Source organism: Trichosurus vulpecula, chromosome 7 (genome assembly GCF_011100635.1).
Source record: "Trichosurus vulpecula isolate mTriVul1 chromosome 7, mTriVul1.pri, whole genome shotgun sequence".
NCBI lineage: Eukaryota > Metazoa > Chordata > Mammalia > Diprotodontia > Phalangeridae > Trichosurus > Trichosurus vulpecula.
In genome coordinates, this window is record NC_050579.1 from 38,372,935 (window position 1) to 38,488,988 (window position 116,054).

The 116,054-nt window shown below is 39.5% G+C and overlaps 3 protein-coding genes across 3 annotated transcripts; 2 read left to right on the forward strand and 1 right to left on the reverse strand.

Moving 5' to 3' along the window:
* Positions 1 to 29,472: 29,472 nt before the first annotated feature.
* Positions 29,473 to 65,664, forward strand: SUZ12 (SUZ12 polycomb repressive complex 2 subunit). Its single transcript, XM_036767388.1, has 16 exons — positions 29,473 to 29,915; positions 32,339 to 32,385; positions 32,471 to 32,535; positions 37,748 to 37,816; positions 44,061 to 44,110; positions 49,288 to 49,373; positions 52,949 to 53,180; positions 53,734 to 53,836; positions 56,070 to 56,175; positions 57,766 to 57,943; positions 58,415 to 58,506; positions 58,702 to 58,845; positions 59,742 to 59,899; positions 60,702 to 60,900; positions 61,593 to 61,672; positions 63,335 to 65,664. Exons 1-16 carry the CDS (start codon positions 29,594 to 29,596, stop codon positions 63,678 to 63,680), a joined length of 2,277 nt encoding a protein of 758 aa, XP_036623283.1. The 5' UTR covers positions 29,473 to 29,593; the 3' UTR covers positions 63,681 to 65,664.
* Positions 65,665 to 69,154: 3,490 nt separating this feature from the next.
* On the reverse strand, positions 69,155 to 107,192 carry CRLF3 (cytokine receptor like factor 3). The gene is made up of 8 exons (XM_036767444.1): positions 106,909 to 107,192; positions 95,833 to 96,040; positions 89,055 to 89,142; positions 88,100 to 88,277; positions 86,748 to 86,970; positions 85,797 to 85,929; positions 71,784 to 71,896; positions 69,155 to 70,828 (listed from the first exon to the last, which is right to left on the reverse strand). Exons 1-8 carry the CDS (start codon positions 107,041 to 107,043, stop codon positions 70,572 to 70,574), a joined length of 1,335 nt encoding a protein of 444 aa, XP_036623339.1. The 5' UTR covers positions 107,044 to 107,192; the 3' UTR covers positions 69,155 to 70,571.
* Positions 90,076 to 90,756, forward strand: LOC118856896 (proteasome subunit beta type-1-like). Its single transcript, XM_036767445.1, has one exon. It carries the CDS (start codon positions 90,076 to 90,078, stop codon positions 90,754 to 90,756), a length of 681 nt encoding a protein of 226 aa, XP_036623340.1.
* Positions 107,193 to 116,054: the final 8,862 nt, after the last annotated feature.

Genomic DNA, 116,054 nt, shown 5'->3' on the forward strand with positions numbered 1-116,054 from the left:
GTCAGTATGCAACTACCTTTATACTGTTGTGTTGTCACTTTGTTGTTTTGTGTTTGCTTTCCTGCTTCACACCTTCGCTTGTCCTATTGATGATGCCCATTCCCCCACTTTCTATTAGTATGCTGTATTTTTTATTCTGGGTGCAGCCCTCGAATAATTGTTTTATTTTAATGTGGCCCTAAGATAACCTAAGGTTGGACAGCCCTGATCTATGCTATGCTTCTCATTTCCTTATGGTCGGGAATGCCCAGTGCTGGTGACCAGTAGTGCTAGGGTCATTTAAGTGATGGCCTAGAAGACCTATAAGACCTTGCCACTAGAGGTGGGATGAAGTAGGAATCATATCTATTAGACTGTTCTCATCAAGATACATAGCAGTTGGTCCTGTTGTTAAAAAAGGCAATGAAACTATCCTCGACACCTTATTAATGTAGCAGACGTACCTTTCTGACCAGGTATGCTATGACAAAAGCAAGAGCTGCACCCAAATGAATGAATGCTATATTTTTGCTGAACATCCTTGCCATGCTGCTGTTGAGTAAACTCCTTTTGTTAAATGTTCTATGATCTATGGCTTTATGCTCTGGACCAGCCTGAGTCAGACCTGACTGAAAACATTAGTTCTTTGTGAATGTGATTACTGAACCACTGTCAGTAATATTTGAAAGATCATGGAAATGAGAAAATGTACCACAAGAGCAGAGAAGGGTAAATATCCAAGATAAAGCCTGTGAACTATAGGCTACTGAACTTGACTTTGATTCCAGGGGAAAATCTAGAGTCATTACAGAGATGGCTAATGAACATCTAGAAAGAGAAGTAGCGATTATCAAGAGCCAGCAAGGCTTTAAGTAAGAATAAGTCATGACAAAGGAGAAACAAAGCTATCACTCTTAGTAGGTGATTTGATGGTATACTTAGAGAATCCTCGAGAATCAACTAAAAAATTACTTGAAATAATAAACAAATTTACCAAAGTCGCTAATAAGGATCTAAAATAAACCCACATAAATTACTAACAAAGCCCAACAGCAAGAGATAGAAAGAGAAATTCCATTTAAAGTTACTGTAGACATTACAAAATATTTGGGACTCTACCTGCCAAAAGAAACCCAGGAACTATATGAACACAATTACAAAACACTTTTCACACAAATGAAGTCAGATCTAAATAATTGGAAAAATATCAGTTGCTCATGGGTAGGAAAAGCTAATATAATAAAAATGACAATTCTACCTAAATTAAATTACTTATTCAGTGCCATACCAACCAAACTACCAAAAATTATTTTATAGAGTTAAAAATAATAATTAACAAAATTCATCTGGAAGAAAAAAAGGTCCAGAATATCAAGGAATTAATGAGAAGAAATTCAAAGGAAGGCAGCCTTGCTGTACTGATGGGGTGCTTGGGTACTTGTGCTTGGACCCTAATTCTAACATCACATTTTTCCTTAGCCTCTGCTTGGGTGCCTGTGCCTGGACCCCAATTCCAAAACCACATCCAGTTCCAAAATCACATCTCTCCCTAGCCTCAAAATACTGTCTCAGGCAGTTCCTCTCCAGTTCAAGGGTAGCATGCCTTAGCAAAACATTTATCTCTCCTCCTGATACTGCAGCCAGTTGCACAATAGAATTTATTGGTCTAACTCCCTGTGTACCTGCTAATTGGCTGTGCACTGGGCCATAATGATATTTACTACTTACTGACCTTACTGATATGTATCCTAGACATAGTCAAATGTATACTCCCTTATATTCATCTTGTCTAACAAGACATTTGATGAAAGCCACCTGGATATTTCCAGTCAGCCCTGACCATTAGTAGACTTAGTGACTTTTCATGGTCAAAACCACACCTCCATGTCACCCCTCCTTGGGCTATTTCCCAGTGAACTCTGGGTAAGATACCTGTGCAGTAGATGCAAAAAGTGCATGTTCCTTTAGGAACTGACCACCCCTTAACCACTCCCTAATCCCATCCCAAAACACCTAATTGACATGTTTCACCCCCAAATCTCGTATATAAACTTTCTCTGCACCTCTGTAAGGTTGCAGGTTCCTTAAGTACTCTTGCCCGCTGTAAAGCTTAATAAATCTTTGCCATCTTATCTTAAAGAATGCTTGAGACCATGAATTCATTCCAGATGGCCCCAACCCTGTCCAGTACTTGGGTCCTTGAGGCACACTCCCCCTCAATGACCCTGTCTGGGAACTCCAGTCTTAGGGTTCCTGGACCTTGTCTCCCCCAATCCTCAACAGTACCAGAACTAAAATTGTATTATAAAGCAGAAATCATCAAAACTACTTGGTATTGGCTAATAAATAGAATGGTGGATCAGTGGAATAGGTTAGGTAAGACACAATAGTCAATGACTATAGTAAGCTACTATTTGATAAATCCAAAGACTCCAGCTTCTGGGATAAGAACTCACTATTTAACAGAAACTGCCAGGAAAATTGTAAAATAGTATGGCAGCAGAAAGTAGGTATAAACCAACATCTTACACCCTATACCAAGATAAAGTAAAAATGGGTACATAATTTAGACATAAAGGCTGATACTGTAAGCAAACTAGGAGAGCAAGGAATAGTTTACCTGTTAGATCTATGGAGAAGGGAAGAATTTATAACCAAACAAGAGATAGAGAACATCATGAAATGCACATAGATGATTCTGGTTACATTAAATTGAAAAGTTTTTGCACAAACAAAACCAATGTAACTAACATTAGAAGGGAAGCAGAAAGCGAGGAAACAATTTTTACAGGCAGTATCTTTGATAAAGGCCTAATTTCTAAAATATACAGAAAACTGAGTTGAATATATAAGAATAGAAGTCATTCCCCAACTGATAAATGGTCAAAGGGTATTGTTAAACCTGAAAATTTGGTTGAAGGAAACAACAGAGCTAGGTGATAGAAAAATTCATGTTGTTTATTATTTTCCCTTAAAGCATAGCTAAGCTAGCTTACTTGTACATACAAGGAGTCAGAGCATAGGCTCTGGCTGCCTGAACAAAGCAATGAGAAAACTTATATACGCTATTTTAGCAGACCTAGCAAGCCTGTATTACCTCATTTTTATGACCCCCATGTATGTTTAACCATGATACAAGAAGAGGATTTTTCCTTAATGGAATAGAGTTGTAAAGGATGTTGACAAAAGTCAGTTGAAACTACAGCCCAGCATCTCTGTGTCTCATTACATTCCATAACATAGTATATACCTGTAGAATATTAAGCAAGGTAATCTCTCTCGGGTTAGGGTCTCATCCTTTAATGACTATCAGGGGTAAGAATGTCCTTAGGTCAGTCTAATCTGGCCTTGTTGACAGAGGTAAGGGTATTTCCTGAGCAAACTTTTAGAGAGAACAAAGAAGCCCAGGTCCTGGATCTTCATCCAGTTACTCATTAAATCAGGCTCTGGGTCTGGTTGAAATTAGAAATGATATAAAATAGTATAATATTTTCCACAGTATGAACAGGCAGTTTTCAGAGGAAGAAATTAAAGGTATCTATACTCGTATGAAAATAATGTTCTAAATCACTATTGATTAGAGAAATTCAAATTAAAGCAACTCTGAGGTACCACATCACACCTATCAGATTAGCCAATGTGACAAAACAGGAAAATGATAAATGTTGGAGAAGATGTGGGGAAAATTGGAACATTAATGCATTGTTGGTAGAGTTGTAAACTGATCCAACCCCTTCTGGAGAGCAATTTGGAACTATGCCCAAAGCGCTATAAAATTGTGCATACCTTTTTACCTAGCAATAACACTTCTAGGCCTGTATCCCAAAGAGATCATAAAAATGGGAAAAGGACCCACATGCACAAAAATATTTATAGCAGCTCTTTTTGTGTGGGCAAAGATTTGGAAATTGAGATATCCATCAATTGGGGAATGGCTGAACAAGTTGTGGTATATGAATGTAATAGAATACATTGTGCTATAAGAAATGATGAGCAGGCTGACTTCAGAAAAACCTGGAAAGAGTTATATGAACTGATGCTGAATGAAATGAGCAGAACCAGGAGAACATTGTACTCAGTAATAGCCACATTGTGCAAATAGACTGATAGACTGAGCTCTTCTCATCAATGCAAGTTTCTAAGACAACTCCAAAAGACTCATGATGGAAAATGCTATCCACACCCAGAGAAAGAAATATGGAGTCTGAATGCATATCAAAGCATACTATTTGTTCTCCTTTTCTTTTTTGTTTTGTTTTGTTTCCTCTTTCTTCTGGCTCCTCCCATTAGTTCTAATTCTTCTTTACATCATGACTAATGTGAAAATGTTTAATAGGAATGTATATGTAAAGCCAATATCAGATTTCATGCCTTCTTGGGGTGGGGGGAGGGGGAGAAAACTTAAAACTCAAAATCTTATGGAAGTGAATGTTGAAAACTAAAAATAAATAAATTTTTAAAAAAGAAGTCATGCTGATGAGGGTTTGGGGTGAGAGGTGCTCGACACCCCAAAGTACCGACACGCCGGGTCCTGCCGAAAGAATTAGACTCAAGCCTTCTCAGCCAAGGGAAAGGATAAAGTTTATTAAGAGTTAGCCAAATAAGCCTGCCCCGAGAGATCCCACCCCTTGCGACGCCTGTAAGGAAAAAGGGCCAGACCCATCTGAGCTAGATTGGTTCTGACCAACCTCATGGAGGCAAGATGGAGATTATATACACAAAAGTTGTGGGAGGGATTGAGGGGTGGTCTGGGGTGACCAGAAGAGGGGTCTAGGGATGGACTTAAGGATGAGGTCAGACTCCAGGGTGGGGGAAATAGCTGAAGGCCATATGGAAATGACAACCCATCTAGGGCTGGGGTAGCAGAGCTAGGGTATAGATATTTTGATCAGGATTAAGGATGGGAAACAGGATTAAGGGTGGGAAACAGCTGGACAATAGAGGACTGGGCAAGGTAGGCATTTGGGCTTAATGTTATAGCCTCAGGCCAAGGCCAGGTCGAGTGGGAAGATTCAAGGAGAGTTCAAGGATTCAAGGGGTTCCCAGAGACTGTGCCCTCATCAATGCCAGACTAACTTAATTTCCTTTTTTGACAAGGTTACTCAATTTACAAATGTGAAGAATGACGGAAATATAGTTTATCTAGATTTTAGCAAAGCATGTGATAAAGTATCTTATATTGTTCTTGTACATCACTTGTTAAAGAGGTGATGACTAAAAGATTAATACAGTCAGATGGATTCAGAACCAGGTGAATGGATTCAAAGCCAGCCTGGCAGGTAGTCTTCAATGGAGTACCCCAGGAATTAGTGCTTGGTCCAGTGCTGTTTCATATTAGCATTGAGTTGGATAAAGGGATGAATGGCATACTCATCAAATTGGCAGAGGGTATAGAAGATGGTAATGAATTTCAATAGGAACCAATTTGAACTCTTACACTTGGGTTAAAATATCAACTGCACAAGTATGAAATAGGGAAAGTGTGGCTAAACAGCATCTTTTTGGAAAAGGATCTGGAAGTTTCAGTGAAGTACAAACCCAGTGTGAGTCAGGATGACTTGGCAGCCAAAAAAAGCTAAAGTCACCTTGGGTTGCATTGAGAAAGACATAAGCAAGGCAGGTGTGGCTTGTGTAGGGGAACTCTTTTCTAAATCCTATATAATGTAAACCTTTTAGAGTCCAGAGGAAAGGGAGCCACACCCCCCTTCCAGCTCACTTTCCTCTATAGAATAACCTAAGAAGTTTCTTTCTAAAAATACTTCAGATTTTGGGGGTTTGTTCTTGGGAACAACACTTTAAGTGCTAACTAAAATCCCATCTTTTACTGGAAGTCTTCCCCAGTCCCTCTTAATTTTAGTACCTTCCCTCTGTCAATTATTTTCTATTTATCTTGCTTCATAGATTTTTGTTTCTAAGTAGTCTCTCTCACTAGATTGTAAACTCCTTGAGGGCAGGGACTCTCTTTTGCTTTCTTTTTGTTCCCTTTCAAACCTCAGCTGAACAAAGATAATGAATAACAATAAACATTCAATAAAATTGGTGGAAGCCTTATTAACACAAGCTTGGGTGGCCCCACTGTAAGTACTGGGTGTGGTAACCCAAAACAATGCTTTGGGTGGATCCAGGCCCTGGACAAACCCCAAATCCCTGGTAGCCATCTCCAACATTGCTAGAGAGTTCTGGGGGCTGGACACTCCTGGTGTGGATAACCTTAGTTAGGCCCTGGAGGGCAAAAGTAGGAGCAGTGGGCTGAGGTTGCAAAGAGGCCAATTAAAGTCTGGGAAAACTTCTTAACCCTCAAAGATATGCAGAAGTGGAAAGGGCTTCCTCTTTGAGGTCTTCCAGCAGAAACTGATTGGCCGCTTATCAAGTATTTTACAATTAAGATTCCCTTCTGGCCTGGGCTGGACTGGATGGCCTTTGACCAGATGGTTCCTTCAGACTGTGATTCTGTGATTCTGCTACTGCTTTTCCAGACCACTTGATTCTTGGGCACTTTTATCTAGGTGCTCTATTGGCACTTTTAGTTCAACGTGTTTAAAACCCAAAGCATCATCTTCCCCTTAAATCCAACTTCTCTTCCTAATTTTCCTATTTCTTTCAAAGGCATGGCCTCACCTCTGTTTGCCTCAGTTTCCTCATTTGTAAAATGGGCATAATAGGAGCACCTACCTCCCAGGGTTGTTGCAGAGGATAAAATGAGACCTTTGTAAAGTGCTTTGCAAACCTTAGAGCTGCTCTATAAATGCCAGTCTTTATTAGTCTCATGCCCATAGGCTTGATGAGGGTTTGGGGTGAGAGGTGCTCGACACCCCAAAGTACCGACACGCCGGGTCCTGCCGAAAGAATTCGACTCAAGCCTTCTCAGCCAAGGGAAAGGATAAAGTTTATTAAGAGTTAGCCAAATAAGCCTGCCCCGAGAGATCCCACCCCTTGCGACGCCTGTAAGGAAAAAGGGCCAGACCCATCTGAGCTAGATTGGTTCTGACCAACCTCATGGAGGCAAGATGGAGATTATATACACAAAGGTTGTGGGAGGGATTGAGGGGTGGTCTGGGGTGACCAGAGGAGGGGTCTAGGGAGGGACTTAAGGACGAGGTCAGACTCCAGGGTGGGGGAAATAGCTGAAGGCCATATGGAAATGACAACCCATCAAGGGCTGGGGTAGCGATCTAGGGTATAGATATTTTGATCAGGATTAAGGATGGGAAACAGGATTAAGGGTGGGAAACAGCTGGACAATAGAGGACTGGGCAAGGTAGGCATTTGGGCTTAATGGTTATAGCCTCAGGCCAAGGCCAGGTCGAGTGGCAAGATTCAAGGAGAGTTCAAGGGTTCAAGGGGTTCCCAGAGACTGTGCCCTCATCATTCCCCCCTCAAACAAATGGGACCCAAATTCTTTTGGGGTCAGGGACGAAGGTCTCAGCTTCTGGAATTGCTTCCTGCTGACAAGGGGCGTAGAGCTGGCTTGATGGGTCCAGTTCAAGGGGTGCACAGTCATCTGGAAGTTGATGGCTTGGAGACTGGAGGAGACAAACCTGGCAAGGAAGTTAAGCAAACAACAAAACAGACAGTACAGGAGTACAGAGAAAGGACAATATCCCTGGTGGGAATTAAAGATGACTATTTCGTACCTAGCTCCCCTAACCACTTGTTCTGCTTCGGGGTTCAGGAGTATGTAGCACATCCAAATAAGGTCGGGGATATCTAAGAGCAAGGTTTGATGTTTGGTGAGCCTGTGGTTAGCCAGGCACTGGTGGCCCTCTGCTTCCAGGGTGCTCTGGCAAGGCAGAGCTTCTAGGGGCTGGTCTGCTAGAGGCTTAGAAGCTTCCTCAATTGGAATGGCTGTAGCAGCCAGAGAATCTAATTGTTTTGGAAAACAGGGGTCAGATCCTAAGGACTGGATTAGAATTCCCAAAGCCTGTCCTCTCCTTCCTTCAGCAGAGCGAGTGAAAGGTTTTTCTAGACTAGGTAAGGCTAATGCTGGAGTGGTGGTCAGTTTAGTTTTCAAAGTCCCAAAAGCTTGTGCTGGGTAGGGGCCCCACTCTAGAGGGAGTGAGTCAGGGCCTTGAGTGCCAATTAATGGTTGCCATCCCTCCCAAGCCTTGGACTTAATTGGATATTGAAGGCAATGGAGGGGAACTATGGCTGGGGTGGCAGAAGTAGCTTGCCCAGGAATTCCCTGATCCCAAACAATTGACTCAACCCTCTCCCATGCCTCTGGGGGAACATGGGGAGGTCTGGGAAACAGGGGGAAAAGGGAGTTATGAGGTTTAACTAGAGAAAATTGGCTTCCCAATTTCACCATCAGGTCCCTTCCCCAAAAGGGGGCAGGGCCAGAGAAGGAGTGTTCAGACAACAGATCCTTGATGCCCATGACCTGATGGGTCGAGGGGCATGTGGGGCCAAAGCCACTAGTTAAAGCAAGAGAACATAGCCATGATAAAGTGGGTAACCTTACCTTCTGCCTCGATTTTGCCCAAGGCTCCGCGAGAGAGGTGGAGAAAGTGGGAGCACAGCCAAGCCCCAGGCTTTCCCCTCCTCCCGAGTACTGGAGGACAGAGTGCTGGGAAGAGGCTCTACCACTTTTCCAGCCTCGGGGACATGCTGGGCATGGTCCTGGAGGCGTGGATCCTAGAGGGTTCTTCCAGGGGGGCGCCCTAGAGGGGCACTCCTTAGACCAGTGACCCTCCTTGTGACATGGAAAGCAGGTTTCCCCTTTGCCAAAGTTGCCAGAAGCACCCTCCGGCAATCTCCTGGCCATGGCAGCCGCCAAGAATTGGGCATGTTCTCTGTCTCTGGCTTTTTCCTCTGCCTGGACTAAGTCTCTATTATTGAACACTCCGAATGCTGTCTCCAGTAATTGGGCCTGAGGTGTTTGGGGTCCCATTGCCAATTTCTGCAGTTTCCTCCTAATATCTGGGGCAGACTGATTAATGAAATACATGTTAAGTATTGCCGCCCCTTCAATAGAATCAGGATCCAAATTTGAATACTTCTTAATAGCTTCTACTAGCCAGGCTTGGAAAAGGACAAGGTTTTCTTTTTCTCCCTGAGTAATCTCCCTAATTTTTTGAAAATTTATTTGCTTTTGAAATGCAGTTCTTAGGCCTTCTAACAGGCAAATTTCCATATGGTCTCTCTTTTCTCTATCCTCACTCCTTTGATAATGCCATCCTGGGTCACTAGTTGGAACAGCAGCTGTTCCTGGGGGATATTTTATGGGGTTATTGCTAGCCAAACTGTCCCCAAATTTTTGAGCGTGTTCCCATATTCTCCTCTTCTCCTCAGTGGTACAACAGGTAGAGAAAAGGATATGCAAATCACACCAAGAAAGTTCAAATTGTAGGGACAGATCCCTAAAACCCTCAGTAAACTTAGTGGGATCTTCTGAGTATCTCCCCAGTTTTTCTTTAATTTGGATGAGATCTGAAATGGAGAATGGAATATGCAATCTCCTTGTCCCAGCAGGGGAGGCAGGCATTTCCCTCAGGGGAAAAAGCCTTGAAGGCGCTGTGGGACCTGGAGCTTGGGGCTGAGGTAGATTAGACTGCAAGGCCAGGGCATCTGCCTGGCAAGGGAGATCAGCTAGTACCTGAGGAGGGGTAGAGGTCAGAGGGGAAGATACCCCAGAGACCCAAGTGGGTGCTACCTCAGAGAGAGGGGCTAGGGGAGGAGATATTGCCGTGGGGGCAGGGCCCGAGGCTGGAACTTGAGTAGGGATTGCCTTGGGGATAGGGCCCATGGTGATAGATGTTGCAGGGCCTGCAGTAGAGGCAGGGCGTGGGGTCCCTTCGGCTGGAAATTCCTTCCTCCTTAGTAAAGGAGAAGTTAGGAGTAATTGTCGGGAGACAAACAAAATAAAACAAGAAAACAAAATATACAGAAGGTACCTGAAACTTTCCCAAATTCCCAGCGCTGAAACAATTGAAAGGATCTGGCACATGCTTCTGGATGGGGCATCCGTCCATGTCCTTCGACATGACCACTGGACCGAGAACCACCTGATAGCATCAGGTTGAGTTGACCACGACAGCCTGGCTGTCTGACTCACTGAGACCACTGGACCGAGCTGTCCGAGTGGACCGAGAACCACCAGAGAGCGTCAGGTTGACCAGGACAGTGTGACTGTCCGACTCACTGAGACCACTGGACCAAGCTGTCCAACCCACTGGGACCTGCTGAGGTCAGGCCCGAGAAGCACATCCAAAATGTTTGGAGAGCGAGGAGGGGGATTGGGAGAGGGGGGGGGCTCACATACCTTCAGTCTTGGCTGGAGAAGAACTTGAGATCAGCAGTGCTTCCCGGTTCAGGGAACCATAAATGATGAGGGTTTGGGGTGAGAGATGCTCGACACCCCAAAGTACCGACACGCCGGGTCCTGCCGAAAGAATTCGACTCAAGCCTTCTCAGCCAAGGGAAAGGATAAAGTTTATTAAGAGTTAGCCAAATAAGCCTGCCCCGAGAGATCCCACCCCTTGCGAGGCCTGTAAGGAAAAAGGGCCAGACCCATCTGAGCTAGATTGGTTCTGACCAACCTCATGGAGGCAAGATGGAGATTATATACACAAAGGTTGTGGGAGGGATTGAGGGGTGGTCTGGGGTGACCAGAGGAGGGGTCTAGGGAGGGACTTAAGGACGAGGTCAGACTCCAGGGTGGGGGAAATAGCTGAAGGCCATATGGAAATGACAACCCATCTAGGGCTGGGGTAGCAGAGCTAGGGTATAGATATTTTGATCAGGATTAAGGATGGGAAACAGGATTAAGGGTGGGAAACAGCTGGACAATAGAGGACTGGGCAAGGTAGGCATTTGGGCTTAATGGTTATAGCCTCAGGCCAAGGCCAGGTCGAGTGGCAAGATTCAAGGAGAGTTCAAGGGTTCAAGGGGTTCCCAGAGACTGTGCCCTCATCAGGCTCAGTCATCTTTCAGGTTTCTGTTCTTAGTCTCACAATCTAATCATTCATCCAGGCCCTCATTCACTCCTGCTGATGAGGGCACAGTCTCTGGGAACCCCCTTGAATCTGGAATACAGTCTCTGGGAGCCCCCTTAAACAGTCCTTGAATCTTCCAACTAGATCTGGCCTTCCCCTAAGGCCACAAGCCTCACATTATCATTAGGCCCAAATCTCTACCTAGCCTCGCCCTTTATTGTCCAGCTACTTCCCCACCCTTGATATATCAGTATCCATGCCTTCAGCTACTTCCCATCCTTAATTCCATTCTCTAGGTTCCTGGACTCTGACCTCACCTGGTCCTCCTTAGACTTCTCCTCAAGACCCTCCCTAAACCCCTCCTCTAGTCACCCCAGACCACCCCTCAGTCCCTCCTACAGTCTTTATGTATATAATCTCCATCTTGCCTCCATGAAGGTGCTCAGATTCAATCTAATTCAGTAGGTTGAATCTGGCCCGCTTGTGGAAACAGGAGTCACAAAGGGGGGGATTTCTTAAGACAGCCCATTATGGTGAATCCCTAATAAACTTTCTCTTTTCCCTTGGCTGAGAAGGCTTGAGTCGAATTCTTTCGGCAGGACCCAGTGCGTCAATATTTTGGGGTGTCGAGCACCTCTCAACCTTTAACCTCTTCGCTGCAATACCTCTCATGTCTTCTCATCTGCCACCATTGTGGTTCAGGGCCTCGTTAACTCTTACCTGGTCTCCCCTTTCTGGTCTGAAATACTCCGCGGCTCCCTATTTTCTTCCAAATAAAGACTAAACCCTTCACTGGACAATCTTCACATTTGGTTTCCAATGTACATTTCTGGTCTTTTGTGACACCACTTTACCTGGAGTAAGCCAAAAGTCAAAGCCACACTGGATTATTTTTCATCCCTTGATCATAATCTATATGATCTTTTTCTGCCCTTTTGTGGAGTGTTTCTTATGCCTGGAATGCCCTTCCTCCTATATCCAGTTGAAACCCCAGGTGAAATGATATCTCTTCCATGTAGCTTTTTTTATCCACTCGACTGTGACTTGTCCCTCATCTGATTTCAAAATACTTAATACTCATTTTATATACTTATCATATTTTAATTTTCTATCAAGTTATTGTTTTTTAAGCTTTTATTTACTATTTCATTTTTCCCCAGTCGCATGTAAAAACAATTTTAACATGTTTTTAAAACTTTGAATTTCAAATTCTCTCTTCCTCCCTCCCCACCCCCAACCCCCATTAAGAAGACAAACATTTCGACATAGGTTATACATGAGTAGTCATGCAAGACATATCCATAATAGTCATGTTGTAAAAGAAAACACAGACAAAAAAACAGTACGTTGATGATCTTCTCTTCACGCTGGTCCTCAGAGGGCAACCTATGGTCAGGCTGGTGGTTAAAGACTTTCCAGTTGATAGGACTTACCAGACCTCTGCTGATAGAACCTGGAGTTCAAATCGGGCCTCTGCCACTTGACATTTACTAGCCATGTGACCCTGGACATGTCACTTAACCCTTGATTGCTTTGCCAAAAAAAAAAAAGGTAACTGGAATGGGAGACTGGCCATTGAGTCCAGTCCCTATGGGCCTGAAATGTCCTCCTCAACACTCCTCCCACCCACACACTTTGACCCATAAAATCCTACTTCTGTTTCAAAGCCCATGTTGGGAGCTGTAGGAGCTAAAGCTAGGAAGGACCTTAGAGCTCATCTTGTTCAACTTCTTCATTTTACAGACCAAGAAGGCAATCTGGAGGCCCAGAGACTGTTGGAAAACTACTCACCCAGCCAGTTCATGGCAGAAATGGGATGTCAGAATTACCCAAGACTTAGCCTAGTCTCTAGAACATAGAGAGTGGTTAATACATGCTTGCTGACTCCCAGACCTGCAGCTGCCATCTATTTCATAAATAGGAAAAAGACAGGTGCAGCTAGGTGGCACAGTGAGTAGAGCAACGGCCCTGGAGTCAGGAGGGACCTGAGTTCAAATCCAGCCTCAGACACTTGACACAGTTGCTAGCCGTGTGACCTTGGACAAGTCACTTAACCCCAATTGTCTTGCCTTCCCCACTGTGGGGAAAAAAAATATGAAGATAAAAGGAGTGTGGTCAACATATCTTCTCATAAGACACCATCACAAGAAAAAAAAACTTAATGTGTCATTCATCTATATCTTATTTTTTAAATACATTTTTAAAATTTCTATTCTCTTTATAATCCATTGTGGTGGAGGAAAAGTAACAAAAACAACCTTCTCTTCCATCCAGATGGAAACCTCCTTTGTAAAACAGAAAAATAATTAGGAAAAAAAAATCTGATACAGTGAGTAGATGTGACAATGAGCAAATACTGACAAATAGGACTTTCTCTCCCTATGGTCTCAGTCTCTCCTCATGAAGATCAGTGATGAGGTTTGGGGTTGAGCAGTGCTCGAGACCCAAAAATATTGACAGGACTCAAGCCTTCTCAGCCAAGTGAAAACAAAGTTTATTAAAGATTCACCATATTGGGTAGACGCTTAAGGAGCCTGAGTATTTGTGAGGCTAATGCCATGGGACCAGATTAATCTGAGCTGAGCTAGATTGAATCTGAGCACCTTCATGGAGGCAAGATGGATCTTACATACGGAAAGATTGTGGGAGGGATTGAGGTGTGGTCAAGTAGTCTGGGGTGACTAGAGGAGGGGTTTAGGGAGGCTATTGAGGAGGAGTCTAAGAAGGATCTTGATGGGACTGGGGTGACTAAAGGTCAAGACTCCAGGACTGAGATTAAGGGTGGGAAACAGCCAGAAGGCAATCCAAGAAGTATCCATACAATGGAAAGCTAGGCTAGGCTATTTGATCATGAAATGCAAGATCTAGTGGGAAGATTCCGGGTGGAGTTCAAGGGGATTCCCCCAGTCTAAACCCCAGCATTAGGATCAAATAGGAAGGTGTACTTCATTTTCTTTTCTCCAAGGTAATTATTGATTTCTGATTTGCCCAGAGTTGAGCTTTCTTCTAGTGATCTTTTCATTTGCGTTGTTTTTGTCTTTGTATATACTGAGCTATAGATCTGTTTACTTCATTCTGCATTCAGTCCTTTGCTTAGTTGTGTCTGATTTCTTTGTGACTCTGGGGTTTTCTGGAAAATTATACTGGAGTGGTTTGTCATTTCTTTCTCCAGCTCATTTTACAGATGAGGAAACTGAGGCAAACAGGGTTAAGTGATTTGCCCAGGTTTGCCCAGCTGGTAAGTGTCTGAGGGTGGATTTGAACTCATGAAGATGAGTTCATACATAATTTCGTACATAATCTGGCCCACTTGTATTGGCCTCACAAATAACACAAACTCACTAGGAATCTCGCCCACACCAAAGGCTTTCTAATAAATTGAAAGAAGGTCAAATTCTTTCCAAGCAGACCCACACCCTTTGCCCTTGCATTTCAGGGTTTCCAGGACCCCTAGACTGCAACAGTTCACATTAGCTGAGTCTGAAGGAAACCAGGGATTCTAAGAAGTGGAGATAAGGCGGGGAAGGCGTTCTAGGCATGGGGGAAACCATGAAGAAATTGAGGTAAAGAGGGGTCAAGTGACTTGCTCAGGGTCACGCAGCTAATAAGTGTCTGAGCTCACATCTGTGCCTAGTATTCTATCCATTGTGCCACCTATCTGCAGAAGTCCAGGAAAAAAAGTGATAAGGGTGAGAATTGGGTCATTGCCCATGTAAGTACAGAGAAAAAGATGTAGCATGAAATAGATAATGAACATCTAGAAAGAGAAGTGATGATTAGCAAGAGCCGGCGTGGTTGTAAGAATAAGTCACGCCACACTAACTTAAGCTCTTTTTCTGACAAGGTTACTCAATTTATAGATGTGAAGAATGATGGAAATATAGTTCTTTTAGATTTTAGCAAAGCATTTGATAAAGTATCTTGTACTGTTCTCGTAGAGGCGATAAGAAGTTGACTAGAAGATAATAGATTCAAAACCAACCTGGCAGGTGGTCTTCAATGGAATACCCCAGGAATTAGTGCTTGGTCCAGTGCTGTTTCGTATTAGCATTGAGTTGGATAAAGGGATGGATGGCATACTCATCAAATTGGCAGAGGGTATAGAAGATGGTAATGAATTTCAATAGGAACCAATTTGAACTCTTACACTTGGGTTAAAATATCAACTGCACAAGTATGAAATAGGGAAAGTGTGGCTAAACAGCATCTTTTTGGAAAAGGATCTGGAAGTTTCAGTGAAGTACAAACCCAGTGTGAGTCAGGATGACTTGGCAGCCAAAAAAAGCTAAAGTCACCTTGATGAGGGTTTGGGGTGAGAGGTGCTCGACACCCCAAAGTACCCACACGCCGGGTCCTGCCGAAAGAATTCGACTCAAGCTTTCTCAGCCAAGGGGAAAGATAAAGTTTATTGAGAGTTAGCCAAATAAGCCTGCCCCGAGAGATCCCACCCCTTGCGAGGCCTGTAAGGAAAAAGGGCCAGACCCATCTGAGCTAGATTGGTTCTGACCAACCTCATGGAGGCAAGATGGAGATTATATACACAAAGGTTGTGGGAGGGATTGAGGGGTGGTCTGGGGTGACCAGAAGAGGGGTCTAGGGAGGGACTTAAGGACGAGGTCAGACTCCAGGGTGGGGGAAATAGCTGAAGGCCATATGGAAATGACAACCCATCAAGGGCTGGGGTAGCAGAGCTAGGGTATAGATATTTTGATCAGGATTAAGGATGGGAAACAGGATTAAGGGTGGGAAACAGCTGGACAATAGAGGACTGGGCAAGGTAGGCATTTGGGCTTAATGGTTATAGCCTCAGGCCAAGGCCAGGTCGAGTGGCAAGATTCAAGGAGAGTTCAAGGGTTCAAGGGGTTCCCAGAGACTGTGCCCTCATCAACCTTGGGTTGCATTGAGAAAGACATAAGCAAGGCAGGTGTGGCTTGTGTAGGGGAACTCTTTTCTAAGTCCTATATAATGTAAACCTTTTAGAGTCCAGAGGAAAGGGAGCCACACCCCCCTTCCAGCTCACTTTCCTCTATAGAATAACCTAAGAAGTTTCTTTCTAAAAATACTTCAGATTTTGGGGGTTTGTTCTTGGGAACAACACTTTAAGTGCTAACTAAAATCCCATCTTTTACTGGAAGTCTTCCCCAGTCCCTCTTAATTTTAGTACCTTCCCTCTGTCAATTATTTTCTATTTATCTTGCTTCATAGATTTTTGTTTCTAAGTAGTCTCTCTCACTAGATTGTAAACTCCTTGAGGGCAGGGACTCTCTTTTGCTTTCTTTTTGTTCCCTTTCAAACCTCAGCTGAACAAAGATAATGAATAACAATAAACATTCAATAAAATTGGTGGAAGCCTTATTAACACAAGCTTGGGTGGCCCCACTGTAAGTACTGGGTGTGGTAACCCAAAACAATGCTTTGGGTGGATCCAGGCCCTGGACAAACCCCAAATCCCTGGTAGCCATCTCCAACATTGCTAGAGAGTTCTGGGGGCTGGACACTCCTGGTGTGGATAACCTTTCATTACAGGAGGTTGGATTTAAACAGTATAATGATTTTTCCTGGACAGTGTAGTAAATCGTTGTTCCTACAGAAGCCAGGGAAGTCAGCAGTAGAAGTGGAGGAGGGAGAGCTTCCAGGACTGTGGGCCAGCCAGAGGAAATGCCCAGGGATTTGAAGCAGAAGAAGTTAGATTTGTTGAGTTAGGCCCTGGAGGGCAAAAGTAGGAGCAGTGGGCTGAGGTTGCAAAGAGGCCAATTAAAGTCTGGGAAAACTTCTTAACCCTCAAAGATATGCAGAAGTGGAAAGGGCTTCCTCTTTGAGGTCTTCCAGCAGAAACTGATTGGCCGCTTATCAAGTATTTTACAATTAAGATTCCCTTCTGGCCTGGGCTGGACTGGATGGCCTTTGACCAGATGGTTCCTTCAGACTGTGATTCTGTGATTCTGCTACTGCTTTTCCAGACCACTTGATTCTTGGGCACTTTTATCTAGGTGCTCTATTGGCACTTTTAGTTCAACGTGTTTAAAACCCAAAGCATCATCTTCCCCTTAAATCCAACTTCTCTTCCTAATTTTCCTATTTCTTTCAAAGGCATGGCCTCACCTCTGTTTGCCTCAGTTTCCTCATTTGTAAAATGGGCATAATAGGAGCACCTACCTCCCAGGGTTGTTGCAGAGGATAAAATGAGACCTTTGTAAAGCGCTTTGCAAACCTTAGAGCTACTCTATAAATGCCAGTCTTTATTAGTCTCATGCCCATAGGCTCAATCATCTTTCAGGTTTCTTTCCTTCATCTCACAATCATTCATCCAGTCTATCATCCACCCTTTCAACACCTCTTTCATGTCTTCATCTGCCACCACTCTACTGCTCTTTCAGTGTGAATTGGGGCCTAAGGGAGGTACAGAGAAACATATGTAGTAGAGAAAGAAATGACAAGATTTGGTGACTGCTTGGAAATGTAGGATTAGGGAGAGTAAAGTGTTAAGGATGACACTCAGGTTATGAAACTGGGTCTTTGGATGCATGATGGGGCCTTTGATAGCATAAGCAGGAATATATGCAGGAAACACTTATTAAGCTCTTACTACATGCCAAGCATTTTGCTAATGATGAGGGTACAATCTTGGGGAACCCTCTTGAATCTGGAGTACAGTCTCTGGGAACCCCCTTGAACTCTCCTTGAATGTGGCCTCTCTCAAGGCCATAAGCCTTTCATTATCTAGGCCCAAATCTCTACCTAGCCTAGCCTAGCCCTGTTATCCAGCTGTTTCCCACCCTTAATCCTATCAATGCCATTCTCTTGTTTCCTGGAGTCTTGACCTCTAGTCACCCCAATCCCATCAAGATCCTCCTTAGACTCCTCCTTCAATAGCCTCCCTAAGCCCCTCCTCTAGTCACCCCAGACTACTTGACCACCCCTCAATCCTTCTCACAATCTTTCTGTATATAAGATCCTTCTTGCCTCCATGAAGGTGCTCAGATTCAATCTAACTCAGTAAGTTGGATCTCACCTGCTTGTGAAAACAAGCCTCACAAAGGGTGGGATTTCACAAAACGACCCATTATGGCAACTCCTTAATAAACTGTCTTTTTCCTTGGCTGAGAAGGCTTGAGTCAAATTCATTTGGCAGTACCCAGCGGGTAGGTGTTCTGGGGTCTCGAGCACCCCTAAAAACCTATGGTTCCCTTACATCATCATTTTTCTTTAACCTCATCACTAAGGGGTGAGGATACAAATTGAAAGGTGAGACAGTCAGTGACTGCAGTCAAAGAGCTCATGTCGTAATGTGAAGAAGGGTGAGTTCTGGAGGAGAGGGAGATGGATTCTGTCTTGGATATGTTAAGTTTGCAAGGCCTAGAGGACATGTGCTTCTTAAAGTCAGATAGGTAGCTGGTGATACAGAAGAGAATTTCAGTCTCAGAAAGAGACTAGGGTGGGGCATGTAGCTGTGGGAATCATTTGCATAGAAATGATCATTGAACTTACGGGAGCTGATGAAGTAACCAAGTGAAAGAACGGAAGGAAAAAAAGCCCAGGTCGGGGCCTTGGATGCACTCTCAAAGTTATCGGGTCTGAAGAGGATCATGAATCCAGCAATGGAGACTGAGAAGAAATGGTCAAGCAGGCAGGAGGAAAACCAGAGCAATGTGCGGTGAAAACAGAGGGAGGGGAGAGTGGTCAGCAGTATGGAATGGTGCAGAGGTGCCAAGAAGGATAAGGATTGAGAAAAGGCCACTGGATTGGGAAACTGAGAGATCACTGGTACCTGGAGAGAGCAGTTTCTTTTAAGTGGTGAGAAAACCGGATTACAGAAGGTTTAGAAGATAGTGAAGGGGTATTAGAGATGGCTTCTTCTAGGAATTTATCTAAGACAAGGAAGAGAGATAAGGGGTAACAGCTGAAAGGAATGATAGGATCTAGTGAGGGTTTTCTAAGAATGGGAGAGATTGGCATGTTTGTAGGCTACCTGGAAAGTGCCTACAGATTGGGAGAAGATTAGAGAATTAGAGATTAGAGTAGGGGCAGGGATAATGGGGGAATTCTGCTGATAAATGGACATAGGGATGTGGATTGAGTGATAAATATATTTAGAATGAATATCCAAGAAGAAGAAATTGCTGAGTGAGACAGCACAGAGAGTATGGAAAGTGGCAATGAATCTGCGGAATCCCTACTGGAACCTGTAAATAGGGAGAGGGGAAGCTGAGAGAAGCAGCCAACACTGGAAAGGATGGCCAGAGATGCAACATCACATAGGTGGAGCCAGGTCTAAGTGAGTGCCAGAAGACGGAAGGAGCATCAGAGGAAGAGATGTAAGTTGAAAAGAAATGTGTGAAGTGTAGAGTGAGAGGCCCATAGGCATAATAAATTAGCAGGCAGATATTGACTGGGATACTGATAGAGTAGGGTTGAGGTGAATAGAAACCAGGGAGTGGACAGAAGATGTTGGAGAAAGGGCTTTGCTCTTTGGCAGTCAGGGGTTCAGGATCATTGGGATAGCAATCAGAAGGTCTGGGAACTTGCTAACCATTGGGGAATGAGACTAGGCAGAGCATCAAGGGAGGGGAGGAACAATGCTGATTTAAAGGAATGTGATTAGAACTTTCTAGGTCTCAGTACAGCTCTTAAAGTCTTGACACAACATCCTCATAGTGTGCACATGGCCCTTGAAATTTCAACACAATCCTCAATTGTTGGAGGAATTATGGGGTCTGGAGATCCTAAAGCCTACCCTCTGGTGGTGTGGTCTCAGAGTTCTGGAAGTCCACCATTTCGAGGAGAAGGCCTGTTGGTGTTGTGTGCAGGCCTGGTAATGTTGCGTCCTGGTGATGTCCAGAGCAGGATACATCAGACAATCTTTTTTCTCTAGAAGATCCCATTTGAACTTGCCAGCTCCTTAACTTGGAATTACTATGAGGCAGCTCTCCAAACTGATGCTGTCAGAAAAATCCCCTTTCTTTGCTGGAAGGTTACCTTATAGGATGCTGCTCTCTAGGGAATTCTGAATCCTTTTTTTTCCTACAAAGAATATTGGGGTTTGGGAAGCAAGATCCTTTTATTCCCATCTCTGGCTACTGCAAATGTCTCCTATGCCATGTCCTTGTCCTGTATGAGAGAAATCTCCCTCTCACTGCACAAAAGGTGAATAGAAAGTATTCCAGAGATGAGAACTGGTGAGTGGTACAAACTTGTTTGCAGAGGTCACAAGGAGTGTGGCTAATCCTCAACCAACCAAACACTTGAGACTTCTATTTCTCATCAAGCATCTTTATCCAACTGCCAATATTGCATAGTCTCATCAGGTTGACAGATGAACAATTCAGCTAGCAGCTGCTGCGAGGGTGAAAGACCAACACAAGCCCAACAACAAGAATGCTGCCAGCACAGGTTCTTTTAATCTGCTTTACTAAGGAAAGTAACGTTAAGGGGTTAACAATCTTATTTCAATCCAACATACAAATATCATTCACTTAGTTCGGGGAAAAAGCCAGTACCCTGAACTTTAGAGCAAATAACAAACAAATTACAAAGATACATTATAAATGGACCAAATAGGAATCATAGTTAAGCATCAATATCTGGGTTCACAAGCTGGAAGGCTCTTAACTACAGCTGCCCAGAGTCTCCACATCATCACTCATCCAAGAGTGAGAGCCCCAGCAAATAGTTCTATTCTCTCTTTTTATACACTCTTTAGCCGTCATCAAATGTCATCTAGTAGATAGGGGTTTGGGCCTGGGGCTTTGCACCTAGTAAGGCTCAATCAAAGACACTTAATTTATCATTCTAAAACAGTAAAAAGAGTCCCAACTTAATTGATATTACAATCCCCTAGTCCAACCTCATTACATAAATGGCTACTGATGCTTTGTCATTCTTTTGAAAACTAGTGCTATCATTGAACTAGGCTAATAGGGGAATGGGCAGAAAAGATAGATTCAAATGGAGAAGAATGACACTTGCCAGAGGAACCAGTGAAATGACCAAGTAATATTAGATTTTTAGTTTTTGCCATAAGAATAGGTGAGTGAGGATAATGTGGAAACCTGAAGGGAAAAGCTATCTGACATCTCATGGCATGATGCCTCATAGAATCGGTTTCAACTTACAGGGAATTAAGAAGAGAGGAGTTGAAACAGAACCATTTCAGGGCAACAGAGACGAGAAGCTCAGGGTCATAAGTGACTTGGGGTAAATTAGGTTAGACAGCAATAGACACATTATTTGCAATTTCTAAATACCATAATTAATGGCTATTGATCAGCCAAAACCTAAAAAAAACCCAAAACAACCAATGTATCTGTTTCCTTTTAAACACATGTATATTTTATGCAGTAAAATATTATTAAATAAAAAAGTTTTCATCATTGGAAAAAAAAAAAAAGAAGGCTAGTCATATCCTTTGACCACTTATCCAGTGGAGAATGGCACTTGCTAATGTATCACTTAGAGAGGTTATGGTCTGACCTTCATCATCTCCAGATTATTTCCTTTGAAAACTCTCTGCCAGAATTGCAGTCCCTGCTTTTAGATTACATGCCTCAAGCTATTTGCCTCTTCCAGGGAAAGGAATCTCACCCATCTGTACTTTGATCCTTGCCTCTGCATGCCCCTTCTAGCATCTCATTTCAATTTGCCTGTCTCTGATATGAAGAATTCTGCCTTGAATCTGCACTGCTCCTCTATTATCCTTTTGATACAATGCTTTGATCTAGCTGAGATTCCATAAAAGAATTGATTTAGCACCTTTGGGCCCTTTCTCCCCTTTTTACTTAATTCCATTTGTAATAAGTTGCTGCCTTGGTCCCTGGCATTACCTCTTGCACTCACCTTAACCCCATTCTAGCTCTGCCTCAGTGATGGGGAATAGGCCATTCTCTGATAACTCTGTTTTTAGAGTGTGATTGCCCAAAGCATCAGTGCACCCAGAGTAGGCTCTTACAACTTTGAAGTGGAATCTAGGCACCTCAGAGTCAACTGAACTGATCAAAAGAGAGAAGAATACACACAGACTTGGGCAAAGAAATACATTTCGTTCAATAGAGAAATAGGAGAAAAAGGAAAGAAAGGAAAAGAGGGTAATTAGAGGAAAAGTAGATTAAAGAAATAGATCTAAGCAAAACAAACTCTAAATGAAGATGTATAAAAATATTTATAGCTCTTTTCATGGTGGTAAAGAATCAGAAACTGAGGGAGTACCTATCAATCAGGAGATGGCTCAATAAGTTATGGTATATAAATATGATGGAATACTATTAAGGTGATGCTTTCAGAGAAACCTAGGATGACTTGTATGAACTGATGCATAGTGAAGTGAGCAGTACCAGGAGAACGATTTATACAATGACAATACTGTAAATACAAACAACTTTGAAAGACTTAGAAACTCTAATCAGCATGAGGATCAAGTCAAGATTCCAGATGATTCATGATGAAACCTGCTACTCATCTCCTAATAGAGAAGTGAAGGATTTGGATAATAGAATGAGACAAAAATTTTTTGGACATGGCCAATGTGGATTTTTTTTTTTTTTGCTGGACTACATATATTTATGGTAGGGAGTTTGTTTTTCTTTCTCTCTGAATTGAGGGTGGGAGGTGGGAGAAAGATAAGGTAGATTTTTGGTGATTGAAAAAAAAACTTTAATTAAAATAAAACAATGAAGTAATGTCAGGTAATTGAACTGATGATGGTGGTACCTAAGATAAAATAAGCTGTAATCAGTTTTAACTTATCCATCATTAATTAATATAATTGCAATATAAATTAATATCATCATTTTATAACACAATTATATAATAATGTAACTAATATTATAGTATTATTGTCATAACAGAAGGGAAGGATTCTGAATAGAGTCTAGGAAAAGGAGAAGGAAAGAATAAGGAAAATCAATACATCTTTGATACTTTGGTGCTCAGATTCTAAAAGGAAATCTGGAAAATAAAAGGTTGGAGTCTACTATAATACAGCATAGTAATAATGTTAACAACAGCATTGGGACAGGTTCACTGAAAGTGAGAGGAAGTTTGGAAAATTATCTGATTTCCCAACTTTTATTCTTTTGGGGACCAAAAACCTAGGCAACTTTGCATAAGTGGCCGTATAAGCATGGTGTAAGTATGGCAGTAATAGCTTAACTTGAACTTGACTTTGGTATGTAAGAAGGCATATGCTATGACTTCTGTCCCATAAGTCATTTTCAGAGAATCATAGAATGTTAGAGTTAACAGGGACCTTAGAGATGGTCTAGTCCAAAGTGTTCATTCTACGAGCAATGAAGCTAAGACACAGAGTTTAAGGGATATGCTTAAGGTCCTATTGCCAAGACATTCAAGAACTGGGAATAGAACCCAGGTCTCATAGTTCCCAATCGAGTGCTCTCTCTCTCTCTCTCTCTCTCTCTCTCTCTCTCTCTCTCTCTTTCCTTTTTTATTTGTTGCAAATTGGAACTTGAGAAAAAGTGGGTCCTGTTAGAAATGTGGCTGAAAGTTGTTGTTTCTGAAAGAAAAGAATTCCTGAACTACAAAGATTGCCCACAGAGAAAGAGTCAATGAAACATTTTAGTTTGGTCTTGTGGACTAATTTGACCCTGACTATTAAGTGTTAAACACTTCATTTATCTTGAAATGGAGAAAATTGCTCTGTATCTCCTTTCTTTTGTCTGCAGTATCCATATGATAGAAAATGGTCAAAGCTCTACAACTGTATTTTTATATGTGGGTTTAAAAAAAAAAAAACATTCTTAAGGAACTTTTTCCCCAGGCCGGTACAGGATAAACTACCCTAGTGGCAATAAACAAGCCTGGAATTGCTCTATCAAAAACATACGGTTATTAGGGTTATTGGTTCTATAGTCACCTTCTGGGATACCTCTCTTTCAAATCTACAGAAAAGGTGGAGGCAATATTTCTCAAACACTTAAATCACACAAATAGTTTGCAGTCACAACACACCCAGGAAAGCCAAGAATGTTACAGTCCAAACTGTGGGCAATTCCAAACAACCTTTTCAAGAACGAAGATTCCTTTTTTTAACATTAAACAATTTTATGAACCATCCAAGAAAGAAGCTGTACTAGCCACTGCCTGAAAAAATACATGACAAAAGCTACTATGAATTTAGTAACACATTTAAATTAATTCCCATTTTACTAACTACAAAACTGTATTAGACACAGTTAAACATATATTTTGAGACAATCTACAAAGTGTGTATCTGCTTATTCCTTATTTATTCAGTCTACAGGAAGCATATTTGCTTATTTATTATTCTTTTATGCTACCTATTTTGTGGAACCTAAAGATCAAAAGGGCAATACTTGGTGTGAATCTAAATTTGTGGAGCTCTTCTAACAACTCCATGGCCCCTAGAGTTCTGTGGCCCCCTGACTGGGAATTATGTAATTGTTAAGTTGCCATAAGGATCAGCATTTAAACTAAAAGAAAAGCAGTTTAGCAGAAAAACAATGTACTGGGTGATGCTGCTTTTCTGGGCCTCAGCATCTTTGTTTGTATGTTAGTCTAGGTGATCTCTAAGCTTCCTTTCCAACTTTAACCTTCTATAATTTTAGATGAAAAAATGGAAAAGCACAAACATAAAAAATAGATTCATTTTCAAAATGGAATTGAGTTGATATCAAGTTGCTCCCAGGAACCAGTCCTAAATAATAAACTATTAAGCATAAGTGACTCTAATAGACAAGATGATTATATATACATGTACATTTATATAAATCTTTTTTCATGAAATATGAGGGTCTCTATAATATAGATATATGTATATGTGTGTATATTTGTAGGTGTATCGTATCTGTATGTATGCATAGACATGTCTATATCTGTCTGTCTATCTATCTACTTATCTGTAGGAAAGGGCACTGAACTGGGAACTGCTGTGTTGCCAGATATTGTTGATTTTCATTTTTTCATTATTTGGACAATGCTGGGGGTGGTGTGTGTGTGAAAGTGTTGTGTTCGTGGGGGTATTCACATACTAGACGATTTTAAAGGTATATTTCAGCTCTGACATTCCATTCACTTATTGACTTAATTCATAGGACACCAAGTGAATCATTAAAACAATTTATACATTATAGGGAATGATTGCTGCAAAAATGCTAAAATAAAGGCATTTGTTTCAAGTTGTTTTTCTAATAATAGTAGCAAGTAGGTAATTATAATGTCATCTGTAGACTTTTCATTGAAATCTAGTATTGTAGTCTTTAAATGAGAATCCTGGCTCCAGAAGTAGAACATGTGGTTTTGGCAGTAATGTTATTGTTTATTTTGACATAATTTTTTTTATTTCCTGGGATTCTAGCAAATTTTTTTTTCTTTTTTTTAAAAAGTAGTGGTCAAGTTTATACAGGGATGTAGGGAATGAAGGGAGTTTTTTTATTTGAGTTCTGTAGCAAGTTTAAAGATAGCCACTGATTCATAGAAGGTGTGGTGGATGGGAAATACCCACATTTTTAAAACAACAAAATTCATATCCAAGCAAAGCGGGAAGGAGCAAGGCCAGAATTTTCTAGATAACTTTCCTCACTCTTCTTTATTGGAGCCCTATTTTTGATGGCATGAAATTCTGTGTTGTGTGTATATCATGACAACAGTTTAGTAGATCTAACTTTTCTCTAGAGCCTTGATTTTTCCCATCAATGCTACCTATTTCAAGATCAACTTAAAATATGTCCAACAGGTATAGACTGAATGTTAGTATGAGACTCCAGGTGCAAGTCACATCAAAACTCAAGTTTACATATTTCTAGATTAGCTCAGGCGCCTTTTGTCCTCAGGTAATTGGTGTCAGGTGACTCTATATCCCAGGAGTCCTTACTCCTTCAACTATCATTACGGTATTATTGTATTTAGTTTACTCTAGAAACACACAAAGTAAATTGTGTGACATTACAAAAGTCTAGTAATATACATTGCATAGTCTATGATTTCTCTGGCTTTATCTTTCTTTTAGCAGAAAAAGGAATAATTTTTTTAAGCACCTACAGGACTATTGGATCTGTTTTATAATTTCCCACAAATTATGAAAATAACTCCTAATTTTCATTGGGACCCTTTCCCCCATGCAGCAAAATTCCTTTTAATAAAGGAACTAGGTTCCAAAGGTAATTTAGTGATTGTTTATCTCTTAGGACCTTGTCAGAAATACAACTTTCCAAATTTCCTAAAGGCAAGACTTCATGTTTCTTTCAACATAGCATTCTTTGCCTTATTTTTATCAATACTTTTAGTTTTAAAATGAGGAGACAAGTCACTGTCAAAAAAAGTAAAAATAGAAGGGTAACTGGGCAATTTCTCAAGAACAATCTTTATCCCTACCAATTTTTCATTCCAAAATCTTAAATTGAGTTACTTTAAGAGGACAAAGGATATCCTTTGAGGCAGCATATCAAAGAAAATGTTTCTACACATCCAAATTTTTCTTCTAATAGAAATGACACTTTTCAAGCATCTACAAACTGCTAATTTAATTTAGATGTATTATTTCATCTCTAATTTTTGGTTCTTTAGTATCCTTTTTGTGCACTGGCAACATTAAAATGCAATAAAGATGCAAGGCATCTTGCATTAAAAAAAAGCTTTTAGCCAAAAGCCCTATGATTATCTATCTATCTCTCCATCTTTCTATCTATTTATAGATAGATACACACACATATACATATATTTACAGTCTGGATGACATTATTCTGATTGTATTTATTGTTAATTTCACTCTCATTCAGTTATTTAATGCCTACTGTATACATACAATAGTCAATGATACAAAAGGGAAAGACAGGGTCCCTCTAGAACTTATGATTAGGAAATAGTTTAATTTGATCAGAGTGAAACAATTAGAGGAGGATTCTAAGTTAATATGTTAGCAGCAGTGTGACTACATTTCTTGAGGAACTCAGAGTTTAAAAAAAAGATCACTAGGGGCAGGCATTCATCAAAGGCTTTCTTGAGGAGGGAATGCTTAGTTAGGTCATTCATCCCAAGTCAAGGCTTTGACAAAACTCCGGGAATGCGCTTATAAATCAGTACAGGCGTACCTCATTTCATGTGATAGATGTGTTCCTGAAAAGTAACACGGAACATCATTTATAAACAGAACTTGCTTTTTTTGGAGGAAGTAATGATTTTGTAAGGACAGCTAAGAGTTCTTTCCTCAGGCTGTGAAAATCACCCACCAGTGTAATTCACACCCCCACTGTAGTCACTGGAAGCTTTACTAGGTTTGTCTCTTGGCCAACCCCCTCAAAACAACGGTTCCAGGGTCGAGTTTCTGAAAGTGAAATGAATCAGGTAATTGGTTCTTACCTAAATTATTATTATGCAATAATTGGACTGGAAGAGCCCCTTTGAAATTTCCAAAATTGACATCCCACCCTTAGCTTCTGTGCAGAACTGTACCTTAAAAAACACCAGAAAGATTGGTTGTCTACCTTTTCCTTTTGTTGAAGCCAAAACTTCTCAGTAGAGAAGGACCTATACTTAGACTAAAGAATCCCTTCTTGAAGTCTAACCCAATCCCTGTGACGACAGTTAAAAGTCCAGTCTTTTCTGTCTACAAGTCAGGAGCATGGAAAAAGAGTAAGGAAACAGAAAGCACTCAATGTGTTGAGCCTGAAGACCTAGGCTTCACATGCTGGTTCTGTTTTTAACCATTTCTGTGACCTTGGGAAAACACTTCCCCTCTCGGGATTACAGTTCCCTCATCTCTAACACAATAGGGGCCGAACCAGTTCCCTTCCAGATCAAAATGTGAAGAACAGGTCATTCAAAGAGCAGAGAAGCCAGAGTCGGAAGATCTGAATTCTCCAGCTGAGAAATCCTCGGGAGCAAATCTTTTCCTTTCTCTGGGCCTTGACTCCCTTCTCCGTGGGGTTGAAAGGGTTAGGCTAGAACTGAGAGGTGATCCTAAGACTCCTTCCAAGTTAAAAAAAAATTTTTTATCAAGCACCAAGCATTTCCTGAGCACTTGCGGTGTACCAAATACCATGCATGGTAAGAGCTGGGGATACAAAGAAAAGCGAAGCACTTAGGGGTCCTACGGTACCTGACTTGTTACTTGAGTGTAGCAAGGGTGAGCTGGGCTGGGGGGGGGGAGGTACTGTTTCGGTGGGTCCCTCCCCACTCGCTGAATAAGATTATAGGGCTTGGAACCTAGTTATACTAGAGTCTCTCGGAGGAGCAGAAGGCATGTGGGGGCTGCTCCAGTCTAAGCCAGGTGGGGGTGGAGGAGGGGAGCCTATTTAAGCGATCTGGGATTCCGGATCGATCGCCCCAGCCTCTCGGAGGCTCCACAAAGCAGATTTGCAGATGGAACGATCTTCTAGTCCGGGACTTTTTCACCTTTCTTGGGCAGTTGCAGTCTGGTGAAGCCTAGGGACCCCTTCCCAGAGTCATGTTTTTATATTAATAAAATACATGGGATTATAGGGAAAACCAGTTGCGTTGAAGCTAACAAAATCTTTTAAAAATAAGTTCGTGCACCGCAGCTCAGGATCCCTTGCCTAGTCCAACTCCCACACTTGACTGAGCCCGTAGCTGAGGCTCAGACCGGGCAAGTTGGGACGAGGCTAGCGGGCTAGCTAGTGTCAGCGCACGGACAGAAGAGAGGGTCCTCTGGCTCCTTCCTCCCCTGCCTCAAACAAGGAGGGCTTGATGGGATCAGGGGCAGAAACGGCCGAGGGACCTGGCCAGAATCAGGGCAAGGACAGGCACCCAGGTGCCCTGGCTCCTTCCTGCTCTCCCCTAAATTAGGAGGACCGAATGGGGTGAGGGGCAGAAGGGGCAAGGAACGTGGCCAAGGTTCTGCCTCCTCTCCTTTCCCACCCCAGACGCCTCCTCCCACCCGGGAGCGCCCCTGCCCCGCCTGTCAAAACGTTGGGGCAGCGGCTAGGACTCAGGGTACGGGCACCTAAAACCCGGCACCGAGCGCCCCGCCCCTCAGCAGTGCGCAGGCTCAGAGAAGCGCCGACACAGCCTTGGACCGGGGGCGGGGGAAGAGGAGGGGGGAGGGAAGAGAGAGGGAGGCCGGCCCGCGGCTTGCGACTCGCGGCTAGCGCCGGGGACCCCTCCCACAATGCACCGCGGGCGGGAGGGAAGGCCGCTCTGACCCCTCATTTTCCCGCGAATTCAGTTCAAAGAGGCGGTCGGGCCCGCGAGCGGCCGCGCGCACCGGCCAACCAACCCCTCCCCTGCCTCCTCTCCTCCGGCTCCCCCCACCCCCCGAGGGCCCCCGCATCCGCGTGACAGACGCCGAGGCCGCGGCGGGCCAACGGGCGCGGGCGGGCGGGCGGCGCGCGCGCCCGGCGGCCAATCGGCGCTGCGGGCGGAGGGGGGCGGTGCGAGGCCGGGCTCGGGCTCGGGTGCGCGGGCCTCCGGAGCGGAGCGGGGCTCGCCGGAGCGGGCGCTTGGGTCTCTTCTTCCCTCCCTCCCCCGCCATCCTCCCTCCTTCCTTCCTTCCTCTCCTCCCTTCCCTTCCCCTCTCCTCCTCCTCTTCTCCTCTTCCTCCTCCCCTCTCTCTCCCTCCTTTCCCCCGTGCGCGGGCGGCGGGCGGGCGGTCGCTGGGACCGGCGCTTCCCCGTCCCCGTCCCCGCGGCCCGCCCTCCCGGCGGGGAGCTGGCGGCGGGGGGCTCGCGGCGGCGGCAGGAGCAGCCTCCTCGGCCATGGCGCCTCAGAAGCACGGCGGCGGCGGCGGCGGTGGCGGTGGGGGAGGGGGCGGCTCGGGGCCCAGCGCGGGCTCGGCCGGCTCCGGCGGCGGCGGGGGCCACAGCCACGGCCACGGCTTCGGGGCTTCGGCGGCTGTGGCGGCCACGGCCTCGGGCGGCAAGGCTGGCGGAGGCGGCGGCTGCGGAGGCGGCTATTCGGCCTCGGCGGCCTCTTCGGCGGCGGTGGCGGCGGCTGCGGGGGCCGCTGTGCTGCCCGTGAAGAAGCCAAAAATGGAGCAGGTCCAGGCTGACCACGAGCTTTTCCTCCAGGCCTTCGAGAGTGAGTGTGCGGGGGCCGGGGGGAGGTAGTTGGGACCCCTTCCCTCCCGCGCCCCCACACTAGGGACTCCCCTTACCCCCGTAAGGGTCCTCGCGCCCCCACATTGAGACTCCCTTCCCCCCCAAGGGGCCCTCTCCCGTGCCCCCACACTTAGGGACCCCCCCCTCACTGAGATAATCAGTGCCCCCACACTCAGGGACTCCCCCATGTTGAAGAACTCCTCTCTTTCCTTCTCCCAGTGACTCCTTCCCTGTACACAGAAGGACCCCCTCCTCCCCTCTCGAACGAGGGACTTCCTTCCCCTGCCGAGAGCGACCTCTCATTCCAGAGTAAGGAGAACCCCTTCCCAAAGGAGCCACCTTGAGCGGGGGATGTGCCCCCTCCTGGCATCCCCCCATCCCTCGTGTGCAGGGGCGGGGGCAGGGGCAGGGTCGCCACCCTCCACGAGGGAGCAGATTTCCTCTGACGGGAGGACCTGAGTCAGAGCCTCCGGATCGCTGGTGGTGAAGAAGCCTAGAAATTTCAACCGCAGGTTGCGGGGCACAAAATGACTAAATCGTAAAAACCCCAACGAACTGAGTTGGTTTTCGCTGCTTGGGTGGGGGTGGTGGTGGTGGTGGCGGTGGCGGCGGTGGCAGTGCTGCCGATGCTCGTTATTTGGCATTTTAACACATTAGCCGTCAGATCTTTTTAAACCGCTTCTAGTTTTAAGGATACACAAAAAGGTGTCACAGTGAATTGCCTCCAATTTAGAGATATCAGGAATCTTCGTAACTTTTCCCTTGTGCTAATGCAACCTCTTAAGATGTTTTCTTGGCCCATTTTCAGCTTTTAATGTTTTTTAGGGTTGCTTATTTTCTCTGGGGAAAAAAAGGCAGAAGGTTTAACATCAGAATTTGAATAATCTGAACTGTTCTGTAATGTGTAAAGTTCTAGTTTTTATTCCCCCTCCCTCCCCAACCGCTTTGCATATCCTGTAGTTTCAGATGAATTTGTCATTTAGAAATATATGGAGAAGTTCACATCCTTGCTCCAGTTAGGTCTTCTAAGTTTTATGCAGCATCTCAAGTTCAGGGTGTCAGCTGTTCTTGGAAAGAGAAATTACCTTGTTGAACATTCGTTCTCCACTCATCTGTGGTCAGGAAATTTGAATTGGGACTTATTTCAAAAATCCCAGTAAGAACAATGCTCATCTTTCCTAGTTTTAATTTGCTTTCAAAACCAGGTGAGCTTTGGTAATTAAAAATAAGCTCGCTTAAATGGAAGTGATAAGCAACAAGTAATAAAACAAATAGCCGTTTGTACCTTTTTCTAATTATCCCTTCCATCCATTAGGTTAATCTGAAATATTACTGTAAAGAAAGCTTTAAAATTAAGTAATTTTCCTATTTTTCTTTTGTCATTGAATGTCATTAAAACCCAGAGAGTTTACTGTTGAATTGTGAGAAAAGTTTCTGATAAGATAACCCTAAGTTAATTACTACAAGGAGGTCTGATTATACATAACCTATGTGGGGGCAGCTTGGTGGTGACATCCGGAAGATCTAAGTTCAAATGCAATATCAGACACTAGCTAGGTGACCCTGGGCAACTCCCTTAACCTGTTTGCCTCAGTTTTCTCATCTGTAAAAATGAGCTGGAGAAGGAAATGGCAAACCACTCCAATATCTTTGCTGAGAAAACCCACCTGAGGTCACAGAGAGTCAGACACTACTGAACAACATTTCCCTTTTAAGGACCCTAATTCATGTATGGTTTATGTGGAATGTAATTATGTTATGAGTATAACTTAGCCCCATTTTGGAGAAAATCTAGGATGGATGGAAGATAGAACTTTTTTTTTTCCTATTTTGTAATATGATATACACTGGTACATATCTAGTATTGGGGTGATTATCTTAAGGGGTATGTAGCAAAGTGAACAATCAGTCATCAAAAGAATCCTTATCTTTTTGTGATATAAAAACTTGATATAAAAAACTTGAGCAGAACAGTATCAGTCTTAAGATCTAAAAAGTTGAGATTATCAGTGTATCAGTTGAGAATTGGAGCTGTTTTTCTGGTTTATAAGGGGTTGGAAAAATTCAGTAATTTGTGTCAGTATTGTGAAAGGCTGACATTAAGGATCTAAAGGATTATTTAGTAGATGTTGGCTTTGTATACATACTGCTAAAAAAGCAAAATCTCTTACTTAGACTGAGAATCAGGTGGAGCAAGCACATGTTTATTTTACAAAAGGCAATTACTGTTTTCTCCACTGCTTTTAGTTATAATAAAGACATTGTTAGAAGCAAATCTAATTTTCGTTAATGTAAATTATGGTTTGGATTTTGGTATATTGTATAGAATTTCCATGATAAATGAACTTTTTTAACTGATCATAAATAACTTGATAACATTTGATTTTTTTTTTTCTTATGCAGAACCAACACAGATCTATAGATTTCTTCGGACTCGAAATCTCATAGCGGTAAGTGTTTGACGATACCAATCAATATCTTTACTTGGTACTTAATCTATATTTAATTTTAACAATTTTTTAAACTTTTTTATAGCCAATATTTTTGCACAGAACTCTTACTTACATGTCTCACCGAAACTCCAGAACAAACGTCAAAAGGTATGTTTTTATGAATCTTACTTAAAAACTAAGCTAAGTGTTGTTTAAACTTAAAGCAGTTTAAATTTGAAAACTGAAGTGGGAGGGGGTTGACTGGATAAAGGAGACACGAAATATTTTCAGGTACTGTCATGTCTTTTTGTGAGGTATTGTAGCAAATCTGCCTTTCCCCCAGAGAAGTATGTTAGTGGAAAAATGAATAAAATTGGCTTTGTTTCATTTTGACCTGGCATAAATCCTTGCCCTGAGCAAGTAGTTATATCCAAACTTTACAACTTGAAAATTTACAGTACTCAGTAGAATGGTCTTGGGCATGTGAACACAGCAGAGTAATTATCCACTGCCTACTCTAATACTTGGCCCACTGAACGATGAAAGAAAGACTTAAGTCAGCTCTTAGAGCATGAACATCTAGGTAGAATTGCTATCATTTTGTGACCCATATGTGCCAAGTAAGTTTAGTGCCCCTCATCATTAACAAATATGCATAAAAACATAAAATGAGCCAGTTTTCCCAAGTGTACAGTTGGGTTCCTGCTGTCTTCGGAATCATGGCATGTTGTGGTTAAATAAGGCATTTGAACTAGAAGATTAATGTTAAAAGAATTCAATTTTGGAACTAGGGCCTTTTAAAAACACTTCAATATTTTAAATAAAAATAAACTTAATTTTAATTATTTAAATTAATATTTTAGTTTGAAAAGTTTTTTTTTTTTTTGAACTTTCAGCAGCCATGGGAGTTGTCTCCCCCCCCACCCCTCAACACCTAGTTGAGCTTAGAGAATATACCTTGAGAACTTAGATTTTTTTTTGTACTTTATTACTTGGCAACCTATCTTGAGCAAGAACTGCATTTAATAGTTGATGTTACCAAATTCCTACCTTGGAATATGTGGCACATGTCTCTGATCTTGTTTCTTCTCTACTCACAATCATTCAGTGACTACCACTGCCTGTCAAGTCAAACACAAACAGGTTCATTCCCTCTCTCTGCATTGAAAGTACTTGACAGTGTAGCACACCCAAGTATGTGATCTGCCTTGTCCTGCCTCTGTGCCTTGGCTGTTCCCAGTACCCTCACCCTTTTAACTTTGACGGTTGATTTCCAACCTCTCTTTTAAAGCCTCACAGATGCCATCTCCCCTTGGAAGCCTTTGGTATTCCTAGACAATAAATTCATTATGGTTGGATCCTACACAGCAATAAGACTCTAGCTATGAAAGTGTCCTCAATAAAATTTAACATTAGTAAACTATAAATGTCCTCAGCACATAGCTCCCCTCCTCCATTTTATATTTGAGAAAATTGAAGCTCAAGGGATTCTATACTTAGCATTCAGTTTTCTCATTACCTTTATATTAACTACTTTTGTATTGACTATTAGCTCTGTTAGGCCAGGAACCATATTTCATATGAGTTTTGCATCTGCCCTAAGGTATACAGTAGATACTTAAATATGTTTTGAGTTGAGTGGTAATGAAAAATCATTCTACGTACCAAATAAGTGACTTAAATCAACTCCTACCCAATTTGGTCTGCTATAACTTAACTCATTATTAAGGCCTAATTTGCTTTCATTAGCTTGTTGCCATATTTTCATTAATGAAGATGAACAGGGGATCTAAAATATTCAGTATAAAACCAATAAAGAATAAGATTCATGTGCTTTAAGAATTGACCCACAGAAAACCAAAATAAATTCTGAATTAACTTATCCCTTAATTACAATTGATTTTTCTTTTTCCCTGTCATTTTTATTGTGCTACTTGGTCTCAGAGTAGGATTAATTTGTTTTACGAATATATGAGTAGTTTAAAGTGATTGGTATCATAGTATAGAGTTAATTCTTGTCTTTTCCCTAGCACTTCAGTTGGAGAATTGGCTTTTTAGAAGGTTGGAAATATTTTGCCTTTTTTATTACCTGAGAACGAGAAATCAGAATTCATTTTCTCACAGAAATGAATGTGAATTAATAAGGATTGTGGCATCTAGGTAGCACAGGGGATAGAGCAACAGCCCTGGAGTCCAGAGGACCTCAGTTTAAATCCAGCCTCAGACACTTACTAGTAAAGTGACTCTGGCCAAGTCATTTAACCCCAGTTGCCTCCAAAAAAATAGGAATGTTATCATATTTATGAGATGTAACTGTAAGGCAACGAGACAAATTTTTCAATAATGTATCCTGATTTATAGATCTCAGTGAAGGTTGTCCTCTTAATCAGGGTAGTGATTTTTTAAGCATATATCACTGCCATTGCTCAAAATAGCATTTTTATAGCTACTTTCTGAGCCAAGAGTGATAGCATTATTGAAATAAGTATGTAGTTTTCTAAGGCGATTGAAGGATAACTTTCATTCAACAAGCATTTATTTGGTTGTATGAATACAGACTGATGTTTGAGGTAGTCATGGGGCAGTTGATTAGAGAGTTGGCCTTGGAGCCAGGAAGACCTGGTTTAAGTACCACTTCAGGCATAATGTAATAACTAACCCTGGGCAAGGGCACTAGACTATTCCTGTTAAACTCCCAATAGAAACAAGACTGCATATTGACTTAAACCACAAATTAACTTTATGTTGTTTTGTATTTTTATTTATTTTGTTAAACATTTTTTTTTCATTTACACATTTACAGGCCACTTTAGGCAACTCCCTGAGAATGTTAGTTGCAGAGATCGTGCCTACCTGCATTGGTAGAGAAAATTTCCTCATCCTGGAGTTCTCTGTATTAATGAAATCACAGGTTCATTCCCTATCTCTGTATATTTTCAGTAAAATAAAAGCAGAGTGCTTTTTTTTTTTCTAGAGTACTTTAATAGGCAGTGTTTTTTTCCTGATTGATAAAATTTAACATTAGTAAACTAAATAAAAAACTAAAAATGAATCGACAAAATATCAAAGTGAGTATTTTCTTTGCCCTTTCCCAAGTTCATCTGAAATTCTGCCAACTTTCCACCCCCCACCCCCCCTTATTAAATGGCTATTGTGGTTCTGACATTTGCTTTGCTTGACTTCTTAAAAGTCTTTTTCTTTTTTTTTTTAACAGAACTACAGTATTTCATAGCAGACTGTCAGCCAACCATTCTTCAGTCATTTCCCCAGGTTTATTCTGAATTGCTTATGAATTCTCTAAGAAGTTCCAGAAAATTAGGCTTTTAAAAAAATAATTTATTTCCTACTTTTTGAAGACCTTTATATGACAAACACATTGATAGTATAGGGATGGGAGGGATATTTGATTTTTCTTAGGGGGGTTCTTTACACTTGTTCTGTTTTCACATGACTATTAAATTTGTACATTTTCTCCCATGCTATTCTGTGTTAATGATTCCTGGCATTGAGAGGAGGAATTAGACTTAAATTAGACTTCTAATTTATCCCTTTGCTACCAGACAGGATTTCATATTAACCATTTGGAGAAGGTGGTATCTGTCCTAGTACTAAAAGTTTCCATACAAACTTTAAAACCCACTTGGAAATAATTATTAAATATTTGCTAAAATTAATAGGTCCTTACTATGCTGTTCAAGACACTGTAGATATAATAAGAAGAAAAGACAACAGTCTTGCTATCACGGAGATTATAGTGTTGTAAGGCAAGTAAATCCCATAAATAGTGACTATATATTAAGTGCCAGTATCTTAAAAATAACTGCATTTTCTCCACAAAACACATGTACAGAGGGAAGCAACCAAAAGAAATGTTCTTCCCTCTTATTTAAACTGAAAAGTGACCACAACCTGAGACTGCTAGGGTTTGGTGCCACTACTATTGTTTGAAGTTTTAATTGGTATTCCAAGGGAGCAAGCACCTGGTACCTGATTAAAAGCATGTTTTTATTCAAGTCATGTGAAAAGATAGATTCATAACAGGCCTCTTAGGTTGCATAGAAAGAACCCTCTTTAAATAGTAGAGAAGCCTTGCAGGATTTTGTGTAGCCACTGTGGTGGTTAAAAATAAAAACGAAAAGAGCTGTAAAAATCAAATCTTTTATTCCCACCGTTTTATATTATGGTATACAAAATGACTGGACTAACAGTTTAAAAAGGCAATGTCTGGTTTAGGCTACCCTAGCTTTGCTTGAGTATGATGAATCTGTCAGCAGGATACAGTGTTTTGATTTGTGTATAAATATTTCAGTAGGAAGGTTTCTAATCAGGAAACTGAAATATTCTTGCTTTACTTCCCTTTTCCTTTTTGTCGAACTGGTGGTTAGCAACCATTATATAGCATGCTGTATTTGACAATGCATTTGTATTAAAATTAGATTAGTGCTAAAGGTAGTAAGTTTTCTTTAGGTCACTAATGGAATATTATAGTCTTATTCCTCTGCAAGTAAAATTGGTCCTCAATCTTGCAGTCCCTGCTGACTTCATTTTCAAGATCCTACAAGGAATGTAGAGTAAGATTTTTCTATTGATATTTTTGAAATGGCGAGCATAATAAATGCTATTATTAGGTGATTTATGAAAAGATGTGCTAGTAATCCCTTAAATGTCAGAAATCAGTTATTAGTGTTTAATAATTATCAGCAAAATATGTTTATGAGAAGTGAAATTACACATGGTTTTAGATTTTTATTTTTTATTTTGGATTCTTTATATTTAGAATCACCATAAGAATTTCAGAGTTTGTTTAGAACCTGTGAATTCTTTAATTGCTTTGAGATTTTGTGCTTAAGTAACAGTTTTTCCCTCTTATACTTTTGATTTTTTTTCCTCTTCCTTGAAGCTGATTTTAAGTTTTAAATTCCTGAAATTTTATTTGGTGTGTACCCTAAATTGAATTCAAAACAATTTCATGACTGACTAGCTTTTAATCTGACTTAAAATTTAGTTTCCACTGTTTATAAGAAAAAAAAGATCTGAACTTACACCCTTGGTACTTTGGTATAGTATGTGGACTAGATGTTTTGTTTTGCTTTTTACAAAATCTACATAAAATAACAAGTTAGTAGAAATTAAAAGGCTTCAGATAGTCACCAAGTATTAGTGATTATCTCCATATGCTTTTTTTTGCCATCATATAAATTTTTTTGAAAAGGAATATCAGTTATGCTTGACCAACCCCATCTGATTAGCCTCCTTAAAGCAATAGAGGAATCCAAACCAAAAATTTCCATCTCGTTTTATTGTAGTGCCACTAAAATATATTTAGTTCTTGTTTGTCTCGATTGAGAAGCAAATTAACTTATTTCTCTTTTTCTTGCAGGAAAACATTTAAAGTTGACGACATGCTATCAAAAGTAGAGAAAATGAAAGGAGATCAGGAATCTCATAGGTAAGGTAAATTATGAGCATGTGTGAGTTACAGAAATAAGACAAAAGGTGATAACAGTGATGAGATCCCGTGAAAGACCTTAGCCTAATCCAGGGGTCCTTTCTATAACATCTCTGACCAGGGAGGATCCAGCCCCGTTTGAACAATGTTACTATATCCAGAGCTCCAGTGCTCATTGCTTCTTGAGGTGCTCGTTCCATTACTGTTGGGCACCTCTGTGTTGAGCTCTTTTCTTCATGTATCTTTTTCCTATTTGATCCCAGGCCTTCTAGAGGAAGAGAAGATAGCAATAGGCCTTCTTCCTCAACACAACAATCCTTAAAGTATGTGAAGACAGTGGATGTCTAGGGTATCCCCCCAGTTCTCCTTTTTTGGCATAAAACATTACTTAGCTCCATCATTATTGATAGCATAAACTCCTTGTGAGTACAGGTGTGTGTATCCCCAGTGTCTGGCACATAGGTGTGTTTAATAAATGCTTGCTGATTGTTCACAATTATGTCTTTCCTCACTGAAACATGATATTCAGAACTGAATGGGTAGATTGCCTGAGACAAAACAGGGGCACATTAAAAAAAGATCAAGAAAACATTTTAACATAGAGTACCTAGGAAAAAACCAGGAATTTGGGCTATAATTCCTTAATTGATTACTTGAATACCAAGTGGGGTAAAACAGTAATAGGGTAAAAGAGATGCAAATTTGGAAGGAAGTAATTGGTCATACAATTAAAGGAGAAAAAGGGATCTTAGAAATCTAGTACAGATCTGTTATTTTACTGATAAAGAAACTGAAGCCCACAAAATTAAAGGGCTTGCCTAAGGTCATACCATTAATACTAAGTGGCAGAACCAGTGATTTGATACTAAGTCCTCTGGTAAATCCAGCATTCTTTTTTTGTTTTCATGTTGCTTAATATAATGCCTATGTACTAAGCTGTACATCATTTCTCTTGGAGTTTTTGTCATAAGCAAAGAGTACATAACCCAGTTTTTCCTTTTTAAAAAATTGTTTCTAAATAGAAGTTAACATTTTTTAGTAATTTGCTATACGAACAGTTCAAATTGCTTTAAAGTTTCTTTGGAATGAAATAGTTTTATGACTATTGAATATTTTTAAAGTAAAAACTGATTTTTACCTTGATCTTGCAAAAAAAATGTTATGCTTGGGATGTTTCCATGTAGAGCCCATCACTGATTTATGGATAGGTTCTGTTTCAGGAGTTTTTCTAAGTTTGGAATTTGGAAACAATTTTCCTATAGAGAAACAATGTTATCAATGGTTGGTAATTTCCTAGGATAGCCCGCAAACACTCATCCAACTCTTGTAACTGAACTATGATATAGTAATAAAGAAACCAACTGCCATTGATAACATTGTTTCTGTTTGAAAATGCATTTGGAGTCTCAGCACCAGATGCTAGGATTTTATTTCTTGATAACTCTTCTGGGAGTGGATCCTCAGCTGAGGTTGACATTTGTATGTAAGAAAAATTTATTCTTAAATTGATTAATTTATAATAGAATTGTTTGTGATACCAAACTTACGGCTAATCATTTTTAGATGCTCTATATTGTTAAAATTTTTAAAAACATTTCTTAGTAATCCCATCAAAAGTCAGTTTTAAGTTCCTAAAATCTTAATTGCACCCATTAATTAGAATTTTGTAATGAATTTCGGTGCATCAAATATAATACCTTTTCACAATTATGTCACTTTGAATATGTGGATGCCTAAATGTACCTAATGTAAAATAATTTATTAATCCTTGATTACGTGAGGTATTCTTTGTAACACTACAATGGGACACTATTTGCCTAATGTAATATGTTTATTTATTTCAAGAAACTTGATCATTAACATTTGAAGTATTGAGAAATTTGGTTTGGTAAGCAGAATGCCTGAGTGGCTTGAAACTTAGGTGGCATTTTCTATTGAAGAATGGATTAAGAAAAATAATTTATAGATGAGGAGAGGTGCTGGACCTGTGGTTACATTGATAGAGGGAATTCCCAGGTAAGGAAACTCCATCTACCAGTATAGATCAGCCCTTTTCTCCTTAAATTACAGGAGTTAGAAAGGGCCCTGAGCAGTGAAAGAAGTGACTTGTGAAGGTCACACAGCCAGTCTCAGGATGATCAGAGGTGGGTCTGGAGCCCAGTGTTTGCTCTCTCTGAGGTCAGCGCTTCCTCTACTAGGCCATATTTCTTCACTGTAGTTAAAATTACAAGTTCAAAGCATAAACTTCACACAAAAAATGGGAGAAAGGAAAAAGGAACTGACATCTCATTCAGTAGTTTAATTCAGAAGCCCTTAAGTGAATTCTAAAGTGAAGGCTTTTCTCCTGTTAGAAGCTGCAGTCTAGTAGAGGACTAGGGCACACCTACCAATGACTTCTTTCTTGACTAGCCTCTGATTTCCTTATTTATATAGAGTTCCCAATGAAGAAACATCCTCTACTATTAAAGGTTGGCATCTGGTGCCACTGAGAGGTTGTGACTTCACCCCGGAGTACAGAGCTGCTATATTTTCCACGATAGGGCTTGAATATACAGGTCTTGCTAACTTAGACCATTCTTTCTCCTTGACTCCCTGCTATTTCTCACAAATAAAACTGCAGTAAAAAAAACAAAACTAAGCATGTTATGTATATTCATTCTGTTTGTTCCATTAGTGTCTAAATTTTTTTATCGATTAACAAAAGTCTCTTTTCTTTCCCCACCTCTTCCCTCAATTGGAAAAAAAAAAGAAAAACAAAATTCTTATAACAAATATTCATAATCAAAACACATTTCTGCATTGAACATAACCTAAAGATAAGTACTTCTCACTCTACCCCCTGAGTTGCTCTGGAGGTGGGTAGTTTGCATCTTCAGTCCTGTGAAATTGGAGCTGGTCATTCAGCACATGTTTAGGAAGTGCCAGCTTCATGCTGAGTAAGTACTGCATCATGTAAAAACTAACAGTGTAGAAAACCATACTGCAGCCTCTGCCTGTGAAGAACTTCAAATCTAGCTGGGTTAACTATTCATGAATAAATATTTTGAGTGCCCTCTAGTATATTACACTAGGCTTTGCACTTAGATGTTCTGAGAGGTGTGTTCCAGGCCAACAATCTAGCCGAAGGGAAAGTATATATAAAAAGGTAGATTATTAAAAAACCTTTCAAACCTTGGCCGTTACCCATCTTTCTAGTATTCTTGCACCTTAATTGTATACTCTGATGTCCAGTCACACTGCCCTTCCAGACTTTGTGCCTTTTACACTGTGCTTTGCCTAGAATGCTCTGCCTCCTGGCTTCCTTTAAGACTCACTACAGATTTCACTTCTACAAGAGGCCTTTCCAGCCTCTGTAGCACCCCCTCCCCCCTTCAAGGGTGTACTTCCCCCATGGGGGTCTTCCAGCACCTTCTGTCTAAGATTGCCTTCCAGTTATACTAAATAGATCTTGTGTGTGGATTTGTTTACATGTTGTTTTCCCCATAAGAATGTGTACTTGAGAGCAGAGTCCATTTTTCTGCCTGTCCTTGTATCCCTAGCTTTAGCAGCACAATGCCTGGCTGTATTTAGTAAGTCTAGTAGGTGCTTACTAAAAGCCTGTTGACTGCTCACTGCTAAATTTAGTGGCATGTAAAGGATTGGTGACAGAGTAAGTGCAAAGAAAAGAATAACTCAGGGCTGGGATGGTGGAATAGCCACCAAGTACAGAGAAGCCTCAGGAGAAGGGAGATCATTCTCTGGGGTGCCATATGCGCAAGCATGCGGAAGGACGAGGGTACACTAATGTTGGTTGGTTGTATTGTGGAGGTCTGGATTGGGAGCTACTGGGAGGGTTTTGTCACTTAGGAAGATGAGTCTGTTATTGGTGTTGGTAGGGCAGATTTAATGGTGACAGGCTCTTTTTTTCTTCCAGTGTTGTGTTGAAAAACACCATAATGATATTTTTTCTTTGGCTCTCTAGAAATTAACCAGTAAACCAAGTTACGTACTTGTTTTGGTGGACATTTCAGTGATTCTAGGTCATGTAGAATTCAATGGAAATTTCTCTTGCCCTTCATCTTTATGTTGGAATTCTGTTTGTAAAAACTAAGATTTTCTGGCTTTTTTTTGTAATAGCCTGTCCTCCCTCTTTCACCTCCATCGCTCTACTGCCTTTCACATTGGTAGGCATGCAATAATATGTTTATTGAATGAATTGTTGAATTTTTCTTTAAAGATCAAACAACTGACCAATGTTTATAAGATAGGCTTTGAATTTTCTAGCACTGTTGAGGTGAGCTGAACCACAGAATTCATTTGCCAGATGGCAAATGTAATCGGTTGGGGTTTTCAATGTATCTGATTCATGATTAGGTAAAATGTTTGGTCCCTCATGCTAGTAATCATAGGTCAGTTAGAGGGCCTTAATGCTGTCTGAAAACCAGAGACCTTCAAGAAGACCTATATTTATGTCTGCTACTAATAAGTCAAATGACTTATGTTAAACACTTGATATAGTGAGTTTGACAATGATCTAGTACTTAGAAATTAGGAAAAGGCAGCTTCTGAACTTTGGTATGATTAAGATTAAGATTCTAAGGCCTAGTTTAAACCTGGATTTTGCAAGAATTCTTGCCCCTGCTCACTATACCATAATTAGATAGAATTTAGATTAAATCCACACATCAGAATTAGCAGTATGAAATGAGACATTTTCACATTTATATAAAATCGCCCTGTTTTCAAGAGGGAATGGAATGATAGCTTATGTATTTTCTGAGCTTCAGTTTCTTCATCTGCAAAATGACAAGAGTTGGAGTAGATGACCAACATGGTCCCTTAAAACTTAAAAACGTGTAATCTTATGTTTCTGTTGGCAATTTAAAGTTGACCATATGACTATGTTATGGTTTACTTAAAATTTGTTAAAAACATTAGCTAGGATCTCATTGTTGCTCAGCAATCCTTTTATCTATGACCATTGCAGTCCTTGTTGTACTTTCAAAATCGGGTATTTCAAACCTTTACTCTCTTTAAGACTCCTTCCCTACTCAGCTCCGGACAAATAACCCTACTTACTTCACTGCCAAGGAAATAGAAGTCATCTAGGGTGAGCTCATTCTCTCTCCTACCTACCTTTACCTCAGAAGACCTGCCTTCTACACCCAACGTCTCAGTCCTTCCATCTGTCAGAAGAAAGTGGGTTTCTGTAAGGCCAGAGGCCCAAACCTTCCACTTGTGCTCCATCCCCTCTAGGGCCTTTTGTCCTTAATCTCTAGTATCATCATTCCCTTTTCTGTTGATGCCTCCTTTTTTTGCAAAGAATGAGTAGTTGAACACTTCTGCAAAGCTTAATTTGAAACTATTTCTCCTTTCTTTCATGACCCACTTCTTGAACAAATAGCCCTTACCAACTCCATTTTCTCAACATCCACCCCTTTCCTTAATCACTTGCAACATGGCTTCTGAAACTAAATGCTTAGTGTGACCACCTAATCAGCCAATTCTTTGGTCTTATTCTTAGTTCTCCAAGAGTAAACTGTGAGGTTACAGGGAATATCTTATGTGGTTGAAAATTTTGCTCAGTTTTTCATTTTCTCATCCGTTTCATCTCTGTAATTTTCTTTCCCACTTAAGCCTGTAAAACAATCATCAAAATGCTTTCCTCTTTTTGTTGTTTCTTAAATTGGAATTAAGATGTATGCGTTGAAACCAAATAAAATTGTTCCCAGTAAGTTGATATCTGAAGCAGTGTTTGAACATGTGTGTGGCAATCATAATTTAAAGAGGAACATAATTAAATGTTTAGCGAAAATTTGTTAAATTTCTATAGCTGTAGAATGCACAAAGTAGTTTGGGTAGATTCACTTGTCTTCTAACAACATCCTTTGAAAACAGGAAGACAAATATCCACATTTTACTGGTAGGGAAACCAAAGCACAGAAAAATAATCTCCTTGGATCATCTTTTTTTCTTTCCAACTTCTTGGTAGTGAGGAAGAATTATTACCAATGTGAAAACATTCATCCTCTTGGTTTCCTCTTTAAAAACTAGCTAAAGTAAAATTTTGGACATAGGAGCCAGAAGTGAAAATATTTAGAAATTAGGAATGAGGGGGTAGAAACTGTACTTCGGCGAATAAGAAACTTAATTTTTTATTTTTGCACGTCAGAATCTCAAGAGTACTTTACAGGGAATTTAAATAACCGATCTTGTCATCATGAACTTTGAGCACACATCCTAATTTTTCCTTTTCTTTGTTTAGCTTGTCAGCTCATCTACAGCTTACATTTACTGGTTTCTTCCACAAAAATGGTATGTACCTTTTAAAAGTTTAATAATGTTGGCATTCCCGCAGAAAATGCTTTTTGTACATGTGTAAAACCCCCCTTCCTTTCCTAGTAATTCTAAAATTACTTTTGATGATCAGTGATATTTTAGAAAAAAATCTTTGATTTCTCCAGAGATGAACGTATTAGCCAGTTCGTTATTAGTTACTGCTTTATGTGATCATCTGGAAGATTCAGGCTAAGATGCCTATCTCTGAATCTAGAGAGTCTCAGATATTATGGACATCAGCCTTACTTTCTAATTGCCTTTTTGTTACCTATTTAAATTTAAGGGTACACTTTGGCATTGACATTAAGGCTAGACAGCAGATCTAACAATGCAGTCCAGTCTTGATACTGAATCCATTTGCTTCATCTGTCTTAATGATCATCTCAAAATTAGTTGTATTATCTTTGAATTGGTCAAATTTTAGCTCTCATCTTTAATCCATATTATCATTTCTGCTGTTCCAAGAATCCCTTAATATTATGAGAGAAACTTTATAAACATGCAGCATAAAACTGTATCTAAATAACCATCATTCTGGTGATCATATCGCAAGAGAGAGCACTGTCAAACCTACAGAATCTTGAGGTGAGGACAGACTTGAGTATCATGTACACTGGTACTTCAGTGAGTATAAGATATATGTTGGATAGTGCAAAAGTGTGAAAGGTTCCACCTCAGTGTTAGGTAATCTAGAGATCTTTATGGGCTTGTTGAGCATGAACATGCCATGTATTCATTCTCAAGTTGGTAATCATCATAAAATTCCATAATCCTACAGTTCCTGATTGCCCTTGTTACAAAGATTTATTGCATTGAATCACCTTAATGACTTAGTTGTTGTAGACCTCACAGGCATATTCAAGAAAATCCATGTTCCTTCCAACAGAATAAAAGGCCTTAGGACATATATCCATATATTTTGGGGGTTTGATAGTTTATTAGGACAGCTGTTAATGAAACATTTTGACTCTCTCTGATTCCTACAGTTACACTCTCCCCTCCCCCTTCCCCAGATAACTGTATGTTTATTTTGTATTTGGCTTATTTTCACTTAGCTTTACACATGTAAGCTCCTTGAGGTAGAGGAAGTCAGGGACTGTCTGAGATATTTGTACATCTCATACCAGGCACTTGATAAATGAGGATTTGTTAAGTGTTCTGAAAAAGATTAGTCACCAACTTAGCACTGTAGGTGGTCCTGTCCAAATCTCTTTCAGGAACAAATAAGTGATCCCTTCAGTTGTCTTCAGTATACCTGTAGCTAAGAGATTTATTTGTCTACACAGTTATCCGTATAGAAATTAACTAAAAGCTACTGTTTTTTAATCTCTTCTCTAGACCACTTTAAGCAATAGCGGCCCTTATTCACTTAGCGCTACCTCTTTTTTGAAATATTCATACTGTTAATTCAGTTTGTTCTGTTGGGTTACTCTGATACTTCTGGAATATTTGAAGCCTTTGTACCTAAAAAGATGTTTTGACCCTGTAGGTTCACTTAGTACCACAATATGCAGGAACCGAGGCAAATAATCTTGTAGTATATAGCTGAAAAGAGTAAGTGTAATAATAGTTAAGTAAGTTTCTTCACATTTCTTTAAAAATCATGCCAGGTATCCAAAATTTTTCCAAAGTCATAGATTAAAAGTTATTTATTTTTTCTCTTTGAAATTTTTGATGTTCTAAGTTTATAAAGCAAATGCATTGCTTTAAAATTAGAAAAAATATTTGTTAACTTCCTCTTCCAAGAAATAACTTCCTATAAATAGCTTTAAAATTAGTGTTTGTTGGGAAAAACTGGATATTTCTCCCGAGTTTATCAAAGTATTTTTGTAGAATTTTTTTTATACTAGAAACAAAGATTATAGGGAGAATAGGCCCCTTCTGTGATCTGACTTTTCCTTGTCTGCTTATGGTTTTATTCACTATCTTTTATTTTAAACGGACATTGTTTGACAGCTATTTCTTGAAATAAGGACTCTAGGATGTTAGTTACAATAATAGTTATCTTAAGTAGCATTCTTAAAGCAGCTTGGGTTTTTATTCACTGCCCTCATTGTCACTGGTAGCATCTTTTTAACCCTCCCTTAGTTCTTAGAAATTTCTTACAATGAAGCCAAGGTAGTGATAATATACATATAATGTTCAATTAAAAAGCATTTATTCAGTGTCTGATATGGAACCAAGCCCTTGATATACAAATAAAGACAGACCTCAGAAAGAAAGGAGAGAGATGGATGGTTTGGGGTAAGGAAGAGGCAGGAAATGCCTCATGTAGAAGATGATTCTTGGGCTAAGCTTTGAAGGAAACCCAGGTCTCTGAGAAGTAGAGGTGAGAGGAGGGAATGCGTTCTAGGCCTGTTGATTTGCCTGTGTAATGAAAATGGAAAAGAAATCTAATGGGGGGAAGAAAAGCAAGAATATATTACCTAAGAATGTGTTATGGAATCCAAACTGCTGAAGTCATATGACTTTTTAATGGATAACACTAAACATTAATTTTTAGTAATAAGTGGAAAAAAGATGGTCCAAAGGCCATTTCAGAATAAGGAACTATATTTTCAGACTGTTCATCTTTATCTGCTTTAATAACTCTTTATGAGATCTAGTGAAGATGGTGAGTAATATCTACTCCAAGGAATTTGGAGCATTTGACTTAAAGGGAAAAAATACACATCACAACTGACAGCTGTGGAGTGATCACTTGAGGCCCAGTTAGCAGGAGAGAACAGGGAGGAGTGACATTCTCTTGCAAAAAATTTAATGAACCCTAATAAGCACATTGCTTTGAGTCTTAATGTTATACAGGATTTCTTTCAGGTCTGGAATCAAAGCCATGTTAAAACTAGACTTTTCCGTTAAAATATTCATTTTTCTCAGTTCAACTAAGGTTACAAAAATCAAAATAGAGGAATTACTTTAAAAAAATTTTTTATTTTAGTAACCCAGTCCTTAGCATATAGAATTAAGCACGCCATTAATTAATTAGTCGAATTGCTTCAGGGACACTGAAACTACAGACATTACCTGTAGTCTGTTTTGATTATCCATGTTTGGCATAGCCTGTCAACTTAAGCCTTTTGTAATATATACGTTACTTTTAAAATCTATTAATAAATTTTGCATTTGTTTTCTTTAAATATTGGTAACCTGATGTTAGAGTTTGGAAGGCATGTTTCAAATATGGCTGCATACTGGCTGCCTGTCATTTGACAACTTATTTAACTTCTCAGTTCCCCAAGATCAGGGGTGAAGCTAGAATGTCTGTTATGACCATACTATTGCTCTAGACACGCTAGCTATAGCAATAAGACAAGAAAAAGAAATCGAAGGAATAAACATAGGCAGTGAGGAATCAAAACTCAGTTTTTATAGATGAACAGGATAGTTTACCTAGAGAGACAACTAAAAACAACTAATCAAAACAATTTTAGCAAAGTTGTGGGATATAAAGTAAAGCCACATTAGTCATCAGTGTTCCTGTATATTGCCAAAAAAACACAGCAAGAGAAATTCAATTTAAAATAACTGTACAGACAGTATAACATACTTGGGAGTCTGGCTGCCAAGACCAAGCAAATAAATAAACACAATTATTAAACATTTCACACCAATGAAAGCAAATAATTGGAGAAAGAGTCATTACTATTTAAATTAAATTATTTAGCCCCATAACAATCAAACTACCAAAGAATTATTTTGTAAAGCTAGAAAAAAGTTTCGATAAAAGTTGGAGAAATAAAAAGTTAAGCATGTCTAAACAAAAAAAAACAAAACAGAGAGGAAGGTGGCTTTAGTGGTAACAGAATGGGATCCATTTGTCAGCTGATAAATGGTCAAAGGATATTAATGATCAGTTTTCAGAAAAAATCAAAACTATCAATAGACAAGTAAAAAATGTTCTAAGTCACAAATAATTAGAGAAATAAACAATTTAAAAACAAGTCTGAGGTACCCCTTCTCTGAAAAATTGAAAGTTGTCAGACATATCTATCAGAGTTTGAGCCTTTTGTACAGCCATACTTATATGACAGAATAATACAACTTTGGATTTGAGAAAAAAGCTTAAAGAGAGTCCCCTACATAGCACAGGATTAAGCCTTTGTCTTTCAGAGATGTTTTAACTTGTGGGTCTAAATTTAGGCCCATCCTAAAAGCATGTTTCTAAGGAGTGACATTTAATGCTGACTTTGTGTCTATACTTAATTAAAAGTTAAAACTTGACATTTTGGAGCTATATAATAAATATATAGATTAAAACACATTCAACTATTTTTCCTAAGTCTAAAATTCCTTTTTTGTGGTTGGTAATTTTTGGTTTCAAATTCCCTCCCACACCCATGGAGAAGGCAAGCAGTATGATGTCCCTTGTTCATGTGCCATTCAACCATTCCTTAAAATTTGTTTTTAGTTTTCAACTTTCACTTATATTTGGAGTTGTAAAACCCCGCCGGCCCCCCAAATATGGCATGCAATCTGATAACGGCTATAAAGGTACAATCATATTAGACATTTCCACATTAGTCACATTGTGAAGGAAGAATCAGAACAAAAGGGAAAAACTACAGGAAAGAAAAAAAAGTAGTATGCCTCATTCTGCATTCAGACTCCTTAGTTCTTTCTCTGGATGTGGATAGCGTTGTCCATCACAAGTCTTTTGAAATTGTCTTAGATTATTGCATTGCTGAGAAGAGCTAAGTCTGTAAAGTTGGTAGTAGGACAGAGTTGCTGTCACTGTACAATTGAACTTTTCTTAAAAATGAAAAAAGTTTGCAGGGCACGCCAGAACTATGGTTTCATTTGTGTAGGAAACAACCCAGGAGTAAATGACCTCCCCCTGATGCAGATTGACATCTTACCCATAGTTTCTTGTCTAAGAAAATTGCCTAAAAGGTGGTAATTTGTCTAGTCATACCCCCATTGCGTCTGAGGGAGGAGCTTTTTGATGCTTTAGGCAGTAGCTCTGGGTTCTGCTGTGCTGTCCTTATAGTAGGGGAGTTTTAACTTTAAGAAAAAAGTATGTAAATTGACTTGTTTTGTAAAGATTTTTCTGAAGGTTTTGAAATGACAAAAACTTTAGTAGATTTTTGATAAAGCCATAGGTAAAATAATGTATTGGTTTCAAAATAATTTAAACTGTTGATTTTTGCATTTAGATAAGCCGTCACAAAACTCAGAGAATGAACAAAATTCTGTTACTCTGGAAGTTCTACTTGTGAAAGTTTGCCACAAAAAACGGAAGGTAATGCATAAAATTATTATTGCTATTTTTAGTGGAATGTTACTGTGAATGAATACATGCTATGCTAGTCCTTAGGACACCAGCATGAATCATATGATAGTCTTTAATTTCTTAGATCTTTTACTTAATTTGGGAGGTGAGGTGAGCCCATAAGACCTTAATGTTACTATACTGGAAGTAGAATATTATAAGGAAAAAGGACAATTCTAGAAAAAGTGCTACAGGTTAAAGGAAAAAGAGATACCCTGGAGATGCCCTTGTACTTTGATAATAGAACAAGGTGGCATTTAACATGAAGCCTTTATATGTTTCCAAGTCTGTTCTCTTACTGGTGTGGATACTTCTTTCATTGATGTGGATTGCAGCCTCTCTCACCTCTCATTTTTGCCTTGTTCTGAAATTTTCCTGGGCTGAAAAATTTACCATCTGATGCTCACAAGCCTTTTTGCAATTAATAAAACTGGTCCTCTTAGATATATAGGCCTTTATTGAGTCACCAAGTCTTTCTATCTTGGTAAGACTCATTAAGGTTTGTATTCTACTCTTGAAACCTCGAAGTTTGAGAATCAAGACTCACTTTCTAGGAGCATTAATTGCGGTAGACCCAAGTAGAAGATATGTTGCACTGGAGCCATGAGACTGCGAAAGAGGAGAATTTGTGATTAGTGACAACAATTCTACCTGCAATTGTGGATATGAGTGTTGGGTGATTGGTTATTGAAAAGAGTACAAGTGACGGGGTGGAGGGGCCATTTAAAGACAAGTGTAACTAATTTGAAAGCATCTGCATGAGATTGGTTATTGTAATTTGTAAAGATCAATCTGTTTGGATCTTTAAGAGGGAATCAAATCCCATTTCATTCTTGTCTCCAGCACTTGTCCCAGAATCTTCCATTTCTTCTATCTCAAGTTGTTTTTCAAATTTCATGAAAACACAAGATATGAATGGGTAGACTTAATTGATTCACCATTAATTGAGAAGCAACATGGTATAGTGACATTTAATGAGAGCTGAAAGCATGGTTACAATTATACAGAAACAAAGGCAGAAAAGATTACAACATAATGGGCCCATCTTTGGATTTGAAAGATCCAGAGGACCAAGGCAGATAAACGTTTTCCATCTGTCTGGTGTCCACCCTGCCTGTTAAAAGCTCCCGTTGGGAGCCCCAGCATTCCCAGCTTTAGCCCTACTAATTTCTTTTTATTTTTTACTATTTAATTTATTTTCAGTTTTCACCTTTCATTTCCATAAGTTTTAAATTTTCTCCTTCCCTAGCCCTACTAATTTCTCTATAGTCATTAGCACTTCAGGAGTTCTTTCCACTTAACCTCTCACGTACCTTCTAGACCCTCTCCTGGTTCCATTGAGTTTAGATTTCTTAGTGTTACTATCCACATTTCCTCTAAACAGTTTATATTCTTGGATGTCAGGCTGTTTGGATACACCAAAAATTCTTTGCCATCAAATGAGATTTTCGTCTTTACCTTCCGTGTGCTTGAATTTTTGTCTCTGTACAAGCTGATCGTAGGATACCTTGTTTTCTTGTTAGTTTTAAAGTCAGTTTGCTTCAAGTGATCTGCAGTGGCCCAGGCCCAGTCCAAAATACAGTATTCAAAGCAATAGTATGATTCTTAGTCTTGGGGTCCACTAAATGTAATGAAGCTAGTACAGTCATGTCTGCCCACACTACCTTCCTTCCAAGGCCATCCCCATCACCTCTAAGCTCATTTCATTGAGGCTATACCATCTTAGTCTCTATGAGATACTCCCCCCACAGCTACTACTGTAGCTGCTCCACTGTAGCTGGTTCTGCCTACTCTGCCCAGGTCGTGTCCGTCTCCCCCCCATTCTGCAAGCTGCTCCCATGGCTCACTGAACTTGCTGTTAGGAGCTGGTTCCTGGCTGAGGCCAGATTGCTCACTAATTATAAGTAGGCTGGCAGTGCTGGCTGCTATTCTTATCTCTCCTTTATCTCTTCTACAGCACTGTAGCCTGTATCTTAGTCTGTCCATGAAAGGAGCTGTAGATGAACTGACTAACCATAGATATCTGCGCACTTTTGTTCCCCTAGCTATATTGATTATGAATCTGATTGTTCTCTTTGGAGTAGCCTTGACAAGGCTCAGTGGGCTTAGTCCTGTTTTTTTTGTGGGGCTTGTTCTTTTGGCTCCTAAAGCAACAGAAAACAACATCATAGACCACAGACTTGAATTAAGGAAATGTCCTTGATAAATGAGTTGAAAATGTGTCCAGTGTATCGCTTCTGATAGTTAACATTTCCACAGTATGGTTAGACTTTATTGATGCTCAGTATTTGCCATAGTCATGAGTAAGAGTAAGTCAGTTATTAGTATTTCAGTCAGTCAGCAAATTCAGGGTACTCATCTAGGTGCTGAGGATGCAGATACAAAAAAAAAAAAGAAACTTATCGATGAGACTAGAAGTACATATAAAAACATAGTCTTAAATATTAGGTAGTTTGGGAAGGGAGAACACTAACAATTGAGGAGATCAGGAAAGGCTGTAGGAGACAATATTGAGCTGCCTCTTTAAAGAGAAAAGAGGAACTCAAAAGTAAGGTGGGAGTGCATGCCAGAAGTGGGAGATGGATTGCATAATGTGTGTGTGGTGAGGGGAGGGAATGAATAATGTCTAATGATGCTAGAAAGATAAATTGGAACCAGGTTGTAAAGGTCTTTAGAAACCAAGTAGTCTATATTTTATTGTACAATGGGAAAGTCAGTCAGATCTGCACTTAAGGAAATTTCCTTGGGTAGCAATATGCTTGGATTGATGAGAACCTTGACTTGAGTAGACCAATTGGGAGGCTAATAACATAATCTAGGGGAGGAAAGGCCTGAACTCCCGATGGCTGCTGTGTGGAATGGTAAAACGTTCAAAAATTAGAAAGGTTAAGATTTGGCAACTGATTGAATTTGTGAAGTGATGGAGATTGAATAGAATGAGGTGATGCTGAGATTGCAAATCAGAGACGCCAAAAGGTTGTTAGTGCTATCAACAAAAATAGGGAAATTTAGAAGACTAGAGGTTTAAGGGAAAAGATGAGTTCATTGAATTTAAGATGTCTGTCAGGATATCCAGTATGAAATGTCCTATAGGCCATTGGTAATTTGGGTCTAAAGATTGAAGGAAAAGACTAGTCCTTTATATGTCCATCTGGGTGGGCGTCATTTGTATAGAGATGAAGGTTAAGCCTGTAGGAGCTAAGGAGGTTTCAGAGGGAGTGGAGAAAAGACTGACTCAGTACATAATCTTGGGGAACATGTATTTAGGGCATGTGATTTGAAGATGATCAGCCAGCAAAGGCATACAAAGGTAGGGGTCAGACTGGGTAGGACAGTGTCACAGCATCCTAAAGATAAGTGTCAAATAAAGAGGAATAGTAACAAGAAAAGACCTGAGCTATGGGAATTAACCAATAGAACATGTGTAAATGAGAGAAGAGCAGTGAACATAGATCACTTTTCAAAATGGTTTTATAATATAACCGAATCTTGACAAATTGAATAGAATTTTCCATTTACAATTTCATTCTTTTTCTTGGTTGTAGGATGTAAGTTGTCCAATAAGGCAAGTTCCTACAGGTAAAAAGCAGGTGCCTTTGAATCCAGACCTCAACCAAACAAAACCAGCAAACTGTCCATCCCTTGCTGTTTCAAGTAATGAATTTGAACCTAGTAATAGCCATATGGTGAAGTCTTACTCATTGCTATTTAGAGTGACTCGTCCAGGAAGAAGAGAGTTTAATGGAATGATTAACGGAGAAACCAATGAAAATATAGGTAATTTTGCTAGCACTTTTGTCAGACTTTGTCCTGGAGACAGAATATATGCTTTGTTTCTAGAAAGTTGATTGATCCCATCATTCTCTTAAAGAATTAGGAATTGCCCATAAGTAGTTTGTTTTTTTAAATAAATAATCTATAGTCTAACTTCTATAATAGACAAAACAGTTGTCTGGAATATTCTATGTATATAAGTTTTTATGTGTATTTATTATAGTCTAGTATGACACAGAGCTTTTAAAAGGTTAGGAAGTTCTTTTACTTGGAGAAATCTCAGGCTTTTATGCTTAAGTATGACTTTTTGTCCTAGTACCCCAAAGTGGATGCTACAAACAAATATGTTTGTCAGATATTCAGTGAAAATAATTGATTGTTCAAGCAAAGTTCATGGAACAAATATTATTACTAGGATGTTTACAAATTTTGTTTTTTAATTGATTTATTTCTCCACGCATTATTGCTAGGAGAACCATTGCTTTCAAAATTAACTTTTGGCTTATTCACCTCTTGTACATATTTGAATTATGAGAGAGATGCTTTTCAAATTTAGATGTCAATGAAGAACTTCCAGCCAGAAGAAAACGAAACTCTTCAAATCGTGAAGATGGGGAAAAAACTTTTGTAGCACAGATGACTGTATTTGATAAAAACAGGTAATAAGAACTTGAGGGGAAACTGCAGTTCTGATACTCTGGGTACCTAAAAATGCCAGAACATAATTGTCATTGGTATTAAATTTAGTGAGTCACTAGGTTTATGCCTGTTATCTTGACTCTGTAGTCATATATATAGACTTGAACACTACTTTTCTGTCTTATCAACATAAAATTTCTTCTTGAGCATACCTGCAAGATGTATGACACTATATTAGGCATTATGAGATTTCCAGGATTTACGTTAGCTATTCTTCTTGGACTTGTCTATGATCTATTAGAACTGTCTTAGGACAAATACAGAATACAATCTATGTAAAAAAAAAAATTGGATTGATAACTAATAGAATTTGTTGAAGTTATCTGAATAATGACCCATATTTGGATTTCACTCTAGATGACATTCCTTTTGGGGGTGAGGTGCTCATTTGTATTTAGGATTTAATTTCCAGTTTGGGACTTACACAACTTTGGTACAGGGAAAGAGGAACCAGGAGACTTTTATTTCCAGCTTATTGTACTAATGCAGGGGTGAGGAACCCCAGAACTTTGCATCTCATGTGGCCTTCTGGGTCCTTGGGTAGGGCCTTTTTACTGAGTCCAAGTTTTACAGAACAAATCCTTTTATTAGGGGATTTTTTCTGTGAAGTTTGGATTCAGTCAAAGGGCCGTACTCGAGGACCTAAAGGGCCACGTGTAGCCTTGAGGCTGCAGGTTCCCCACCCCTGTGGTATATACCTGAAGGTTTGGAGGTAGTGGAAAGTGATTCACTGGTTAAGACTGCTCAATGGTAGTTGTCGTCCTTTGCTGCTAACCCCGAGGAGACCAAAGATATTTGGTGTAAAGGATGAGGAGGTGAGAGTTGAATTGTTCTCGCTTCTTAGTTATGTCCATGACAAGTAGCTCTGGCTGTTTCCTTTGGTAACACTGAATGATTCACATTCTGAGGTAGCATATTTAGAGATAGGGAGCAACTATCCCTCTGTCCAGTTTTAATTTTGTTAAAATTTATTAACAGGCTGCTTTTATATAGACTAAAAAGGGAGATAAAAGGCTTGTACTCTGAATTATTAAAACCCAACTAAAATTATCTTTTATTACACTAATCTTTATAATCTTAATTATTAATTAATATTGACCTACTGTATCCCCTAGTAAAATGCAGTCTTCCTGATGGTAGGGACCGTTTTGATTTTGTCTTTGTATGCTTAACACTTAACATAGTGAATTGAGGTGCTTCATAGACAAAAGTTAACCAGATACATTCATGAATTAGAAATATTCTATTTTTTATGTATCACAATATTCTTGTTTCCTAATAAATTAGCATAGTCAAGCAAAACAAATCCAAACTTTTGCCATGACCACAAATATCTGTGTATGTATCTTGAATCCATTACTATTTTATCAAGAAGTGGGTAGCGTGCTTCCTCATCAGTCCTGTGACGTCATGGTTGGGAATTTTATTTTTCAGTGTTTCTAAGTCTGTAGAAGTTGCTATATTTTAAAATGAAATGATTTTCCTATCTCCATTTATTTCATTTTACATCAGTCATTCATTGGCAAAGTTATTGAGTGTTCTTATTAATAACTCAAACCTACAAAAGGAACCCCTTTTTTTTCTCAAATATGAATGGTTAGCCTGTTATTAAGCTGATAGGATTTAATTGATATTTTATGTACAATTTCAGTTAAAAATTAATATAAAATATGTTAACTGGTATTTATAATTATACAATCAGTATCATAGAATGTTGGAGAGGGGAGGAACCTTAGAAATGGTATTACAAACCTCTCAGTCTAGAGTATATAAGTAAATTACTTGCCCATAAGCCATATACCATTTTTTTCTGCAACCTTTTGTAAACCTTCATAGTGAAATGTGTAATGCCTCAGTTGGTCCACAGAAATTAAAGTTTGACTAATAGCTGCTATGAACAAGTATTTTGTGAAAATTGAGTTGTCCATATATTCACATGTAGATAATGTATTATTAAATTAGAATTTTTTTTGAAGTAGTACATTATCTTCCCATTTCTTCCCAAATGCGAATAAGAACCATTAGAAATATGTATTGTCAAATTCTATTCATATACCTTTAAAGAATGATGTGTTCCAATTTAATTTCTTGTGAATATTAGCGTTTACTTTTTAAGTGCTTTCTATGATATAAAAGACTCTAGTTGTGCCAAATAATGAACAGAGCTTAATTCGAAGTGTGTTTACCTAATAGGCGCTTGCAACTTCTAGATGGAGAATATGAAGTAGCCATGCAGGAAATGGAAGAATGTCCAATCAGTAAGAAACGAGCCACGTGGGAAACGATTCTTGATGGGAAAGTATGTAGTTAACAGTTCTGTTTTGATGCATTTTACTGTAAGCATCGTGTGTGTGTGTGTGTGTGTGTGTGTGTGTGTGTGTGTGTGTGTGGCGGGTAATACAAAATTATCTATGTCCTTATCCAGTGTGGTTTGTGTCTACATCTTTTCATAAATCTTCCATAGAGAAGTCATCTAAAACGGTGGAATCCTGATTCTTTAGTGTTTCATGGATGCCATTTCAGTATTTGGTCATATTTTTGGCCATATTCAGTATCAATTAGAACTTCAGTGCATTGGTGGCAGAAGTTTTGTGTAAGTTCTCAGGGAATTGAGTTTGTGACTTATAGAATAGGACAGCATACATGTAACCTTTTTACAATAATTTTTAGAATGCTTCATGCTAATTTTATAGGGTCCCTGATTATAATTGTACTGGTAAGGATAAATACTGAGTGCTCAATCTAGAATGCCCTATTAACCTCTTAAATTGGTTTCATTTCTTTTACCAAAACTGCCTTCAATCTCCTCCAGTGGTAAACACCCTTGTTGACAGTACATTTATTTACAAACAGGTAGATGGAGAGCCCAATAGTTTCTTAGTGTACAATTTATCCCTCTCTGTTTCCTCCAGATTAATGTTCCGTATACACAGCTCAAATTATGTCTCTGCTGTTCAGAAATGTTTAAGTTTCCTTTTCCCTTTCAAATAAAGACCAGGCTCATAGCTATAGGTTGATTTGAAAGGGATGAAAAAGTCTGGAGTTTGTTTTGAGGGTTTAATGCAGTAATTAGTCTGGAAGCAGTGAAGCTTAGGTTAAGTTTGTGGCTATAGGAATGATGAGGAATATAGAACTTGACTAGGTTTTATATTTCTGGTGTAGAGTTTTAAGTAAAAAGAGTGAAAGCTGACTCCATTATGTTGAGTCATTTGTTAAATTCTGATAAAGACTTTAAAGGACTTTAGGGGGAGGTGGACATGTTGCCTTTGGTAGGGGATGTTAAGGGTTTGAGAGGTGACAAGCATTTAATTGTGGGGGAGACAACTGTTGACATAGCTCTGTGTCAGGGAAGTGGATAGAATTGGTTTTGCGCTTCATATACTTTGATTTTGGGGGAGCTTTCCAGCAGAGTAGAGGCCTGAGAGTTCCCCTCATAGGATAAAGAAGCAAAGTCATTGAAAGAAATAGAGACCCAGGATGTGAGATAATTACATGCCGGGCACTGTGCTAAGCACGAGTGATGTCGATATAAGGAAGCAGACAGTCCCTTTAAGAGGAGAATGACTACAGAGCTTTTAATTTAAAAGTAAAGAAGTCATCCACATGATTAGAATTGTGTGATCCAGTCAAATCAGTCTGGCTGTAGGTTTAAAGTGCAGAAGGTCAAACGAAAGAGAGTTTTTGGGTGGATATTTGAAATGTAGAAGAGAAAGGAGCAAGTATTTGGAAGCGTATCAGGAAGGACTAGCATCTAAGAACAAAGCTGTGTGCTGGAAAAACAATTTTACCGAGGCCTGAGGGAAGGACTAGTGATAAACACACATACATCCGTACACACAAATCTTGGGACATTATTTAGCATCCATCTTAATTTTTTGTTCTTTTTTAGAGGCTACCTCCATTTGAAACATTTTCTCAGGGACCTACATTGCAATTCACTCTTCGTTGGACAGGAGACACCAATGATAAATCTACAGCTCCTATAGCAAAACCTCTTGCAACTAGAAATTCAGAGAGTCTCCCTCAAGAAAATAAGCCTGGTTCTGTCAAACCCCCTCAGACTATAGGTGAGCAGACATTTCTTCATAACGTTGGAGCTAGAACTAACAACTATGGCATTTCAAATATCTCCCCATGACTATCACCTAAGTGGCTGTTCCCCTGTAACAGATTTTTTAAAAAATTGTTGAGCAAATCAATAAATCTTTCAAGTCATGATAGTATGTACAACATTCCTACCCTAAAGGAGATGAATATTTTTTCAGCTCTTAAAATTCAAGTACCCTTAGTAATTATAATTTTCCACAGCATGCAGTTTCATTTTTGGCTTTATTTTGTTGTAGTTCATAGGATCATAGGACCATAAGTCAGTGAAAGTACCTATTTAATATTATGTTTTCCAGTAGAATCAGGTAGGAGAGCAAGAGTTATATAAAAACAAAGTAGTTGTATTAGGATACTCTGGGCATCCAATTGATTCCTGATGTGTGTCTTTTATTGGGTCATATTTTCATTAACTAGAAATAATCAATTTTCAGCTGTGAAAGAATCATTATCTACAGACCTTCAAACAAGGAAAGAAAAGGATATTTTAAATGAACCTAGACAAAAGTTACGAATATTTTACCAGGTAAACAACATGGTTCTTTTGAAGACACTTACATTTTTGTAAGGGGAGGAGAGGGCAGAAGGAAATGTTTAGTATTCTCAACATGGTTTTAATGGATTTTAAAAGTTTTATTTAGATCATTTACTTTTTAGAGATGGGAGGTAAGATAGACAAATATTTTAAAAGACACCAAGTTTCCACTTGCCCATTTTCCAGTTCCTTTATAACAACAACACAAGACAGCAAACTGAGGCCAGAGATGACTTGCATTGCCCTTGGTGCACACTGAATTGCCGCAAGCTTTATAGTTTACTCAAACATCTGAAACTCTGCCACAGCAGATTTATCTTCAATTATGTCGTAAGTAAGCTTTCTTTTTTAGTTTTCAAAAAATTGAACAATATTCATGTGAAATATTTTGTTACTGTTTAGTGGTGTTGGATTCTTCATGACTCTATTTGTCATTTTCTTGGCAAAGTTACTGGAGTAGCTTGCCATTTCCTTCTCCAGTTCATTTTACAGATGAGGAACTTGAGCCTACTGAGTTCAGTGACTTGCCCGAGGCCATGCAGCTAGTATCTGAGGCCAGATTTGAATTTTGTAAGGTGAATCTTCCTAACTCCAGGCCCAGAACTATCTACTGCACCACCTAGCTTCCCCAATGTGAAATATGACATGGAATCCGCAAAACACTTTTTGAGTTTCATCCTTTGTCCAAAAATAGTCTCTACATATAAAGAGTGCTGAATATAATTATTTGGTTCTGTATAATTTGTTTATATAAATCTTGCCAAATAGATTGTTTAACTTATGTAACATGCTATATAGGTGTCAGAACAGAAGTAGTTTTTTTTTCCCCTTTGAAGCACGTCTGACTACAAATTTTTTATATTTTGGAATAAAAAGATAATATTGGGTTAGATTATTGATCGGGGGTTGGATAGGAATAAATATTCATATTTTGCCTGATGGGGGCAGCTAGGTGGCTCAGGTGAGTACAGCACCAGCCCTGGAGTCAGGAGGAGCTGAGTTCAAATTTGGCCTAAGACACTTTACACACTTATCAGCTGTGTGACCTTGGACAAGTCACTTAACCCCAATTGCCCTGCCTTCCCCCCTCCCAAAAAAAAATTATATTTTGCCTAATGGCACTGTGCTAAATACCTGTAAAAGGAGAAAAATTTACTTTTGGTGATGAATTGAATTTTAGAATTTGTGACCTTTTATGTTTTTTAATTTAATATTTGTTGTTACAGTATCATCCAAAAGGTGCTAGAATAGATGTTTCTATCAATGAGTGCTATGATGGCTCCTATGCAGGGAATCCTCAGGATATTCATCGTCAGCCTGGATTTGCCTTTAGTCGTAATGGGCCAGTAAAGAGAACACCAATCACACACATTCTTGTATGTAGGTATGTAAAAAGGTCAGCCAGCAATCACTTGACTTCTTATTCCTAATGGGTCATTTTGGAGGAAATAGAGGTTTGCTAGAAGAAAGTATTGGTTTAGTTGAAACTTTGCCATCCAAATTTGCAAATGCTAACGGTTTTATTTGCACTGCAATATGTCTGACTTGTACATTCCATGATTCCATCACTGATTTTTCCCCTTTGTTAACATCAGAAAATTCTTCAGCTTGCTAAAAGTAAATATGAAAATGTAAGTGAAGGATAAGCTGGGTGGGGGAAGGGGGGGGAATATGTGTGGTACCATGTTAATAAGAGGCACATTTCAGGAACTGAGGGCCTGCATTGTAACCATCCCCCTATCAGATGCTGATTCCTCACCCCTTTAAAATCTGGTTTGAACCTCAGTCATTGCAATGATGGTGGCTTTCTGGAATTCTCCCTTTATTGAAGCTTGTCTCTGTCTACTTCAGAAAATCTTTCTAGGTTGTTTCAGGAAGACAGTGAGATCTCTTATTGGGGTAGTGGGAGGGGAATACAAAGAATTTTGCCTAGTGGATTGAGAATACAGAGAACATGATCTGATTCCTTCCCTACTATTACCATCTAATTTTTGTGATATTGTCCAAGTAATTTAACTTCTGTACTTGTTACTTCATCATGAAAAATAGGCATGTTTATATTGCATGAGATGCATATTATTGCCTCACATTTATAGTCATTTTTGCATTCATTTCTGTTAAAATGCTCCTGTTATGCTAATAGGTATCTGTTCATTTATATGTAATTTTTATGGTTATATCGACAGACCAAAACGTACAAAAGCAAGTATGTCTGAGTTTCTTGAATCTGAAGATGGAGAAGTAGAACAGCAACGGACGTATAGCAGTGGGCACAATCGGCTCTACTTCCACAGCGACACTTGCTTACCACTCCGCCCCCAAGAAATGGAAGTAGACAGTGAAGATGAAAAGGATCCTGAGTGGCTAAGAGAGAAGACCATCACTGTAATTTTCACTTTTAATAATCTAAGTGGAAATGTCATGTTTGCATCTTTTGTGATTCATAAGAAGCTAGCACCTAACATTGCAGACAGGCTGATCACCGGGTTGAGTGATGGATGAGTCCACACAAATAGGACAGATGGGTCCTGTTGTAGACTTTGCAGCCCCATCCACCATTTTCCCCACTTACCACCTTAATTGATAAAGTGGAGGTTTTAACCTTGAAAATTTGCATGCTTCCATTTAGACTTGGGATTCTGTTCCAAGAGCTATTAAGCTGCTCTGTGTTTAAACTTTTAAAGTTAAAGCTGCACTCACTGATTCTTAGGAACACCCTGTGTGTATTGTTGCTCTAACTAGGTTTTAAATAGTGTATACGCATTTACCTAATAAATCTGAAGATTTTATTAACTAGATTTTGTTTAATCTGATGACTAGTTATGATTTTAAAAGTATGGATTCCTAATTGTGCAGAGTATTTTTGTGATGTATATTTTGACTGCTTTGACACCTTCTGATAGAGTCATTATCTTAAATGCATTTCATTTTGTCTGGATTAAATATAAATGCCTTAGATTTAAGGTAATCAAAATGAGATACCCACAAACCCGTATCGTCTCCTCTGTGCTGTTCCCTTTTTCCCTCCCTCCCCTGATAGTATTTATCCTTAATTTAATTTTTGCATTTCCTTTTAGCAAATTGAAGAATTTTCTGATGTTAATGAAGGAGAGAAAGAAGTGATGAAATTATGGAATCTACATGTCATGAAGCATGGGTGGGTTATTTTGAAATCACTTATACATTAATTCTTAAATGCATTTATTGGTATTGTGACGACCTTGGTATGTGTGTAGAATTAACACTTGATTTTTGATATTTTTAACGTCTAAGATTTTCTTCCCATATGACCTTGACTCCTTTATCCACACAATTAGTCTTTGAACTTTTCAGGCCCGTGGGGCCCGGAGTCAGAAAGAGCTGACATCAAATCCCACTTTTGACACTTAATAGCTGTATGACCCTGAGCAGGTCGCCTCATCCCCTTCTGCATCTTGCTCGATTGTAAAGCAGGATTGTTGTGAGCATCAGAGATAACATTTGTAAAGTATTTAGCCTCGTGCCTCCTACATAGTAGGTGTTTAAAAAGTGCTTTTTCTCTTCCCCTTCCAGTTCTGGGTTTATGATCCTATAATTGTAGCCTTATAAGGAAAGAAAACTCATTCTACGGAATGGAAGATATTTTTGACTAATTTCTGTAGTCATTTAATATGGCAAATCTGTTTGCACTTCTACCTTTGTAATGTTTCCATGTAATTTAGCATTCTTGTGGAGTACTTGTGGAGCTGTCTTGGGGGTCTCTGTATTTGGGCTTTCCTCAAAGCTCTGCCTTTTCTCCAACATGAGCGTCAGTGCAACCTTATTTTTCTTGCCTGAAATTACAGAGAGCCTCCTAATTGTTCTCTCTGCCATAAGCCCCACCCCCCCCCCAATCATTCTTCCACACAGTTCCCAAAATGATTTTCCAAAGGCACAAGTTTGATCACATCACTTCCCTTCTTGGTAATCCCAATGGCTCCCTGTTACCTCCAAGGTCAAATATAAAAAATGTCTGACATTCAGATGCTTCAAAACTTGGCTGTAACTTCTTGACACATCAGCTCTTACATGACTGCCAGCCTTCTTGCCCTTCCTCATCAGTAATGCCCTGTCTTTTATTTCTTGCCATGAACTCTCATTCCCCCCCACGTGGAAGGCAGTGCCTCACATTTTCCCCTTGACTTGCCTTGTTACTTTCAGGGATCAAGGACTCCCTTCTTTCTACACTCAGCTTTTCTTGATTGCCCCACACTCCAACCAGCCTGTGCCTTCCCCTCCCAAATGCTCTTTTTTACACATGTACAGGATTTCCCTATTTCCCATGTATTTTTGTCTGTTGCTGGTACACAGTGCTCCCAGAACTTTCTTCCCATGCACATTCCTGATCGCCACCATTGCATTGTCCTTCAGTACCAGTCCAAATGCTTTAAGCTACTGTCTGTAGGGGTGAGGACTGCTTTATGTGCTGAGGACAACCAAGATCATCATGAGGTCTGGGAAAAAGTAGAGTGATATACTTTGGTGTCGAGCCAAGGGAAATTATGCAAGCAGAAAGAAAATAGAATAATTGTGCAAAAAATATCCTTTTTCTGTTGGCCTTCATTATATGCTGGGATGATGCATACTGTTGTAATATATTTCCATAAACATTGGTGAGATTCAATCAACTCAAAACCTAAGTTGCAAAAAAAAAAAAAAGGTCATTTAAACAACTGAAATTGTTTCAGCATATTCTCAAAATGTTTTCAGAAGAGTTGACGAATGGCACTGATAGCTGACCTTGATAATTGGATTCCATGATACCTCGTTGATGACGTGTGTGGTCTTTTTTGTTACTCAGGTTTATTGCTGACAATCAAATGAATCATGCCTGTATGCTGTTTGTAGAAAATTATGGACAGAAAATCATTAAGAAGAATCTCTGTCGAAACTTCATGCTTCACCTGGTCAGCATGCATGACTTTAATCTCATTAGCATAATGTCAATAGACAAAGCAGTTACTAAGCTCCGGGAAATGCAACAGAAGTTAGACAAAGGAGAAGCTGGTCTCCCTGCTAGTGAAGAGCCAATGGAAGAGCAAAATGGGACCTCCAATGGATACACCGATGTTCACCCAAGGGAGAGGATTCCAGACACCGATACGGTCTCAGGGGTTTCAAAACAGAGTAAGAAACAAAAACTCTGAAAAGCAATGCTAATCCCGTGTGATGGACAAACACTGAAAAACATTCTGGGGAATACACTCTCTAGGAAGAGCTTCTCTTCTCTTTTATTTTGTAAATCATAGGTTCCAACCAGGCACTGTTAGATGAAGTAAATGATTTCAACCAAGACATTGTATCAGGGTTCACTTGGCTTCATTATGCAAGTAATACATGTATATCAGTTGTAGTGGTATCATTGCAATATTCTCCACTTTGAGCATGAAGAGCAATACTTCATAAAAAGCTTTTTTGTAACTTGAGCAATTAATGTCTTATGAAATCTATTGAATTGATAATATAAAAACTTACACATATATAAATTATAAGTTTTTGCATTTGTGACTTGTTTTCCTACTTTGTAATTGTGAGACATTGGGATGGGAATTGAAATAGAATTCACTTTTTTAAGCAATTTAGACATCCATTTAAATTTTGGCAGAATTATGCACATTACTATTTTCAGTCCGACCTTGATCCTTGCTTCTTGAAATCATTTATCAATTTTGAATGAAGAGTCACAAATTTGGACATAGTTGTACATCAAATAGATTCAGTTACACTTTTCCAAAAGATAAGGTAGTACTTCTTTGACTTGTGCCTGTTTGGGAAGATCCTGGACTTTTCATCTTTGATAACACAAGCTCCCAGGCAGAGTTGTTTGGTTTTGTTTCTGGCAGTGTGTTTGTATGTGGATAATTTTGATGCATTGCTCACCCAGTGTATTCTTTTAAACTTGAACATTTTACTATTTTTTCTTTAAATTAAGTAACTACACATTGAAAATTCAGGCATCCACATCTTCTCATTAGCATTGTATTAGCATACTGAGTGAAGAATTTCAGATGCTAATTTGAAAAAGCGGAGAACTCCCTTTGAGGTTGGACAGAGAAGCTGTTCCACACAAGAGTGTGCTACCCCAGCAGGACCCCTCACTCCATACTCTCATCTGAACAGTCCTGAGCAGTTTCATCTTTTAGTTGCACACATTTACAATTGAATTTTCTCTCGTGGGAAGTTGTTTCACTACTGGCACAATGTCAGCACCAATGAGTTTTTATTCCAACTCCAAGCACTGTGGTTGAGAGACATCACCTCAATTTTTTATTATCCTTAAGATATTGCATTTCATATTCTTTATTTATAAAGGAACAATGCTGCTGTAAATACAGGTATTTTTAATTTTTTATTTCATTCCTCCACCATCAGATGCAGCTCCCTATTTTGTTTAGTGAAGGGATATATAAGCTTTCTAATGGTGTCTTCAGAAATTTATAAAATGTAAATACTGATTTGATTGGTCTTTAAGATGTGTTTAACTGTGAGACTATTTAACTAATGGTGTGGATGTGATTGGTCATCCAGTATTAAGTTCTTAGTCACTGATTTTTGTGTAAAAATAGGAAAGAGGGAAAATGCAGCTTTCATTACAGTCTCCTTGAGTTGTCAGCACTCCAGTGAGGAGTAATCGTAACTCAAATCATGCCTCCGGGTAGTGGATCTCAAGCATTTCTCTCTGGCTTTAATTTGCTAAAGCTGTGCACATATGTAAAAAAAAAATAGATTATTTTAGGGGAGATGTAGGTCTAGAATTATTGCTTATGTCATTTCTTAAGCAGTTATGCTCTTAATGCTTAAAAGAAGGCTAGCATTGTTTGCACAAAAGTTGGTGATCCCCCCCAAAAATAGTAATGAAATTACTTCTGTTCAGTAAACTTTTTTATGTCATCTTATAATAAAAGCTGAAAAAATCCCTTTGTTTCTATTTATAAAAAGATGCCTTTTCTATATGTACCCTTGATAAGAGACTTTGAAGAAATCATGTAAGCTGGTCAAGCATTTGAATGGTACAGTAGATGTGTTTAAAAATGGGAAAAAAAGTTCAGTTGTTGAAATGGACCTTTGTTTTTACATTAAATGTTTATTTGAAATCAAATGATTTTGTACATAAAGTTCAATAATATAAAAGCTGCATTCTTTTCTTTTTTCTATGTAGACTATGTTAAGAAACTGCTGCTATCTCGAACAACCAGAATACAGCTACCAGGATACAAATTCACAAACACAATTTATTCCCTTTTTTTACAGCACTAATATTACAGATCATTTTGCTATTGCCTTTTGTTGTATTTAATATATTCATCTTAAATATAAGATAATATATTAATGTATTTTCCTGAAGAAAAGTTTTATGCTTAGAACCCAAGGAGATTGTGTAAGGATTTTATATCTGTATTTGCTATTCTGTACTCTTGACATAAAGGGGATTAACTGACTCGTAGAAATTTGCGTTTTTCACCTTATTAGCTAGCCGTAAGAAAAACTATGCTTATTTTCTTCCTTCTTTGTAGGCAATTGCGGTTAAATGCCTAGGATTACACAGCTAGTGTGTGAGGCCAGTCCTTACTCCAGGGCTGGTGTTATATTATCTACTATGCCTCTGAGCTGCCCCATATGATTTTCTTTAAAAATATGTTAAGAAATTTTCTGAAACTTGTTTCCCTAAGAAAACTGCTTTGGAAGCTAAAAGAAATGTATTTGCTGTGGTTTTTGTCCAGTGAGGTCAAGAGGCAACTAGTTGAAGGAAGCAAGCAGCTTTTTGGGTTTATACTCTTGAAAGAAAGGGAAGGGACAGAATCTCAGTACTGAATTATTACACTATCAAATATTCTATCGAAGTGATCATCCACCTTTTATTTTTAGTTCTGTTAGAGAAGATCAAGGGGAACATGAATTTTCAGTCAAGCAATTGGGGGGATAGAAGTAATTTTTTTTTAAATATAAAAACTTTTCAGAGTCTGTAGAGTTTTTAAAAATTGATCATCTGTAGAAGATCCTAAGATAATTATGGGATACATTGCCCCTATTCCTTATTTTTGTAAACATCACAATTTCTATGTTCTCCCTCTGAAAGCTGACTGTGATCACTCTTGTTAAGTGATTTATGCACTAATTTGGCACCATGTAGTTTTTCCTTGGGTCACTAGGTGACAGACAGTGCCTGTCCTGGAGTCGGGAAGACTCCTCTTCCTGAGTTCAAATGGGGCCTCATATACTTACTAGCTAGCTGTGTGACTCTGGGTAAGTGACAACTCTGTTTGCCTCAGAGCTGAAGAAGGAAATGGCAAATTACTCCAGTATTTTTGCCAAGAAAATCCCAAATGGGGTCACGGAGAGTCAGACGTGACTGAAAAGAACTGAACATTTTTTTCTTGCCAACTCAGCACATTCAATTTGATGTCCATTCATTAAGCACCTATAAATAGGTAAGATTTGTGATACAAAGATGCAATGAAAAATAGAAATAAAAAGAAATTTACTTGTTATTGAAGGGGAGTAGTATTAGGATATTTATATAAATACAAGATATTTAAGAAAGAGTTAAAACCCAGGAGCAGGAAATGGTTCCTATGGGTGCGTGACACCTGAGTTGAACCTTCAACTTAGGTTGTAAGAAGCAGAGCTGGGTGGGTAACAAACTGGCATTCAGTGGAGGTGGGAAAAATGTCTAATTCAGGGCCCAGCAAGTAGCCCAGTGTGGCTGGAATGTAAGCATGTGTGAAACGGGGCATCAACATGGAATAAGCCTAGAAAGGTATGCCGCTGTCAGAATGAATGCTTGGGAATGCCAGCCTCAGGAAATTGGCAAAACACTGCAACTGACTGAATTTGTGGGGTGGAATAATTAAGAATTGAGAGTGACCTGAGTCTTGGTGACTTGGCTTATGGTGCCTTCAACAAGAGGAGTTTACAGGATTGATCAGGGGAAGATACTGAGTTCCATGTTGGCCTACTGATTTTGACATGTTTACAGGGTCCTCCAGAGAGAAGTCTAGAGTGTAGTAATGGACTGGAGCTCCAAGAAGAGATAAGAGAAGGAGGTATAAATTTGAGAATTGGATCACAATAGACAAGGGTAAGATCAGCAAAAGTGCAGAAAGGGAAAAGTCCAAGACAGAATGCTCAGGGCCAGAATAAGGAGGAGAGTCCAGGGAAGGGTGGTGCTAAGTACCAGGAAACTTTCAACAAGAGAAAGCACACATGCTGGAGGGGGTGATCAAAACTGTCAAAAGCTATAGTCTAGGAGGACTGAGAATATTGGTAACCCTAGAGAGGAATACTGGGATTGGAGCCAGATTATAAATGAAGGGGTGGGAGTTGAGGAATAGAGGCAATGAGCATGCCCAGCATTTAGTAGGCATTTGGCTGTAAAAAGCATCGTAGGACAATAAAGATTGAGGTGGTAAATACAATTTAAAGGATTGTGGAATTCTAGGCATGTTTATAAGGCAATGGGAAGAGTTCTAAGGGGGCAGATTACAGATGGGGCGAGAAGACATCTTTAGCACTGATGGAAGCAAAGACGAATAGGGATAGAAGAATGAATTCTGGACTAATGGCCTCTTATTTTCTCAATAACTAAGGAGGTGAAGTTCTCTGCCGACAAAAAGGAAGAAGCTTGAGAAAAGTTATTTTGCAACAATTGCTGTAGAAGTGGGACAGTCAGGGAAGAAAAAAAATGCTGAGTAGCAGTGAGAACACAGTAAACAACCAGAGACAAATCTACAGTGGACTTGTCCATACTGTAGCATTCATCTGGGAGTTCGGCAGCATAGATCTTAGGTTCTTTCCTTGTTTAGATCGTGAGGAGTCTTTCCATTCCTCCAGTTTTGCCAATTCTGGAATTTTAAAAAACTAAAAAACAACTGTCTCCTCCAGTATGGTGTCAAAGTTCTTTATTAACATCTTCATGATATCAGTAATGCTGAGATTATTGCAATTAGGATCTTTGTATTGACACTTTCCTTAGCCCATTTAAAAATATTAGTTTGTCTTTTCTTGGTTCAGGCTGGGGTTTTTTTCCTTTTCTTTCCTTGTTGGTGAGACATCTGAGAAACCCAACATTGGATTTATCTCTGAATTTTACCTTAACAGAGCTTAAAGTAAGCTCAGGACTGAACTGTGTTGCCAGAGTCACAATTAGTTCATTAATAAGACCCTGCAGAAGGTGTAAACCAGTTTTCTCTGACAGATCTGTTTATACTAGACTTCTTAAATAAGTTCAGTTACCATTCAAACCGACTCATTAACAGTATTGTTTATGAACGCTATATGAACATTAGTTCATAATATGAGTAAAAATTAGTATTTGGATTGCTTTTTAGAGTTCAAACCAATTTGGGTTAAGGCTCTATTGTAGAAGCACAGTTTACTTAAATATAAGAATAAGTCTATATTTGTTAAATGACCGAAATAAAACAAATGAATCTTGCTGAAAATGAATTTTGGCATTTTCCTTCTGTTATACTAAGTTTAAAAAAATATTTAAGAACATCTACCCCACCAAAAAAAGCACAAATTTCATTTAAAGAATGGGTCCTGTTTTCTGCTTTTGCTTGAATGGTACAAGAACTAGGTTTACTGAGTCTCCTGCAAAAAAAAAAAAAAGAGATGCACATGTGTTTTGTACTTTATTTTATTCAGTTCAGCACTAATAGATAAGGCATTTACATCTGCCACATTTCACCTGCCACATCATTTAACTATATCACAAACCAAAATGAAAGACTGCTAATATATAAAAAAATCGAAGGGACAATGTAATGATTGTCAAACAGGGAACTGAATCCCCAAATAAATTATTTTACAAAAATATCAAACTTGTTTTTTCAAACATGTTCCTACCGATAAAAAAATTCACATTAAAACTTTTTGTAAGTTGGTATAGATAGTTAAGACCATTATTTTTAACATAGTAGGGCCTTAAAATAAATATTTTACACAAAGGTAAAGCTGTCTCAAAAAATCAAGTATTATCTTATGTTTGGTTGGTCCTTAAAGGACAAACAAGCTGATAAACTGTCCTAGAGATCATGTGCCATATATACACATGCACACATGTGCACCAATATATGTAATGTGGCTAACACTGTATGGACTAGCTATGTAAGTAGTTTTACCCTGTGAACATCCTCTGAATCACGGCTGGGGAACCTGTGGCCTTGAGGCCACATGTGGCCCTCTAGGTCCTCAAGTGTGGCTCGAGTCCAGTGGCCTCAAGGCTGAAGGTTCCCCACCCCTGCTCTAAAATATATCAAACTTCATTACAAAGTTTGAGCAAAAGAAAATACTTTGGTTAGATTATTACAGGCTTTTTTGCTTCAGGCACAAAAAAATACAGAAAATCAAATGCTTTGAAGACTTAAGTATTATTATTGAATGCAAAAATTCAATACTGTTCTTAAAATCCCTGAACATACAAGGCACACTGGTGAAGAAGGGCTAATCTAATGAAAGATAGCAAACAGGACTTTGATTTCTAGCTGGATCTTTTTTTTTTTTGGTTATAAATTAAGATCCATATAGAAAGAGAAGGCAGATATTGTAAAAAAAAAAAATTGGAATGTTCCACATTTGCAATTCATAAGAACCATACCAGACAATGTAGAACTTACATTCCATCTATTGCCATTAATGTACTACAACTGCTTCATGCCTGAAAGCTTTCTAGAACTTTGGTCTTAAAAATATGCAGATTTAATTGTAAGGGCATGCAAATTGAGTTTTTCCATTAGAATAACCAAAGTTAATAAGCAGTGAAAGGTTTCAGGACAGGCCCTTCCTACCCACTCCCACCTCCACATTTTATTAGTAAGAAATCCATTTAAATTTTACCACAATGTAGTATTTGCTCACTGCATGCTTGGAAATAAACTTGACTGCATTATGCTTTTGTCGAAAAAATATACATATTTTTAAATGAATCCTGTTAGAAACACATTCAATTCCTAAACTGCCTATTTGAGAGATGAGTCTGGCTTTGTCACTTAAACTTGGCCGAGGATATCTCAACCTAATACTAATTAATCCAAAGACTAAAACACTAATACCTTCCAACCAGGATTAAAAAATGAACATCCAAAGTAAAGAGAAACATATGATTGGTCAAGTAACCAGTCAAAAACCACTTCCCTATTATTAGAGCTTATAGTTACTCTCAGCTTAAAGTTCCCAGCCTCATTATTATTAGTGGTAACCAGGGTCACTGCTTCCATGTCAAATGTGACAGTGGACCCAGAAGTAACTGCTGGCAACTGATTTGTCATCTCCTTCCCATTTACAAAAACGGCACCTGAAAGGGTAAGAGAGACCATTACTCACATGTGTACAACAAAGCTGAACAAAGGAGAACAACCTAGATATCCCCTAGAAACCACTTAAACCATGGCTCTATGAACGACCCAATTTTTATTCTGGCTAAGTTAAGAATATAAGTTACATTAACACATTCTATTGCTTAAACAGTTTAGATGTCAGTCTTTCGTAGATCATGAATAAATGATTCATTCCCAGTACAATGAAAGACACAGCTATTTCTGATGACACAAATACATCAACTGTTCTAAAACTGATTTGTTTGATGGTATCAGTGTTGTAGCTGAACAATGGACTGGGAATCAGGAAGGGTCCTTGGAGAGACTGTCCAGGTCAAGAGTTCTTAACCTTTTTTGTGCTGTGGTTCTTGGCGTTCTGATAAAGCATATGGACCCCACCCACCCCCCTTCTCAGAATGTTTTTAAACACATAAAATATCTAGGATTACAAAAGAAAGGAATCATACTGAAATAGTTATTTAAAAAAAAACAAACAAACACATTCACAGACCCTGATTAAGAAACTTGATCTAGGTCTAAGGCCCTTATTTTACAGATTAAAAAAACTGAGGCCCCCACATCACAGAACTAGTGAAGAGTTGAACCTAGATATTCAGCCTCAAATATTGCATTGATTCCCTGAGCTGGGTTAGTCTTGGATAACCCATGAACGAGAAGTGTGACATTAGCCAAGCTGTCCCATTTCCCTCATCCATAAAATTAAGATTACAAGATCATATTTGTAAAGTTGGAGATGAGAGAAACTGTAATGTCTCTTCTCACAGTAATATACACACAAGTATGTATGTATGTATGTACAGATTGAGGTCAGGAAGACTAACTTTTTTATCCTTTTTTTTAAAGACATGCCTTATCTCTTACTAGACATGCCTTTGCGTTCTATTCGGATGCTTAAAAACAGTCATTTCTTACCATTTGTACCAATACACACTGCTTGATCTCGCTGCAGAGAGTCGTAGCCATTCTGTTTTTCTACACAAACTCCTATACTGTCTCGTCTATCTGGCTGGCCCACAGTTTCGACTCTGCATGAGAAGGGTAAAAGTTAATTAAAAAAAAAAACCCACAATCTGGTAACCCTGTTATTCTAAAATCTGCAGAGCAATCCCACTGGGACTTTTCCTTTCCGAATGTCATAAATTTCTATTTCACACTCAGTATCAGACCTTACTACAGTAATGCAAGTTGTGGTTATCACCACACACAAATTTTTCTTATCAGGTGCCATGAAGCACTTGGGCCAGAAATGTCACTGTTAACTTCCTGCAATGGAGCAGGTCAGCTTCTGTCTGGGTTAGTGCCAGATTGGCTCCCACGTTGTCTACTGCTTGGCCTCATGACTGACAGCTGGCTTAAGAGTGAAGCAGCATTTCAGTGCCCAGGATCATTCCCTGACATTTTGGGAAAGCACATCTTTACTTGGGAGCGAAAAGATTTACATGAAGCTGTTGGTTATCCTTAGGAGGGTTTTGTTAACAGTATGGCACTTTACCATCCAAGGTTCTTTCTAGAGCAACAGATAATGAGGGAGAGGAGTGTAATCTAAGAATCAAATCAAGTTTCAGAGATGGTTTTCTTCACCCAAGTCAACAGTTTAAATAAGATACTTTGGGGAGCAATGTTTCTATTTTAGATGTCTGAGGATATTAGAAGGAATCTAATTATTTCCAAGCAGAATTATAAAACTAAAAATAACAAGATTCATCAAAATCTACAAAAAAATTTCTCAAAATAGTGATAACCCCTTAGGGAAGAAAGTTCTTTAGCCACAAGCACAGGCAAAATAATCAATACTTGTATGTTTGAGAATTGTCTCTCTTTGAATAGAAACACAATATGTCTATAGGACAATCTGAAACCCATGTATCCTAATTTCCTTTAAATGTTTTAGTATGAAGATAGTAGCATTTTACTCAATCTTGCTTAATTTGAATTAAAAAATAAAAAGCTAATATTTTGGGGGGGGAGCAGGGCAATTGGGGTTAAGTGACTTGCCCAAGGTCACACAGATAGTGTGTCAAGTATCTTAGATCGAAATTGAACTCAGGTCCTCCTGACTCCAGGGCCAGTGCTCTACTCACTGCGCCACCTAGCTGCCCAAAAAGCTAATACTTCTAAAATGCGGAACTTCTGAAAATAAATCAAAAGCATGTTGTTTTGACAACAGATACAAAAGTTCTAAAAGATACTTTCCAAAGATCATATGACATAACAGCTAAGAACTGTGCAAACTATGCTCTAGATGAGGGGTGGGGAACCTGTGGCCCTGAGGTGACATGTGGCCTTCTAGGTCCTCAAGTGCAGCCCTTTGACTGTGGCATCAAGGCTGCAGGTTTCCCCACTTCTGCTCTATATAAATGCCACCTATGGTTATTTTTACTATTACATCCCTAAGAAACGTCTGGCAATATGGTACTAACACTGGCCATCATATGTGACCAGCCTCATTGTGTCTCCATTTGATCTTAATTACATTGTGAATCCCTTTGGTAGATGATCCTTCCCGGGCTTCTTTCTTTACCTGTATCACTCTATACAACATCTCCCAAATCTCTCTAAGTAATTCTTCACATTTGTCTTTTTTAATATCACAATATTCTATGACTTGTAAATCCTCTCAGTATCAAATGAAATAATGTACGTGAAGCATTTACCAAACTCTAAAGTCCTTCATCGATGCCATTCCCCCAATTTTGTTTCCAGCTTTTTGTCAGAAATAATGCTGTCCAGATTTTTATTCTCAGGGGTCTTTTCTTGCCATCAACAACCTCCTTTGGATTATTATTCTAGAAAGAGATCTTGATTTTTCTTGCATAAATCTAAATTGCTTGCTTGAAAAATTGAGCCAATTCACAGTCTACTGACAGTGAACTGTCTCCCCACTGCCTCTCCAAAGATGAAGTTTACCATCTTTTCTACCTCAACGGATGTGAGGTAACACCCCAGTTATTTTAACTTGTATGCTCTGATTAGTCATTTTGAATATTTTTCAAGGAATACTTATTTTGAAGACTCTTCATGTCCTTTGGCCATTTGTCTAGTACTCCTAATTGTGCATATTTTTTATTGGAGGAAGCAACTGGGGAAAGATGTTTTTTAATTGAATACTTTCAGTTCTAGCTGATTTGATCCCATTTACACAAAAACGTTCAAATTTCATATAATTGAGGTTATTTTCTCTACAATGATCTCATCCATTTCTCGTCTGGTCATACCTTCTGCCCTCTCCATAACAGTGAAAACTATAGCCATAACCTCCCATTCTCCTAATTTTTATGCAGTATATGACCTTCCATGAGCAGCTAGATGGCACAGTAGATAGACTGGACTTGGAGTCAGGAAGACTCATCTTCCTGAGTTCAAATCTGGCCTCAGACACTTACTAGCTGGTGACTCTGGGCAAGTCACTTCACCCTGTTTGCCTCAGTTTCCTCATCTGTAACATGAGCTGGAGAAGGAAACGGTGAATCGCTCCAGTATCTTCGCCAAGAAAACCCTGTATGGGCTCACTTGAATAGCAGTCAGAGACAAGGAAAAACCTATTTTTGTTTCCATTGCTTTTCAGCTAGCCTCTATTTCACATAAAATAGAACAGCAGCCCTATCTCAAACTACGAAAGCAAGTTCATGCTTTTAAGAAAGCTATAGTGGACACAGAAAAGGCTGGACAAAGTTCTGTTCCTCTCATTGTTGGGTCGATGGGGGCAGCAGCTAAGAAAGACAAGAGCCGTGCAGCCAGGTTATCAAGTGCTAATCACCCAGAAGTGTGACAGCTGCTTTACTGTCCAAGGCCAGCTGGGTAGGGGACTAAAAAGACCTGGTGGTATCCAAAGAATAGCTTGCCAAAGGAAGGTGTTAGGAATCTCAATGTGGTAGGTGTATGAAGGATAGGGTGGAAAAGGGAAAGACTGCAGGCAAGATGAGCAAGGAGGCTACTGAATAGGCTAGAAATAAGGCTTTTCAATCACTCCAAAGATGGATGGGCTTCCTCTGAATGGTCTTTTCATGTGCCTGGTTGCAATGACTGTGTATACTGTTTTGTTGGTTCTTCTTGCTGTAGATTCCATCTCACCATTATGTCTTTCCCCAGGGAGCAGTGTTATGCCTGGAAAACCTCTTCTGTCTCTTGGAAACGCCCCCTGCCCACCTGGCTCAGCTCCAGGGTCTCCTGCAAGAGGTCTTTTCTGATTCCTGCAATTGTTAAGTATTCTCCTTCCCCATGCTTCACCCAAATTACACGGTTATTTTGTACTGATGCATATGTGTACATGTTGTTGCCCTCCAGGAGGAGCCTTTGCTCCTAAAAGGTAAGGACATTTTTGTTTTGGTCACTGTATTCCCAGCAACCAACTTAGAGCTTTGCACTCAGAAGATGCTTAAATAAATATTTGCTGAATTAAAGATTTTTAATCTATATTAATATTCACAAAATCAGTAAAAAGTATTTACAGTTAAAATTATAGACCTTTGAAGTAAATATGGGGAACAAAGGATAAAAGAAATAGGGCCATCATGTGGGGTGGATCGAATGATGATAATATATGGTAGTATATAACATAAGGCAGGGCTGCTCAACCAGTTTTATTTCTATTTTCTCAGGAAAGGAGAATGAATGATCTTTGAACGGCAAAGGACAGTGGGAAAACAGCATACTGAGACTCAAACTAGCTAGTGAGCTCGTAAGAGAGCACCTTACTAACTGCCTTTTAGTTCCCATTTCTTGGTCTGGCCAAACTATATCCCACAGAACTCAAAGAACTGGCATGTGATTGCTGAGTTAGTGAATGAACTTTCAAAGACTGTGGAGAACTGAAAAGGTGTTTGAGGACTGAAAAAGGGCCAACGTCAACCCAATTTTCAAAAAAGGGAAGAGTGGAATGAGCAAACTTTAGGCTAGTAAAACTGACCTTATTTCTTGGCAGAATTCTAAAATTATTAAAGCAATAGTTAGTGAACATGTAGACAAAAAGCCAGCGCGGCTTCCCTGAGAAAAGACCAAACTGCCCTACCTTTGCTCCTTTTTTTGACAAGGTTACTAAACTAGTAAATTAGGAGAATGCTAAACAATTGACCTAAGTTTTGGCAAAGCATTTAACATTTTCTCATTCTATTCTTGTGAAACAGATGGACAGAGATGGGCTAAAGGATAATACCAAGACATTTCCAGAGAATTATTCCTAGGTACTTCACTTAAAATCTGTAGCAATGACTTGGATAAAAGCATAGATAGAAAATTTGCTGATGACACAAAGCCAATAGGAACAGAAAGCATGCGAGGAAAAAACCATCAGGGTACAAAATGATCCTGAGATGCTAGGATGTTGGACTAAATCTAAAATGATGAAATTTAATAAAGATAAATGTTTTTGCCATATGTTCAAGAAAAGAACCAACTTCACTTGTGTAAGATGGGACATTGCTAAATAGTTCATGTGGAAAAGACGTGTAGGTTTTAATGGGCCACAAGCTCAACATGAATCAACACTGTGATGTGGCAGCCAAATACATTAATGCAATGTTAAAATTAGGAAGGCAACAGTCCCCTTGGGTTCTACCATGGTCAGACCACAAATGAAGTACTGCTATAGGGGTCACATTGGAAACAGGGCTATATTGTAGGGGCCATATTGAAAACATTCAAAGAGAGTAATGAAGATGGTGGCCAGATCATGTAACATGAGGGTCATTAGAAGATGGAGGGGGCAATAGGATAGCTGTATTCAAGTGTTTGGAGTATTAAACATGGATTCAATTTGTTCTGATTGGCCCAAGAAGGCAAAACTAGTGGCAAGGAGTAGAAGTGGCAAAAGCAAATTTAGGTTGATGTAAGGAAAAACTTTGTACCACCATTCTGAAGTGAAATGAGATACTTTAGGAGGTATCATGTTTCTGTGATGTGAAGTCTGCAAGCAAAAGCTGGATGCAGATATGGTGTACATGTTGGGTATGGTGTAGATGTCGGGTAAGATACAGATGTCGGGTATGGTACAGATGTCAGGTATGTTGTAGACGTCAGGTACAGCATAAAAGGGATGTTCAGGTTTCCAAATCGACTGTGTGGCCTCTGGACTTTCTTCAGTGTGTGAGTCTGTAAAGTCAATACTATCTTTATCCCCATCTAAACTCCTCCCCAAATTATCAATGAACATCTTTCTAAACAAATCCAATAATGTTTAAACCACTTGGGGATGCTTTAGGGAAAACATTTTATGGTTAAATTAGTCCCATCTATATACGCATCAAGACTCAAGAGTGGAACCACGCTGTATTTAATATGCTGTTAAGCTTTCTAATTCTTTGGGGAACCCCACTGATAACAAAAGCAGAAGTTTAAGAGATGTCGTAAAGAAAAAATCCCCTGTGGACTTCAAAGTCTGAATCTATAATCTTTTCACCATGAAAATCATTAGACAAGTAAGCCTCTGTGAGCTTCAACCACACCATTCACCATATAATAAGTTCTGACTGGATTTATTTACTGCTTCAAGTTTTATGAATGTATTTACAAGTAAACAGTTACAGAGAATATACAGATGCACCAAGGGGCTTAATTAAAAATATCTTAAGATTTCTTTGGAACTATCAAGTCACTAAGTGATTAGTTAAAATTAATTCTGACCTACAGGATTTGGGATTGGGAGAGATCACCTATTTAGAGAAAGACAACTGAGACCCCAAAAGGTAAAATGATTTAGCCAAAGGTAAAGAATGGTATGGCTGGGACTTGGAGCTAGGCCGCTCTCCTACGGCACCTTTTCATGACGAAGTGATGTACTTCCAGCAGCAGGATTGTTCCTTAAAAACTGGTCAGGTCCTAGTTATTTTCTACTTGTGTTATTAGGCAGCCTTACTAACACTTCATAAATTCTGTTAGTTTACTCAGATTATAAGGCATACAAACAGTTGCAAGCTGAGAACCAGGTGATGGCCATGGATTTTCACGGAATACCCTGGTTTTATTACCTATACTATTCGTAGTCATTCATCTGAATATCTCCATGCCTTCTCAATGGCAGTCCTGACTCCTGGAATTTACTCCCTCCTCACCTATGCTTCATATAACCTCTCACTTCAAGATTTAAAACATGGCTTGGCCCACCTCTCCCCCAACTGCTTGGACTTTTCCTCCCTAAACTACCTCCTTTATTTTTTATTGTACATATTTTCTTCCTGAATAGAGTGGAAGTTCCTTGAAAGCAGGAACCATTTCATTTTTGTTTTTATATCACACTGCTTATCACAGGCACTTAACAGATACATGTTGACAGACCTTGCTCATGGTCACATGATAAGATGAACAACCGGAATGTTAAGTTGGGTCTTCTGACTCCACCTCTTATGGTTTTTTCCCATTTCTCCTAATTCTGTCTCTACTCTACCCTGCTGCCCTATTATAACAGGGAAGAAGAAAAATCAGAAGAAAGACTGAGGAGCATCTGGAGGGATGAGCTGACTATATAATCAAACAGAGGAAGTTTGTGGCACATACGCATTGTTCTCTCCCCTTTATCGAAACTAAACAAACAAAAACAGCAGAGGATCCTATTGAGTCCATTTTGTAAAGGAACTGGCTTATGTCAATTGGGTGAACCTACCTAGCACAAAACTGAGTATAATCCTTCAGGGGAAAAAAATGAACATTTAATGAAACAGAGAATGTCTAAGCATTCCTGATGAAAAGACCAGAGTTGAATGGAAAATCTGACATTCAAACAGAAGACTCAAGAGAAGTATAAAAAAGATAAACATGAAAAAGTATTCATAAGGAACTTGATGGAGTTAAAACTGTTCACATTATATATAGGAAGATGATACATGTAACTCCTAAGAACTTTATTACTGTTAGTGCCGTTAGGAGTCGTCTGGATAGACAGAGGGCATGGGTATAAGTTGATTATATTGGGATGGTCTCCAAAAAAAGAATGTAGGAGTGATAAAGAGGGTTGAAGAGTGAAGGGAGAGGTAGAATGGGGCAAATTTTCTCACATAAAGGAGGTGTGCAAGGAAGATTTCACATTAGTGGGAAAAATAGGGAGGGAAAGAGGCAGGCAATGCTTCACCCTCACCCTCACTGGAAATGGTTCAAAGAGAGAAGAACATCTATAAACACTCAGTGGGGTACAGAAATCTATCTTATCCAATAGGGAGATAGTAGGTGATGGAGATAAGAGATACGGGGGGTAGTAGGGAGAGGGTTACCAAGGGGGAGGGTGGATTAGAGGAGGCAGTGATTAGAAGCAAAACAGACTTCAGAGGAAGGGCTGGGTTAAAAAAAGAAAGAAAAGGATAAACAGAGGAAGATGGAATAGAGGGAAGTGCAGAGTTATAATCCTAATTGTAAACGTGAAGGGAGTGAACTAACCCACAGAACAGAGGCAGATAGAATGGACTGGAAACCAGAATCCAACAATGTGTTGTGTTCAAGAGACATACTTGGGACAGAAAAACACATACAACTGAAATGAAGCATAGAGCATTATGCTTCAACTGAAGTAAAGAGTATAGGGGCAGCAATTATGATCTCAGACAAAGCAAAAGCAAAATTAAACCTATCTGAAAGAAATAATCAGGGAAACTACATTTTGCTAAAAGGTGCCATAGACCATGAAGTAATATCAAAAAATTTTACAGCAAGTTTCTCTGATAAATGCCTCGTTTCTCAAATACATAAGGAACTGAGCCAAATTTATAAAAACAAGTCATTCCCCAATTGATAAATGGTCAAAGGATATGAATATGCAGTTTCAAAGCTATCTATAGTCATAAGAAAAAAAATGCCCTAAATCACTGTTGATTAGAGAAATGAAAATTAAAACAATTCTGAGGTACCACCTCATACCTATCAGAAATGACAAATGCTGAATGAGATGAAGGAAAATAGGCATGTTAATGAATTGTTGATAGAACAGTGAACTGGTTCAACCATTCTGGAGAACAGTGTGGAACCATGCATACCCTTTGATCCAGCAGTACCACTACTGGGTCTATATCCCAAAGAGATCAAAGAAATAGGAAAGGGACCTATGTATACAAGGATATTTATAGCAGCTCTTTTCATGATGGCAAAGAATTGGACATTGAGGGGCTGCTCATCAAATGGAGAATGGCTGAACAAGTTGTAGCATGTGATTGTGATGATGCACTATTATGCTGTAAGAAACAATGAAGGGGGTGGTATCAGAAAGAAGCAAAAGACAAGGCAAGACCTTTATGAACCAACGCAAAGTAGAGTGAGAAGAACTGGGAGGTCATTGTACGCTGTAACAGCGATGTTGTAGATGATGATCAACAGTGAAAGACTTGGTCACTCTGAGCAATACAGTGATCCAGGACAATTCCAAAGGATTCACGATAAGAGAATGCTATCCGCCTCCAGAGAGACAATGAACTCTGAGTCTAGAATGAAGTATAATTTTCTCTTTCTCTCTCTCTTGCTTTCTTTTTTTTTTTTGCTATATGGCTAATAAGGAGGTAAGTTTTACATGATTTCACATGTGTAGGTGATATCACATTGTTTGGAGAAGGGGTGGGAGGGAGAGAGAGAATCTGAAACTCAAGAATGCTTTAAAATAGATAAAAGGGGCAGCTAGGTGGCGCAGTGAGTACAGCACCAGCCCTGAAGTCAGGAGGACCTGAGTTCAAATCTGACCTCAGACACTTGACACACTTACTAGCTGTGTGATCTTGGGCAAGTCACTTAACCCCAATTGCCCTCCCTTCTCCCCTCGAAAAAAAAATAGGTACTGGATAAAGAAAAAACAAAAAACAAAAGCTCTTTGACCCTTCCTTTTTTTGTAACCACAGATAAGGAAAAAACCCGAACTACACTGCATCTCTATGGGGAAATTCATATTCAAAATACAAAATCTCAGCTAAGCTGCATCCTCCCAAGAGAGTGTGTTCTATCTCAAAATATGGAAGCATTGCCAAGATTTTCAAGTGTCTACTGTTAACACAAAATTGACTGATTCATCTTAAGTAAAATGGGCTTGAATGGGCTTGCCTTGGGAGGCAGTTGGTTCTCCTCTTAAAAAATGTCTTCAAAGGCTAGAAGGACTGTTGAGAGGATGGGGGCGGGGAGGAGAGAAATGATGTGGCCCTTCCCTCCCTAAGGCCCTGAGACTCCAGCCCTGCTGCCCCCTTCTCTTATCTCTCTTCTCTTCCTTAGAATCCTATTTGGATTTCCCGATGACTCTCACCATCTACTCTACAGAGAGGACTACTAAAGCTACATTTCTACCCCTAACATCCCCAAAGAACCCTCAGATTTCAAAATACCTGCCAGATCCACTAGGTATTGTGCTCACACTTCAAGCTGAACATGGCTAGAACCTCACTCGTTTGCCCCTCCCCCCTCCTCAGGCCCAATTTCCCAACTTTTCTTGCGAGCCCCACTGTTCTCCTGGCCAATAAACTCAAAACCCTGCAACAGCTTTTGAATGCACTCTTCCTCACCCCCCAAACATCTGACAAGTACTGTTCTCTCAGACTTTTGTACTATACCTTGCATTCATCTTTATTTCTAGCCCTACTACTCTACTCCAGCCTTCATTGTATCTTCTCTAGCCTCCTGCGCCAAGCTTCTAGCTGGCCTCACTGATTCTGTGGTCCCTCCTGGTTCTAATTCACCCTTTACACCACTGCCACCATGCTCTGGCTAATGTACATTGCTGATTAATTAAGCCACTCATCTGCTCAGAAACTTTCAGTGTCAGCATATTCCCTAGATACAAATCCCGTGTTCCAGCATTCAAGGCCTATCATCATGGGGGCACCTTTCCTTCACAACACGATTTTACATGACTCCTTTGAATACATTCTACATTTCAGTCAAACTAGACTGCTAGTCATTTCCTAACCTCCTCTATTTGCACAGGCTGACCCTCATAGTTAGAATGTACTTTCTTTACAATTCTGCATATAAAACTCCTTCCTCCTTTCAAGGCCCAACTCAGGTGTCATGTCCTTCACAAAACCTCACCTAGTTTTTCCAAACTATACCCTCTCACGCCCCAACCTTTCACTCCTCTCTATGTGACCACTCCCAAGCCCTTATTCCATTGTAATTGCATTATAGCAGTGTTCAGGGTTCACTCCCTTATTAGAAGTAAAGTAACCTTTACTTCTACCAGGCACTGGGTAAATGGATACAAAATAGGGATCTTCATAGCACTTGACTGACAGGCTGTTATGAGAACCAGGTGAGGTAACACATGCACAGCTTTTTGCCAACTTTAAAGTGCTCTCTGGTAGCCCTTCTTGAATTAAGGCCTTGAAGATGTGAGTCAGTAATGGGCCATCTCGAATTGTCCTGATGAGTATCAGGCCACTGGACCCAGATGGCTCTGGAGGAGAAAGTGAGGCTGGTGACCTTGCACAGCCCTCCCTCACTCAAATCAAAGTCAAGTGCAAGTCATGTCATCACCTCCCTGATGCCATGGTCTTCTTCAAGAACGAAGGACAAACACAACAACAGTAATGAGTACTAGAAGCCACACCTGATCATGCACCAACCTCTATCAGTTTAACTGTCCCTCCTGTGTAAAATAAGAGGACAGGACTGAAGCACTTTCCTCCTCCACCACATGTTCAATTTATTCAACTCTGGGTTATTTCCCCAGCCCCTCCTTTCTCATCAAAGGAATGAATACTGCCATCTTATAAATGCCACTTTCTCCCAGGGTAACCAAAAGCATTACACCAAACTCACCTCCTCCAAAACACATCCCGTCCTAAGAAGGTCTAGTGGGGTACCTCTTCAAAGAAAATATGAGCATCAGCTCTTAGACCAGACATTCAAGAACAGTATAGGTTCTCTAGGAAAATCCCTATCAACTAAGAGGATTTGCCCGATCAAACACTTTGTCAAAAACATAACCAGAAACAAAATGATGTAGAAAGTAAAGAGATGCATTCTAGAACACAAAGGGGTAAGGGGCTTCTGTAACCTTTAAAATAAACAAATCATTAACTAAAATAAGACCAAATGTGCTGGCGAACACAAAACTGTCATGCAGAAGTGTCAAGGCAATGGAACGGAGGGCAAGAGCAAGGTGACAGGGAGGGAGGTAAAGAGGCCTAAGCTGTGTTAGGACAGGGAGAGGTTTGAAGGTGGGCAGTGTGGAAAGAGGAAGGACAAGAGCGCTAGATTCAAAACAAGGGGCCTTAAGGTCAAATCCCAGCTCTGCCACTTGAGAAAGTCGCTTAATCACTGTGGGTCTCCACATTCTCATTTATGAAACAAGAAGACTGGATCACAACCCTGAGCCCAGGAGCAGCAGGCACCAGATGTTAGAAGGCACCAGCAATACAAGTTCCTCTCTTTCCAGCAGATCGAGCCTTTAGGAGTTCACTTGTCCAGATCTCCAGATGACTGTCTCATATATTGGACAGGCTTGTAACTGGTTCGAGACATGAAAAGCATATGCAACAATTAATTTTTTGGCATCTAGAATATTTTTAATTAGTTTTACAAATGTTTTAAGCATCCCTTTCCTTGGACATCCTTTTTAAAATTAAGTTCAGAGATTCAGAAAAAAAATTTCTTCTAACGACTGAATCACTGAATAATCTTGGCTCATCTTCTGTAATAGTTATGCCTTCTTGTAAGACACAACTGGTTTTTCTTTTGGTAATTCCAGCTTAGGCTGAGCGGACAAAGCAGAAATGAGACTTTTTTTATTATCTTTTATCTGGGTGAGTGAAAAAAGAGTTTTTATCCTCCATGGGATATTTAGTTAGTATAGATCTTCTACTATTGATAAATGCTTTTCTTAGAGTATATCTTCTCATCTCAAAAATTTTGGATTTCTCTCTGAATGTGGTACTAAAGGTTGAAGCAAGCATGGCTTTAGAAATATAGTCAGCGGCAGCTCCTGAAGACATAACTTTTGAACGGTGCTTAACTTTCTTTTACACCACAAGAGGGATTTATTTTGACATCTAACAGAACTGGCTTTGAGAATGATAACCCCCTTTTTATAAGGCCCCCTTCATATAGTAACACTGGTGGTTTCTTTCCTCTTGTTCAGGATAGAATTGACATGCTTTTTTTATAGGAAGCTAAAAGACTAATTTGTTCTAGAAAGAAACACTATTGTCAGATTGAGTGGAAACAGTAACATCTTTACGGCCTCAATGAGGGTGTGTATTGGCTAGTTTAAGAGGAGTTGAAGGCTTCTTTGTCATAGAACTTTAGTTCTGAATTTGTGGTGGCTTTTGAATAGGTTTAGCCTGGACAACTAGGACAATGAGGGCAAGGCCCAGAATCTGGACCAAATTAGCATCTGGCTTCAACTTCTGTGCAACCAGACGCTTCTTCTTACTATTTACCTCAGTGACACACCACTGGTTTTACGGTCCTGCTCATTTAGTGACACTTTTATACTTTCATCCCAGTCCTCAGGAAAACATGCATCAATATTTCTGGTTGAATTGCTCCAGGCCAGGGGTGGGGAACCTGCGGCCTTGAGGCCACATATGGTCCTCTAGGTCCTTAGGCATGACCTTTTGAGTCCAATTTTTACAGAACAAATCCTTTTATTAAGAGGATTTGTTCTCCGAAGTTTGGATTCAGTCAAAGGGCTGCACTTGAGGATCTAGAGGGCTACATGTGGCCTTCAGGCCGCAGATTCTCCATCCCTGGTAGACGCTGGAGGACTCCAAATGAACACGGCCACTTTTTTGCACTGTTGGTATATTTTTTCTTGATTAGCATTTTCTCTGTCATCCATTCAAGGGCTGTTTAAGTTTCGGGGTGACTGTCACTTCTTGGAGTAGGTTTCCAGATAGCTCTCCATTCCAGCTACTATCACTTTAAACATGGGCAGAACTGACTTGTGAGCAGCTGCAGAGTCATATGCATCACAGCTGGAATCAGGGTGTGGGTAGGAAGAGCAGGTCCCTTCAGCAGCAAGCCTGCACCCTGGACACCACCGACAAAAGCCAAAGTCACAGATTTTTTAAATAATAAATATAAGAAGGATGGGTGAGTATACTGACACTTTCAAAGAACTCTTTTGACTATTCAGTGATCAACTGTAGTCTGATCCAAGCTCCATGTTTCCATAACTAACACCATTATGTGACTGGGGAAAAGGCATTAACAAAACAGGACATTTTGATACTTGTTAATAATTCAAAAACAACTGGCTAGAGAAGAAGTTTGTGGTTTAAAAAAATCTTCAAATGCCACCACCCTATCTTATCACAAGGAACACAGAGTTGTGCTCATGGAAGATAGAGGGTACATGATATAGCTAACATAGTGCCATATTTGAAAATGAAAACTTACCCTTGTAGGACCTGAAATTTTTAGAAGCATTTGCCTTGCTGGACTGAAATACAGCAAAACAAGACAAAACAAATCCAAAAAACAAAAATGTAAAATTAAAAATCAGATAAACCTTTCCTTCTCTAAATAAAGTTTCAATTTTTAAGAGGACTAATTTGGAAATGTGACTTTGGGATTCACAAATGAGATGACATGAAAAAGAACAAACTAAAATACATGAAAGCAATAGGGATTCAGAATATAAAATGGATAACTGATAGAGAGACCTAAGAATCTGATTTTAAGGGAAGAGTACAGCTAGAGAAAAAGTTTACATTGTTAAGTCTTTTTCACACCCACAAACAGAACGGATACACAAAAATTGGAACAAAACATTCTTTGACTTCCTCATCTGTAATGCTATTACTGTGTGTACTTTTTAATACTGATGAATAACAGCTAGGACTACTATTGATTTTACTACCAACCTGCTAATTTTCCATTTAGCATCCTAAAGAAAATTCTCAAGAAACCCAGAAGCAACAAACTTTCTTTAAATTTTTAGAGTCCCATTTCAGAAGTGAAGAAGACTAAATATTTCAAAAAATATATATTTACTAAGTGCCCCACACATATATTCCAGCATCTACTTGCCTAAACGTTAATGTCTGCCCACAGAAATAGGTTGGAGCACTGGAGTAGAGAACACCTGTAGCCTGGGAATCATTCCTGAGTGCTATATTTCTTCGACTGCTCAGGCTGTATCCCTCGAAGCCAGCTGTCCACTCTTTTTGGAAACAAAAATATGAAAAATTAATAGAATCATACCCTTACTGTACACATCTGAGATAAAGTTAAGGATGGACACGAATCCTTATTCTAGAAGATCACATATGATCAACATATATGATATAATTTGAGTTATTCCTACAAGGCTGTTCCTACCTAGTTGTGAAGTGCCAATGTTTAAAATAAAGTCATGATGCTCAAGCCCTATATCTGGTTAATGCTATCTTCTATAATTTCTCCAATACAAACATGATCGAGTTTATTCCAGCTTATTCTAATCTAGTGTATCTGGGTAAATTTTATTCCAGTCAAATTTAGAACTAATCTAAATTACAATTGGGTCTAATTTGTGCTAAAACAATAGGGTCAATTTCAAACCTTTCAAGGAAAACTCTGTCTATAGACCTGCTAAACTCCTTACTCCAGTCTCTAAGCAGCTATGAAATCTTCACATTTAGGTCTTCCTACAGTCCTGGCTAGTGGTACTGATCTAGACCGATCTCTGGTCATAAAACCACAGGAGATAACAGAGTGAAGCACTTTGCAAACTTCAAAGTGCTTAAAGTATAAATGCTAGTTATGATTATTGTTGTGATTATTATAAACAAGGCATTAAGACTGCTAAGAATCTTTCCCAACAGTTACAAAGTGCTAGGGGTAGAATGTGACAGAATTTGAAAGTTGCATTCACTCCCATGCTCTAACCTCTAGGTCAAGATCCGTCCCAAGTAATCGTCCCTGAGAAACTAAAAGCACAAAATGTAATATTTTGATACGCAGATAGTGCTACAGAAAAGTGACAAAAACGGGGCATACCGTGAGGCACCAATGTAGAATGGCCCATCTGCGGAACACTCCATGGACTCCACTCCTGCCGACCGTCCCCTCTAGCGCATACTCTGAACTGATAGTCAACATTGGGATCTATATGTAACACTATGAATTCTGTTTCAGAACCAACGTATACATCTTCAAAGTGATTTGACGTACTCTTACGAAACTGGAGTCTGTAATCTTGTGCTGTAAAGTCATCATCAACCTGAAGAGAAAGGCTTACCGTGAGCCAAATGACCAAAAGATAAATTTCCTTCAATATCACCACTCAGAACTCTGAAGAGAAGCACCTAAAAATTAGTGTCCTCTTTCCTTTCCTCATGACAACAAATAGCAAATTCAGATTAAACGTTGGCAGCAATACTCAAGAAGGCTGTATGAAATACACCACAGTGAACAGCTACACTGTAAACTCCTTGAGGATCAAGGACTATAGTACGTCATTTTCCCCAGCTGGCACATAATAAGCGATTAATAAGTGTCTGTTGAATTGAGTAATTTATAGCTTCTAGGGAAGATGAACAATTCTGCTTCTTTGGAAGAATGGTATGTAAATATAACTCTGGAAATGACTCCATAAGAGATTACTGAAGACAAAATATAGTGCTAGGGACAAAAGAGTCACACATCAATTGTCCCCTCTCTACAGCTGCCCCTGTATAATATATGGGACAAGGGCCCTGATTTCAATGAGTAGAGATTACTAACAGCTACTTTATTTGAGCAGTACTAATATTAGTGATGTCTTCCATACCACAGCTTCTTAAGAGAACTAAGATTTATCACACTTGGAAATAACATTTTTACAGACTGGGTAGTGATCTATAAATAATGTATCTGTCAACAGCTGAGACATCACAACAAGAGATTAACCCTTATATACAGCATGCAAATTTAATGTGAAAATTTTCGATGAATGAAGTACTCAAGTAGAAGACACTCTTTGTGAATCTTATTTTAGAAGTGTTCTAAAAGAACAGCAGTGAATAGAGATGGGGGCAGGCCAGGTCACTTTCAGCAATATCTTCTGGCTTTTTTACTGAACACATCTGCAACAGGTCCCCAACCCACTACAAAGCTGAGCTGAAAAACTGGCAATGGAAAATGATGTACAGGAAGGTGTGAAGGAAGTAAGGCATCTTTCTAAACAACTATCTCCTTCATACTAGAATAGCTATCTCAGTTCAAGTTCCTTTTTACTATATTTCGATCATAAAGGGATTTTTATTTTGAGAAAATAAGAAAATCTGCTGAATCCCTAAACATGAAATAAAAAGCAAGGCATCAACTCATAAAAACATTTTAAAGCAAACTTCTCACATTGAATAACTCACCTTACACCATCGTACTATGATACCTCCAGGCTTTTCTATGAGTTCTTCTATCTGTACTGGTGGCCGAGATGCCACTGTGCCATGATTGAAAATCTGATCCTTGACTATGGTGAGAATTGAATCATCCAACTGAGCAGATAAACACGGCACATCAACCAGCAGAGGCACTTCTGGCAAGCTGGAGAAACAACATTAATGCTTATTGATATTTAAAAATATTGAGACCAGAGAAGAGGATAAATTGAGGGAATAAGCAATTGCTCCAATTCTATATTGCTTACATGCTGTTGAAACTCAGGAGGGAGTTGAAGCCCAGAGACGTTTCTAGGAGCAGGAGTTATGCAAGATGTTACTAACATGTTCCCATTTTACAACCACAAGGAATTATAACCACAGAGTTTGTAGAAAATTGGTAGGGTCTCAACTGTCAAATTTACAAAGATTAGCCTTTATATCTAAGGAATGTTTCTGTTTCAGCAACATGCTTGGGGATTAAAACCATATGATCTTTCCATCTTACATGAACATTAACAAAATTTAAGAAGATGAAAGTCATCACTATTTTGTTTTAATTTTTTAAAAATTTGTATGATCTTTTTTTCATATCACTTTCATTTCTGAATACATCCGCTTTACCCAGTGAGCCATATACTTGTAACTAACAATAAAAAGGAAAAAAAAAGTGGTTCAGCAAAACTAACCAAAACATCAACCAAGTCTCATAATATGCACAATGTTTCATACTCATAATCCTTCTCTGCAAAAAAAAAAAAAAAAGGTAGGGAGCCACATTATGTATAAGTAATACTGGTAAACAAAATAAAAAATAAGGGTAACCCTGAAAATGAATATTCTCCATCTCCCTCAAAATCAACTAACTGTGTAATAAAAAGAAATAGCATATACTAGGCTCAATTCTCAAAAAACAAACTAAAGGTAACAATAATACCTTTACCTGTCCAGTTGAATGTGTGAGGCCTTTTTGGTAAAGCTCCATAGTTTTTCATTTTTTTCTCCCATACCACCAAGTACGGCAATCTCACCTGGGGTCAGAGAAGAGAAAAACAGCACTATTAAGGAATGGGTTAAAGAAAAAAACACTGTTTTGGCTATCACGTGGTAACTGGTAGAATTCTTATCAAGCTGATTTAACGGATAGACACAAAACCAGGAAAAACAAAACACCAAACCGTCCATGTTTCCTCAGTTTACATACAAGGGAGGAAAAATATAGACAACTACTACTAAGAGGTACAAGATGGCTCTCTGGGAGAGTTATGGAGAGGGACACAGGAGGAAATTGAGGATAATTAAAAACAAAATTACCAATAAAATTTATTGTTATTATTTTTTAAAACTACCAGTAGGAAAAAAAAAGCCAGTTAAGTCCAAGGACTGAAGGGGAAAGGGAATGATGATAAAGGGGAAAATCATTTATATTACATTATATACATTACCATGTGCCAGGCTATGCTAAGTGTTTTTAGAAATATTATCTCATTTGATTCTTACGACAACTCTTCAATATAAGTGCTATTATTATCACCCCCATTTTGCAGTTGGGGAAACTGAAGATTAAGTGACTTGCCAGGGGACACACAGGTAATGAGTGTCTGAGGCCAAATCCGTACTTGGGTCTTCCCGACTCCAGGCTCAGTGCTCTATACACTGCATCATCAGCTGATGATCAGCCTCCCTGAGAGAGGGGAACCACTGACAAGCAAGCAAAGAAAGTTTTATATGTCATATCTGCTTCGATATCACCGTTTTCCCAGAAAGACTACTGAGTATCAGTGAAACAGAGAGCCTGGTAACTTCTAACTTTCCCTGCCACAGAATCATTAGCAAGCATAGGAGATAACCCTTGCCAGAACACTAACACACAATATCTTACAAAGTCAAGGGACAGAGACAACAGCCGGCGGAGCAGTTCTTGGTGCCGCCACCTCGCGACGTCCGCTTCCCCCTTCGCCGCTATGTACCCGGGGCTCGGGCCGGAGCAGGAGCTGGAGCCTCACAACAGCGCGGGTCCCGTGCAGTGCCACTTCTTGCCCTACATCTTCAATGGAGGAACTGTTCTGGCAATTGCTGGAGAAGATTTTTCCACTGTTGCCTCTGATACCCAACTGAGTGAAGGTTTTTCAATTCACACTTGGGATCGTCCCAAATGTTACAAACTAACAGACAAAACGGTCATTGGATGCAGTGGTTTTCATGGAGACTGCCTTACACTTATTAAAATTACTGAAGCAAGATTAAAGATGTACAAGCATTCCAACAATAAGGCCATGACCACAGGAGCAACTGCAGTAATGTTGCCTACAATCCTCTCTTCAAGACGTTTCTTTCCTTACTATGTTTATAACATCATTGGTAGACTTGATGAAGAAGGGAAAGGAGCTGTGTACAGTTCTGATCCTGTGGGATCTTACCAGGCTGGAGGATCAGCAAGTGCTATGCTTCAGCCTCTGCTTGACCATCAGGTTGGTTTTAAGAATATGCAAGATGTGGAGCACGTTCCTCTGTCCTTGGAAAGGGCCATGCGGCTAGTGAAGGATGTCTTTATTTCTGCAGCTGAGAGAGATGTACACGCCGGAGATGCGCTAAGATCTGCACTGCTGCTAAAAATGGCATTCAAGAGGAGACCGCTCCATTAAGGAAGGACTGATTTGTGCACTATTCCCCTTAATCATTTGAAAGTATTATCTCAATTTTTGCAAGATTTAGTTTGCTCGTAACATTGTGTGACTCATTTGTCTTATGAAAATGTTGTTGGAAAGTTAAAAAAAAAGTCAAGGGGCAGAGTTCTAGTTTTTAAAAAGAATTCCATGCAATATTAGTTGAAGACCAGGTTGGGCATAACAATGACAGCAAAACTAATGGAAGCAAAACAAGACTAACAAGGATATCCCATACTGCACCACTAACTACACTCATTGGTTGAAAGATAAGGGATCATTTGTGTTGTTACTATTTCTCTATCCAGACTTTGACACTGTTGTTACAGTCCTAAAGTTCTTAGGGTCACAGAATCTTTAACAAAAGGAAAATGGGGGCAAGTCAGTTCAACATAATCTTTGAAATTCTATAAACAAGTTTTTATTTTGCAAGCTAAAAACAGGATTTGAAAATTAAAATACTTAAGCACCATATACTGTAACAGATATTTATGGTATGTATATCTAGGAACTTGTTTTCTAAAATTAAAAAACTGTATCCTATTCCTTAGGGAAGTGGGCACACATTCTTGACCTGTATGAATTGCCTTTTAGTCTGTTTCTAAACTTGAAGTCTCTAGGGGGATAATCATGTAAGGTTTTAAAACAAACTTTTAAAAAGGCACTTTGTCTTAGTGTCTTGTCAATTCATGCTGAATAAGACAAAGATATGGTGTCTTTTGTATGTGAAGATGATATGAATGATGTATTAATAATAGTGGGGTGGAGTAGAGTTATTTTCCAGTAGTTATGACCCATGACCTACATTCATGCACATATCCGTCCTAGCATGCCTCTTGTGACTAACAACATACAATGTGAGGAGTCATTTGCAAGGATAAGCAGTATGAGTGAATAAATAAAAAAATTCTCTGAATTCAATTTTACTTTATTTTAGTTCTGAATTCTCTCTTTTCCTCTCTCCTCTGCCACCCCTACCTATTGAGAAAGCAAAAACAGGGCCTGTAAACCAAGAAACAGAGCAGCGGAGAGTATGGGAAGCACAATTCAATGCCCAAATTTAAGGAATCTGTATCTTCGAGCTCATCTGGGAACACTTCTGACAGCAAAACTGACAAAACGACCAAGAGGAAAAAAGCAAACTCTTCCAGAAAAACCCTTAAAGAGCCAAAGGACGGGAGAAAGTTTTAAAGCACCAGCTTCATCCAAACAAAGGAGCAGGAAGGATGACTAGAACCCAAGCTAGAATCCATTAATATTAAGGAAGCAATGAATAGCACTGAACTGAACAATAAACATTCATCTGTGAAAGATAGAGCTTATCATCTCTTCTCTTCAAAATATCCAAATATTCAAAACTGACTTGACTTCAACTTTTTTCATTGTCGTAATTTCACTTCTCCCCTTTTTTACTTCATTTTTCCTAGAGTGGCTTGTTTTTCTGATGTTTTATTTCACATCTTTCCTTTAATGACATAACATTAACTTTTGAAAGCTTCAATGGACCTCCTAATAAAACTACAACATGTCTCATTAAGGTACCAGTTGTCAATTTAAACATTGTATATGGAAGCCTTAGAAGCAATTCTACTGTAATAAATATTGATATACATGTAAAAATGAACATTGCTTATGTTTTCCCTAAATGAGTATATGTAATTACCCTAGGGTTCTGTGCTGTTACAAGCCACTTCATTTAGTCTACAGAAAATCACAATACAAGTCTTAATCTACCTTTTACTTCTGAATGACATTTACAAATTTTAAGATGTCTATACAATCAGATACTATTGTTAAATTACCTCAGACTAGGACTTAATAAAAATCCAGAAAGTTTACTGGTCCTACCTTTCTGTTTTAGAACTGAGAGCATGAATAGCATACAGACTTTGACGTCAGAAAGTATGGATAGTATGTAGACTTTGCCATCAGAGAGATAATTAAGCTTAAGCATGTTGCTTTATTGTTATAGTAAACTTTTATAAGAATGGGCTGATACCTTTGTTTTCTCTGGCTTCTTCTACAGCAGTCTGTTGGGAATTATATTGTTCTGGCTAGGCAATTAAGGGTAACATACACCTAAGTTAATTTGATTGAACTACACTGGGCTTTTAGCTGATTTTTCTGATCGTACCCAAAGAGAGAAAACATGTAAAATGTGAAAAAAGACAGGAATCTGCCTGAAACCACGCAAAACCTGTGAAAATCTTGTGTATAATAAAGGGAAATATAACTGAGAGGCTAGAAAAAATGGAGAGACTAATGTATATACAGCTTCAGATTGAAGGCAAGTACAGAGAAGAATACTGAGACTGAATGATTCAAAACAGTATTTTTAGAACAGGACATACATGTTGGCAACACAGTGAAAAATGAGAAAGCAAGAAAAACAAAACTTAGTACAAATGTGTATAGTCAAGCAAAACATTCCTGCACTGGCTTCAATTTGTACTCAAGCTCCATCAGCTCTCTACCTGGAGGTGGGCAGTGGCATGTTTCATAATGAGACCTCTGGAACTGCGGTTGGCTGATCAGGGCTACTAAGACTCTCGTGTCTTTACGATACTGTTGTCATAGTATGATTGTTCTCCTGGTTTTGCTCCCCTCCCTCTGTATCAGTTCATGTAAATCTTCCCAGGTTTCTCTGAAACCATTGCCTTCATCATTTCTTACATCACAATAATATTCCATCACATTCATATACCATAACTTGTTCAGCCATTCTCTCCTTAGTTTCCAATTCTTTGTCACCACAAAAAGAGCTGCAATAAATATTTTTGTACATATGGATCCTTAAAAAGCATTTATTAAGTACTTCCTATGTGGTAAGTGCTGAGGATAGAAACAGAAAATAGACCGCACATTCTAATTGGTGGAGACAACAAAGAAAAGCAAGTTTAATTGTAGATGGCAAAGCCCTTAAGTCCTAAAGGTGGAGGGGAATGGTAAGGGTAAATGGCAAGGGCCAGAGGTCCTTAGGTTATATTGGTAGGTCTTATGACAGTGTCAGGGGGATTGCAGGGTATAGAGGCAGGGCTGATTGTCAGGTATGGTGTTCCTCTACCTCACTGGAGGACACACAGTTGGTGACTCCAGTCTTCTTAAAACCCAGTACATAATCAGCAGACAAAGGGAAGAGGTAAAGCAAAGTGGCAGGATGCCTCTAGGTGGCAGGTCTTCCCACGGCCTGGCCATCACAGATGGGTATGTTCTGTGGTTACAAAAGTCTCAGAAAAGAGCAAAGCTAACTAGAATCCAGACAACAAATCAAACCTGGGTCTTTAGCCTTATAACTAAAGTCATGCTCTGTCTCTATGGCACTCAGCTCAGAGCGATCCAAAGAAGAGTACCATTATTTTTTAAAGGTGATTACTAAGTCCCAGGACACAGACAATGGTGTAAATATGGTCAGATATAGGAACCACACCACCTACATCCAATCCTGAAAGTGGTAAAGAAATGGCATTAAAAACCCCAGGTCACGGAAATCTGAATTTCTGAAACTGGTTGACCCCAAGTTCCAAAGAAATATGTGCTTTTGCTAAGGAGCATAACAAGGAAGGACTGCAGATGACATAGTCCAGCAATGCTGCTAAGGCCCTCAGCACCATATCCCTAATGCCAAGATCACCAAGCCCATTGGCCCTACCATGTACCCTTGCCTCAAAACTACCACCAAAGTCACTGGGCTAAAATTTACCCCCAAACATTCAAGTTCCTTGATATTCAACTTCACCAACCCCAAGCTTACCAGAAATGCTGAGGAAGCCAGACACTAACCTCAAGACCATCAGCCCACCAAACCTACTGATTACTAGCACAAAGGCCTCTATCCAAACTGCCAGTCCAAAATCTATCAAGTAAATGCTTCACAACAGAACTTGTTTGAGCCCTAAGTGCAGTCCTGACCCCAGTCAAATCATCATCATTCACTAGTTTCTACAAATAAAGGCACAAGAACTCTCAAAAAGGAAAAAAATATTTAAAAAAAAAGTAAAAAGGAACTGTCATCACTCAAAGGCTAGAGGAAAATTCTGAAATTCAATTTTTTGAACTTCATGACTGTTGAAAACACCCCTCTACAAACGATCTCTAGGTCAAACGCAGGTATGATATAAAGACCACCAGAATTAGAATCCGAAGACCTAGACTCAAGTTCTGGCCGTCAGGTAGGTCATGGGCAAGTCCCTGGGTTTCATTTCCCTGAAATGCAAAACAGGAATCCTACTACTTGCAGTGTAGAAAGGCAGTGTGGCTAGAGAGCAGGCCATGCCAGGAACTGAAACACCTGAACTCAAGGGCTGCCTCTGACGACTACCATGTCATCCTAGCAAAGTCTCTTAGCCTCTCCCAGCTCTAGGCAACTCCAGAAGACTCTAAGTTGTAGAATATGTGTCAAACTAAATGGATAGAGACATTTCTTCATCTGGGAATTCTCACAGCAATGAAATCACAGGTCTACCCCTTATGCCTAATACTTCTACCAAATTTATAGGCGTTTGATAGAAAAATAATTTATAAACTGTGAAGAATTAATTTACAAGCTACTATTATTTACATGACTGATGAGACATCATGTTGATACTGAGCTTGAGAGCCCAAGGATCCTGTGACACTTGACTGCTGTGTGACCTTGGACAAGTCCCTCACCCTCTCTGGGCCTCAGATGTCTCATCTGAAAAGTGAGGTGAAAAGACTAGATGAGCTCCAGAGGACCTTCCAACAACCCTAGAGAACCTAAAAATGGTTAGCTGGGCTTCCACCATTTGAAAAAGGTGATAAAGTCTGAAATCCAACGTGCTTCTTGTTTTACAGAGCACTCTTTGAATCTACTCCAAGGCGGGGCGCATTCTTGTACATCTGCCATTCTGAATTACACATGAAGCTTTAAAGAAGATGACCATGAACATCTTACAAAACTACCAAAATTGGGAAAAGTCTGTTGAACTTGGACAAATCACTACAATGTCATAGTTCTTACAAACACATGTACACATGCCCCTCTCTTCAGAAGATTTTCAGATGGTAAAACTTGGGAAGGACCCGGCTTCCTACCTTCTCGGACTAAGTCTTCAGCGGTGCTGACTCCATGCTCTATGAGTTTCTGGCAGTCATCTAATGGCTTGATGGTCTCCTGCTCGATGGTGTCCACTTCTTGTAACAGAGACACTAATCGTTCGTCCAAAAGCTTCCTGAGGGTTCCCTTTAGATCACTAAAATGTTGCCTGAGGGCATCCCTCGTCTGTGATGCACTCTCTTTGATCTGAAAAGACATAAAAATTGGGAAATCAGAACCTCTGAAAAGGACCAGAATAATATATGTACCCATATGATCATAAATATAGAACTAGATGGGTCCTGAGAGATCACAACCAATGGTGATTTCAGGGTACTGCATAGTTATCATCTGGACACTACCACTCAAGCCTAGGTTCAAGTTCTAGCTCTGAGAGAAACTTACTGGTTATGACTTTGGGAAAAGAAATAAAAATTTTTCTAAGCCTCCATTTGCTCATCCACAAATTGGGTGTAATAACATTTGTAGTACCATAGGGTTACTATGAGGATCAAAGTGATGATATGTTAAGTGATTTATAAACTTTTAAAGCATATCAATGTCCAATTACATATGTCCAAAACAGAACTCATCTTTCCCCAAACCCTCATTCCTCTTCCGAACTTCCTTGTTATTGTCAAAGGCACCACCACACATATCCTCACTCAATTTTACAAAGCGAGGGTCATCTGGCTCCTCGCTCTCCCTCACCCCACATGTGCGATCTGTTGCTAAGTCTTGGCAAGTTTACCCATTCCCTGTTCATACAGCCACGACCCTAGTTCAGGCTGTTATCATTTCTCAACTGAACTATCGAAAGGGGTCCTCCCTGCTTCAAGTGTCTCTGCTCTTTGATCTATCCTTCATGCATCTGCAAAGTGATATTCCTACATCATTATTCCTCTACTCAATAAACTTCAACGACTCCCTATTATATCTAGGATCAAAGATAAAACTCCTTTGTTTAACATTTAAGGTCCTTCACAATCTGGCTCCAGACTGCCTTTCCTGCCTTATTATACTTTATCCCCTACTTCATGAACCTTATTTGTCTAAAGAAACTAGATTATTTGTTGACTGATTAGATATCATTGATCATTATCACTGTAATTATTGCTACTGGTATTCTCCGACAAGCAGGACCAGGCACGATGTCATTCCAGGCACGGGCAATAGTTTGACATTTCCTTAGTTGTCTTTAAATAAATTTTGTTTTACAATGGAATATTACTGTTGTAAAAAATGACAAATATGATAAATACAGGTAACACTGGAAAAACTTATATGAACTGATGCAAAATGAAGCAGAGACAAGAAAATGACTGTAACTACAAAACAATTTGAGAATGTATATTGCAAAATTACAAAGAACAAGTGTGGTCCCAAAGAAGAGATATGAGAAGAACCTTTCCCCCTACTCTTTTGCAGAGAGTGGGGGTTGGGGAAGGAATCCACCAGTGTAAAACATTGACTGGATCGTCAGATGTTTTTTCAATGAATTAAGTGGTTTTGTTGATTTTTCCCCCTTTTTCCTCTTTTTTGTTTTTTCTTCTTTTTCCAAAAATATCAGCCCTTTATTAAAATATTTCAAAATACTTGCCAAAATGAACAAAAATTCCATTTTAATATTGATACAGGAATACACCAGATGATAACACGGGGAAAAGACAACTTTCTTTCAAAAATAAAGCCCCCTCCCACCTTTCCAGCTTCCTTTTGTGCTCTGTCTTCCTCCATAAGATTGTCTTTGAGGGCAGGGGCTGACTTTTCTATTTTCTTTTAAAAAAAATTCTTTGTTACATGGAATAATTTTGTGGAGGAGAATACAGAGGGAAGTTTAGGTGATATACAAATAAAACATTAATAAAATTTATTTTAAAACAGATTAGGAATTCTTTTCTAATTAAAAAAAAACTGGCAAAGAAAAACAAAAAATGAATTAAAAGTCACAAGAGAAATCATCTCATAGAAATAAAGAGACCTTCTGCTAGGATAACTACAAATTAGATATTAATTATCAATCCCTAGAGGCCCACTGGAGAATGGACAAGGTAAATTAAATGCCAATCTCCTAAGGAAAACATGTCAGAAAAATGTTTCTGGTCTATACATCTATTTAAAACAAATTTAACTTGAGTGTTCCCAAAATGTTAAAGAAAGAATTCACTTAACATGCAATTCACACCATCTCATTCAAAACAGGACTTTCCCTTGAAGTGGAGACAAATAGAATTACACAAATTAAAACAACCACATACCGGGTTTTGCAAGTTTTGTCATGTTAAAAGTGAAATTCTACTATCCTAACCCATATTTGTGTTCCATTTCAGATTCACTATGCCTAGTTTTTAACGACCAAGAAAAGACATCCAAGGAAGAACTTGTCAAAATGTGATACACAGAAAACAGAAATTCAGATTGAAAAAAACTGAATTTTAATTTGTTATTTTATCAGAAGACAGCTACGAAGTAAATCCAAATGTCAAACAAACCAAGATAAGGCAGGAGATTTAATGTACTTAATTTGGTTTATCATGTAGTTTTAAGGATTTATTTTTAAAAATCAGAGAAAAGAAAGCGCAGAGAAAAGTAACAATACAAATAAATCACTATGGTTCGAATTATCTTTAGAATTTTTACTTCTATCACACCGCAGGAAATTCTGCAGTAAGCAGCCCACAAAAAGAGGTTGCATCTAGAGCTTTATAAGCAACGGATATAGCACATATAGGAAGTACCTTAGTTAAGTAAAGGCAATTTCCTTTTCAGAAAGAATTCGAAAGCTCCTCAACTACTCTAGAACCTACATACATCTTGTTTTTCTTTTAGCACCTACAAAAAAAGGAAGTGCATGGATATAGAGCAGCAAAAAAGCTAGGGAAGAGGGAATAAACTAAGCCCCCTCACTTCCTGAAATCCTACTTTGGGCTTTGTCCATGTTACTCAAAGCCTTTCATTTACTACTAGAGAATTAGACAGTGTCTTGGAACAAACATCCTTTCCCTCCAATATCATGGGGTATAGCAGTGGTGTCAAACTCAAATAGAAATGGAGGTCAGATTCCTGAAGTCATGTTAATGACTTAGAAAATCACATATTAATATCATCTGTGTTGTGCTGTATTTTTACTTATTTTGTTAAACACTTGGCAATTTTAATCTGCACCAGCCATGTGACATCTCTGATGTATGGCAGCTCAATCATTTATCCAATCAATTTTTTACTTTGTTTTTGTGAAGCTCATTAAAAAGTGCTGAGCAGCTCCAATAAGACTTTTTTCTTAACAGTATTTATTAGCCTGAAATAAAAATAGGGAATGACTCTATAAGCAGGGGTTGTGGATCTTTTGTAATCCTCTCTCTTTTGTTTTCTGCATTTAAAAACACTGTTCCACAATACAAAAAATACTAAGAACCTTGCCATAAAACATCTTCTAGAAATGCTCATTAAACATATTTCACCTGAGATTTTATTTCAAGGCTCGTAAAAGATGGCCTTTAATTGAAACTTGATTCAGAAACAGAACTAAAAGGATGTCAGTAAATGACAGATCAGAGCCCTGCGACATAGGAGTAAGACCACAGGATCAGGGGATCTGGTTGCAAGCTCAGCTCTGCTATTTACTGGCCTACATGATCTTAGGCAAATCCCCTGAGCCCTCTGGGCCTCAGGCTTCCTCTATAAAATAATGAGATTAGAGCAGATAATCTCAAAGGGCCATTCCTTAAAAAATTTACAATCCCATGATATGCTTTAAGATATATGGGAGAATTGATTAAGGAATGTCTAAAATGTCCAAAAAATTGGAAACTGAATTGTTTCTGTAGCTCCTGCGGCAGAATTCCTGACCGGTCCAGGGAGGGAGTATGGTATCACAGAAAGAACACTGGTCTTTGGATCATAAGACTGCCATTTGAGGCTGTGAGACTTGGGCAAATCACTTACCCTCTCTGAGCCTCGGTTCCCTCATCTGTCAAACTGGGAAAATAACACTTGTACTAATTTGGAAGTACGCCCCCAAAGTCACTAAACTGTCCGCACCCTTTGATCCAGCAATAACCCTACTACCCCAAAGAGAACAGAAAAGAAAAGGACCCATGGAGACAAAAATACTTAAAGCACCTCTTTCTATAGTGGCAAAGAACTGGAAACTAAGGGAGTGAGCACCAAATGGAAAACGGCAGAACAAATGATAACATGTAAGTGTAATACCATCGTGCCCTAAGAAATGGAAGGTGGCTTCAGGGAAACATGGAAGATGGAGGATGAACTTGAAGTATGAACTGATGCAGAACAATTGGCTGAATCAGAAAAATAATTTATATTGTAAAGGCAAACAACTCTCTGAGAGCCTTGAGAGCTCTGATCAGTGCAGGACCATCCATGGTTTTAGAGGACAGATAACAAAGCATACCATCCACTTGACTCAAGATGCAAAATGAGACATTTTTGGACATGGCCAATGTTCGAATGTGTTTTACTTGACGAAGCATACTTGTTTTAAGGCTCTGATTCTTCTTTCTTCTTTTTCAACGTAGGGAGAAGAAGCAAAAGAAAATAAATGCTTGTTAGTTGGAAAAAAATTTAAGTTTTTCTTCCACTTGCACTACTCGCTTCATAGGGCTGCTTTAACAATAACACTTTGCATGTCAACCTTAAAGCACCATACAAATATGAGCTATTATAATTAAACTGGCATCTGTCTTTTGAGGCAATAACAATGAAAATGGAAAAAAATTAGAAACTTAGAACTGCCCAAAGGTTGAGAGTACTCAATATATCACCAAAAGATTGTTAATGTTGACTACTACTATGTTTTGTTTCAGCTTTCCACCAAAACCTCTCCAGTAATGTAGAACATTAATTCAAGTTTACAAAGTTTCCAATGTACTGGATTTAATCTAATTGAAATCATTGGGGTTGGTAAGCTTAAAACATGATGAGCTCAGAAAACACTGAGGTCATCAAATATGTGGCTTAACACTGAAATGTAGGGAAAAGTAGCACTCCTTCTACAAGAACCCTTTCCTGATCCCCCAAACTGCTAGAGCCAGATCTTCCAAACTAACAACTCTGTATTTATATTTATTTTGTATATATTTATATATGAACTTCCCTCCCTAGTTAGAATGCAAATGCCTTGAAAGCAGTGATTGTTTGATTCTTTTTTTTGAATATGTATCACCCAGGGCTAACAATGCCTGAGATATATTAAATGCTTGTTGCTTGTTGGATAAGAACATATGCAATACCCCTGCCAAGATGCCTATGACTAATAGTCACCATGGACTTTGTTACTAAAAATTCACAAAACTGCCTTTCAGAACTATCAACAGTTGTTTTTTAATGCCACAAGTGTTAGTATCAACTCGATGCATTCAAGTACATGTGGAGCACCTACTTACTACCTGCAAAGCACTGTTAGGTACTATGACAGTAAGAAAGGTGAAGAAGCAATAAAGACTGGACTTTATTCAGTAGATGGTGGGGAGTCATTGAAGAACTCGGAACAAAGGAACTATGTGATCAGAGCTTTGGCTTAGGCCAAAGTGCAAAGACAGGAGATAACAATGAGGGGACTAGGACTTCAGTCCAGGCCAGTGGAAATGAGGACATGAACGAAGTGGTAATAATAAAGGGGGTGGCCATAGCAGACATTTCAGAAGTAGAGGAGAAAGGCTAGACAAAGTAAAGGAGAGGATGAACAGGTCTTGGGAGCCGACAACGATGGGAGGAAGGAGGAAGTAGAGGGGAGGAAAGAATCAATGACCAAGGTTTCCAGTCTGGGAGACAGCACAGCAATGCCACGGACAGAAAAGGAGGATTCAGGAGGAGCTATTTATCAAGGAAGATGAGTTGACTCTTAGATATTGGCTGATCAGCAAGTATTTATTAAGGAGGGAATTGACCCGATCACCCAGGCTTTAGGAGACTCCCTTTGACACAAAATCAGTTTGAAGTTAGGACAGGCAGAGGTGTCTAACAGGCAGCCAGAAATGCTTCTCTAGAGTTTAAGAGAGAGGTCAGGACTAATATGCAGATTTAGAGTCATCCTTGTAGTAACAGTAGACGAAGCCATGAAAGTAGATGAAATTACCACAGGAGAGATAAACACCACAAAGGGCAGAGACCTTACTTTGTGAAGGAGATGTAAGGTTGGGAGTTACCTAGCAATGATAACTAAAACCACAGGAGTATATGAGATTGCCAAAGAGAGTATGAATAAAAAATGTGAATCAACATCAGCCCGCTGACGTTCAAGGGAAAGGAGAAAGAATAGGAATCACTAAGTAAAACAAGGAAAGAACAATAAGAGAGTCCCCCAAAATGGGTTCATAGAAGCCAAGGGAGAAGTGAATATTAAGAATGAGGACAAGAAGTGAGAAAAGGCCACCATTAAATTATAAAATTTGATCATTTTATAATCCTGGAGAAAACAATTTCAATGTGTGACGAAGGAAGGGGTGCACATTGGGGGATTCAGATTTCTAGGACCTGAAAAAATAACCAAGAAGGAAGTGGTGTAGGCGAATGAAGACTCCTCTTTCTAGTAGTACGTAATATAAAGAAGAAAGAGGTGGGTATTTTTTTGTCTTGCTTTTAGGACTAGGGAGACCTGAAAATGTTGACAGGCAAAGGAACAATCAGTGGGGAGGGAGAGATGGAAGATGCATCAGGACAAAGGGGAGAACTACTGTTGGACCGAGAATCTCAATCCTATCCCACCTCCGTCACTGCCCCCCCCCATCACATCATCACAAAGAAGAAACGAAGAGTCAGACCAAAACCACCCAAAGAGTAAGCAGTAAAACCAAACCCAAGGTTCTTTCCACAGGAGCCCAGTCTCCCTTACAAAAAGGTTTGGGTAAGAATGATGCCTCTGTAAAATTCAAAGTGCCTGCTTCTGATGATAGCATCCATTTTAACTGTGCTGACCTTGGATGGCCACTTTAGCACTGTTCTGTCTACTTGTACTCGGAAGACCTTGTTACAGGTTTCTAGCTTGAATGTTCTATCTACATTTTCAAATTCTATTTCTCTATATGTCTAAGACTGCCTGTCCTCTCCTACCCTCAATTAATGTACACCAGACTGTTAAAGAGTGAAACATAGTCTTATTCCCATGTATATATATCTTCTTCAGGCAGAAAATCAGAGGGGGGGATTTATGGCCTCAGTCCTACACAATGCTTGGTATTCATCATCCTAGCTTTATTTAACATTCTCTGGAGGTAAAAGTAGAGATATTTAGTCTACAAAATTCAAGTCAAGAGCCTCGTTAACTCTAAATCACATACACACAAAATCAATTCGCAACCAAATATCAAACATTGCATTTTGAAATAACGGCTAGGTAGTACAATGTATAAACTTGCAGTTAAGAAGAGCTGAATTCCAATCTGTCCTCAGACACTTCCTTAGCTGTGTGAACTTGGGCCAATCAAACCTCTTGCAGCCTCAGTTTCCTCTTCTGTAAAATGGGAATGATAGCATCTATCTCCAGAGGTTGTTGTGAGGCTCAGATGAGATGGCATATTTAAAGCACTTTGCAAACTTTAAAGTGATATATAAATACCAGCCATTATTTTACGAAAATGCTTAAAAAAACCGTCAGCCAGGAGTGAAAGAGAATATTTTAATGAGGCCAAAAGAAGGTACACCTCCCCTGACACTCTCCTGACTCCATATGCAACCTGCAGAATGTCCTTTAATTTGAAAAAATCAACTATGGAAATCTACTTTTCAAAGGTTTATTAATGGAGATAATAATATTTGCATTCCTCATCAACCACAGGGTTGTTGTGAGGAAACTGCTGTATAAACCTTAAAGAAATATATAAATGTGAATTATTATTGATATCTAAAGAAGACCACATTTACTATGTTACTTCTCATTTATTTGTGGAAGTGTGGTGAAGTGAAAGGCAAAACAGTATTTTAATACAAAATTTGAACCTGTGGTATGCTCCTTTCACAATCACATACTGCCCACAGCTAAACCTGCAAGCCCCCCTAGTACCAAAACGTACTCTAACCTTGAAATCCCCTGGTTCTTAGGCTCCTATTGAATACACACTATAAACATCAAAGCATACTACACTGGAGTTTGCATACTCTTCAAAAGTGGAGTAACAGAAAAAAGGGCAAGTAGGAGGTCTAAGTGGCAATGGTAGCATTCTTTTCCTTGGTGAGGAATGAAGATTTTCTGCCCTGGTTTCTCCAACATAATTGGGCTTGCAATTCTGCAGTGCAGCCTGTTCTATGTCTGACTCAGTCTTGCTATTAAGAAATGTGTTCCTCTATCCTTTGGGAATGATTGTCTAAAGAGAACCTGGCTAAAACTGCAAGACAGAAATTTCACAACATTACTGTGAAAAACATTTGTTAAAAATTGGGGGAAATTAAAGATACAGAGGAAAAAAATCCATTTTTAAGTGACAAACTTCCACAGAAGCCTCACATGTCAAATGATTATAGTGCAGATATGCTGTGACACACAAAGTATGTACAAAGTATGACATACTCCAGTTCCCTTCATATACTGATCCATTTTTATGGACAATTATTTAATTTCAATATACATATTGATGCTTTTTAATTCAAAGCACTGAACCCTTAGTTAACGAGAGTAGAATGACCCATGATAATTTATAGAGAAAACATATATTGCAATTCACATAAACAGTCTTAGTCAGAAGACCAAGTCATAGTGTTTTGAATCACACGCAAGTGTAAAAACCAACACCACAGGAATATAAATAGCTCTCAAAAACTCTAAGGAAGTGAACATTTCATGTCATTGTACAACTGGTTAATTCTTCCTTTGAGTGACAACCTAAGTGATCTCCAAAGAGAATAGGAATTCATTTATTATGTATTTTCATCTCACCACCAAGGATTTCAGTAAGCTAAGAATTTCTCTTGCAAACATGTTGAAAACAAACTTATTTCTGGCCTTTACTGACACTTCTACTCACTACACAGAACTTCCTTTTCTCTGGGCAGGGCACCAACCTAACCACAAGTGAAGAAGCTGCTACACGTCAGACAGTTCTGTTTGTTTCTTTTTGACAGCAACACTCAAAATGTTGTATTCTAAACTTTCATTTACATAAACGCTCAAAAAATCACTATTTCATATGTAAGAAATTTCATAAGATTACTAAGATGCTTTTAAAAGACGAAAGGAAAAACTTTACCAAGAAAAAAAATAAAATTATTTGTTAAAAGAATAAAAATCTAAGCAAATTTGTAGCAGAGTTCCCCTTCACTTCTACCTCAAGTGAAATCCTTGATCATAAAGCCATAAATTTCCATTTTGGATCACTGCTATAAAAATGACTGAACCTTAAAAATCATCTAGCTACTGAACAAAAGGAAATACTTCCTTTGATAACATTTTCATAATACAAACTCCTGTTGAAATGCAAGTGACAGAGGACTGATTCTTTGTAGTACAAGTCTCTGAATCATTACCAACATTTGAAATCCACTCTAATTTGCTTTGGGGACAGAAACTGTTTTAACTAGCAACAGTACAACACAGAATCCCTTCATGAAAGGGAAAGCACAGCATTAGTCAGTCCACAAAAGGCAAAGTCATCACAAATCTAGCTGGAATGTATGCTCGAACTGTACCCCAAGCAGGTAGGATATTAGATCTTTATGAAGTCTTTCTTAACGACAGCAATACAAGAGGCTGAGTGTCTAAATTTGCAAGAAAGATGAAAAAGAATGTGTATGAAGATAACACATTAATACATTTAGCAAAGAACTGTGCTAAGTTACTTTGAAATGCAGTCACTTCTACCACATGGTGATTGTTACAAGAAATAATTTTATTAATATTACAAGTAATAAGCATTTTCATATATAACTCTTACCTTTTAATAGGGAATAAAGATTTTGACCATACTCAGATAAAAAATAATCATAATATTACAAATTAAGCTTTTTTAAAAAGGGACTTCAAATTTCCTATGAAAGCAAAAGGAGGAATGCAGACGTTATATTGTAAGTTATCTTGAGATTCTTGTTCCAAAGACTTTTATTATGGCTAGAATACTGATGAAGAGACACTAGAATTCCCTTTTCAGCTTGGCCACTGCTTTACTAAACTAACTTGGGTAGCAAATCCCTCAGTTAGGTCTAGCTCTACAAAACTGGTGAAGAGAAGAAAAAACATAATAGAGGAGACATTTTATACCTCAGAGATGTCACATTATTCATCCAAAGCAGTTATTAAAACAATACCGTTATTACCAGTACAGAATTTACTTTTCTCACAAGCATGAGAAAGTTTATAGTTTACAAAAAACAAAAGGTCATCATTTATACAGAAATACAAATAGCTACAGTGGGTCACCAACTGCATCAATGTTGGGAAATACAGAGATAAGTATTCGTTCACTCAAATAAACTCCACTTCATTAATAGCTGTGTGGTCTGTGATATTTTCCCTGATAATTCCGCCCTGATGAATCTGCAGAGTTCACGTATCCTTCATATGCTTTGCATCCATTAGAACTGAACCCCGGAAAACGATCATAAGACCTGGGGCCTCTCCTCAGAGGCCAGCCCACCCCTCAATTTACAGGCGAGAGAAGAGAGCTAAGGCACGAGGCGAGTCACACAGGACCCCCGCCCCGCCCCCACCATTTTCTTACACTCATAGCAATTCTAGCCTCTGCAAGCGACCCCTCCCGCCCAGTCTTCCCCAGCCCCCTCCCCCATTTCTTCTCCCCTTCCAGACTCGCTTTGCTCCCAGTAGCCAAAGGGCCGCAAAGCCTCCTGCTGGCTCCAGTCACGCACGCCCCTTCTCAATTTGGCACCAGAACCCACCCCCTACCCGCGGACCCCCAGTTCTCCCGAGGCGGGCTCGGACCCCAGCTCCCGAACCCTCCCGTGGAGTACACTCACACGCCTCCAATTGGCCCCACCCCTCCTCAGCCCCTCCACTCACACGCCCCCTCGCCGGCCCCGCCCCCCGCCTCGCGCCCCAGCCTCGCAGGCCCCTCCCCTCGCGCCCCCTCACGCACCGCCCCCCCCCCCCCCGACCCGTCTCGAGCTCGGACCTGCCTCCGCGCTGCTTGCAGCCCCTGCAGCCGCTGGCCCAGCTCGCGCCGGTAGGTCTGCGCCGCCTCAATGCTCTCCCGGGCCTCCTGAAGCAGCAGCTCCAGATCCGGCTCGGGCTCCATCCTCCCTCTCATCCAGCCGCCGCCCCGGCCCCTGCCCCGGACTGGCCCAGCCTCTTCGGAGGCGGAAGCGTCAGACCTCCTCCCCGGCTGGACTTTCGAACAAACTTTATTGACAGCCCGGGTTGGGCGCACGGCGCAGCCGCGAGGGAAGGCCACACCCCACGCCCCGCTGACCAATCCGCGAGTGCCTGGGAAGCACCGCAGCCCCGCCTCCAGAGGGGAGAGACTAGTGCTCTTATCCGGCGAGCGGGATACTGAGGACCGGGAAGGGCCACTTTTAGGAATCTATAGATCAGGAACAAGCGTGTAAAGCGCCTCCTAGAGCAGCCAAAAGCGAGTTGAGGGTGACTTGAGCCAGGTGGATGAGCGCCCTCTGGGGGGGAGGGGTGCTGTAGCGAAAGGTCTTTTGCAAACTATGATGCAACATTGGAATTCAGTGGAGAATTAAAACACAAACAAACGCAGTACTTGAATTGCCAGTGAGTTGGGAAGGAGACCCTAAATATTTTTTTTTGGTTATGAACTTAACAAAGTTCCCATGTGCAGCAAGGAGCGGAGGAGGATTGTGCATGAAACTGAATCTCCATTACATGCATCTTGCTTTCCCTCTTAATTCAAAACAGGTAGTTAGTAGGTGGTTGTTTTTTTAAGGATTGTTCAATTAACATTGGACAAACCATGTCCATCATTTGGGGAATGGCTGAACAAGTTGTGGTACATGATTGTGATGGAATACTATTGTGCTGTAAGAGATGATTTCAGAAAAGCCTGGAAAGAATTACATGAACTGATGCAAAGTGAAGTTAGCAGAACCAGGACAATGTTGTGCACAGTAACAGCAATATGGTACAATATCAACTGTGAATTGCTTATCTATTCTCAGCAATACGATGATCCAAACCAATTACAAAGGACTCCTGAGGAAAATGCTATCCACCTGCAGAGAAAGAACTGATGGAGTCAAAATGCAGATCAAACTTACTTTATTTCTTGCTTTTTTTTTTGGTGTATGTGTTTTCTTTCACAACATGACTAATATGGAAATATATTCTGCATGACTGCACATGTATATCCTATATCAAATTGCTTGCCTTCTGAATGAAGGCAGGAGGGAGGGAAATAGAGAATTTGAGAGAAAATTAAAAAAAAACAAATTTTTAAAATTGGTTTTACATATACTAGGGGAAAAATAAAATATTAAATATATTAAAATGCCCTCAAAATGACTTTACTCAGTTGAGTTTCTTGTCAATCTTTCTTTCAATTTTTTTTCTGCACTGCTTTTCACTATCTTATGAGGTAATACTGTTTGTCATCTTCTACCATCTTTCTACATGATATCTTACGAGCAAGTTTATATTCTTTAACTGGTATTACTGTTAGTTTCCATTTCTCTCCACTTGGCAAGGAGATCAAGTGTTCAGCTGCCTAGGCAGTTTATATTCTCTTGGTCTCTCCACAGTGGTGTTTGGTTTACATTAGTTAAGCTTTCCTAGGAAATGCTGTCAGTTTGTATTGATGTCTGTTATTTTATCTATTTCCCTTTTAATCATATCAACAGCTTGTTTAGAACGGTGAGATTGGAGTTACTTAACTATTGTCCTATATCATTTCTACCTTTTGTAGCTAAACACCTCAAAAAGGCTATCTACAAAAAGTGCCTCCACTTTCTCTCTTCATTTTCTTCTTAATCCCTTACAATTCAGCTTTCAACTTTATCATTCTGCCAAAAGTACTCTTTCCAAAGTTACTAATGATCTCTTAGTTGCCAAATCCAATGGTACTTTCTGTCTTTTCTCCTAGACCTCTCCGAAGCCTTTGACACTGTTGATCACTCCTCCTTGATATTCTCCCCTCTTATCAGGACACTACTCTCTCCTCCTGTCTATCTGGCCCCTCTTTCTTTGTCTCTTTTGCTGGATCCTCTTCCAGATCACACCTTTTAACAGTTGGTATTCCCCACAGTTTGGTCCCCGGCCCCACTTCTCTCCTCCCTCTTTACTACTTTACTTGGTGATCTCATCAGCTCCCATGGATTTAATCACCATCTCTATGCCGATAATTCTCAAATCTACCTTTTCTGCCTCAACCTCTCGGCTGGCTGACTTCCCATCTTCCATCTCTGACTGCCTTTCAAACATCTCAAACTGGATGTCCAATAGACATGTTAATCTCAACATATTGAAAAGAGAACTCATTATCTTTCCCCCTAAAACCCTCTTTCCCCCACCATCTTCTCTGTTACCTTAGAGATCGACACAATTTTCCCAGTCCTTCAAGCTCGCAACCTAGTAATCATCATCATCAGCTCTTTACTTTCTCTGGTCCCCCACATCCAATTTAGTGCCAAGGCCTTTGCAACATCTCTTATATACACTGACTTCTCTCTTCTTATACAGCTACCATTCTAGTACAGGCCTTCATCACCTCATTCTGAGACTATCGAAATAGCCTGCAGGTACATCTACATGCCTTTACTTTCTCCCCACTCCAACCTATCCTCCATCCAGCCACTCAAATGTTTTCCATAAATCAAGGGTCAGATCATGTCATTCCCCTACTCAATAAATTCTATTGGGTTCCTATTATCTCCGGGATCAAATCCTCTACCACTCCAATCTTCTCATACTCTACTTCCCAACATGTACTCTTAGATCCAGTGACACTGGCTTCCTGGTTCCACTAACAAGACACTCCATCTCTTGGTTCTGGGCATTTTCTCTGGCTGTTCCCCATTCCTGGAATGCTTTCCCTTCTCTACTCTGACTACTGACCTTCCTGGTTTCCTTTAAGTCCCAACTAAAATCCCATCTTTTACTAGAACCCTTCCTCTTAATTCTAGTGCCTTTCCTCTGTTAATTATTTCCTATTTATCCTGTGCATATAGCTCCCTTTGTATATATTTGTAAGTTGTCTCCCATATTGGATTGTAAGCTCCTTAAGGGTGAGGATTGTCTCTTCTTTTTTTGAATCCCCAGTGTTTATAGCACACTGCCTGGCATATAGCAGGTACTTAATAAATATTTATTGATTGGTTGATTTACACACCCCCATCTTCTGATTTTTATTCTTTATTCTAATTTGACATTGCTTTTTATTGTTGCACGGACAATTCGGAAATAATTCCTACATTGGTCAGCTGCAATTTTTTAAAAATGTTTTTTGGTGCTTGCTATGTCTCTTGCCTCTTATGAGACAGATGGAAGGTGGGAAGATTTGAGTAGGAGAAAATGAATGTGAAGCCAGGAAGCTGCCCTGAAGCTACATTTAATTCCTACCCCTACTATGGAGGTTTTCCTACTACTGTACCAAAAAGCAGTAGCTGCACACATTCCCCCCTTCTCCCTGTCCCTGAAATTTGATTTGCAATTCCAGTTCTGAGAAACTGCATTTGTAAGACTTCAATACTTCACACATCTGCTACTACAATGTGGTATCACTGAAACCCGGAGGCTCCTGGATTTGATCACCTGGCAAGTTTGTCATGTCCTTCAACCCTCCTCTAAGTGACTGATATAGTCACCTGATATAGTAGCATGCACAGGACTGATCAAGTAGATTCTCAAACTTCTTTTTCTTGTTCTGCTAACTTACAAGGCCACACTGACAAGCTGACTCAGGAAGCAGTCATAAAAACTTACAACCTATACTCCCTGAAACTATGGGAAAGGAGTGATAAGAGTTTTATCCTTGATTCTTATCTCTTAGGTATCTTTCATTCTATTTTAGATATATGTACTTTTGCTACATAACTAATATATCATTAATATAATATACAATTAATAACATATAATTGATTCTGGCTGGTTGGGGAGATAAAGATGAAAAATTTGGGGATCTAAAGGAGTGATAAAATAGCTAGGAAATTCAAACAGTTTCAAGGAACTTGGATATAATAGTTGGGTAGTGGGTGAGGGGATAGGCACCCTACTGAGGCATTCCATTACATGTTTGGATAATTGTTGGTATAACATAGATTGTTCAGAGCATGCACAAATATGCTTTGCCTGCTTCTGGCCAGCCATATGTGTGACTCAGCATCTGGGTGTGTTAAAGTTGGTGAACACCCTGGTGACAAAGTGATAAAAGTAGTTGGAATTTTGGTTATGATGTGGCAAACCCTGAAGGATTCCTTAGTTTTCCCTTTGCCCTATAATAGTGACCGGGAGACAGAGTGCTTCATGAGTTAAAAGAATATAAAGTTTCTAGCTCAGTCCTCTGCTTTAATTATGCCATGTAGCAAATAGAGTGCTATGTTTCTAAACACCCCAAGAACAGGTTGGAGAGATAGGCTGTCCTCTTTTCCTCCACCTCCTGACCATTTTCATGTGGAACATGGTCTCGGCTAGGCCAGCTTGTATCTAGGTCCTGGTTCCTCTTTTTATTTTCTTTTTTGGAGGTAATGGAGTTAAATGACTTGTCCAGGGTCACAGAGCTAGTAAGTGTCTGCTTGGCTGCCTTTTCTACTTTGTGTTTACTTTCCTGTGTAATATATAATTTTCAAGGTTTGGAGGAGACCTTATAAGTTCAAAACACCCAGAGGTCTTGGGTCCAATAAGTATAGTTGACTCCACTCAGCAGCAAGAAAGGTTTCTGAAAAGTTTCAGAGAAGTCAGTCATTGACAAGAAGAACACAAGTCTCAGGACCAGCTTACCTAAAGACATGGACTTTGAAGGAGACAATGCAGAACCAAAGTGAAATGTAAAATGTCTAAACCGTAGTTCTCCAAAGTTCATATTTAGTAGGTTTTAATGAGTCTAAGTCTTTTAGCCAAGAATAACAGTAGTTATCACTGTGACTTGTTTAGTTTAGTTTATGTAATTTTTATTTTAGTTTACCTTTTGTCAACTAGCAAACATTAATTTTCTCTTCTGCCCATTTTCCACCCTACTGATGAAAAAGAAAAACAAAACTCTTGTAACACATATGCATAGTAAAGCAAAACAAATTATAACATTGGTCATATCCAAAATGTACATCTCATTCTGTACCATGAACCCATCACCTCTCTGTCAGGAGGTTGGTACATGCTTCATCATCAGACCTACAAAACCGTGGTTGGTCATTGGATTGATCAGAGTTCATAAGTCTTTTTACTTCAGATCAAGCATAATAGATTTTGCTCAAACATCTTATTTTAACTCTGTGTGAACCTTTGTTTCAAATATGTTTCTTAATGTAAATTCTTCAAATATGTAAAACAACATATTGTTCGATTCTGCTTTTTAATCCATTTTGCTTATTCTCTTCTGTTTTATGAGTGAATTCATCCCATTCACATTGAAAGTTAGGATCATTAATTGTGTATTTCCTTTCATCCTATTCCCTTATATCTTTGCATTTGTTTCCCACATATCCCACCCCTATAAAGAAGGTGGTGAGAGAGGAGGAGCATGCTTAGCACCAGTGACCTAGTTTTGGTATAGTCTGCTTTGCTCTCCTGCCCCTCTTCTCTTTCCTTTACACAGAGCCCAATCACACATTCTCATTCTTTCTTTCTTTTCTTTTTAACCTCATTTTCTGTTCTGCCCATCTTAGAGTTTGCTTTGGTTAGGATTAATCCCTCCCTTATTTTCCCTTCTCTCTTTCCCTCCTGTTACCCTGTTGAATGAAATGTATTTCTGTACCCAATTGTGTTTGCATATTCTTCCCTCTTTTACCCAGTTCAGATAAGAATATGTGTCAAGTGTTACCTACTTCCTCCAGCCCCTTTCTCTTATTTGTATAGTCTTCTACTCTAGCATCCTGATTATATAATTTTCTTCTCCTTTCTCTCTCTTTCCCCGCATCCCTCTGCCTTCATAGTATATTCCTTTTCCCTTTCCTTTCTTCTTTTAAGATCAAAACATAACGAAACCTCTTCCAGGCCATATGTATCCTTAGCCCTTGATGACAATAGAATTTCTGATGGGACACAAGTATCATCTCCCTACATTAAAATGTAAACAGTTCATCTTTGTTTAGTCCCTTATGTTTGCTTAATCATGTTTACCTTTCTATATTTCTCTTGACTTCTGTATTTGTATTTTTCCTACACAACTTGATTTTTTTCTCAAGAATGCTTAGAAGTTCACTATTTCTTTAAAGATCTATTTTTATCCCTGTAGCATTATGTTTCACAGGGTAAGTTATTCTTGTTTGTAAGCCTATATCTTTTCCCTTCTGGAACATCAAATTCTAAGCTCAGGGCAGGTAGGTGGCACAGTGAGTAGAGCACCAGCCCTGGAGTCAGGAGGACCTGAGTTCAAATCCAGCCTCAGACACTTGACATACTCACTAGTTGTGTGACCTTGGGCAAGTCACTTAACCCCAACTGCCCTGCCAAAAAAAAACAAAAACCAAAAAAAATTCTAAGCTCTTCACTCTCTTATAGTGGTGGCTGCTAAATTGTCTACAATCCTGACTATGGATCCTCAATACTTGGATTCTTTCTTTGTAGTTGCTTGCAGTATTTTTGTTTTAAATTCTAGATTTTGGATATGATGTTCCTGGGAATTTTCATTTTTGTTGTTTCTTTCACACAAGGTGACCAGAGGGTTCCATTTTCACTTTGTCCTCTTGATCTAAGAGATCTGGACAGTTGTCTTTTACAATTTCTTGAAATTTGATCTCTAGACTCTTTTTTGGTCATGGCTTTCAAGTTTCAATGATTCTTAAGTTATCTCTCATCAATCTGTTTTCCAGGTCAATTGTTTTTGCTGTAAGATGTCTTACATTTTCTTCCATTTTTTTCAATCTTTCGACTCTGTTTTGATATTTCTCGTTGTTTAATGGAGTTATTAACTTCAACTTGGTTCATTCTAATTTTCAGGGAGTTTGTTGCTTGAGTAAGGTTTTGTACCTCTTGGGTGTAGCTGTTCATTCACCTTCCAATTCTTTCTTGAATTGTTCTTTTTTCCCATCCTCCCTCCCCTCATTCTCATTTTATTTATAAAAACATTTTAAAAAAATCTTTTAAAAAACATTTGCTTAAAAAAGCCCATTTTCTTCATATTCCCAATGAATTATAGTTGAACTTGTCCCCAAGTTGTGTTTTCCCTTGAGGCTTTTCTTGCAGATGTTCTGGAGTCATTATTTTCTTTGGGTTTGTGTCCTAAGCATCCTGGTCACCATAATATCTTTTTATGGTAGAATTCTTTTTTTTTGTTTGATCATTCTTTCAGCCTACTTTCTCACTTCACCCTTTGTTAGGGTCAAGCTCTCACAATTCTAGAGGGAATGTCTAGACTGAGCCTGTGTCCTTTTGGGTCCTACGGCTGTTTTCTTGAAGTATTGAGTATTGGGTTATTCTAGGATTTCAGGGGCAGCTCAGGATGGGGTCCTGAATGCTGTGAGTGCACCCAAAGTGGTTTGACCTAGGGCAAAGTCTGATTACTGTCTTCCTGTCTGAGCCTGTGTTTAGGATTTGTTCTGGTGTATTTTCTAGATTTTTGTGGAGGAACTATGGTAGGCAGTTCATTGTATGTCCTGCTGTTCTTCCATTTTCTCTGTTTTCATTGCGGGGAATAAAGGCAGGGTTAGCAATATTATGCCAAAAATAAGAAGACCATGGAAACATTATTAAAAATGCAGAGTTGAAAACATAAGGAAGTGCACTTCAGATGGAAGTACAAGCAGGACAGTTTTGAAAATAATTTGTAGAATTTATCACATACCTAAAGAAAAGCAAGTTTACGAAATGGAGATTTGCAGTTCTATAGTGAATACCTTTTTTTCGTCTCCTGATGCATACATGGAAATGCTCTTTTTGTTGTTTATATTCAAAATTTTACAAATTTTATAATTTGACTCTACCAGCCAGCTGGTTTCATTAGAGGGTTTCCAGTGAGCAAGAGCTGACTTTCCCAAATGCTTCAATAAGTTTACCAGAAATCACTTGCCTTCAAGCTCTTCCACCGGTTTCCCAGTTCTTTCAACCCGAGCTCATACAGCTCCTGATGTGGGGGTACTGAGCCTAATTCAATACTGATCTCAGAGTGTGAAAAATGAAAATGAAATATTGCACTGAAATATTAACATGATAGGAATCTGGATTTCTTTGCGTCTGGCTGATTCATTCTCTTTGATAGCACACAGACAATCCACAAGGTGGGCACGTCAATTTTATCATATCAAAGACAGTGAATAAAACATCTGCCTCTGGCTGACCACCCTAAGCGCCGGAGGGCATGGGAGAGGGATTAGGGGAAGGGGCTTCGGGCCACTGACTCCTCTCCTGGATTGCCGGACCTTAGGGCCTGATTGCCTTTGAAAGGCACAGCCAGGGTATGCCGGGTGGGACTTGGAGACCCTCCTCGCATGGGGACGGCTCGTGCCGTCTCTCCACATTTGTGCTGCTAATTAAAGGGAGATCGCGGCAGCCCGAGCACCCCCCAAACTGCGAGGTCTAGACCGGTAGGGAAAGGCTTTGAATGCTGCACAGACCCGGTGGGAATGGGAAGCCAAGGCAGCTCTTGGAGAGAGCTGGGCTCCATGGTCCCGGGAGGTAGCCTCCGTTTTGCCTGGCAGGGGGCACACAGGTAGAGGGCTGGAGACGTCTGGATCTCCAGGCCGACGCCCCGCCGAGAGCCCGGCTGGCAGCTGGCTCCGTGCCCAGTCGGTCGGCTTCTTTCCAGACTTGCTATATTGCAAGGACCCGGGGAGGGTCACTTAACTTCTCGGGGCTCAGTTTCCTCCTCTGTAAACGAGGGAGTCGGACCAGGTGGCTCCAGACCCCCTTGACCCTAGTGGCGCTTCAGCGGGTGCCTGAGTTTAGGGACAGAGATATAAGCAGACAGACAGCGAGGCTCACCGGCTTTCGCGGCGCCAGAGTTGTAGCCCTCGCGGGCCGCCGTCCACTCCCCGTCCCGGACGTTGCGTCAGGGCCCCGCCCCGCTTCCGGCACTCCCGGACGGCGCGAAAACCCAATTGACAAGAATCTCTACCCGCCGAGCTCTGGCCTCTGTCGCCACTTGCACCCTCCCCCCGCCCCCCTCAGTTCGGACCCCAGCGCAGCCCCGGCACCCAGACCCTCGAGGGTCGC

What these genes read in the sequence shown, in the direction of transcription:
- SUZ12 (XM_036767388.1), top strand. Translation starts at nt 29,594, where the DNA reads ATGGCGCCTCAGAAGCACGGCGGCGGCGGCGGCGGTGGCGGTGGGGGA. An exon ending in GGAGATCAGGAATCTCATAG is followed by an intron (nt 37,817 to 44,060) that starts GTAAGGTAAATT and finishes TTCTTTGTTTAG; the next exon opens with CTTGTCAGCTCATCTACAGC. An exon ending in GATTTATCTTCAATTATGTC is followed by an intron (nt 58,846 to 59,741) that starts GTAAGTAAGCTT and finishes TTGTTGTTACAG; the next exon opens with TATCATCCAAAAGGTGCTAG.
- LOC118856896 (XM_036767445.1), top strand. Translation starts at nt 90,076, where the DNA reads ATGTACCCGGGGCTCGGGCCGGAGCAGGAGCTGGAGCCTCACAACAGC.
- CRLF3 (XM_036767444.1), bottom strand. Translation starts at nt 107,043, where the DNA reads ATGAGAGGGAGGATGGAGCCCGAGCCGGATCTGGAGCTGCTGCTTCAG. An exon ending in GGGCAGACATTAACGTTTAG is followed by an intron (nt 71,897 to 85,796) that starts GCAAGTAGATGC and finishes CTTCTCATGCAG; the next exon opens with AGTCGAAACTGTGGGCCAGC. An exon ending in AGTGTGTATTGGTACAAATG is followed by an intron (nt 70,829 to 71,783) that starts GTAAGAAATGAC and finishes TTACCCTTTCAG; the next exon opens with GTGCCGTTTTTGTAAATGGG.